Source organism: Muscardinus avellanarius, assembly GCF_963383645.1.
Source record: "Muscardinus avellanarius genome assembly, chromosome: 1".
Taxonomy (NCBI): domain Eukaryota; kingdom Metazoa; phylum Chordata; class Mammalia; order Rodentia; family Gliridae; genus Muscardinus; species Muscardinus avellanarius.
Genome location: NC_137786.1, coordinates 159,215,877 through 159,360,055, shown reverse-complemented (window position 1 = coordinate 159,360,055; position 144,179 = coordinate 159,215,877). Strand labels below are relative to the sequence as shown.

At 38.0% G+C, this 144,179-nt stretch overlaps 1 protein-coding gene and 1 pseudogene across 5 annotated transcripts; both read left to right on the top strand.

The window, feature by feature from the left end:
* The first annotated feature begins 33,428 nt into the window (after positions 1-33,428).
* LOC308258470 (NADH dehydrogenase [ubiquinone] 1 beta subcomplex subunit 8, mitochondrial-like) lies at positions 33,429-33,979 on the top strand (annotated as a pseudogene). Its single transcript has one exon. The product of its transcript is annotated as an NADH dehydrogenase [ubiquinone] 1 beta subcomplex subunit 8, mitochondrial-like (transcript).
* Positions 33,980-40,244: 6,265 nt separating this feature from the next.
* DEUP1 (deuterosome assembly protein 1) lies at positions 40,245-125,318 on the top strand (the record flags this gene model as incomplete). 4 transcript variants are annotated; one of them, XM_080708313.1, is made up of 13 exons in its annotated part: positions 40,245-40,273; positions 62,289-62,460; positions 63,851-63,946; positions 66,519-66,650; positions 73,062-73,175; positions 74,518-74,760; positions 83,511-83,656; positions 86,186-86,291; positions 91,825-92,022; positions 97,996-98,082; positions 110,179-110,378; positions 120,334-120,448; positions 125,142-125,318. In XM_080708313.1, the coding sequence occupies 13 exons, from the start codon at positions 40,245-40,247 to the stop codon at positions 125,316-125,318; spliced, it is 1,815 nt and encodes a 604-aa protein (XP_080564439.1). The 4 variants fall into 4 exon arrangements, with proteins under 4 accessions (XP_080564439.1, XP_080564440.1, XP_080564441.1 ...); XM_080708314.1 differs by lacking the exons at positions 40,245-40,273; positions 63,851-63,946 and having other exon boundaries at positions 62,296-62,460; XM_080708315.1 differs by lacking the exons at positions 40,245-40,273; positions 91,825-92,022 and having other exon boundaries at positions 62,296-62,460.
* Positions 125,319-144,179: the final 18,861 nt, after the last annotated feature.

Sequence of the window (144,179 nt, the reverse complement as noted above, 5' to 3'; positions counted from 1 at the left end):
TAAATTTTTTAAATGGTTCATTGAACTGAATAAACATTTCTCAAAAGAAAAAAATACAAATGACCAATAAACTGTTCAACATCATTAGCAATCATGGAAATGCAAATCAAAACTACACTGAGATTCCACCTAACTCCAGTCAGAATGACAATCATCAAGAATGCAAACGAGACTTCCGGGAAGATGGCGACCGAGAAAAGCGGGGCTTAAGAGTCCCGCTAACAACCAATCTCCATTACCACAAAAAGAGCGCCTTTCATAGCCAGAAAACACCATCATCAGAAAAACAAAAAACCACCAGGCTCCAGAGAGAAAGCGGACTGAGAACAGAGCTCAGGGCCACAGAGGAGACACACGCGCCCGAGGACGCGGCAGCAGCGCCATACTGCCGGCGGCAGCGGCGAACTCAGCGGACGGCTACAGCAAGCCGAGGTGAGCCGATGCGGAACAGCCAGGCGGGATCTTTCGGCGCAGACAGCATTTAAAGCTCCCAGTGGCTGAGCTCAGCACACGCTGCTGGGATTCAGAGTGGAAATCAAAACCAGAGAAGAAAAAATACGCCAGCCTCATGGCCGAGGGCGTGGCAGAGGCGCCATATTGCCACCGGCGGCGGCAGCAGCAGTGAATTCACCGAGTCCAGTACAGCTACATCTACGTACTCAAGAACAGTGAGTCAAATTGCGGGCCACAGAGGAGAAATCCCAGTATTGTGCCTCCTGGGACTTGACCCAGTGAGGGAGTGGTGGTGGCAGAGATATCACACCATAGGAGAGCGTGCAACCTGGCACCCCCCATAGTTTAAAGCAGCCTCTATCGACTCCCTGGGTCGGAGACTCTGTGATACAACCCAGTAAAGGAGTAGTAGGGTCTGAGATAATACAGACTCGAGATCCAGAGCACCTTAAGTGAAGCCATTGTGACCCAAGGGAAGAACCCAGAGAAGGCACAAACATCCGAAATCATGGGAAAGAGGAATAACACTGAAGTAATGAATGTGCACAACCCCACAGCATCAGAACCTGATAAAACAGAAAATCAGAGATTTCTAGAAGATCAAATCAGGAAAATAACTGTAGAAATAATAGAGGTGCTTCGAAAAGAACTCAGAGAGAGCCAAAAAGAGATAAAGGATGCAATTAATGAAGTAAAGGCCTCAATTCAAAGCACAAACAACCGATTAGACCACATGGAGAACAGAATCTCGCTCTTAGAAGATGAGCAATCCAAAAATGAATGCATAGTTTCTAATCTAGAAAAAGATATCCAACAGCAGGAATCTGACATTGAAGAAATATGGGCCCATCTTAAGAGAGCTAACCTAAGAATAATTGGAATAGAGGAGGGAAAAGAAAGTGATACCAAAGGTATCAACAATCTCTTCAAGGAAGTAATAGCAGAAAATTTTCCAAATATAGAGCAAGAGGTTGATACACAGATCCAGGAAACCTATAGAACTCCCTTTAGACAGGATCCGAGAAGAGGATCCCCACGCCATATAATTGTCAAAATGACCAATGTGGAAGCCAAGCAGAGAATCTTAAAGGCAACAAAAACAAAGGGCCAAGTGACATTCAGAGGCAAACCAATTCGAATCACTCCAGACTTCCCAAACCAAGTCATGAGAGCCAGAAGGGCTTGGAGTAACATATTCCAAACTCTGAAAGAAAACAACTTCCAGCCAAAAATTTCCTATCCAGCAAAACTTTCTATCAAATTAGATGGAGAAATAAGAAGCTTCCATGACAAACAGAAACTGAAGGAATTTATGTCTTCAAAACCAGCGCTAGAGAAAATACTCAAAGAGATTAACTACAAAGAAGAAATAGGTAACACTCACCAGAACCAGAGAAACAAGAGTTTCCATCCAACAGACAACTAAGATTGGTTATCTGTGGAGATTCATTATTTATGTTAGTCTTTTACCTATCTCTAAATTGTATTGTTTGCCTTTATTGTTGTTAATTTTTAGGATTTCTAGTTGGAATATTAATATACCTTCAAATATAGCATTTGGAAATATTTTATCCAATTCTATTAGTAACTTTTAACTCTGTTTACATTGTCTTTGGATATACAATATTTTCTTTTATTTTTTAGGGAGTTTGTATATTCTTCTGTTGCCTGTGCCATTGAAATCATATCCAAGAAATCACTGCCAATTTCAATGTTGTGAGGTTTTATGACCCAGATTTTCTCCTAAAAGTTTATAGTCTTAAGATTTATATTTAGGTCTTTTATCTAGTTTGAGTTAATACTTGTATGTGGGATTAGGTAAGGGTCCAATTTTATTCTTTTCCATGTAATTATTATTTTTCAACAATATTTAGTTAAAAGATTATTATTTCCACCACCAAATCTTCGTGGAAACCTTGTCAAAAATAACTTGACAATATAGGGAAGAAGTTAGCTCTAGGCTTGTATTTAACTCCAATGGTCTATATATCTGCCTTTAGAACAGTACTACACTGTTTCAATTATTGTAGCTTTATATGGTTTGAAATCAGAAAATATACATCTTCTAGCTTTGTTTTTGCTTTGAGATTGTTTTGGGTATCTAGAGTCCATATTCCATATCAGGATAGATTTTTTTCTGAAAAATAAATATATGATAGTTTCACCTAAAAAAAAGAAAAAAAATATTCTCTGGTAAGAAAGAAAGCAAAAAGAAATATTGAAATGTTATCTTTAAGTCATCAAAAGCATGGTATCAGACAAATGAAACTGTTATGTGAGATTATCATTTTTAATTTTGGATAAATTGCTATAATACTAGATGTCAACCAATAAGCCAAGCATGGGGAGGGATGGGGAGAGAATGGGGTGGGGATTGGGTGGGGGCTGACTGGGCGATGTGTGCATGTATGTCTACAAAAGTTTGTATCCCACTATGATGTATAAATACAGTGCACCAATAAAATAAAATTAAAAAAAAAAAAAAAAAAAAGAATGCAAACAATAATAAATGCTGCTGAAGATTTGGGGAGTAGGAACTCTTATACTCTGTTGGTGGGATTGTAAATTAGCACAGCCAGTAGTCTTTTAAAGAAGATTCTAAGATAAATCTGTTTATCTCCTAGCAAGCAAAACTTAATCACGCGAGGAGTCCATCATCCAGACAGTCGTAATGGTTAGTCATCATTCTTCATGACTGTGTCTAATGCAAAGCAAAGATTCTATTGCTATGAGAACAGGTGAAAATGATATTGTGTAGGGGTTTCAAGGGATTTGGAGACCAATCAAGGAAAAAGACATGTCCACAAGAGACAGTACCACAAAACCTTTATTTGATAGCTCTTGGACCGGGTTACAAAAAAGAGAAAGTCCCTCAAAGCCTGAGACAGTCCAGAGGCTACAGAGTGATGGTCACCTTCCCGAGGAGGAGCGCAAGGTGGGTCCTGGAGGAGAAGGGGAAAGGAAAAGGGACCTCCAGGTGGAGTTGCTCAGCAGTGCAGTGGAGAATCTCTGCAGTGAAGAACTCTGAAGGACCATAGAAACTTGAATTTGTTTGTTTGCTTGCTTGTTTGTTTAGCACTGGGGATTGATCAAGGGGTATTCTGCCTCCAAACTACACTCCCAGGCCTATTTTATTTTTATTTATTTACTTTTTTTGTAGTACTGAGGATGGAACTCAGGGACATTCTACCTCTGAGCTACACTCCAGCGCTATTTTTTATTCTTTATTTTTTATTCACTGAGTTGCAACGGCCCTTTTTCATTTTGAAACAGGATCTCACTAAGTTGCTGTGGGGCTCACTAAGTTGCTGAGGGTGGCCTCCAGCCTGTGATCCATCCTGTCTCAGCCTCCCAAATACCGGGATTATAGGCATGTACCACCATACCCATCTGTAACTTTGGCTCCTAAAACAGCAAGGCTCTATTTTACCAATGGCCAGCAGAGATAGGGTGAAGTTCCATGGAGTATGCAAAGCAGATAGGCTCTAAAGGACTAAAATTTTTCTTGCTTAAACTCTTTTTTTAAATGATTGGTTGTATAAAAATTTGAGTTTGACAGAGTTGGGTTTGTGAACTAACAGGTTTCAGCCCATAGTAAAGACATAAACAACTGAATACACAGAGAGCGTCTTTGGTTCATTTCTATCCCATGTTGGGGGATAAGTAGCACTCATTGCCACAGCAACCATTCACAAATTCAATGTATTAAACATTTGCAATTTAGGAGGTACTTCAGCAAATGACAAGACTTTCCCTCTAGCATTATGAACTATGAACAAATGAAATCAGTCTGATTGGAGATGGCAGTGCTTGGGAAGGGGGTGTGAATGGGGATTATTGGCTCAAATAAATATGATATACGAAGTTGACCTTGATTCCCACTGTATTTTTATTTTGAGGTGAAATCATCACTCTCTCCCTTCTCTTCCAAATAAATCCATGGCAACAGTAATAAACCTATATCACTCTAATCAGAGATCAACCCCAAATGCCTAAACTTAGTGTTATTCAAGATGACAGAGAACAGAGGCCCCAGTAGCATGCCCACACTATAGTGCCAGGCAGTAACTGTTTGTTTAGGTTGTTTTCATGAAAGGACTTCTCTTCAAAGTGGAGGAGATGAAAGTAGTCAGGGAAAATGTGTTATTCTATCATGGGCTGGAATGCCACTAAAATTGTTTATTGTTACCACAATTAATAATGTCCCACAAACTGAGAATGGTGGTGCACGCTTGTAATCCCAGCATTTGGGAGACTGAGACAGGAGAATTGTGGTTAACGGACAGCCTCAGCTACTTAGTGAGGCCCTTTGCAACTCAGGAAGACCCTGTTTCAAAATAAAGAATAAAAAATCAGGCTGGGGATGTAGCTCAGGGGTAGAATGTCTCTGGGTTCTATCTCCAGTACTGGAAAAAAAAATGTCCCACAATTTATGTTACTCACTGCAGAACATATCTTCTTTGTTTTAATACAGGAAATGCCTAAAATTTGGACTTATTTTCTATAGTCCAGAATTGAAAAATACTCCAATTGTTTTATTTCACATGAGTATAGAGGCATAAACAGAGATTATAAAACAAGAGATTAGCCTTTGCGAAACTGACAAGTCCCTTAGAAGCTTCTGCAACATAGGTTGAATTATAAGATTTTAAGTGATTCCTTATTATACTTTGTTTTCTAAATTCAAAGAGCTTGGTTTCATGATTTGACTATTGATATTTAACTTTTTTGCTGATCAAATATTTATTGAGCCTCAGCTTTATACCAGAGACTGGTACTTTGTACCAGATGATGGGGACATGGCTGTGAAGAGGTTCAGTGTGTGGGAAGTGATGTGTGATTTTAAGACTGGCCTCAAACAGTTACCCCCAAATCTAAGGATTCTGACAAAATAAAACAAAAACGAGTCATTTTGTTTTATTTGTTTGTTTGTTTGTTTATTGGTCGTGGTTCTCTTGAGGCTAAAATTTGCTACAAATCTGGCTGGAGAAAGTTTTTTTGTTTTTTTTTTTAAAGGGAATTGATAGCTGTGTAAGTGAATCACTGGTCTGAGGATGAGCTTAAACCCCAATTTGTTTCACCAAGGTCCCCGATCAGCCTCAAGGAGTTCGGTTCATGGAATCTCACATCCTGTCTTATCAAAATATTCATTTGACCTTGAAAACATTCTTGTTGACGCCATGTGGGAAGAAAACAAATAAAGTATTTGAACAAAATGTTTGCATCAGTGACTCCAAATTGACACAAACTCTGTAGGTTGCCTGGGATGAGAAAACTCTCTAAGGCTCATTTTATGTAGTGCCTGCAGGGTTTTGTTATTCTCTGTGCTAAAAGATGGCAAGCACCATGTTAATTAAAGAACTGACATCCTTCAATTTACTCTTTTCTCACTACTTGCAATATTCCTCTTCTTCCCCCCTCCAACTCCCATCTCCACTACTGCCATTCCCAAAGAAGTGTAAATGAAAGGTTTCACAGTTTTTACATGAATAATTTGGGGACAGATCCCATTTTTCTCATCAACCACGCTATGGGGAAGTCAAATTGTGTGCACTGTTATGTTAAATTTTGATCTTTTTAACACAAGAAAAATCGTTTTGATAAAGGTTAATGCCTCCTTAATATTTATACACTTGAATCATATTGAAAATGCATTTTAAAATTCTAAAATTTTGAATTAATATGACAACGTGCAAAGACTATGTGACACCATTTGTAATTCATTAGCACATACTTTACAATATATTAGCATCAAATGTGAAATATCCTGTCATGGTCCTGGCAAGCCTGGGAGTCTCATCCTAGTCTATAGTCTATTATCTAGGACTTCAAGGTTTTGACATGGATGTCGAGAGATAATTCCAAGTGATTCTTGCAGATCAGGAAAAAATTAATTAATCCAGCAACCTGCTAGGTATTATATAGCACCCTGTGAAACATGCTTACCTAGCAGTCATCCAGCATATGTTTGTCTAATTTTGAGCAGATTTTGAACACCAGACTGCCATAATGTGAACGAATTGTGACATGATTCTGGTAGATTGGGGACAGCATCTGCCGGGCTGCACCTGGAGTCATATCTTCCTACTGTAGTGAGTCTGCAGATGATTAACGGCCCTACCACTCACGTCATTATGAAATAGTGCCTGGATAAGCCCACATGTATTGTCAATGGTTTCTAGAACAGATGGAAAGTTAACAGTGTCATAGATTTCATAAGTTTGTTCTTTGCTGATGGGAAACTCTCTGGAATATTTATTTTAATGATCCGTTCTTGTGGGACTCTGAAAACCAGTCTTTGATAGATACACAGGGTGCAAAACAGCAATGTAATGGCTAAACTTAGTTTGCTTATGTAATGGTTTGGATTTAGAATGCCCCCCTCACACACAGAAACAAGTAGCAAAGTTGGAAGTAGGGCTTGGTTGCTAAGGAGGGGTGCCTGGCGGTGTGGCCTGGGGGATTGTATTAGGTTTGCGCTCTCTCTCTCTCTCACTCTCTCTGGAGTTCTGCTTCCAATCTCCATGATGATGTGAGAATAGAGTTTCTCTCTCTCTCCCTCTTCTCTCTCTCTCTCTCTCTCTCTCTCTCTCTCTCTCTCTATCTCTATCTCTCTCTCTCTCTCTCTCCACTTCCCACCACCGTGGCCTGAGCTTCAGACCTTGACCTCACATAGACTGTACCCAGAATCTCCACAAAATTATGAGCAAATAAATCTTCCTTTCTCTAAGTCACATGGCCAGTCATTTTGAATTATATCTGTGGGAATGTGGACTGAGACAGCCTATCATCTCAAGTGTTTAAGTCTTAACTCTTAAAAATTTCCAAATCTCCAAAAATTCTTTGATATCATAGAATATTTTTAATTTCCCTGAGCTTGAAAACACTGTAGGGAGCATAGCACAGGAGCTTATGTTCAAATATATTGATAAGGATTAGCCAGGCATGGTGACACACCTTTGAAATCCCAGTACTTGGGAGGCTGAGACAGGAGGATCTGGGTTTGCGGCCTGCCTCAGGTACTTAGTGAGGCCTTCTGCAACTTAGTGACACCCTGTTCCAAACTAAAGAATAAAAAAATCGGGCTGGGAGTATAGCTTAGAGGTAGAATATCCCTGGGTTCCATCCCCAGTACCACAAAACAAAAATATTGATAAGGATGTTTCTGATATTATTATTGTCATTATTATTATTAATTATTGCCAGGGCTAAATCCAGGGACATTCTACCTCTGAGCTACACCCACAGTCCTATTTTTTATTCTTTCCTTTGAAACAGAATCTAAGTTGCAGAGGGCCTCACTAAGTAGCTGAGGCTGGCTATAAACCTGTGATCCTCCTGTCTCAGCCTCCCAAGTACTGGACTTACAAGCATGAGCTACCACGCCCAGCTCTGATTTTATTATGAAAAGGAAAGGCAAATCATATAAATTTTAGATCAACTTCATGTTGATCTAAACTTCATGTTAGACTACTTCATGTCTATTATTAACTCCTGTGACTGAACTGTTTAGACTACACTGTATTTTGACTTACTATGTAGTGTGTGTGTTTAAGTATATGTAAATGTGTACACACACGTTACAGATCTTTATAAAACAAAGACAATATACTAGTGAATTCCTGATCACGGCCTTATTGCTGTGATCATCATTGTCTGCACAGTCAATTCATTCTCGCTTCCTTCCCTTTAAACAATGGTATGGCTTTGTTCTTAGCTTCACCATCCCTGAATGCTGCTTTATCCCTCTAATACTGTGTCAGGAACAGCTAGGTTCTTCCTAATATTCCTTTTATCCTCTCTACAGTAACTACACACTGGATCTTAGCTAAATGCATTGTGACCACTCAAATACATTGTCTAATCTTCTGTGGCTAGATGTGGCCAAATGATCTCATTTAAAACAATAAGGCATACATGAACTTCAGTGGAATACATGCACTATACTTCTTTGATTCCTCCTGTCAACTTTCTGCCTGGAACATCAACTCTGGCTTGTACTCCAGCAGCCATATTGTGCAAATATTAATATTGCACAATCAGCTAGGAGTCTGTCCTCTGACCACGAGGGGACCTCACCAGTTTCAGACTGCCTATATTAATTCTTTTCTTTTTTTCCCTCTCTCTCTTTCTTTCATTCTTTCTTTGTCATTCCCTTTATTTCCTTTTTCTTTTTGTGTATGGTACTGGGGACTGAACTCAGAAGCATCCTTTCTCTGAGCCACACCTCCAAACCTATTTTATTTTTATTTTGAAACAAAGTCTCCCTAGTTTGATGAGAGTCTCACTACTACTTGAAGCTGTCTTTGAACCTGCAATCTTTCTGTCTCAGCCTCCAAAGTACTGGGATTACAGGTGTGCACCACCACACCTGGATCTCAGGTTATTTTACATAAGAAAAATCTAAGTCCCTACCTTTTCCAAGGCACTTTTTTCCTGCTGTTATGTGTTCAAAAGTCAGTTGTCCATTTCTTCTGCACCTGCTGTTAATGCTGTCTGTCTACTGCTCTGTGCCCTGCCATCAACGTTATCCACTGTGCCCTGAGAGCCCCTCTTGCTAATATTCTTGACTAATATCTTGTCTAATATCTTGACTGGTTGCACGGAGTCTGCCAAGATGTGACGACCAATGCCCTGCCCAGCTTCATGTCCACCATTCCTCCTCACCCTCAAGCTCCACATCTCAGCTGTACTGCCACACTTCCTCTCACTGCAGATCTGTGTTTGTTTCCTTCATCTAGAATGTCCTCCTTGTGCTCAACAACCTGGAAAATTCAGCCACAATGTCCATTCTCTTTAAAATTTTCCACGATTGCTCTCATGATGACAATTAACTAATTTAATCACAATCATTTGTTGGTCTACCTCTGGATTAAATAATACATTTATAGATAACAAAGACTTAATTATTTCTTCTTTGCATGTCTTGTAATAAAAACAAATCATAAAGGCAGGCATGATGACACATGCCTATAATCCAGTACTTGGGAGGCTGAGGCAGAGGATTGTAGGTTCAAGGACAGCCTCAAATCATAGTGAGACCCTTAGCAACCTAGTGAAATCTTGTTTCTAAAAAAAATATAAAGAGGGCTTGGAGATAGAATGCCCTTGGGTTTGACTCCCCAGTACCACGAAAAATAAAATAAAAAATAAATATTAAAAAGCTCATCATAGTCATTCAATTTATGTGCACTGAATAAAAAACTTGAATGAATGAATGAATGAATCATTTTGCTAGGGACCTATGCCATTACCAAGTATGCCTGCATCTTTTAAATAACCTAGCTTCAACTAGTTAGTTATAGTTACATGTGTGACAAAGGGTTTCAATTACATCTTTTTTAAACCATATTAGAACCTAGAACCATATGATATCATGTGTGTGTATGTTATAGTCTTCATTTTAAATATTTTTAGAGTAAAAATAGCATAAAAGGAAACAAATACATTTTATACTTAATTAGTTTTTATAATGGCTAGCTAGTATGTATTTGGTATCTTACAACTTGGAACTGCCAGACACTGTGAGAAGTGCTTTATGTGCATTATTTTCCTTAATTTTTAGCATAACCCTATGAGGTAAATATTGTATCAGGACTATTTCAGCTGTAAGTGGCAAGAGTAAGCCTGGTTTAAGCAACAGGAGTAAACTGGCTTATGTTGTCAGAGTATCTGAGGGCAATGGTTCAGCAGGACCCAGACCTCAAACCATGCTCTACCCCTAACTCTCTCCTTATCTCCATCTTAAATTTTATTCTTTTCTTTATCTCAATTCCTATGCTCACCCATACCTCAATCTCTCTCTACATCCCTATCCTTATCCCTACCTGTATCTCTCTAATTCTAAAAGTTTCCCTTCACATAGCAATTGTGGTAGACATCAAGAGATGCAAACAGGCCAGGCGTGGTGGTGTATGCTTGTAATCCCTGCGCTTGGGAGGCAGAGACAGGAGGATCGCGCTGGTTCAAAGCCAGTCTCGCTGGCTTAAAAGACCCTGTTTCCAAATAAAAAACTATAAAATAGGTCTGGGAGTGTAGTCCGGAGGTAGAAGGGTTTCCAGGTACCCCAGTACCACCACCAAAGAAATAAAAAGAGATGCAAACTGTCCACGTCAGATAATCTGCTTCTTCTTGAATTGATGAAGCTAGTTAAAAAGAAGAGCAAGGAAATCCAGGCCCCCCAGGTCATGCCCAACCATGTGATGAGGACAAGGTGAATTCAGCCCCTGCTCAAACTAACCAAATGGAATGAGTGTTCCCACGGGAAAGAATGGCTCTAGAAAAGGTGAGGAAATACCAGGAAGACAAGAGTGGAAAATCCCTACCATAGATATGCTCTTCCCTTGAAGATGAAGAACAGAACTCAGACAGATTACTTGATTTTCACAAGGACACATGGGAGGTAAATGATAGAGCTAGAATTCCAATCCAGCTCTAACTCACTCAGGATCCTTCACCTCTGATCACTCTGCTGAGTTACATTCCCTTATGCAGCACTAAAAAGTAAATACTAAACGTTCAGAATTTAACTGATCATGAAACTAAGATAAAGAAAAATAATTTCCCATATTTGTGAGCTAAGGCTAAGGCTGTTACCTGAATTGTCATCCCATGTCCTGTCTAACCAAGTTAACTCTCATTATAATAAATAAATAAATAAATAAATAAATAAATAAATATAAAAATACTATTCCTTTCAAACCTTGTTCATAAATGAGCAAATAACATGTGAATCACTTTATGCCTTTAGGGATTTTGTTCTTTCACTTTTCTGGATGCTTTATACTTTATATAGTTTTGGCAGATATTTTCTTTTTATTTATTTATTTATTTATTACTGGTGCACTGTATTCACACATCATAATGGGATAAAAAAAAACTTTTGTAGACATACATGCACACATTGCCCAATTAGCCCCTACCCGATCCCCACCCCGTTCCCTCCTCATCCCTCCTTCCCATGCTTGGCTTAGTTGTTGACATCTAATTTTATAGCAATTTATCCAAAATTAACAATGATAATTTCTCATAACAGTTTCATTTGTCTGATACCAAGCTTTTGATGACTTAAAGATAATATTTCAATATTTCTTTTTACTTTCTTTCTTACCAGAGAATATTTTTTCTTTTTTTCTTTTTTAGGTGAAACTATCATACATTTATTTATTTATTTTTCAGAAAAAAAAGTCTATCCTAATATGGAATATGGACTCTAGATACCCAAAACGATCTTGAAAAAGAACAAAGCTAGAAGATATATATTTTCTGATTTCAAACCATATAAAGCTACAATAATTGAAACAGTGTAGTACTATTCTAAAGGCAGATATATAAACCATTGGAGTTAAATAAAAGCCTAGAGCTAAATTCTTCCCTATATTGTCAAGTTATTTTTGACAAGGTTTCCACGAACATTTGGTGGAGGAAATAATAATCTTTTAACTAAATATTGTTGAAAAATAATAATTACATGGAAAATAATAAAATTGGACCCTTACCTAATCCCATATACAAATATTAACTCAAAATAGATAAAAGACCTAAATATAAATCTTAAGACTATAAACTTTTAGGAGAAAATCTGGGTTATTAAACCTCACAACACTGAAGTTGGCAGTGATTTCTTGGATATGATTTCAATGGCACAGGCAACAGAGGGGTAAACAAACTCCCTAAAAAATAAAAAAAAATTATTGTATATCCAAAGACAATGTAAACAGAGTTAAAAGTTACTGATAGAATGGGATAAAATATTTCCAAATGCTATATCTGAAGGTATATTAATATTCCAACTAGAAATCCTAATAATTAGCAACAATAAAAGCAAACAATACAATTTAGAGATTTGTAAAAGACTAACATAAATAATGAATCTCCACAGATAACCAATCTTAGTTGTCTGTTGGATGGAAACTCTTGTTTCTCTGGTTCTGGTGTGTGTTACCTATTTCTTCTTTGTAGTTAATCTCTTTGAGTATTTTCTCTAGCTCTGGTTTTGAAGACATAAATTCCTTCAGTTTCTGTTTGTCATGGAAGCTTCTTATTTCTCCATCTAATTTGATAGAAAGTTTTGCTGGGTAGGAAATTTTTGGCTGGAAGTTGTTTTCTTTCAGAGTTTGGAATATGTTACTCCAAGCCCTTCTGGCTCTCATGACTTGGTTTGGGAAGTCTGGAGTGATTCTAATTGGTTTGCCTCTGAATGTCACTTGGCCCTTTGTTTTTGTTGCCTTTAAGATTCTCTGCTTGGCTTCCACATTGGTCATTTTGACAATTATGTGGTGTGGGGATCCTCTTCTCCGATCCTGTCTAAAGGGGGTTCTATAAGTTTCCTGGACCTGTGTATCGACCTCTTGCTCTATGTTTGGAAAATTTTCTGCTATTACTTCCTTGAAGATATTATTGATCCCTTTGGTTTCACCTTCTTTTCCCTCCTCTATTCCAATTATTCTTAGATTAGCTCTCTTAAAATGGGCCCATATTTCTTCAATGTCAGATTTCTGCTGTCGGATTTTTTTTCTAAATTAGAAACTATACGTTCATTTTTGAAGTGATTATCTTCCAAGAGCGAGATTCTATTCTCCATGTGGTCTAATCAGTTGTTTGTACTTTGAATTGAGAACTTTACTTCATTAATTGCATCCTTTATCTCTTTTTGGCTCTCTCTGAATTCTTTTCAAAACAGCTCTATTATTTCTACAGTTATTTTCCTAATTTGATCTTCTAGAATTCTCTGACTTTCTCTTCTGATGTTGTGGGGTTGTGGCCATTCATTGCTCCATTGTTATTCCTCTTTTCCATGATTTTGGAAGTTTGTGCCTTCTCTGGGTTCTTCCCTGGGTCACTACGACTTCACTTAAGGTGCTCTGGATCTCAAGTCTGTGGTATCTCAGTCCCCACTACTCCTTTACTAGGTTGTATCTCAGAGTCAAAGACCCAGGGAGTCAAACGAGGCTGCTTTAGACCCTGGGGGGTGCCAGGTTGGGCATTCTCCTATGGTGTGATATCTCTGCCACTGCCCCTCCCCCACTGGGTCAAGTCCCTGGGAGTGCAGTACTGGGATTTCTTCTCTAGGGGCCGCAATTTGACTCACTGTTGTTGAGTGCATTGATGGAGCTGTAGTGGACTCAGTGAATTTGCTGCTCTTGCCACCAGTGGCAATATGGCACCGCTGTCACGCCCCCGGCCGTGAGGCTGGCGTATTTCTTCTCTGTTTTTGAGCTCCACTCTGAGTCCCTGCAGGGTGTGCTGAGCCCAGCCACTGGGAGCCTTAGATGCTCCCTGCGCTGAAAAATCTGCCAAATCCCTCCCGGCTGTCCCGCAATGGCTCACCTTGGCTTGCTGTCCACCGCTCCTCTCTGGAGCCTGGTGGGCTGTTGAGTGCATTGGTCTGGAGCTGTCCAGTGAATTCGTCGCTGCTGCCTGCAGTAAGGCGCTGCTGCCACGTCCTCGGGCGTGAGGCCGGTGTATCTCCTTTGTGGCTCTGAGCTCCATTCTGAGTTCCCTTCCTCTCTGGGGCCTGGTGCTGCAAGGAAAGATGGCGTCCACCGCTCCGTGCCATGGCTCCGGCCGTGGCACTGTGGTCTGGTTTCTTTCTGGTGTCTTGTTTTTCCAGCCCTCTTTTTCTCTGTCCCTTGTAATTATGTTTTTTGTTTCTCTGCTGATGGTGTTTTCTGTCTATGAAAGGCGCTGATTTTGTAGTAATAGAGATTGGTTGTTAGCGGGGCTCGTAAGCCCCACTTTTCTCTGTCGCCATCTTTCCGGAAGTCTTGGCAGATATTTTCTAAATGGCACTCAGCATCTTAGTACTTTTCCCATACTCACCTTAAAATACCTAAATGGATTCCTCTGTACTCTGTGCCAATCTTGGCACTGCTCTTGATACTTACTGGTCATGCTTTTTGGCTTTCCTAAGAGAATGCAGGCTATCCTGTCTGCATACTTCCTATGTGCAAACACTCATCTGTAGGAATTCTAAAAAACACAGAGCATCACATCAACACTAAAATATTTAGGGGAAAGGATGGATCTTAAAGATCACTGATATCTCATTTTATAGATGAGATAAATAAGAAGCAAAGAAGTGATTTGGCCGATGTCACATCATTAATATGACAAAATTTGAGCCCTATGTCTTCTGGTACTTTTTCTAACATTCTACCATCATCCAAATTGCTCCAGGTCTCATTTGTCATGTGCTGCTTTGGTCTCCTCTAGGACCTGAACTATAATCTATTCTGAGCCTTTGCCTGTCCACACTAGCCACATGATAATATAAAGATAAAGCCATTGCAGCAAGATTCCAGGGAATGTAAAAGTGCTATTGAAAAATGTTGAGAGATCTTAACAGATTCTGTGCTTGATGGATGTAAGAATGCTTCTTGAATCTTGTACAGAAACTCACATCATCACAGAACAAATAATCCCAGTGCTGTGGTAGTAGAAATAAGAAAAGAAAGAAAACCATGATTTAAAAAAAGTGACAAGCCGGGCGTGGTGGCACACACTTGTAATCCCTGCACTTGGGAGGCGGAGACAGGAGGATTGCACAGGTTCAAAGCCAGCTGTGCTGGCTTAAGAGAAGCTGTTTCCAAATAAAAATATAAAAATAGATCTGGGAGTGTAACCCAGAGGTAGAAGGGTTTCCAGGAACACCAATACCACCAAAAAAAAAAAAAAAAAAAAAGTGACAAGAAGTCTTTGCAAATGACTGTTATCGCTATCCAGATAATTCTGATGTTCTACTTTTCCATTATAAGGCATTTATTTTCTCTTTCTTTTGATAGTCCTTTTTCTGAAGTTATTCAAACCTCATTAGGCTGTCATACTGTCATGGTAGCCTCATCGTCAACTATTTTGGAAGTTCTTCAGCTATTCTTTTGGCATTTACCAATATAGTGAGGTAACTGGTGCTAACAGTTTCCCCTCAAGTCTCTTGTCATTTTTAATTTTGCTCATATTAAGAAAGAAGTCCTAAAACTCCCTCTCTCTCTCTCTCTCTCTCTCTCTCTCTCTCTCTCTCTCTCTCTGTGTGTGTGTGTGTGTGTGTGTGTGTGTGTGTGTAGAGAGAGAGAGAGAGAGAGAGAAAGATTATTAAAAATTGGTCTTCACTGAAGAATAATTGAGGAGAATGCAGACATCTTATTGGAAGACTCTCACCTGCCAACATTTTCATTTTGTTTTGTGTGTTTGCTTTTCTCTTGGGCTGATTCCTTTTCACAGAGAGAAACCCTTCAATCTCCTGTCTTATCTTTAAATATTGCTGCCAGCCTGCTAAAGCCATGGAAGAGGTTGTTTAGGATAGAAACTCTCATCCAGTTGCCCTATATTGAGTTTGGTACTCTTAACCTCCTCTCTGCCTAATGCTGTAATTCTATCATCCTCCGGTTTGATATTTTCAGAAAATAAACTTCTAATTTTCTGCTGGGGTCAAGAAGAGGGAATTGCCTGACTGTCCCTTATCTGGGACATAAACTACATCTACTATACTTCCAAAGAATTCTCATTTTCTTCTCTACCTGTGCCCTCTATATTTTGAATGTAGAAATTTTAATTTCTGGAACTTTTCTGGAAATCCTTGGCATGAGTTGACAAGCTTAGATTTCATCTCTGATCTATGGAGCCAATTATCGCTTATCCATGTGCTTTCTGACTGTCAAAATTACACTACTGTTATCTTATTCTCTGTTCTTTGTGTATGTGTTTACCAACATCCCAGCATCCTAGTGGAGTCTTAGGAAAGAGGAATAGGTAAAAGTATGTTTTCATCTCATTTGCCTGTTTCTATAAAAGTCTTCTGTTTTATATTGTCTTAAAATCTTGCCAATACTTAACCTGTATTGTGATAAATAGAATTGAAGTTATGCTTCTCTCAATTTATGTGGCTGATTTTATTATTAGAAAATCAAATAGCTGTAACAATTGGTTTTCTTCATGGACATTTAATTATTATATTCAAACTTCAGGTGGGTCATAACTTCATCTATATTCTATTTCAATCCCAGTTCAAAGTTCATAGCTAAATACTAAATCTCTCTCCCTATTAAGCACAATTATTAATTGTATAAGAGCTGCAATGTTTGTTTTACAAAAATTGAGAAGCATAGAAGAACACAGGAGGTAGTATGAACATGCATAAATTCTCTTTTTCAGAGGAATATGTAAAACTCACTGGGTTTATTTCCAACCACCGATTATATTTCTGTAGGCACTACCAGCATTTTGGACTGTAGGCTTCTAGAAAATTTTATGCTTTTACCCATACACGCAAGGTTAGGTTTCTTTCTCACAAAATATAGGATCGTGCTATGTATATAGTAATAAAACTCGCTTGGCTTATTTTCGCATGATATAGTGATGTTTTTCCAAGTGAATAGTTTTTCAATATTTTACTATTTTAATGAGTGTTGCAGTAATTTTAAAATGCATTCATAAAATACGTCCACTCATTCTTGATACTCCACCCTCCAGAAGGTAGGGCCTAATTCCTCTCTCCTGAGTGTGGGCTGAACTTGGTGCCTCATTTCTTTTTATTTCTTTTTATTTATTTATTTTGTGATACTGGAGATTGAACCCAGGGGCATTCTACCTCCAAGCTCTACCCCCAGCCTGACTTTTAGTTCTTTACTTTGAAACAGGGTCTCACTAAGTTGCGAGGGGGCCTCACTAAGTAGCTGAGGCTGTCCTTGAACCCGTATCCTCCTGTCTCAGCCTCCCAAGTACTGAGATTACAAGCATGCCAACACGCCCGGCGTGGCGCCTCATTTCTAGTGGATGAAATATGGCAGAATTCACAGTATGTGACTTCTGAGACCAAACTATGGAGGGCACTAAAGCTTTCCCCTTGTGCTCTCACACCCTCGCTCCCTCCCTCCCTCCTTAACACCTGCTTCCCTCCCCCACACCCTTCCACTCTGATGCTTTGCTTCATCTCATGCCCAGAAAGCTGGAGACAGCCAACCGTGGGCTGAAACCAGGAGCCCAAACAAGCTTTTTTTCCTTAAAGTTGTTTATGTTAGGTATTTTGGTCACAGCGACAAAAAGCTAACAGTCATAACAGGTATCCTGACTTTCCTTTTTAAGTTGGTTAATTTATAAGCAAAAATTGTATGTATATTTATATATTTAATTAAAAATAAAAATCATATATATTTATCATGTACAACATGGTGTTTTGAAATACGTATAGACTGTGGAATGACTAAATTGAGCTAATTAACATGTGCATTATCTCACATATTTATCATCTGGGGGAGTGACAGCTTTCATCTTGCTTTTGTGGGTCGTTTTCTCTGAAAGAAGCCAACTGCTACGAAATGAGAGTGCTCAAGCATCCCTGCGGGAAGTTCACGTGGCTAGGGGCTGCGGCTCCCTGCCAACAGGCAAGCGAGTGAGAATTCCTGCAATCCTGTGCTCCAGGCCCAGGCAAGCCTTCGGCTAACTGCATTTCCCCTCCACATCCTGGTGTAATCTCATGAGACACTTGAGCCAGAACCACTCAACTAAACCATTCTTAAACGTCTTCCTTACAAAACCTGTGAGATGATAGATCTTTGTTGTTTTTAACTGTTAATTATTGACATAATTTGTTATACGGCAATACATAAATAAGTGTATGCTATTCCATTGTATACAGTGATGAACAATGCAATGAAATACTTTATATGTGCATCTTTATGTTCTCATGAGAACATGAAGAAACATTCTTTCTGTAGGAAAAATTCTTGAAACTTGAATCTTTAGTTTTGTATATTTTATTATTTATTTATTTATTTATTTATTTATTTGGTGGTACTGGGGTTCCTGGAAGCCCTTCTACCTCCGGGCTACACTCCCAGACCTATTTTATACTTTTTATTCGGAAACAGGATCTCTTAAGCCAGCACAGCTGGCTTTGAACCTGCGCGATAAAGATTTCTTTATCTTTCCTCTCCCATAATTCTTAACATGTAGTTCATATTAGGTATATTTGCAGCTTTTAATGAATAAATGATTGAATAAATGAAATTCAGACAGGTATAAAGTCACTTAAATCCATTAAATTGACTTTTAATTGGGAAAAACATATTTGACTTATTTAATCATCTTTTCCATTTTTATCAAAATTCACTTATCATTCAAGTGTCCTCTGACTAAGCCCTTTATCTTTATAATTTGTTCAAGCTAATATATTTCTAAAAGTAGCCATATACTTAACTGGTTGTGGTGGTGTACTCTGTAATCCAAATCCTTGGGAGACTGAGAGAGGAAGATCACAGGTTTGAGGCCAGTCTGAAGTAATTTAGAAAGACCTTGTTTCAAGATAAAAAATAAAAAAGGGCCAGAGATGTAGCTCAGAGGCAAAAACCATTGGCTTCAATCCCCAAAACCAAAAATAAAAAAAGTGGCCATACACTTTTTCTCTCTGAATATATTTAATAACAGAATACTTATATAATAAATAATAATAGTAACAATAATAATGATACTAAATTTAACTTCTTGAGCACCTATCTACATAACAAGTATATTATATGCATAAGTGACCTAATTTAATCCTTAAAACAGCCTGTAAGCATCATTATTCCCCAATATAGAAATAAGGAAACTAATATTTGATGAGGCCAAATATATGAGCTATATTATATAGCTATTAAACAGTAGAGTTGGAATTCACACTCTTGTCTGTGTGTGTTAATGGCAATTAAATTGCTATTCTTTCTACAGTTCTCAGATGACCTTCTTAGAAATAAATAATCTACATTGTTTTTTTTTCTTTTTTTTTATTGGTGCACTGTATTCATACATCATAGTAGGATACATACTTTTGTAGACATACATGCACACTTTTCCCAGTCAGCCCCCACCCAATCCCCACCCCATTCTCTCCCTATCCCTCCCTCCCATGATTGGCTTAATAGTTGACATCTAGTATTATGGCAATTTATCTAAAATTAAAAATGATAATCTCACATAACAGTTTCATTTGTCTGATACCAAGCTTTTGATGACTTAAAGATAACATTTCAATATTTCTTTTTACTTTCTTTCTTAACAGAGAATATTTTTTTCTATTTTTTAGGTGAAACTATCATATATTTATATATTTATTTTTCAGAAAAAAATCTATCCTAATATGGAATATGGACTCTAGATACCCAAAATGATCTTGAAAAAGAACAAAGCTAGAAGATATATATTTTCTGATTTCAAACCATATAAAGCTACAATAATTGAAACAGTGTACTACTATTCTAAATGCAGATATATAAACCATTGGAGTTAAATAAAAGCCTAGAGCTAAATTCTTCCCTATATTGTCAAGTTATTTTTGACAAGGTTTCCACGAACATTTGGTGGTGGAAATGATAATCTTTTAACTAAATATTGTTAAAAAAATAATAATTACATGGAAAAGAATAAAATTGGACCCTTACCTAATCCCATATACAAATATTAACTCAAAATAGATAATAGACCTAAATATAAATCTTAAGACTATAAACTTTTAGGAGAAAATCTGGGTCATAAAACCTCACAACATTGAAATTGGCAGTGATTTCTTGGTTATGATTTCAATGGCACAGGCAACAGAGGAGTATACAGACTCCCTAAAAAAAAAAATTGTATATCCAAAGACAATGTAAACAGAGTTAACAGTTACTAATAGAATGGGATAAAATATTTCCAATTGCTATATCTGAAGGTATATTAATATTCCAACTAGAAATCCTAAAAATTAACAACAATAAAGGCAAACAATACCATTTAGAGATAGGTAAAAGACTAACATAAGTAATGAATCTCCACAGATAACCAATCTTAATTGTCTGTTGGATGGAAACTCTTGTTTCTCTGGTGCTGGTGTGTGTTACCTATTTCTTCTTTGTAGTTAATCTCTTTGAGTATTTTCTCTAGTGCTGGTTTTGAAGACAAAAATTCCTTCAGTTTCTGTTTGTCATGGAAGTTTCTTATTTCTCCATCTAATTTGATAGAAAGTTTTGCTGGGTAGGAAATTTTTGGCTGGAAGTTGTTTTCTTGCAGAGTTTGGAATATGTTACTCCAAGCCCTTCTGGCTCTCATGACTTGGTTTGGGAAGTCTGGAGTGATTCTAATTGGTTTGCCTCTGAATGTCACTTGGCCCTTTGTTTTTGTTGCCTTTAAGATTCTCTGCTTGGCTTCCACATTGGTCATTTTGACAATTATGTGGTGTGGGGATCCTCTTCTCCGATTCTGTCTAAAGGGAGTTCTGTAAGTTTCCTGGACCTTTGTATCAACCTCTTGCTCTATGTTTGGAAAATTTTCTGCTATTACTTCTTTGAAGATTGTTGATCCCTTTGGTTTCACTTTCTTTTCCCTCCTCTATTCCAATTATTCTTAGATTAGCTCTCTTAAAATGGGCCCATATTTCTTCAATATCAGATTCCTGTTGTCGGATATTTTTTTCTAGATTAGAAACTATGAGTTCATTTTTGGATTGCTCATCTTCTAAGAGCGAGATTCTGTTCTCCATGTGTTCTAATCGGTTGTTTGTGCTTTGAATTGAGGCCTTTACTTCATTAATTGCATACTTTATCTCTTTTTGGCTCTCTCTGAGTTCTTTTCGAAGCACCTCGATTATTTCTACAGTTATTTTCCTTATTTGATCTTCTAGAAATCTCTGATTTTCTGTTTTATCGGGTTCTGATGTTGTGGGGTTGTGGGCATTAATTGCTCCAGTATTATTCCTCTTTCCCATGATTTCCGATGTTTGTGCCTTCTCTGGGTTCTTCCCTTGGGTCGCTATGACTTCCCTTAAGGTGTTCTGGATCTTGAGTCAGTAGTATCTCGGACCCCACTACTCCTTTACTGGGTTTTATCACAGAGTCTCTGACCCAGAGAGTCTATAGAGGCTGCTTTAGACTGTGGGGGGTGCCAGGTTGCACGTTCTCCTATGGTGTGATATCTCTGCCACCTCCCCTCCCCCACTGGATCAAGTCCCAGAAAGTACAGTACTGGGATTTCTCCTCTGTGACCCGCAATTTGACTCACTGTTCTTGAGTACGCAGATGTAGCTGTACTGGCCTCGCTGAATTCGCTGCTGCTGCCGCCGGTGGCAATATGGCGCCGCTGCTACGCCCTCAGCTATGGGGCTGGCGTTTTTCTTCTTGATTTTGATTTCTACTCTGAATCCCTGCAGCGTGTGCTGAGCTCGGCCACTGGGAGCTTTAGATGCTCTCTGCACGGAGAAATCCCGCCTAGCTGTTCCGTAGTGGTTCACCTCGGCTTGCTGTAGCCGTCCCGTGAATTCGCCGGTGCCGCCGGCAGTATGGCGCTGCTGCCGCGTCTGCCGCGTCCTCGGTCGCAAGGCTGGTGTATCTCCTCTGTGGCTCTGTTCTCAGTCCGCTTTCTCTCTGGAGCCTGGTGATTTTTTGTTTCACTGGTGATGGTGTTTTCTGGCTATGAATGGCGCTGACCTTGTGGTAATGGAGATTTGTTGTTAGCGGGGCTCTTAAACCCCGCTTTTCTCGGTCGCCATCTTCCCGGAAGATCTACATTTTTTTTTATATTGTATGTTGAAAGAAAAAGGGGAGTTCAAAAAAATTCCACAATTTTAAATAATGAGCATTGACATTGTATGTTTTTTTTCTGCCCGGGAGAGCGGCTGCTTACTGCTAATGATTATTTTTATAAAAATGACTAGAAAGAAAAGATATCAAGTAAATAATAATGAACATTTTCCTTTTCTTTATGGTTTACAAACTTAATCCAGCCATCAGTGGGCAAGTGACTTGTTGGAATTCATTTTATGTTGCTAAAACAGAATAGCTGAGTCTGGATACATTATAAGGAAAACGTTTTATTTAACTCATGATTTTATTTAACTCATCTGGCCAGGGCCTCATGCTGGATCATGACTTGTCAGATGGTACCATGTGTCAGGAATGTTTGTGCAAGAGCTGCAAGTAATATGACATGGAACAAGAGGTGAAACTTAACAATAACCAGCTCTATGGTCACTGATCCAGTCCTGCTAGACCCAACTTCCATGAGATGGACATTAATCCTCTCCAAGAATGGGCACCCCTCACCTAATACCTCCTGACAGGTCCCACCCCCTATAGGTCCTACCATCTCTCAATATCATTCCATTGTAGTTTCATGAACCTTTAGGTAACAAATCATATGCAAACCATAGCATGACTTATATCCACTTAAGAAAGAGAAAATGAAGCCTGGCATGGTGGCACATGCTTGTAATCCCAGCATTCAGGAGGCTGAGACTGGAGGATCGCAGTTCCCAGACAGCCTCAGCTACCTAGTTAGGCCCTCTGCAATTCAGTGAGATCTGGTTTCAAAGATTAAAAAAGGGGCAAAGAATAAAAATAGGGCAGGGGTTATAGCTCGGAGGTCGAATACCCCTGGGTTCCATCCCCAGACCCTGAAAAAAAAAAAAAAAGGAAAAAGAAAAAAAAAAAGAAAAGAAAAAAGAAAGAGAAAATGAGCCTGAGTTTACAAATAATCCCAGGACTTGAAAGGCTGAGGCAGGAATATTGCATGTTCAAGGTCAGCCTCAGCAACTTAGAAAGACCCTCAGCAGCTTAATAAAACCCTATTTTGCCGGGTGTGGTGGTGCACGCGTGTAATCCCTGCGCTTGGGAGGTGGAAACAGGAGTTTCGCGCAGGTTCAAAGCCTGCCACACTGGCTTAAGAGACCCTGTTTCCAAATAAAAATATAACAAAATAGGTCTGGGAGTGTAGCCTGAAGGCAGAAGGGTTTCCAGAAACCCCAGTACCACCAAAACGAGAGAAAGAAAGAAAGAAAGAAAGAAAGAAAGAAAGAAAGAAAGAAAGAAAGAAAGAAAGGGAAAACCCTATTTCAAAATAAAATAGGGCTAGAGTCTAGCTCAGAATAGAATGCCCCTGGGTTCAACCCCCAGTACCAAAAAAAGAAAAAGAAAGATAAAATGCAATTGACATATTTAATGAAAGAAGAAAACCAAAGAAAATATGGTTTCCTCTCCTACTGATCAGTCTTTACCGCTTAAAGATTTATATCAAGCTATGAAAATTCTCCTAGTCAGATCAGAAATAAAACTGAATAATGAATTTTTAACACAACACCATGAAAATGAGACTGATGCCCTCTTTTAAAAAGCAATTTGCACACTTTCAGAGATAATTTAGGTTTCTGGATGTTGAAGTCACCACGGACTGAAGGCAAGTATACATTTCAGGTGACATTCAAAATGCTCCATCAGAATGATGCAAATTTATTTTTTAGAGAAGATAACTCCCCTAATTGTCAAAAGTTGTTTTCTGGACTTCCGGGAAGATGGAGACCGAGAAAAGCGGGGCTTAAGAGCCCCACTAACACCAATCTCCATTACCACAAAATCAGTGCCTTTCATAGCCAGAAAACACCATCACCAGAGAAACAAAAAAATCACCAGGCTCCAGAGAGAAAGCGAACTGAGAATAGAGCTCAGAGCCACAGAGGAGATACACACGCGGCAGCAGCGCCATACTGCCGGCGGCAGCGGCGACTTCACCGGACAGCTACAGCAAGCCGAGGTGAGCCGCTGTGGAACAGCCAGGCGGGATTTCTCGCCACAGGTTAAATCTAAAGCTCCCAGTGGCTGAGCTCAGCACACGCTGCAGGAATTCAGAGTGGAAATCAAAACCAAGAAAAAATATGCCAGCCTCACGGCCGAGGGCGTAGCAGCGGCGCCATATTGCCACCGGCAGCAGCAGCAGAGAATTCACCGAATCCAGTACAGCTACATCTGCGTACTCAAGAACAGTGAGTCAAATTGCGGGCCACAGAGGAGAAATCCCAGTACTGTACTCCCTGGGACTTGACCCAGTGGGGGAGGGGCGGTAGCAGAGATATCACACCATAGGAGAACGTGTAACCTGGCAACCCCCACAGTCTAAAGCAGCCTCTATTGACTCTCTGGGTCAGAGACTCTGTGATACAACCCAGTAAAGGAGTAGTGGGGTCTGAGATACTACTGACTCGAGATCCAGAACACCTTAAGTGAAGTCATAGTGACCCAAGGGAAAACCCAGAGAAGGCACAAACTTCCGAAATCATGGGAAAGAGGAATAACACTGGAGCAATGAATGCCCACAACCCCACAACATCAGAACCCGATAAAACAGAAAATCAGAGATTTCTAAAAGATCAAATCAGGAAAATAACTGTAGAAATAATAGAGGTGCTTCGAAAAGAACTCAGAGAGAGCCAAAAAGAGATAAAGGATGCAATTAATGAAGTAAAGGCCTCAATTCAAAGCACAAACAACCGATTAGAACACATGGAGAACAGAATCTCGCTCTTAGAAGATGATCATTCCAAAAATGAACTCATAGTTTCTAATCTAGAAAAAAATATCCGACAGCAGGAATCTGATATTGAAGAAATATGGGCCCATTTTAAGAGAGCTAACCTAAGAATAATTGGAATAGAGGAGGGAAAAGAAAGTGAAACCAAAGGGATCAACAATCTCTTCAAGGAAGTAATAGCAGAAAATTTTCCAAACATAGAGCAAGAGGTTGATACACAGGTCTAAGAAACTTATAGAACTCCCTTTAGACAGGATCAGAGAAGAGGATCCCCACGCCACATAATTGTCAAAATGACCAATGTGGAAGCCAAGCAGAGAATCTTAAAGGCAACAAAAACAAAGGGCCAAGTGACATTCAGAGGCAAACCAATTAGAATCACTCCAGACTTCCCAAACCAAGTCATGAGAGCCAGAAGGGCTTGGAGTAACATATTCCAAACTCTGAAAGAAAACAACTTCCAGCCAAAAATTTCCTACCCAGCAAAACTTTCTATCAAATTAGATGGGGAAATAAGAAGCTTCCATGACAAACAGAAACTGAAGGAATTTATGTCTTTAAAACCAGCGCTAGAGAAAATACTCAAAGAGATTAACTACAAAGAAGAAATAGGTAACACACACCAGAACCAGAGAAACAAGAGTTTCCATCCAACAGACAACTAAGATTGGTTATCTGTGGAGATTCATTATTTATGTTAGTCTTTTACCTATCTCTAAATGGTATTGTTTGCCTTTATTGTTGTTAATTTTTAGGATTTCTAGTTGGAATATTAATATACCTTCAGATATAGCAATTGGAAATATTTTATCCCATTCTATTAGTAACTGTTAACTCTGTTTACATTTTCTTTGGATATACAATATCTTTTTTATTTTTTAGGGAGTTTGTATACTCTTCTGTTGCCTGTGCCATTGAAATCATATCCAAGAAATCACTGCCAATTTCAATGTTGTGAGGTTTTATGACCCAGATTTTCTCCTAAAAGTTTATAGTCTAAAGATTTATATTTAGGTCTTTTATCTATTTTGAGTTAATATTTGTATATGGGATTAGGTAAGGGTCCAACTTTATTCTTTTCCATGTAATTATTATGTTTCAACAATATTTAGTTAAAAGATTATTATTTCCACCACCAAATGTTCGTGGAAACCTTGTCAAAAATAACTTGACAATATATGGAAGAATGTATCTCTAGGCTTTTATTTAACTCCAATGGTTTATATATCTGCCTTTAGAATAGTACTACACTGTTTCAATTATTGTAGCTTTATATGGTTTGAAATCAGAAAATATATATCTTCTAGCTTTGTTCTTTTTCAAGATCGTTTTGGGTATCTAGAGTCCATATTCCATATTAGGATAGATTTTTTTTCTGAAAAATAAATATATAAATATATGATAGTTTTACACGCAGGAGGCATTACAATCCCAGACTTCAAAGTATACTATAGAGCAATAGTAGTAAAAACAGCATGGTACTGGCACAAAAACAGATATACTGACCAGTGGATTAGAATAGAAGATACAGAAACAAACCCACACATCTTTAGTCAATTAATCTTTGACAAAGGGGCCAAACACATACGCTGGAGAAAAGACAGCCTTTTCAACAAGTGGTGCTGGGAGAACTGGCTAACCATTTGTAAAAAGATGAATCTAAACCCCTATATCTCACCTAACACAGGAATCAACTCAAGATGGATTAAAGACTTAGAAATTAGACCTGAGACGGTGACGTTAGTAGAGGAGAACATAGGTTCAACACTACAACATATTGGCACAGGCAGTAATTTCTCAACAAAACCTCCAAAGCTCAGGAAATTAAAGCAAGAATAAACAAGTAGGACAACATCAAACTAAAAAGTTTCTTCTCATCAAAGGAAACTATCAATAACCTAAAGAGGAAGCCTACAGAATGGGAAAGGATCTTTACCAGCCACCATTCTGATAGGGGGCTAATATCCAGAGTATACAAAGAGCTCAAAAGGCTCTACACTAGCAAAACAAACAACCCAATCAAGAAATGGGCAAATGAACTAAATAGACACTTCACAAAAGAAGATTTACAAAGGGCTAATAGATACTTGAAAAGATGTTCTTCATCACTGGCCATCAGGGAGATGCAAATCAAAACTACACTGAGATTCCATCTAACCCCAGTCAGAGTAGCAAGCATAAAGAAATCAAACAACAACAAATGCTGGAGAGGATGTGGGGAAAGAGGAACTCTTTTACACTGTTGGTGGGAGTGCAAACTAGTTCTGCCACTATGGAGATCTGTGTGGAGATTCCTGAGAAAGTTGGGAATAGATCCATCATATGATCCAGCTATACCACTCCTAGGTATCTTTCCAAAGGGGTTGAATTCAGAGAAATACAGCAACATATGCATACCTATGTTCATAGCAGCACAATTTGTAATAGCCAAAATATGGAACCAACCCAGATCACCATCAACAGATGAATGGATAGCCAAACTGTGGGAAATACACACAATGGAATTCTATTCAGCCATAAAGAAGAACAAAATTATATCATTTGCAAGACGATGGAAAGCCCTGGAGAGCATCATGTTAAGTGAGATCAGCCAAGCACAGAAGGAGAAGATACACATGTTTCCTCTAATATGCCCAAACTAGAAAACACAAAGGATACCAGTAGGACCCCAGATATTAGAGGGGAAATACTAGCTAAGTTTTAATGGAAAGATAGGAGAGGAGAAAGGCCGATCTGGATTAATGAGGGTCTACACCTGAACATGTATAAAATTATGAATAAGACATGGTTAACCTGGACAACCATTGGTGGTGGGGGGGGGGGCGGGGGAGAGAGGGCACCAAATATAGTATAAATGTATACTACTTATGTTCAATAAAAATTGTTAAAAAAAAATAAAAAAATAAAAAAAATTAAATTTAAAAAAAAGAAATAAAATAACATTTTTTCTTGAAAAAAAATAAAATAAATATATGATAGTTTCACCTAAAAAAAATAGAAAAAAATATTCTCTGGTAAGAAAGAAAGTAAAAAGATATATTGAAATGTTATCTTTAAGTCATCAAAAGCTTGGTATCAGACCAATGAAACTATTATGTGAGATTATCATTTTTAATTTTGGATAAATTGCTATAATACTAGATGTCAACCACTAAGCCAAGCATGGGAGGGAGGGATGGGGAGAGAATGGGGTGGGGATCGGGTGGGGGCTGACTGGGCGATGTGTGCATGTATGTCTACAAAAGTTTGTATCCCACTATGATGTATGAATACAGTGTACCAATAAAAAATAAAAAAAATTTTAAAAAAAAGTTGTTTTCTAACAGAATCATAGCACAGTGAAATGTAACCAAAGGAGGAGCGAGGGGTGTTGTATGTGAGGGCACTGCGAATCCCATTTCCTGTGTAAGCTTTTCTCCGCTCCCTTTTCTGAGGCGTGTCTAACAGTTTTCATTAATTTGACCCAGGAAAAAGGACAAAAGAAAATTGTTGCGGTTTTCTTTTTCCTTATTGAACGTGGCAAACACGTGCTCTCTCAAGGCTGAACTCAGATGTGTTCTAGTAGTGTTTCATTATAGGCATAACAACTCATATTCAGCAGCAGCGGCAGCAACAATTCTGCTGCAACCAGGAACAAAAAGAGGAACATAAAGAGGCATAATGGTGAAACCTGGAATAAAAACAGGCATAATGGCAAAACACGACGAGTACTCTTGCAGTACAAACCTAAGTAATGAGGGGACTGGGAGCCATTTTTCTTCAACCTGTGTGTTGTTCCATATGAAAATCCAAGGGTGACACTATAATGGATAAGACACTGGTATCTCTCTAAAACAGGCACTGCAGTCTCTCCTGGTAATGACAAAATGTTTATTCATCAGTGTTTGCCTGACGTACTTGTTCATGTATCTCTAGCTACATGTTATACAGCCAGCTGCGTGATAACCACTGCTTACAGAGGAGCCAGAAAACGTGACACTCAGAGGTACATGGAAAGTAACTCTCAAATCATAGAAATTATCTCAAAAACATTAAATGACAACCCAAAACCGCAATCAATGGATTTCCTAATTCAAAATTCTATGTCCCAAATATATCAAAAGATGTAGTCTCAGTCAAATGTGATAGTGTTCACCTAGAATCCCAGTACTTGGGAGGCTAAGACAGGAGGATCACAGGTTCCAGGCCAGTTTCAGCAACTTAGTAAGACCCTGTATCAAAATTTAAAAAATAAACTGGGCGTGGTGGCACACGCTTGTAATCCCCGCGCTTGGGAGGCAGAGACAGGAGGATCACGCTGGTTCGGAGCCAGCATCGCTGGCTTAAGAGACCCTGTTTCCAAATTTAAAAATATTAAAAAGATAGGTCTGGGAACGTAGCCCAGAGGTAGAAGGGCTTCCAGGAACCCCAGTATCACCAAAAAAATAAAAAATAAAATAAATAAAATAGGGCTGGGGTGGTGTATCTCAGAGACAGAATGTCCCTGGGTTCAGTCCCTAGTACCACACACACAAAAAGATACATTCTCTTATTTTTAAGTATATTCTGTTTCAGCTTTTCCCTAACATCGCTATAACAAAATTGATCTTGAATTAATTTAATTAATTTAAACTGTTCATAACTTTTACCACCCATTTCCAAAAATAAAGAGCTGAATAAATTTAAAAGATACTTATATGTAACAAAATACGAAAAATTTAAAAATAATATAGAAGCTGGTGTGGTGGCCCATGCTTGTAACTCCAGCATTGGGGAGGCTGAGACAGGAGGATGGCAGTTCGCAGACAGCCTCAGCTACTTAGGCCCTTTGCAACTCAGTGAGTCCCTGTTTCAAGATAAAAGAATAGAAAATAGGGCTGAGGGTATAGCTTGGAGGTAGAATACCCCTGAGTTACAGCCACAGTACAGCAAAAAATAAATAACAAAAATAATGTAGGAAGGGCTTCTGTTTTGAATAGCATGTTTGATTAAATATCCTGAATGACCCTTCTCATTAAAACAAATAAAATACTATACAAAATCTAAATATGAAAGAATCCATAGAATTTGAAATCTAAGAGAAAACAGAAACAAAGGAGTGAATGCTAAAAGTAGCTTTTGTTCTGAGTTCTTCTGCTTACGCTGCTGCTGCTATCTACATGCAGTAGGGTTAGAGAGCTCAGGACCAGCCCAGGTGATGATTCCCATAGAAGGCTTCCACATAAAGCTGGGATCCCAAGAGGACAGCTTCACAACAGAATTAAATGAAGTACAAATAGTAAGCCTTAACATATGCAAATATCTAAAAAGTTATTTAGGAGTTTGGAAGACCAGAGGATAGAATACATAAAAGAAAAAACAATCCAATTATATTACAAATGTGTGAAAACACCTCACTGAAAGAACTGGAAAAGTACTGGTCTAAGTATCTTTGTAAATGAGGGAAATTTGCAAGACTAAAGGCAAACAAAACTAAAACTACGTAACACCATCCTCTAATTGATAAAATTACTTACCATAGGGTACACTGTGATACTGTTTTATACTACAGCTGCACAATTCAGTAAATGGACGGCAAGTGATGGGAGTCTGCTTTTCACAATTGAAATGAGAGTTTGCAGATAAGCATAAGGAGGCTTGAATGATCCATAGACAAATAGGGTTAGAAGTATCAGTAAATTCTTGTTTAGCTTAATAAAGATACCAATAGCTACATATGGAAGTACTTATAGACATCTGCATATGCAAAGTTTAGTATAACACACATATTTCCTGGCCCTGCCTGCTGAGAAGGCCTAGAAGCTTGACACCTGGCTAGCCACTAAATGGCTAGACATTGGTTTCTTTTTTTTTTTGGTGGTGCTGGGGGTGGAACCCACAGACTTTCTACCTCCGGGCTATACTCCCAGACCTATTTTTTATATATATTTTATTTGGAAACAGGGTCTCACTAAGTTGCTGAGAGCCTCACTAAGTAGCTGAGGCTGGCTTCGAACCTGTGCGATCCTCCTGTCTCAGCCTCCCAAGCGCAGGGATTACAAGCGTGCGCCACCACGCCCGGCTTAGACATTGGTTTCTAATTGCATTCTTAATTAAAGAAGCCAAAGCTCCTTGAAGAAATGACCTGAAACACAAGATGATAAATGAACGATGGGCCTGGATCATTTTACAATGCAGAAAGTATTGATATTCTCCAAAAGAAACATTTTTTTTTAGACTTCAAAGCAAAAACAAAAACCTACAATGATGAGGGTGTATCAGCATGATAGAAGAACCAACTAAAAAAAACTCTCGATGACTAAGGTAAGTGTAATTTGAGGACAAAATAAGGTATCTTTGGATTATAAATTAAAATACACACAGGTCCGTAGTAATAAAAACAAATGGAGGTCAAGAGACAAATCTTCCATGCAGAAGAATTCCAAATAATTTATACAAATGCTCAATATAAATGGTGAATCATGACTCCCTGCTCCATAAGTGTGGGCTGCACATAACAACTACCATCTAAAGAGTACAGTAAGAAGCTGGGTGTGGTGGCCCATACCTGTAATCCTGGTACTTGGAAGGCTGAGACAAGGCAAGTGCAGGTTTGAGGCCAGCTTCTGCGACTTAGCGAGACTCTTAATAACCTAGTGAAACCTTTTTTCAAAATAAAAAATAACAGGGGCTGGAGATGTAGCTCAGAGGTAGGATGCTCCTAGGTTCAATTCCCCATGCAAAAAAAAAAAAAAAAAAAAAAGAGTGTAGAACAGAAAAAGGGGGAAAGGAGTAAACTCACAGTAGAAAGGCATGACAAACACTATTTCAAACAGAAGACCATGGTTGACATCAGTAGCCACAAACATGTAAACTATGTGCCCTTTATACATGTCAATTGTATGTGCCCTTTATTATATATTTTCCTTAAAATGGCTATTTACTTCTGTCATCTTGTTCCTAGTGCAATCATATAAATACACAAATTCCAATTGAGGGATATTCTACAAAATATCTAGCCATTGTTCTTAAAATCTGCCAAGATCATCAAAAATAAAGAAATACTTGAAAACTGCTATAGCAAAGATATGCCATATCCCTGGAGACCTCAGGACCAAATGTAATGTGGTGTCCTGGGTGGAATCCTGGCACAGAAAGGAAAATGGGTAAAATCAAGAAAATCTTAAGAATTTCTGGCTTCAATTGATAATAATATGTCATTTTTGGTTTGTTACTTGGAACAAATAGACCATATTAATGTTAGAAGCAAATAATGAGGGATACTAGATGTGGCATATCTCTGTACTAGTTTCATAATTTTTCTGTAAATAAATAACTGCTCTAAAAAAGTTTTTTTTGAAAAGGCACAAAAATGGAACACAAAAACTATCTTCTTTTTTTTTTTTTTTTGGTGGTACTGGGATTCCTGGAAGCCCTTCTACCTCCGGGCTACACTCCCAGACCTATTTTATACTTTTTTTTTTTTTTTTTTAAACAGGGTCTCTTAAGCCAGTGCAGCTGGCTTCAAACCTGCGTGATCCTCCTGTCTCTGCCTCCCAAGCGCGGGGATTACAAGCGTGCGCCACCACACCCAGCACAAAAACTATCTTGAATCTGGCATTGAGTAAAGGAGAACAGAAGAAAAGAAGGGAAAAAAATTTGGAAATTTTTATTATAAGCTGATTCTAACACTCATTTTCTATCTATCCATATTAACTGTATTGTCTGAGAAGTCTCTCGTGAAAATTTTAATATAAAGTGGTTTGGAGTTGGTCATGCTCCCTGTAACTCTCAAAAGCAAATGCAAGCCAGGTGTGGTGGTGCACAACTATAATCCAGGATTTTAGGGGTTGAGACATGAAGATGATGGGTTAGAAGTCTCAGAAATTTAATGAGGCCCTCATCAACTTAGTGAAACCCTGTTTGAAAATAAAAAAAACAAGAGGGATGAGGTTGTAGCTCAGAGGTACCAAGCTTCTAGGTTCCATTCCCAGTAACACACACACACACACACACACACACACACACACACACACACACACCACAAAGCAAATGCAAATCATCTCTGAAAGAATTTAACCTCAATGCGGGCCTCAAAGATGTTCCAGAAATAAAGTTCTCCCTATAAAGTTATTTCATAGTCCAAAATTAGAAAAAAGGAAAACTTGAATGAGAGCTAGCAGTAATAGATTCAAAGTATTTCAGAGATTGGAATTATAAGACATGAAACAGAAAATGACTACTATTGATATGTTTTAAAATTTTTAATAAAAAGAGACATTTGTACATTTTGACAGAAAAGTGAAAATTATAGAAACTAACACAGGTGATTGGCAAAATACAAAGTTTATTTTAAAGTACAAAATACAAGTTTATTTTAAAATAACAAATACTTCTCGAGTATTCCCCAGATGCCAGGACCTGTATTAAGTACTTCCAAATGACATTATCTGCTTTCCCTTTCATAACAAATAATTCTATTAATAAGTACTAAAGTCATAAAAATCTTCATGTAAAAACATCTCCCATTATTTTCTTCTCTTTACAACCTGAATACTTTATTTCAATCTGTTTTCCGGTTCATAAATTCTCCCTTCATGTACATAATATGCCATTATACATATTTGTGTTCTTATCTTTTGTTACTAATATTTTTTATTTAGTTTAAAATTCGTATTTGGAAGGGAAGATCAGGGAAGGTGAAGATAGCGGCGGCTGGGGCTGGGGCCCTGGGGGTCCAGTAGCTGCTAAGGGCAGTGCAGAACGTGGTGCCCTTGGGGGCACAGACAGCATTCCACATGTCCAAGGACATGCTGCCGGGGCTCTACCCCAGGACCCCAGAAGAATGGGCCACCGCTGCTAAGAAGTATAATACGCTCCTGGAAGATTACGAGCCATACCCGGACGATGGCATGGGGTATGGTGACTACTCCAAGCTCCCTAATTGTTCACAGCATGAGAGGGATCCGTGGTATCAGTGGGACCACACAGACCTAAGATTGAATTGGGGTGAACCGATACACTGGGATCTAGACATGTATATCAGGAACCGTGTGGACACGTCCCCCACCCCTGTTTCTTGGGATGTCATGTGTAAGCATCTCTTTGGTTCGTAGCCTTCATGATGTTCATGTTCTGCTTAGGAGAGATTTACTCCACCTACCAGCCTGTGGGGCCGAAGCAGTACTCTTATAATAATCTGTACCTGGAACGAGGTGGTGATCCCACCAAAGAACCCGAGCCGGTGGTTCACTATGAGACCTGAGGAGGCTTCATTGGCTTTTGTGCCCCCTAACTAGGACTCCTTCATTCCTAGAGACTTAATTTTAATGAGGTCCTTAATAAAACTCAGTGCTATGGAAAAAATAAAATAAAATTCGTATTTGGAAGAACTCATACACTGGTGGGATTGCAAATTAGTGTAGCCTCTACCAAGATCAATGTGGAGACTCTTCAGAAAACTGGAAATGGAACCACTACACAATTGAGCTATACCACTCATGGATATCTTTCCAAAGAAGTTGAAATCAAAATAATAAAGTGATACAGGCATATTTATATTTACAGCAGTACAATTCACAATAGGCAAATCATGGAACCAACCTAGATGTCCATCAACAGATGAATGGATTACAAAATTATACATACAATAGAATTCTACTCCTCAATAAAGAAGAACAAAATGTTGTCATTTGTAGAAACATGGATGGACCTAGAGAATATTATGTTAAGTGAGATTAGCCAGTCACAGAGAGTGAAGGATCATATTTTCTTTCACTAGGGGAAAACTGAGTCACAACATGAGAGGAATTTCAGAGAAAGGAAGAAAAATCTCAGTGGAGAGGGAGCATTAATCAAGGAAGCACTTACATTGATGTTATGTACACAGCTTACCAGTGCCAATCTCAATGCTGTGTATGATGAAGGGCAGGGAATGGGAAGGGAGCCTGGAGGAAGCCCACCAAGTGCTGTGTGTAAATATGTCCCTGCCATTCCAAACTACTTTATGATGTGAGACTACAATGCACCAATAAAAGTATATTTTAAAAATTCCTATTTGGTTTCTTTTCAAATATTCTGTCACTTTTTACATTTAACATTCGTCATAGAATTTTTTCAGTCTTATCTTTTATTTCTCTGAATATCCACACTTATTTTATTTTATTGCAGTGCTGGGGATTGAACACAGGGACATTCTACTTCTGAGCTACACACCCAACCATATTTTACTTACTTTTTTTGGAAACAGGGTCTTGCTAGGTTGATGAGAGTCTCACTACTTTCTGAGGCTGTTCTTGAACTAGCAATTCTCCTGTCTTAGCCTCCCAAGTATTATTTTTTGTGGTAGTTGAGGGGTGAAAGCCAGTGGCTTTCTATCTCTGGGCTACAACCCCTAGCTGTATTTTTATAATTTCTTTGAAAACAGGGTCTCACTAAACTGCTGAGAGCCTCACTATGTAGCTGAGGCTGGCTTCAAATCTGTGTGATCCTCCTGTCTCAGCCTCCCAAGCACTGGGATTACAAGCATGTGCCACCACACCTGGAATATGTCCACATTTTAAATAGTCTTTGTCTTTTTCTAATATCTGAAACTTTTGTTGCTCTATTTATATGGTCTGTTGCTTCTACTGATTTTCCCTAATATATTTCATTTCCTAGTCCTGAACTATATGTATGTTCTGATTTTCATGTTTAAAAAACTACACATTTTTTTGTATCAAAGATTAAACCCAGGGGCATTCTATCCTAAGCTAAACCCTCAGCCCTATTTTATTGTTTTGGCTTTTTTTTTTTTTAAACAGGATCTGGTGCTAAATTCCTGAAGACTTTCCTAAATTGATGAGGCTGGACTCAAACCCATGATCCTCCTGTCTCATTCCATTAAGTAGTGAGATTACAGGCATACAACATCATGCTCAGCTATTGAAAAAAATATTTTTAGTACTAATTTTCAAGAAAGAGTTTTATGCTGGACATGGTGGCCCATGCTTGTAATTTCAGCATTTGGGAGGCAGAGACAGGAGGATCGCGGTTTGTGGACAACCTTAGCTACTTAGTGAGGCCCTTCACAACTCAGTGAGACCCTGTTTCAAAAATAAAAAAAGACTAAAAAGTAGGGCTAGGGGTACAGCTTGGAGGTATAATGCCCCCAATAATTTCTCACTATCATATCAACTAGAAACCTGGAATGTTTTAATAAAGATGAGTTCTTGGAACTGGCAAAATGATAACACACCTTTAATCCCAGTACTTGGGAGACTGAGACAGGAAGAATTGCAGGTTCAGGGCTGCCTCAGCAACTTGGCAACACCTTCTTTCAAAATAAAAAATAAAACAAGGCTTGGGGTGGAGCTTGGGAGTAGAATGCCCCTGGTTTTAATCCCTAGTACAAAAAAAAAAAAATGAGCTCTTAGAAAAAGTTGACCCAATGAAGAGATACCATTTAGCAGCTAGGCACACTTTTCTTGCTAGTTAACAAAATTTTTTCCCCACTAGGACTTTCCACCTCACCAATGCCTATACCATACCTGGCTCCAGTACATAAATATTTCATCATAAAACTTTATCTCATACTTGTACAAAATCTCTCTATTGGTTCCCCTAGTGTCCAAGAAAGGGTGGCACTTTCAAAACCACTAAGGAAAAGTATGAGGAGAAAAGTCATGGTAGTCACCTCCCAAGAATCTAGTTTTGTTTCCTGAACCTAAAATAATACCTGATGTTTCTAATTCACATCAGAGTATGTGCTCCCTTGACACCACGGCCCCTGACCAACAAAGACCAACAGGTCATCTCCCTACTTTCACACCCGATTGGCAGTTTCTTTGGAGAAGCAGCCTGACTAGAGCTGACAGGTGTACAGGCTTGGTACAGTGGAAGGCCTCATTCTGCCTGGCTAAGGTTCCGATCTGTGCTTCCTCTTCCCATGTCCAATCTCTCTCCCAATCCAGAGGAGGTTAGTGAGGCATTGAAATGGAATACTTTGATAGCTCATCTCAAATCACATCTGCAAGACTTTAGAATCTTTCTCATTGCATGACCCTTCATGTTTTAGAGAGGGCTTTAGTACAATAATTAGGGGCCAATATTCTTGGACTTTGATGTCCAACATATTTGTTAGCCATCACTCATGTGTGACTATTGAGCACTTGAATATAGTCAGTATGAAAGGATTGAGCTATAAATATGAAATAGATGTTTGATTTTTGAAGACTTAGTATGAAAAAATAAACTATTTTAATAATTTTTATATTGACTCTTTGTTGAAAAGATATTTGGGGAACATTGATATTTTAGTCATATTTTAATCACTTTTTATCACTGTGACCAAAATACCTGACGAGCAACAATTTAGAGGAAGAAAGGCTTGTTTAGGCCTCACAATTTCAGAGGTTCCAGAGGTTTCAGTCCATGGTCAGCCCACTTGTGGGGCAGAGTGGCCTAGGTTTATATCTTAGTTGTATTTGAACTAGGTGTATCTTCTTGGATTAATCCTTTATTCACATTAAGTCTTGATTTCCTAATATGCTAAAAGGAACTATTAATATCGCCTGCTACACTTGCCTCACACTATTTCTTTTCTTTTCTTTTTTTGGTGGTACTGGCAATTGAACACAGAGGCATTCTACCTCCAAGCTACACCCCCAGACCGATTTTTTTTTTTATTTCTTATTTGGAAACAGGGTCTCATTAGGTTGCTGAGAGCTTCACTAACTTGCCTAGGCTGTCCTTGAACCTGTGATTCTCCTGTTTCAGCTTCCCAAGTAGTAGAATTACAAGTGTGTGCCACCACACCCAGCTGGCTCACACTATTTCTGAGCCTGAAAGAAAACAATGAATGGGAAAGTCCTTATCCACTAGTGGTAAAGCATGAATGATCTTGGTCATCCTAAAACTTCATTAAATTTTCTTCCTAGAGCTGGGTGTGGTGGCACACACTTGTAATCCCAGCATTTGGGAGGCTGGGACAGGAGGATCGCAGCTCGCAGACAGCCTCAGCTACTTAGTGAGCCCTTTGCAACTCAGTGAGGCCTTTTTTCAAATTAAAGAATAAAAATTGGGCTTGGGGTGTAGTTCGGAGATAAAGTGCCCCTGGGTTTCATCCCCAGTACCACAAAAATAAATAAATAAATAAATAAATTAATTAATTAATTTCCTTCCTAGTTCACTCTCCCTTCCTTGGGTCAGGATAAATATGCCAGCCCATTCAATTTAGACAGGAATAAAGAACATGACTAAGGCTTTCAGAATAATGGCAAGTTTCAAGGTAAAATGAAAAGATCACTGCCTGCATTCAGTCATATATGAGAGCTGTGGAACACTAATTAAAACCAATATCCTGGGTTACTGTACTCCATTCATCTACAAAACTCAATTTGTCATGAAAAAGAAAATGGTTTTATAAAATTCAGATAGAATCTGAGTGGAGGGATGTCGGTTGGTTTTAAACTGATAGCCATATTGAAGAAGCAAATTGATGTCAAAGTTATAGAGGTAGAGTGCAAATAAATCATTTTAGAAATCAGTCCATCCATCGACTGGATGTATTGGAAAGAGTTCCATTCCTAAAATAAGTCCAACAATGTTTCCCAAGCAGAAATTCAAGTACTTAAAAAAAAATCTCTCATATATATAATGTTTTGTCATTTCCTTTGTGAAATTGAGAGGGTGGGACAGGGATTCTGTCATCAATTATTCTTGGAATTTAGCAGAAAAAGAAAAGAATTTGGAATCAGTTACCTTGAGTTCTGTCCCAGTTCCCCCACTTAGAAGCTGTTTCCTTCTCCCAGAGAGACAATACAGTCTACTCTGCCTGGCTGGCAGTTTTCCAAGGACCCAATGCGCTGTATGGGAAGGACAGGTACAGAGGCTGCTCTTACCACCATCCCGGTCACTGTGGGCAATCAAGGAGGTCAAAAGGAATCCAGCTTTTCCCAGCTGGAAGACACTCCCGTGAGCAGAGAGAAAGGCAGATCTCTACCTCAACTCTTTTTCTTTTTCATGTCACTACAAAGACGGGAAGAAAGCCAAGGGTATTTAAGGAACTTGGATGCAGAACGCCCAGCCTGTAATCCTGTGCTTTCGTTATCTCACGATTCATTCAGTCAACAAATATTTCTCCGGCTGGAGGAAAGGGCCCAGATTGTGGTCTCTTCGGTCTAGAGAGTAGACAGTAGGCGCATAAACCGTGACAGCGAGTTGCTGCTCTGGCTCTGGGGAAGGAAGTTCTGGGCAAAAGGCGTTGTATGCTGAGCCTCACTCGCGCCCTTCTCTTCCCCGCCGCGGGTTGGGGACGCGTCTCCATGGCAACCGATGGGCGGGTGAGAGAGGGGGGCTGGACCTGCCGCGCTGGCGGCCTGAGCGGCGGGAGCGCTGCGCGGGTGGCGGTGACCCTGGCGGTCCTGCCCCCGGGCGCTCAGTTGTGTCCCGAGCGCCGAGCGGAGGGCGGCAGAGCAGGTAACAGCCCTGGCGTTCCCCGCCCGGCTTCTCCCGCGCCCTCATCCTGGACAGATGCTCTGGGCGGGCCCGGGCCTCAGAGGGGCGGGCGGACCCCTCACCTGGGCTCTAGCAGAGACCAGCACAGAGCTTCCCCCACTTTCCTAACACTTTCTAGGCATGAGTTGTGTGGGCTTGGACCTTGCCTGGGCCTCAGTTGCCCTGAGATCCTCCATTTATTCACCTGGACTTGTGGGTTCTGGTCGGTTTCCGTTCATCATCTTGCCTGGGCCTTCAGCTGCAGCATCTCCAATTCTTAGGCACTATCATCCTGAAAGTCTTCCTCTGCCACTCAAGGGCTGTTCGTTTGATCTTTATGAAGTAATTTGTAGTGCTTCTCAATACTTTCCCACTTCTGCTCATAGACTGTATTTCAACTAAAACTTTATTGCTGCGACAAACTTTTTTTTTTACCTTAGGCAAGTACTAACATCTCTGTTTTGTCACAAAGTGAACCAGTACCCACAAAACTGTTTTATTCTATTTTAAAGTCGTTGGCTTTATACTTTAAGGCAATTCTTAGACTTCTTATCCTAAATCTCATGATATAGTCAGTTCTAACAAAATGTGAAGAGGGTCAAAGACAGCATGTGCTAAAAATAAAGGCTAAGCATCAGGGGATCCACCAGGATGGAAAGGCTGAGAACCTCTAGCTGGAACTCCAGTTGAAAAGGAATTCCATTCTACTCATCATCCTGAAATGAGCACCTTGCAGAGCTCCTGGCCATAGGCTGTTGTTCAGTGAACAGTGAATAGATGTTCATTTCTGTCTGTAATAATGCATTTCAGCTCATTACTATGCCAATATCATAAGTGTATGGGAATACTCAAAGAATGAAAGAACCTCATGTTTGTACATTTTGTAAAACCAAGAGCTACCACGCTCAGAAAAATCAGTAGCAAAAAATGTTGCCAATAGCAAAATTTTCATATTTTATAGGTTAGTAAGTGTAAGCCTCTTATGAATCTAGTTTATTTTTCTCTCAACAGATTAAAAATCAAGAAGTACAAATCAGATGTAGCTGCTTTTTGACATGGAGAATCAAGCCCAAAATACAATGGGGTAAGTGCTGAGAAGTTTCTGTTTAATGAGTTGTTACTGAACGACACCAATACGCCCTGATGAAACAAATTTTAACATGCATCGCTACTAGAAGGATGTGCCAATTATCTTTGGTAAGGGGAATGGGAGAAAATTCAGGTGACTTATCAAGAATCTATTAGTCTGTTTCCAATTTTGACTCTGTGAGTTTATTCTTGAAAACCACTATTTTTTAAACGTTTAATGGCTTTGCACAGTGTCTTAGGGCAATGGTGCCCAGGCTGGCCTCAGATGTTCTTACATGTCCATGCACAACCACTCCTAAACACCTTGTTCCTTTCTTTCTGCGTGGAATATTCCTACTTTCCCTCTACTCTTGCTCTTAAGACTGAACTCAACACTTAAACACAGCCTCGAAATAAACCCTGTTCTCCCAAACAGCAACAAAAACAGGATATTGTACCAAAAGTTTCATGAAGAGAAAAAGAATAGAATTTGTATGGCATTAGCCATTATGCAAAATGAATCAGATTCCTCTTTACCAGTGTCTGTTCTCACCACTTCCCTGCCATGGATACCACAGAGGGTTCTCCTCCTATTGTTTCAGTAGCCATCTTGCCCCTGGCTGACTTCAGAGCTTGAGGCTTGCAGGGTGGGGATACTCAAGTGTCCGGTCTTGTGAAAGATTTCGACACTAGTCACACCACTTCAGGTGTCTCACTTTCAGTGGTTCTGCTCAGACCATGAGGTCGACATCAGGCTTTAGCTGAAAAGAAGCTACACCAGTCTAGATAATAACAGTTATCCTTTTATCAATTCCTCCATACATTGGCCCCGCTAGCTAGTGGTGTAAGTAAGATTAACATTTATTTCTATTTCTTATGCTGTTCCATAGATAAGAGGACCAGGACTGGCAGGGCAACTTTGCAATATCACTATATGATTTCCACCTCTGCACCACTGTGTTGTGATTGCTTCAGCTCCCACCACCATGACATTGTTGTTTGTTTGTTTGTTTGTTTGTTTGTCATACTGGGGATGGAACCCAGGCACATTCTACCTCTAAGCTACATCCACAGCCCTATTTTTTATTCTTTACTTGAAAACAGGGTCTCCCTGAATTGCAAAGGGCCTCACTAAGTAATGGAGTCTGGCCACGAACCGAGATCCTCCTGTCTCAGCCTCCCAAATGCTGGAATTACAGGAGTGTGACACCACACCTCCCTAGCCATGACAGTGTTTTTAATGGACAGAAGGTAAAGAGCAAGAAGAGAGTGGTTTGGAGGTGCAGACTTCACTTCTGTTCATTACTTACTGGTCAGTCCCAGCTAGCTGCCGAAAAGACTAGGAAATGTGGTCTCTTACTTAGCAGCCACATGTCCGGATAGAGCTTAGAAGTTCTATAATCTAGATGGTCCATTACTCATTATGGTTTGACCTATGATCATCTTCCTGATGACATAAGACACATTTAATAAAAATTACGTTCAAAGCTGGACATGGTGGTGCACACTTGTAATCCCAGCATTTAGGAGGCTGGGATTACAAGAGGATCACGGTTCGAGAAAAGCCTCAGCTACTTAGGCCCTTTGCAACTCAGTGAGACCCTGTTTCAAAATAAAAGAATAATAAATAGGGCTATGAGTGTAGCTCGGAGGTAGAATTCCCCTGGGTTCCATCCCCAGTACTGAAAAAAAAAAAAAATTATGTTCAGGTTTGGAATCAGGATCTCTTCTTGGGCTACTGATATGTAAATTAAAGAGTCCCTTTCAGCAGCAGCAAGATGAAGCTCCCAGTATGCCATGCAGTCACAAGAGTAGACAACGGATATGATGTTCAGTAGGTTAGTGTATTAAGTGCACTTTCAACTCATCCAAATGTCACCCCACTTTAAGTTGAAGAGCATCAGTGAGGAAGAAGAATGGATATTGCTGGACATATTGAAAGTCAAAAAATACAAGAAAAAGACAGCAGGAGTTTATCCTGAAAATATGAAATTGGTTAGTGCAGGAGGTAGAATTTGAATTCAAATAGGTCTGGCTCTAATTTCTATATTCCTTCCTATGTTGAAAACAAATAACAATGAGATACAAGGAGCAGCTGCCTAGGATCCATAGCAGGGGGGTAAGGGACCAAGCCACCTCATTCCTGCAAATCTGAGGCCATGACTATTTCTCTCCATTCATTCTTTTGAAAAGAAGTATTGTGTACTGAATATATATTAGGCACGGTATTAAGCTCTGTGATTCATATGGATCATTTAGAAACAGACCTGTCTTTAAAGGATTATAATGGAGTAGAGAAAATAGGGCTCACCTGAGTATGACATAATTGGAAAACAAAAGTTAATAAGAATTTCTGGAGGTTTCAGTGAGACACTATTCCACCCATCATGGCAGACATGGAACAAGACATTGTTTACTATGGTCCCCAAAACATAGAGGGCATGTATCCCACAGATGTGAAAATCTGGATAATGAATACGATAAAACCTTATTTATGCATAAACAAATAAAGACTATAAATAATTTTAGTGTAATATCTTAAATTAACACAGCCAATTAAAAATAGTACAAAAAGCTAAAGTAATTGGTTACTTTGACCTAGAAATTTAATAAATAGAGCCAATGATTAATAAGAATAATTTGTGTATGGTTGTCACTTATAGGATATTTATGAATATACTTCATGAATGAATTCGCATGAAATGAATTGTTTTAGGGCAAGACTTTATCATTCTGCTAAAAAAGAGATAACATAAAGATGTTTCTAATATTATTTATATTAATATTTTTACTTATATGATACCATGCTAAAATCATAGAAGTACTAGCCTCTGAAGATATCTTTTAAGAAAGTATACACCATTATATCATAAATTGAGGATCCAAGTTCTTTTTTCCTCCATGACTTTTCAATTTGCTATTATTTCATTAAATTTGGTTTTGCTATGCTCTCACCTAAAAATAAAAACTTATTTATCAGTGACTTGTTATGCAGTTTATCAAACCAAGTCACCTCTATACACAGTAATGTTTTATGAAACAGCCTTCATCAACAAATATTTAGCATATACTATGAGCAACTCATAATGCTATATAAACATATAAATATGTGTCACATGCTGATATGAAAAAAATACATGTAAATAGTATAAAAAGTCATTTGGTTCTTCCTCACTGTTACCAAAAAGCAACAATTTCTGTTCTTTAATTTCTTCCCCAGTGTTCCACTTTCAGAGGCAACTACTTTCGGTTCTTTTGGCCAATTCACCCCTTTAATATTTAAATACTTCCATATCTCTAAATGATGTGCTTGTGTTACTACTTCTTGATTTTTCAGTTTGAGGATTATTTATTGCCTTTTGTGGTGTATATTTTAATGTCCTCCCCTCCACCTAATTCCTAACACACACACACACACACACACACACACATGTTACACTTTTCATTCCTCCTCCTGGTTGGATCAATATTCTGTTTGCCTCGTTATGACTTTCTAAGCATTATTTACCTCCATATCATATAATATACTTGATTATCTTTCCTCTCTGCACAACAATTTGTGCTTCCTGGAGTTAATAACTGTGTTATCTTAATTATAAATGTTTGGATTGTCTTCTTTCTGCATAGTTTTCTTCAAAAAAATGTCTTTCTTTGTATTTAATCTACCGCCTCCGTCACATAGCTACTTTCCTCGAATAATCCTGGGACCTCTGCGTGCTCACTCCTATTAAAGAAGAGGAGAGTGGAAGCTGGTGTAAAGATCGTGTGCACATGGAGGGGCTTCCTGGCAGTGGTCTTCATCCTATCCTCATTGGGGCTAGACAGTTTCTTTATAGGACTCCATGTCACCCTCTTTCAGTTTTCTGTCTTTGGTTGATCAGATACCAGAGAATCCTCTTCTAATCTCCTTCCTGGAGGATATAAGTTGGGTTGCTAGTATTCTGAGAGCTAGATGGAGGAGGGTCTGGGAATTTAGGCTTGCATCATGTGACTTCAGCTAAATCCCAGTTTCCAGCATAGTGGCCTTGTCCTGGTGATGCCTGGCATTCCCCCAGTCCAGAGATTCTCTGTTTACCTTCTCCCAGAAAATATGACTTGAGTTTAATGCCAGTGAAAAGACCTAGGAGCCCAACCCCTTCTTAACCATTCCACTTGATTTCAGGCTCACACTCGCCCCCAACTCTCAGAAGTCCTCAGTTGGTTGCTTATTGGCCTTTTCCACTGCTAGCGCCCATTATTTTTGTCCTTGTAGGCTTAAACTTATAGGTTAAAAAATATCCCTTTGCTTTATTTTAGTAAGATTTGGGAAGGGGAAAAATGTGTGTTCATCCATCTTTAACCAAAAGTCTCATTTTTCTCTACTGAATCTTTTACTACATCTATTAGTCTTTGACTTATACCTTAACTATTGATCTCTTTCATAGAACTTGACCAAAAATGCTTCCTAAAAATGTAGGTACTGCTACATGATCCACTGAATTCTTCTTATCTGCCATGAAAGTTATAGTTTCAAAGAGCTGAGGTTAATGAATATTAAAACATACCTTCTCATCTCTGAATTCAGAAAGGTCATTTAAACACTGCTTTCCTATTTCTTAACCCTTAAGTGCCCTTTTCCTCTGAGATATATTAATCCGGAATCGCATCCTTACTAGTTTCTTGATGAGTTAAATACAGTTTTTGTTTGTAAAAATAAATTCTATTTTCTGATATAGGTCAATATATTGTGATTTTAATAAATTATAATATGTTCTTCTTGCATTGAAAGAAGTTCCCTTTACTTTGATTCTCTTGACTTCTGAATAACTTGGGTTATTCTCCCCCCATCATACTTCACCCCCACCCTTTACACACACCTACTCCTCTCCAGAGTAATCAAATTCAATTTCTTGTTCAATGAAAAAAGAAAGTGAAGCAGAGCTGAGGTTAAAATCTTGATGTATCACTCAAAGGCAGATTCTGAAATGTAGTACAGTGCCAGCCAAGTGATTGTGGAAATTCAATGAATGATTTTGAAAGGAAGAGAATTCAGAAGGCAGGAGAGGGTGTAGAAAAGAAAGGAAGATTCTTTTGAGAGAGAGAGACTATTTAAGCTCCTATTAAATTTAGGGAGAGATTGAGAAGTATCACTGGGCAGTATACATTTTCTGCGTGCAATTTTTAGAGAACAGCATTTATAAAAGGGTTTTCTTTAAAAAAGAGGACCTGATATATGTACACCCTGGCATACACATTAGGTGTCAGGCACACCTAACACCTCTGTGGTGCTCAGTTTTCTGGAACATTTCTGAGCCCCTAGTCAGAGCTCTAGTGAAGCAGAGAGGCACTAAACACATGAAGGTTAGGACATAAACAGCTCATTGACTCTCTCCCCAGAAGAAAGGAGCAGTCTCGTTTGACAATAGGTAGTATAAAGTTGTGCCCTCCTTGAACTAAATTCATGAAGCAAAAAAAGAAAAGGAAAAATAGAGACAAAAATAGAAACACAGGCAAGAGCAGCAAAGGCAATGGGAATTCCAGGATAATTCATTAACATTATAGGCCAGGGGATTCCTGGGCCCAGTTCTGTTCAGCAGTGTTGGTCTTCTCCCAGTGGCACCTCAGGGACCAGCACAGTGCCTGGCATAGGGTGGGTACAGTTAGTGTATTTGAATGAATGAACGAATGAATGAGTGAACCGAAAGGATGAGAACCTGCTATAGGGAATAGCATCAAACAACAGGGAGATCGAAAATAAATACCATATTCAAAGGGCCAGAGAAAAGTGAAGTCAAGAGTTCAGAATAGGTGGAAATGGAATTATATGAAAGCAGAGTGTGAAGAAATGAATAGAGTCCAGAAAATTTTTGTAAGATATTTTGGGGGCATCGGAGGTTTAGCTTTTTAACCGGGGAATGTGTGGGGCACAGTTATGTAAGAATGGCTTTACAACAAAGCAGACTAGGGTCTGCACTTAGAGAATCTCGGAAATTAACATCCTAAGACTCACTGTTAGCCGGACACAGCAGCATATGCCTGTAATCCCAGGACTTGGGAGGCTGAGATGGGAGAATCTCAAGTTCAAGGGCAGCCTGGGCATTAGTGGGATCTCTGTTTCAAAATAAAATTATAAAATTTAAAGGGCTGGGGGTCTAGCTTCGATGTAGAACACCTTAAGGTCCCCATTACCATAAACACACACACACACACACACACACACACACACACACAACATTGTTCATCTTTCAATGTTATTTGGTTTGTATCTTGAAATCTATAGGAATATTTGGTTATTATTCCCATTTCTGAAAGCAATTATTAAGTTGTTGCTGATTGTAATAGAAAGTATTATAGATGAAGAAAAATATATTTCATACATTGTCATTCTGAAGTTCAAACATGTGGCCTAGCTGTCCCTGGAGAAATCCACTCGCCAAGCTCACTGCAGTGGAGTAACTCTAATAGTACAAATGCTAACATGTAGATGGACAGGATGGAGCTGGGTGTACTATAGAACCCATGCAATGAAATGGTTTATAACTTTTCTCTAAAACAAGAAAAAGTAAAAATGCAAATTCCTATGCTGATCTTATAATTTTCAAGTTCTATACCACTTAAAATGGTCCAATGATAGAAGAAACTGATGGATCAGCAAAACAGTTGGCTGATTGAGAATAGCCGGTCAGTGCACCTAGGCAGACAGTATCCATCCACTCATATTTGAAATTAAGATGAGAGATGAGACATAATTGGTGCTATGGTCCAGGGACCTAGGAATACCCAAATCTCACCTCATGTCAACCTCAAGGGAGACAGGTACACACTTAGGATGACAAAGGAAAGCAAGACACCAAGCAGTGTTGGCCCTGAGGCCTCCCACCTCACAGTGTCACTGGCGGCCATGTGATACTGAGCGTAAGAAGGAGACTGCTGGGGAGCCCCAATGTGCACCCCAGCACTGAAGAGGAGTCCCTCCAAGTGACAACAGAGGCAGAGTTGAGAACCTGGACTTCCACCGCCGACTGGAGGTAGCCCAGCAGCACCCATGGAATGCACACTATGGGAGCATTCTCAGAAGAGGCCTGCTGAACACAAAATATAAGATCCAGAGTTTTGTAAGACAGTACCCAAACAAATTAGGATTCCTATTTTTTTTTTTTTTTTTTTTTTTTTTTTTTGTATTTGGCAGTTCAGGGCTGATACTGTGGCAGCACAGTGATATGAGGAACTTAATGGGGCTTACAGTCTAATGGGAGAAAACACATTATGATAGATGATAGATAGTGTCAGAAGTGGTAGTAATAACTTCTATGAAGAAAATTTAAGCAGAATTTGGGAATAGAGCTAGAAAATAAATCTGGTAAGGAGACATTTGATAAGACCTGAAGTAAGAGAGGTAAACACATAGATATACTGAGGACCAGCGTTTGAGACAGAGAGAATCGGCACAAGCAAAGGTTCCAAAGCAGGAACATCCTGTTTCAAGGATCAGAAAGGCAGCCAGTAAGGTCAGAGAGGAAGAAGGGGGAAATGTGGTAGAAGAGGAATCAGAGAGGCAAAAGCAGAGTCAGATCCTATAGGGCCTCGCAACCTTGGTAAAGACTTGGGATTTCACTGTGTAAACGTTACTGGAGGACTGAGCAGAGGAATGAGATTTTCTTTTTAAAATATTCACTTTAAGCCGGGCGTGGTGGCGCACACTTGTAATCTCTGCACTCGGGAGGCGGAGACGGGAGGATCGCGCAGGTTCGAAGCCAGTCAGGCTGGCTTAAGAGACCCTGTTTCCAAATAAAAAAAAGTATAAAAATAGGTCTGGGAATGTAGCCCAGAGGTAGAAGTGTTTCCAGGAACCCCAGTACCACCACACACAAAAATATTCACTTTAGTTTTAAGCATTTTTCTGTGATACTTTCTGTTTTAAAGTGCTCACTCTAGCTGCAGTGGGCAGAGTAGAACAGAGGAGAACAAGGGCAGAAAATACAGACAAGCTAAGCTCTTGTAGTAACCCAAATGGGAGGTGACAGTGGTTTGGATCGGGTCACTAGAGGCAGAAATGGTGACAAATGAGGGCATTTTGATAAAAGGGCTAATGATTTTGGAAGATCGAGGGTTAGATAAGAGGTGTGAGAAAAGATGAGGCTCAAAGGGTGATAACAAAACTTTGGGCTTAGCAATCAGAAGGATAGGATGGTCACTGATCAAAATAAAGAAGGCAGGAGAAAATGAAAGCTAGGTTTGAGGTACCAATGATATTTTCAAGAGAAGATATTTAATAGTTAGCTGCATATTGAAACCCAGATGCATCTTTCTGCTTTACCACTCTCAAATGTGGCTTTATTATTTGTGATCACCTTGATTGTGAGATGGCAGAACTATCTCCAGCTTCATGTCTGCCTTCCAGCAAAGATCAGAGATAAATATGGGTAAAACAAAAGAGCACACACCAGCATTCTTATCTTGGATTCCTAAAACATGCCAGCTCTGGGACAAGGTTTGAATGAAGAAGTTTATTTGAGATGAAGAGATACAGTATATTAGTTTCCTGTGACTACTGAAACAAATCAACACAAACTTGGTGCTTAAAAGAGCCAAAATTTATTCACCCACAGTTTTAGAGCCCAGAAGCTTGAGATCAGTCAGCATCAGTAGGTCAGGATCAAGGTGTCAGCAAGACTGTGCTTCCTCTGGAAGCCCTAAGGGAAAGTTGACCCCTCCAGCTTCTCGTGACTGCTGGCTTTGCTTGGCTTGTGGATACACTACTCTGATCTTCAAGGACAGGATCTTCAAACTGCTCCTTACTTTATTGCCATATCCCCTTCTCCTCTGAGTGTCAAGTCACCCTCTTCCTCTCTATTAGGGCCAATCCAGAAAATCCCTCAATCTCAAAATACTTTCCAAATAAAATAGTATATCAGACTTAGAACCTGTTAACTTGAGATGGGGGAGCAGTTTCCTGCCTACTCTCTGAAGTGAAACAAGGAAGGGGCCCGAGGTAGACAAAAATCTACACTCATGAAGGGTTTTATCTTGAGCACCTGGCAGCAGCTGTGCCAGTTAGAGATAGAGAGGGCTGGAATGGGAGCAGATTGCGGCACAGGGAATGAAGTGCTCTGTTTGGAACACATGAAGTTTAAGAGGCCACTAGACATCCTATGTAAATGTCAAGTTGGATAGGTAGGTAGGCCTTAGAGCTCAGGCCGCAGACACAAATTTAGAAGTTATTATAACAAGGTGGAATGAGAGGCTCATTAGTAATTTTCTACCTAAAGGAATTGAAACCAGACTACCGTAGTAACATATGTATATCTGTTTATAGCAGCTTACAATAGGCAAAATATGTAACTAGCCTAGGTGTCCATCATCAAATGAATGAATTACAAAATTATGGGATATATACACAATGAAATTCTACTCGGCCATAACAAAGAACAAAATTAATGTCATTTGCAGGAAAATGGATAGAACTTGAGAATATTAGTCAGTCTCAAAAAAGTGAAAGGTCAGATGTTTTCTCTCATATGTGAAAGCCAGAGACGAATCGGGACACAAAAGTGTCTCTAGGCAAAGAACGAGAAACCCTAGTGGAGTGAGGGAGGGGAAAGGAGGGGGCGAGGCAGGTGGGGAGGAGGGAGATTTGATGAAGAAAGCACTTCAGTGGGCATGATGTAATACCCCAAGTCATCAATGCTAATCTTAATGTTGTGCACAGGGAGGGAGCTGGAGCAGGGTAGAGGCCGGGAGAGGCTCGCTGAGTGCTACAAGCATGTACGTCCCTACCACTCTGAACTTCATCATGGCATATGATTATAATGCACCAATTAAAAACAAAGAAATTTCCAGCGTTCAAAGAAACAGTATATTTTTTTTCTCCCACCCCCTTTTTTTTTTTTTGTGGGGATTGCACCCGAGGGCATACTATAACTAAGCTACCCAGCCTTCTATCTTTTTAGTTTGACATGGGGTCTCACTATGTTGCCAAAGGTCATACTAAATTGCCAAGTCTGGCCTCAAACCTGTGATCTTCCTGTCTCGGCCTCCCAGGTACTGGGATTACAGGCATGTGCTACCACGCCAGGCTTTAACTCATACATTTAAAAAGAAAAGACTAGCCGGGCGTGGTGGCGCACGCTTGTAATCCCCGCGCTTGGGAGGCAGAGACAGGAGGATCGCGCAGGTTCGAAGCCAGCCGCGCGCGTTGGCTTAGGAGACCCTGTTTCCAAATATATAAAAAAAAAAAGTAAAAATAGGTCTGGGAGTGTAGCCCGGAGGTAGAAGGGCTTCCAGGAACCCCAGTACCACCAAAAAAAAAAAATAAATAAATAAATAAAAAGAAAAGACTTCTGGCACCCACTTTTTGTCTTTTTTCCTTGTTTCTTTGTCTTTTCCTAGGATTACATGCATGTGCCACTATACTCGGCTCCCTAAAACAGTATATTTCTTAAAAGTTGTCTGGTATTGGAAAAACAGATTTTATCAATGCTTACTTAATTCTTCCCTGTTGAGATCTAGTAAAAGAGCGGCACTGAATTTAAATAGCAGAGTATAATAACTAGCCTCCCGTGTACTAACACTGCAGTTTCTCGTCAAATAGCCTCTGTCAAGGAGGAATTTTGTCCTAGAGATTGGTTTATAGAGTCCAAGTAATACATGTATAGATAAAACATTTATTTGTTGGTAGGTTTATTTATTTATTGGTACTGGGGATTGAACCAAGGGCATTCTATCTCTGAGCTACATCCCTTATTTATTTGTTTGTTTGTTTATTGCAGTACTAGGGATAGAACCCAGGGGCATTCTACCTCCGAGCAACACCCTCAGCTCTATTTTTTATTCTTTATTTTGAAACAGGGTCCTACTAAGTAGCTGAGGCTGGCTGCGAACCTGCACAATCCTCCTGTCTCAGCCTCCCCAATGCTGGAATTAGAAGCGTGCACCACCATGCCCGGCTGTTTTTATCTTTTATTTTGAAACAGTCTTGTTAAGCTGCTGAGGCTAGCCTCAAACCTGTGATCTTCCCATCTCAGCCTTGTAAGTACTGGTATTACAGGCGTGTGCCACCACACCCAGCAAAAAAATTAATTGCATCATATGTTTGTAGGAATGACTATGAAATAATTCAGATTCATAAATTTATGAGGATAGGGTTATTTATACTTCTAGGCAATTCTAAAGATCCCCCTGAAGGAAGAGGCCAGTGCCTACTATACTTCACCACCAATGTCTTCTCATCTTCTTCTACAATTTGCAAACGAGTTACTAAAAATGTGGAAAGCTGAGCCGAGCGTGGTGGCGCACACTTGTAATCCCAGCATTTGGGAGTCTGAGACATCAGGAGGATCGTGGTTTGGGGCCAGCCTCAGCTACTTAGTGAGACCCTCTGCAGGTCAGTGAGACTCTGTTTCAAAATAAAGAATAAAACATAGGACTGGGGGTGTTGCTCGGAGGTACCAAGCCCTACCAACAAATAAATGTTTTATCTATGCCCCTGGATTCAATCCTCAGTAATGAAAAAACAAAATGTAAAAAGCTATTCCAGAAAAAAACATGGATCTATAACACAGGTGTTTTAACAGATATTCCTTTCTTTTTAGAACATAAAAAATGAGATTTTTAAATTTTATCTGCCTAGAATTCTGATAAAACATGATAGGACTTGGAATGTATGGCATTGTATTTTATTTTATTAATGTCTTGCTTTTATGATGATGATAATGGCTTTAGAACAAGGCCCTTATAAGTACCTTTAAACATACTTTTCTAGAATAGTGAGGTTTATGTCTCCTCTGTAACAGAATATTAAGCTTCTTGCAAATGAGAAAAAAGAATGAACTGAATGTAAGCTAAATCTCAACTATGCAGTAAAAATAAGCATTTTAGTAGTGCTACTCAGCAAACAGTAATGATGACAATAAATACAATTTTATTATTTTACTTTAGTTATATTTATTTATTTATTTATCTATTTATTTATTTGCTGTACTGGGGATGGAACCCAGGGACATTCTACTTCAGAGCTACACCCCCAGCCCCATTTTTTATTCTTTTTTATTTTTGAAACAGGGTCTCACTGAGTCACAAAGGGCCTCATTAAGTAACTGAGGCTGTTCATGAACCACAATCCTCCTGTCTCAGCCTCCCAAATGCTGGGATTACAAGTGTGCACCACCACGCCCGACTAGTAAATACAGTTCTATGAATGACAAGAAAAGTGGCTGAAGAAAAGCTATTTTTTTTTTATCAATGATTAATGTTGAAGAAGGGTAACCATGATCCTAATGATCATGGAACCTAATGATCCTAAAATAACAACTCTTTCCTTGACTGTTGTAGGAGAGACAGTCAACTAAAGAGCAGATTGACCTTATGGACATGGCTCTGAAGGTGTGTTCTGGGACTTCTGCATTCTCTCCACTGAGTCCTGCTTATGCCTGGGGTGGTGCATCATCTGATGGGCAAAAAAGGGTCTCTGAGTCACCATGGGAAAATTTAAATTATATTTTAGTATAGTCTATTAGTTAAGGCAGATAAGTTTGTAATGTTTTATAGGGAGGTTTTGAAAAAGTTAAGACCCAATAAGATTGCTCATCAGCCATTTGAGACTCACTTTTATTTTTATTACATGTTTCTTCTCCATGCCTCCTTCTCACTTCCCACTCTCCATGTTTGTCTTTTAAACTCCAAAACTTTAGACTCATTTCTATTAATATATCACATGTTCTAAGTTGTTATCTCTCTCCTTTCTCTCTCCATCTCCCTTTCCTTCTTTCCCTCCCTCCACCCTCCCTCATTTACAGACCTGTCAACCTCCATTTTACAGATTGGTGAATGACAGACAACCCCACATCCCAGTTTGCCTAAATAATTACAATTTCCACCTGGTGTCCTAAAAGTATTATTATTATTATTATTATTATTATTATTATTATTATTAATGCCCCTTTCATTTTCAAAATCATCTTGGTTTGCTTAACAAATCATATGGTAAACATAGCAGGCTATCTGAAGAAGCTCTGCCTTTTTAAAAATCAGCATGCAGGCCAGGTGTGGTGGCGCATGCTTGTAACCCACGTGCTTGGGAGGTGGAGACAGGAGGATCGCGCAGGTTCGAAGCCAGCCGCTCTGGCTTGAGAGACCCTGTTTCCAAATAAAAAAGTATAATAGGTCTGGGAGTGTAGCCCAGAGGTAAAAGGGTTTCCAGGAACCCCAGTACCACAAAAAAAATAATAATCAGCATGCATATATATTAGGTAGTGATTAACTCAGGGTAGTTAACGTATCCATAACCTTAAACTGTTAGCATTTCTGTATGTTGAGTACATTCAAATTCCTCTTTTCTGTTTTTTTTAATTAATTAACTTATTTATTTATTTATTCATTCATTCATTCATTCATTCATTCATTCTTGATGGTACAGGGGTTCCTGGAAACCCTTCTACATCCGGGCTACACTCCCAGACCTATTTTATATTTTTATTTGGAAACAGGGTCTCTTAAGCCAGTGCGGAACCTGTGCGATCCTCCTGTCTCCGCCTCCCAAGCACGTGGGTTACAAGCATGTGCCACCACGCCCGGCCTCTTTTCTGTTTTGAGATATATTTATTGTTTATTATATTGGCCCTGCTGTGTCATTGAATACCAAAACTTACTCCTCCTATCAAACAATAACATTTACTGGCTGATCAACCTCTTCTCTTATCCACTCCCCACTGCTCCTCATGTCTCTGGAAACCAGATTCTACTCTCAGCTTTCCTGAGATCAAACTGTTTTAGGTATTTCACATATGAGTGAGATCATGTGATGCTTTTCTTTCTGAACCTGAGTTACTTCACTTAACATAATGTCCTCCAGATCTATCTGTGCTATTGATGACAGGAATTCTTGTCTTTATGGCTGAATAGCATCCGTGTGTGTGTGTGTGTGTGTGTGTGTGTGTGTGTGTGTGTGTGTGACTTTTTCATCTGCTGGTAGATATTTAGTTGATTGTATATCCTGACTTTTGTAAATAGTAATAAACATGGGAGTGCAGCTGTCTTTTCAGCATATTGATTTCATTTCCATTGGGTATATACTCAGTAGTTTGATTGCTGAATCATATGGTATTCTATTTTCAGTTTTTTGAGAAACCACCATACTATTCTCCATGATGGCTGAACTAACTTACATTACCACCAATGGTGTTACAAGAGTTCATCTTTCTCCCCAACCTTGCCAGCACTTGTTATTTTTTTGTCTTTCTGATAATAGCAGTACTCACTGGAGTGAGAATAAATAGCCAAGGCAATCTTGAAAAAAAAAAAAAAGAGCAAAGCCAGGCGTGGTGGCACACACTTGTAATCCCCATGCTTGGGAGGCAGAGACAAGAGGATCGTGCAGGTTCGAAGCCAGCCTTGCTGGCTAAAGAGACCCTGTTTCCAAATTTTAAAAAATATATAAAAAATAGGTCTGGGAGTGTAGCCCAGAGGTAGAAGTGTTTCCAGGAACCCCAGTACCACCAAAATAAATAAATTTAATAAATAAATAAAAGTAGTAATGAAAATAAAAATAAAGAACATTAATGCCCAGCTATGTGAATGGGGCTAAACTAAGGCTTTTAGGGTTTGTTTTTTTTTTAATTATTGGTGGTACTGGGGGTGGAACCCAGAGGCTTCCTACCTCCGGGCTATACTTCCAGACCTTTTTTATATGTTATTTGGAAACAGGGTCTCACTAGGTTGCTGAGAGCCTCACGAAGTAGCTGAGGCTGGCTTCGAACCCGTGCGATCCTCCTGTCTCCGTCTCCCAAGTGCGGGGATTACAAGCGTGCGCCACCACGCCCGGCTTTTAGTGTTTATTTTAAAGTTCACTAGATTTAGGAGAAAATATTGATCATAATGAGACAGATAAACTGCTAGTAATTATCTGTGAAAAAATGAACAACAGAAGACACACAAGAAGGCTGGACAACTGAATTTCAAAAGGGAATATTAAGTGTGACCAAAAATCTGAGTTTGGTATAACACTAAGTTTTACTATATGTCAGGTCAGACTCTGGAAAGAGAAGATGTGGCCACCTGTACTGGTGTCCCCAGACCCCAAACACTAGACCAGCTTCAGTTTACAGTATTACAATACTGGCACATCGGGGAGACAGAGTGGTATTTGAGGTGTTTGCCATCATATTTTACAAGATTTTTTGCGAGGAAGAAAGAAAAAGCTGCAAAGTTAATTAAATAAGTCAGGATTTTATTATGATTAAAAAAATAGCTGGGCATGGTGGTGCACGCTTGTAATCCCAGCATTCGGGAGGCTGAGACCAGAGGATCACAGTTCATGGACAGCCTCAGCTACTTAGGCCCTCCACAACTTAGTGAGACCCAGTTTCAAAATAAAGAATAAAAAAATAGGGCAGGGGTTGTAGTTTGGAATTCAAATGCCCCTGGTTTCCATCCCCAGACCCACACACACACACACACAAAAAAAAAAATTGATGAGATCATTGTTACCCTGAAGGGTTTGGCAGGGGATTGCCATGGGGTTCTATCCTCCATTCTTTCCTTTATGGCATTTTAGCAATTACTTGTAAATAAAGTAATTTTATATGAATATGCATTTAATATATAAGAATATACTTTATATATGTATAATATATATTTTACATGTGCATATTTCATTGATATGTAAAAGTAAATGGCATGTATATCTCTCTATATAAAATAGCCAGTGCTAATTAGATCATCAGCTGGCACAAATCTGGGAGGTATAGTGAATACATTCTCTAACAGATACAAAATCCCAAATATAACCCTGGATGTTAACTCATTTAAGACTTCTGTGATAGCCCACCCTCCTCAAGTCTGTATTCAGGAGCCCTCCTTCCTGAGGTGCCTGCATGAATTCATCATTCTTTTATTCTGCCTGCCTTGTGAGTCCTGTGCACAGGTAGCAATTGGTCTTGTGTCTGTTTCCCCAGCACCTCACATACTGCTTAATGAACCAGTGATGATGACCCTCACTGAAGGACTGGGTGTCCGTCTGAAATTTAATAAGGATATCAACCTGAATTTTAAAAAGGATAACTAAAAAGCCCTGCTTATAGATCCCCCTAAGACATAAAACAAGTGCATGATAGTGAGTAGTGGCTTACTCATAGAATGCATGAGAAATAAATTAGGTTTAAGACTCACCTTGAGTTTTTATAATAGCACTGCTTTATCCTTCCTTTTCCCAAATTAAAAACCAATGTGATCATCATCTGATTAGATGAAATATACCAAAACAAAGGATGTAAAGTCTTTCTCTGAGCTAGTTAGACCACACCCATGGTATTATGTTGAAGTCCAAAGTAGTACATTTCAAGGAGAAAATAGACAAATAAGAATGTGTTCAAAGGAGAGCTGTGAGGATTATAAAGGGTCTGACAATCTTTTTTTGTAGGTTTTTTTTGTTGATGCACTGTATTCATACATCATAATGGGATAAAAAACTTGTGTAGACATACGTGCACACATCACCCAGTTAGCCCCTACCCCACACCATCCCCTCCCCCTCTCTCCTTCCCATGCTTGGCTTAGTGGTTGACATCTAATATTATAGCAATTTATCCAATAATCTCACATAACAGATTCATTTGTCTGATATCAAACTTTTGATCACTTAGAGATAACATTTCAATATTTCTTTTTGCTTTCTTTCTTACCAGAGGATATTATTTTCTTTTATTTTAAGGCAAAACTATCCTACATTTTTTTCCAGAAAAAAATCTATCCTAACATGAAATATGAACTCTAAATATCCAAAATCTTCTCGAAAAAGAACAAAGCTAGAAGATGTACATTTTCTGATTTCAAACCTTATAAAGCTACATTAATTGAAACAGTGTAGTACTGCTATAAAGGCAGATATATAAACCAGTGCAGTAAAATAAAAAGCCTAGAAATAAATTCTTCCATATATGGTCAATTTTTTTTGACAAGGTTTCCAAGAACATTTGGTGAAGGAAATAATTATCCTTTCACTAAATATTGTTGAAAAATTATAATTACATGAAAAAAGAATAAAGTTGGACCCTTACCTAACACCATATACAAATATTAACTCAAAATAGATAAAAGACCTAAATGTAAATCTTAAGACTATAAACTTTTAGAAGAAAACCTGGGTCATAACACTTCACAACATTGAAGTTGGCAATGATTTCTTGGATATGATTTCAAAGGCACAAACAACAACAAAATAGACAAACAAACTTCCTAAAAAATAAAAAAAATTGTACATTCAAAGACAATGTAAACAGAGTTAAAAGTTACTGATAGAATGGGGTAAAATATTTCCAAATGCTATATCTGAAGGTATATTAGTATTTCAAATATAAATCCTAAAAATTTGCAACAATAAAAGCAAACAATACAATTTAGAAATAGGTAAAAGACTAAAATAGATAATGAATCTCCAAAGATTTTAACCAGTAAACACATGAATATATTCTTTTTTGCTTAGTTGTCTGCTGTATGGAAAATCTTGTTTCTTTGGTTCTGGTGTGTATTACCTATTTCTTCTTTGTAGTTAATCTCTGAGTATTTTCTCTAGTGCTAGTTTTGAAGACATAAATTCCTTCAGTTTCTGTTTGTCATGGAAGCCTCTTATTTCCCCATCTAATTTGATGGATAGTTGTGCTGGGTAGGAAATTTTTGGCTGGAAGTTGTTTTCTTTCAGAGTTTGAAATATGTTCCTCCAAGCCCTTCTGGCTTTCATGACTTGGTTTGGGAAGTCTGGAGTGATTCTAATTGGTTTGCCTCTGAATGTCATTTGGCCTTTTTTTGTTGTTGTTGCCTTTAAGATTCTCTGCTTGGCTTCCACATTGGTTATTTTGACAATTATGTGGCATGGGGAACCTCTTCTCTGATCCTGTCTAAAGGGAGTTCTAAAAGTTTCTTGGACATGTGTATCAATCTCTTGCTCTATGTTTGGAAAATTTTTTTGCTATTATTTCTTTGAAGATATTATTGATCCCTTTGGTTTCACCTTGTTTACCCTCCTCTATTCTTAGGTTGGCTCTCTTAAAATGGGCCCGTATTTCTTCAATGTCAGATTCCTGCTGTCTGATTTTTTTTTCTAAGTTATAAATTATGCATTCATTTTTGGAGTGATCCTCTTCTAGGAGCTAGATTCTATCCTCCATATGGTTTAATCGATTGTTTATACTTTGAATTAAGGCCTTTACTAAAATGACTGCATCCTTTATATCTTTTAGACTCTCTCTAAATTCTTTTCAAAGGTCCTGTATTATTTCTACAGTTATATTCCTGATTTGATCTTCTGGAGATCTCTGAATTTCTGTGTTAATAGGTTCTGATAATATGGGGTTGTGGGCATTCATTGCTCTATTGTTCCTTTTTCCCATGATTTCAGAAGTTTGTGCCTTCCCTGGATCACTACGACTTCACTTAGGGTGTTCTGTATCTCGAGTCTGTGGTAATCTCAGCCGCCACTACTCCTTTACTGGGTTGTATCGCAAAGTGTCAGACCCAGGGAGTTAATCGAGACTGTTGGGGGGCTGGGTGTTTTCCCATGGGGAGCTGCGACTAAGGTGTGGTATCTCTGCCACCGCTACTCCTTCCCTGGGTTGGACTGCAAAATCTCAGACCCAGGGAGATTATCAAAGTCCCTGGGCATGCAGTACAGGGATTTCTCCTTTAGGGGCTGCAATTTCACTCACGGTTATTGTGCGTGTTGATCAAGAGCTGTCGAGGGCGCGGTGAACTCGCTGTCACTGCTGGCAATATGGTGCCGCTGCCACGCGCTCAGCCATGAGGCTGGAGCTGCTGGCAATATGGTGCCGCTGCAATGCCCTCAGCTGTGAGGCTGACGTATTTCTTTTCTGGTTTTGAGCTCCGTTCTGAGTCCCTGAAAGGCGTGATGAGCTTGACCACTGGGACTTTTAGACGTTCATTGCACTGAAAGAATTGCTGAATTACACCTAAATGATCCACAGCTGCTCACTTCAGCTCCTTGTTTATCTTTCCTCTCTGGAGCCTGGTGCTCTGGAGGGAAGATGGTGCCGGCGTGGCCCCTCTGCTGCATTGTGGGCTTGATTTCTGGTCTCTGGTTGTTCTTTTAGTCTTTGTTTTCTCTGTCCCTTGTGTTTACATTTTTTATTTCTCTGCTGATGGCATTTTCTGGCTATGAAAAGCACTGATTTTGTGGCAATAGAGATCTAGATTTAGCAGGGCTCGTAAATGCTGCTTTTCTCGGTCGCCATCTTCCCGGAAGTCTGACAATCTTAATCATAGTCATTCATTTTTAATTAAATAACCAATGTATAATTTCCAGGCAATATACTAGGTATCAGGTATAGAGAAGTAGAAAAATCATTTAGTAATGACCACCCAATGAGAACAAGCAACCAGTTTATTCAAAGCTGGGTATACCAAGGAAATCACCCACCATCACTTGCATTTGACAGGAGCATTAGAAAGCTTTAGAGTGGGGTAGGGGGAGCCCCAGGTCTGCTCTCCTTGGAGGCTGTAGGCATAGGGAGGCTGAAGACCAAATGACTATAAGGAGGGCATCCTATGTGACTGGATTGGGGAATATATTTGGGCTTCTCTAGTTCTGAGTTGGAAGTGGGAGCAAAAATTAAGGAAATGGGCAGTTAGTGAACAAGTTGTAACCATTCTGGGATGGTTGCTGTAGACCTTGAGATTTGGGTTTCTAGAAAAGTTATTGTAGAATTTTCAGGCAGAGTCTACTATCACACAGTCTGTCCATCATTCATTTGCATATTCCATCTCTAATATTGAACATTATGCAGAAAAGACAAGACACACTGAAAATCATTTTCAATACATTGTATTTAAGTACTTTAAGGCATACTGTGCTGAAAGTTCTGAATGATCTCGGCATATCACATTAAGACCAGTGGATGGAAATGTTCTTCAGAGGCATTTTCTAAAACTCAATGCTATCTAGATACAATCTCAGACAATGTTAAGGGACGAATTCAAACCTAGGCTAGGTGACCTTTTTGCAATGATATAACAAAATAGAATTCTAACTTTGGCATGCATTAAAATCACTTAATATCTTTGTTACCAATGCAGATGTTGAGCACTCTCCTTGACCTGATAAATCTGATCAGTGCTAATAAGATAGTTGACTCTTAGAAACACTTGTGGAAGAAATGTGCACACTGAATGGGTAGTTGGATTAGATAACTTGCTGGAGTCCTTCCAGCCTGAAAGTCTACTATTGTAATTTTTGTTTCAGGTTTTAAGTAAAAAAAAAAAAAATCAAAGAAGCCCCAGGGGCTTTTTTGGATCACAGGTTCAAGGCCAGCCCCAGCAATTCAGCTAGACTCTCAGCAATTTAGAAATACCCTGTTTCAAAATAAAAATGAAAAGGGCTGGGGGTGTAGCTCAGAGGTAGAATGTCCCTTGGTTCAATCCCTAATTCAAAAAAGAAAAGAAAAGAAAAGAAAGAAGTCTTTGCACCTTAGTCCAAGACTACTATGAGAAGACTTCAAAAGAGCACTTTGAATTTAAAACCTCTATGATATAGTAACTTGTGAATGTATTGTTGAATAAACCAAAGGGACAGCCTTGTTCAGGTTGCCTCTGGGCATTTTAGAAAATAATTCTGGAAATTCTGAATTCTTTGGATTCTAATACCTGTTTCTAACCCAGCATGACAGTGGAGGGGATTTCTGCTATATTTTTAGCATATTCTTGTTCAAAGTACCCTGTCTTTTGCTGTGTGGTATATAGGCACATAAGATAGGATGCAGCTCTTCTACTGATTAGGGGTGTGGATCACAGGTTCAAGGCCAGCCCCAGCAATTTAGCTAGACTCTCGGCAACTTAGAAATACCCTGTTTTAAAATAAAAATGAAAAGGGCTGGGGGTGTAGCTCAGAGGTAGAATGCCCCTTGGTTCAATCCCCAATTAAAAAAAAAAAAAGACCAGTGTATGAAAATGTTCTTCAGAGGCATTTTCTAAAACTCAATGCTATCTAGATACAATCTCAGACAATGTTAGGGGACGAATTCAAACCCAGGCTAGGCCTCCCTTTGTTTTGTTTTATTTTTCCAAAACATTAAATGATTCTTAAGTAGCCTTAACTTAAATAAAATTATGAATTCATAAAGCCAATTGGAAGAAATGTTATCATTTTGCACCTGTCTCTCATCTTGTCCTCCTCTCTGCTACACAAATAGATAAAAAGTCTGGTCATCACCATTGAAATGAATACTGAAATAACTCGCTTTCCTAATCTGTACAGTTGTGTGTCCCTTAAACTGAAGTCTCAGGCATCAATATCTATCTGTTCATACAGTTAGAATGACTGAACCCTGGGGACTGTTTCAGCTTCTTTGAAAGTGAATCCTGCTGGGAGCACCTAGCAACCTGTCTTCCTGCCAGCTTCAGCATCCATAGTCCTGGCTATTACCAAAGATCTTGTTTCAAATGCAACAGACCCAAGTAATGGCCACTCATATGACTAATAGTATCCCCACTGTCTGAAGATATGTCACACTGTCCACACCTGTCTGATCACATTCCTTTCAAACATGAAATTCCTTTCATGCTATGTCAAGTCCCCTCTTTGAGGAGCAGCACTGTAGTCCAGTTAGTACTCCTGAAGCTGTGCCCACCTATTTCAAACTTGTTCTTCTCTTCCTGATGGTTATGATTGATGGCCCAGTCTGCCTCTGTCAAACCTCCTCAAATAATGACAGACATAGGTGAATGTATATTTATATGTAAGCATTCACTCTTAAGCTAAACATAATTTTTCATAATTAGCATATCCCCTAGAATTAACCCACTTGAGAAAATGTTATTTTAAAAAATAAAGTATGTGTGTATATATGTACATACATATATATTTCTAGCTTAGCAGTTAGCTTTTATTTTTAATTTTTAAAATTAACCTCTAGCTTTTAGACTTCTTCCTATTTAAATAATTGCATCATTTGAGGAAATGATCAAGCTATGCTAAGCAATGTAGTAGTAATTTGTCTTGTCCCCACGTTTCACCCTTTTTAAAATGGATTTTAATATTCTGCAATTGTCAGAGCATCTCCTTGTGAGGCTGAGCTTCAGGAATTAATGGAACAAATCGACATCATGGTAAGCAACAAAAAATTGGACTGGGAAAGAAAGATGCGGGCTTTGGAGACGAGATTAGATCTTCGAGATCAAGAGTTGGCAAACGCACAGACTTGCTTGGATCAGAAAGGTCAAGAGGTACTTAATACATGTGTTAATAAGTTGTTAATTCCTTAGACTCTTACAAATAGTATTTTTATCATAGACTGCTTACCATTATAGACACTTGTACTCAGACATCAGAAATAGTATTTATTCCTTGCAAATCTATCATTAATGCCGTGCCAAATATACTCTATGAAATCAGTGCAGAGACTAAATCCATAGGTATTTACTGAAGACAGACATTTGACATCAATGCCACTAGTAAAAGTAAACAAACACTTATTGTGGATAGGGAATAAACATTATTTCCCAACAAAGACATAAGTGCTTCTATTTCTTTTATAGAAACAAGTAGTTATCAAAACTATGTCTTTGTTCAAGGCAGGATTCAAAAGCATTTGCCCCTTGTAATCTGTTAGAAAAATATTTCCTAAAAATTAGGTGTCAAGAATTGATTACGGGACAGAAGAGATGAGTGTGTGCTGAACGTTGTGTGTGTACCTGAGACAACCACTTTAATGTGTTCCCTCACTCCGATGGGCTGCTCACTGCCCGGCTGGTGGTCAAGGAAAGTGTGGGAGTTCCCAGGCCTAATAAGTGCAGGAAAAGCATCTCCCGTATTTAACACAGGCTGTTGTGTTTCTGAATTTTTATCTTGGGTAAGGCATTAGAGAAATGTTTACTACCCGTGCCCTAAAACATCATCCGTTAACCTATCCATCAGCCATTTTTCTTTCTTTATTGGCTTTAGAATGAAACTTTGTTTTTTGAATAATACCAATGGTATTGTTTGGCATGTTTAACTTAATTCTTGGTATCTAGTGCCCCTTCTCAGTAGAGTCAGGTCCCAGTCCTTAGCATATGCAAAAGATCATTTTTTTCTATACTTGTAAGGACATGGATGTAAGCTGACTCCCTACCTACTGTTTAAGCAGACAAATTTGATAAGCCAAATCCTTAACAACTGCCCTTTTTTCTTTTTGTTTTAATGTTAGTACTTATAAAAGCATAATAATTATTCATAGCACCACCAAAGCAGAGTTTACCTTGCAGGCAATGGAGCAAAAAAATTTTTTGAATTATGCTAATAGAGGTGTTGCCTGAGTAATGATGATGTAGCTTCCCAAAAAGATAATGTAAAGTAAATTCTAAATCTTAATTTAAAATGTGATGTGATAAGGATCTTTTGTTAAATGCCCATATGGTACCAGACTGTCCTAATGTGTACCTAGTGAAATAGTTCTAGCAGTGTTTGGTTTTTGTGAGTTTAATTATTAATAGCTATTTTAAGAACTGCAGTACAAATATTTATTCTTAGTTTGGTGCAGCACCTTTATTTGAATTGTGCTTTTCTCTTGCACATTTTCTAATTTTGTCAGGCAAGATCTATAGAAAGTAAAACTAAACTTTATTTTTAATGCAGGTGGGGTTACTTCGGCAGAAGTTAGACAGTCTGGAAAAATGTAATTTAGCAATGACTCAGAATTATGAAGGACAACTACAAACCTTAAAAGCTCAAGTAAGAAGACTTATAGTTTAATATTATATATTTGATCTGTTTTTTACCTATATACCTATCAATTTTATTGAAACTAATTTTTAATACAAACAAAAATTTCTTATACTTGAATTCCATGTTTGGCTCTGTCTTTCACTGTACTTTTGTATGTACTGATTTTGCCTCTTACTATATTATCAGCTCTGCGTGCCTTCTGTACCCTACTTTAACTTTTATGATAGTACTAAACAAATAGCTTTCTTTATCTCTGGAGACTTATTAGTTAATTAAATTATTATTATTAGCTATGTGACCAGCAGAGAAACTAAAATTATCTTTTGTGGTTATTACATAATAGATATGTCCTTTATTCTATGGCAATTTGCAATGTGATAATTTACTATTATGAAATAGATATTGAAAGGATAAAACTGGTCTCTACTGCTTAGTTACTGGTAGGACTATTTCAGAAATGATGATATTTTCTGCGTATGTCATGAGAAGGATACTGTTTTCTTTCTTACTCATCCCTATAGCTTCCCACTGTTCCAACAAACAAACAAGCCTTCTCTCCCTTACCATAGATATCACATAAGGTAGCAGCCATCTAAGCATTACAGATGCCATATCCCTGTTTAACCTAGTGAAAAAGTCCATAAGAAATACAAGCAAGCCGGGTGTGGTGGTGCATGTTTGTAATCCCAGTACTTGGGAGGCAGAGACAGGAGGATCACAGTTTGTGGACAGACTCAGCTACTTAGTGAGACCCTCTGCAATTTAGTGAGACCTTGTTTCAAAATAAAGAATAAAAATAGGGCTGGAGGTGTAGCTCGGAGGCAGAATGCCTCTGTGTTCCATCCCCAGCACCACAAAAAAAAAAAAAAAAGAAAAGAAATACAGGCAAAGATTTGAATAGATGTTTCTTCAAAGAAAATGTAATATAAAATGGGAAATATCACATGGAAAATATTAAGCATCATTAGTTATTAGAGAGATGTAAATCAAAATCACAGTTAGATATCCCTTAGTATACTTGGATAGTTGGAATAGAAGACAGACAATAACAATTATTGGTGAGGATATGGAAAAACCAGAACCCTATACAGTGTGAGTGGGAATGGGAAATGGTGCAGCCACTTTGGAAAGCAGTTTGGCTATTCCTCAAAAGGAACTATTCCACTCCTCAGTGTATACCCCAGGGACACAAAAACATATACTCATACAAAAACGTGTACACCAATGCTCATAGCAGCATTATTCATAATATATAAAAGCAAAAACAACTCAGGTGTCCATCAATTAATGCATGGTAAACAAAATGTGGTATATCCATTCAATCTAATATTATTCGAGTGAATTTTATAGTAGGTTCAATATATCTTAGCAAAATTGTACAAAGAAAACATAGCTTAGGAATAGTTGCTTCAGTGGCAGATAATGTACACATAGTTGTTCACAGTTTGATTTATAAGAGCCCCAAACCTGGAAACAATAAAAAATCTCAATATGTGAATGGTCAACTGTGATATTCATACCCTGGAATATTACTCAGCAGTAAAAACAATGCACTACTGATTCACACATGGATCTCAAGGTCCTTAAACTGAGTAAAAATATCTACTCTCAAAAGATCATATGCCATATGACTCCATTTGATAATATTCTCAAAATGACAAAATTGTAAAGATAGGAAAGTATTTGTGGTTATCGGGCCTGAAGGGAGGAGGATGAGGTATAAAAATGAGGTGGCACTGGGAGATCTTTGTGGTGATGGAATAAATATCTATGGGTTATTGTTGTTGTTGTTGTTGTTTCAACCCAGGTCCATGTACAAGCTAAGCACATGCTCTACCACTGGGCAGTTCTCCAGACCCCTAGTTCTAAATCCTGATTTGTGGTTATATTCACTCAAATCTATACATGTGATAAAATGGCATGAAACCATCCACATACATGGAACCAATTTCAACTTCCTGGGCTTGATATTTCACTATATAGGTCAATAAGTTGCAAATATTGGGAGGAACTGGGTAAAACAGACCCACGACCTCTCTGTAATAACTTTGAAACTCCCGGTGAAGCTTTATTTCAACAAAGTATAAATAAAAACCATTTGAAAACAGAGATACAGAAATGTTCTCACAAATGTTGGTACACTATTCTGCTCATATGAAGCGTCAACTGAATATTCAGCTTTCTTGAATAAAGCAGAAGATGGTTATTTTATAGTTACTGAAATTAAAATTGTCAACACAAGATGGCACTAAATAAAAGTAAGAAAAAAACTTGTTTTTTTTAATTGTGAGCTTTGCTACATATGGTTAAAGCAAAATTGAACAAAACATTTATCAAGTGAATCATTGTTTAACTGTGCAGTTAATGAAGTCCCAAATTTACATGAAAGCTGAATCATGTTCAGCTTCAATAATTTAGTTTAATAACTGGTTCTATCTTCACTAATTGGAACATTTAAGCTTTACTGCACTTTCAAATCATGACTTAAATTTTTGAAGAGGTACACAAGAAAAGAAATAGCATGAAAGCAAGCTGGATTTAACTGTTGGTAGTAAAATATTAGTATTTTCTATTACAGTTTTCTAAACTAACAAATAACTTTGAAAAACTGAGAATACATCAGATGAAACAAAACAAAGCTCGCCAGAAAGAACTAGCTCACAACGAAGAAATACCCTTCGAACTGAACAATTTGAACCAGAAATTAGAGGTAAGATATCATCTCAGATTCTTCATGTCTATTAAAGATTGATTTTCCTTGTTGTGGGCTGTTGTGGTGTATACAGTTGTGGTAACAAACACCACTGCAAATCAGCCTCTCATTGAATGTATTTTCTTGGTGCACCTTCCCTTCAAGCACTTAGTGAATTAAAACATCACTTTGATTTATGCATCTTTTATATACATCAGCATTTTGAAAGCGCCGAAAGAAGAAAAATTAAAGAAACTGCAGCTGTTGAGTGATATTGAAGGACACCCCAGGGGTTGGTTAAAGTGAATGTCTGATAAATCTTTTAGTGGCTATTTAACTATTAGGTACTTAAATCCCAATGAAACCTCAAAATAGTTTTCAGAGCAGTGCTTGAAGTTTCAGCATTTTTTCTTTAAAGGTATAGTGCCACTCCAATTAAGTCACCCCATATCACCCAGAAATCTAAACTCTTAGTCTCTAAAAAGATTCTGTATGTCACAGATGCACCTGTTCTTGTCCTTATAACTTTCCTACCTTAGAATACACAATGAGTTATTTTTCCTCCCTTTACTCGGAGCATTCCTGCTCTAAGTCAGGTAACAGCACACTATAAATTTCTATTATCTAATCTTAGCTGGGCTCCCAGTACTGTTCAATTATTATTGTTATTATTATTAGTAGTAGTAGTAATAGTAGTATATTATTATTATTATTATTATTATTATTATTATTAGGATTGAACTCAGGAGCATTCTACCTCTGAGCTATAGCCCTATTTTTTATTCTTTATTTTGAAACATCCCGACCTCATAGAAGATGCCCGGAGAGGTGCTTTGTAACACACATGCTCCTTCACCGAAAATGAATATCAAGTCACTGGTTATACATTTAATTGACGGTTCTTAGGTTTTGGGGGAAGAACTGCATTCATAGAAATTGTTCTAACAAAAAAGGCCTTATGTCAATATTAAGAACTTTGTGCACATTGTACATTTAGGGAACTGAATATCTATAAATATATGTCATGAAATTATATGGAAATTAGTAGCAAGCTATATTTTGATATGTTTGCACATATATAAAAAGTTTCAAGTATACGGTGTTAGAGATCATTTAACTTGTATAATTATAGAAACATCTCATGTAGCTGTTATTATAGTCATCTGAAAAATTGTGTAAGAGGTGAATATTCCAGTTTTGATCTATATATAAGCATGCTTTTCTTTTGGGATAAAAATTTGCACGTTACTATAATAGTAGCAATGGACAGCAGCATGAAGAAGTGGAAGAAGGTAATAGTTTATAACTTAAAAACAGGCCATGAAGCCACAACTGACTTGCATTCAAATACATAGATAGATGATAGATATAGATAGATGATAGATATAGATGCACACTGAAGCATGTAGGGGTGAAACTGCCTTTAAATACTCCAACAAAAAAGGGTGGAGAGATTAGAGAAGTAAAGACAGACTGAGTCAGTCGTAGCTAAACTGGGTGAAGACTACATGGGAGTTTTACTCTCTACTTTTATGTAAGTATGAGAATGTTCCTAAAAACTTAAACCCATTTTACAGATGGAGATTTGTAGAGTCCCTGACATATAGTACTCACTAGAGACCATCTTCTAATATTTAGTAGGCTTAAAAAAATCTAAAAGCATAGATAGCACTAGAAACTCTAATTTTAAAGACCTTTACCCACTTTCAACCATACACCAGAAAAGGCACACCGGCCTTGGGGAACTTACTCTTGAGGTCTTACAAGTCATGTGCTCTACAGCACATGCTGACAATCCCATCTCTACAAAACGCCATAGCAAGCTCTGAGGGGCTCTACATGGACCATTTCTACTGAGTGCCCTACCAAGTGCCGGCTGACTGTTCTTGAAACAATGATACATCCATATGACAGAGGAAAACAGGGCTGTTACAGATACCTGCAGATATGTCCACACTTTCCTAACTTGTTCTTGGCCTCATATCTGCCTATGGTAGCAATCCTAAGGAGTTTAGTCTAATGCTCCTGCCTCTCCATGAAGCTTATTGGGAATATTTATTTTCAAGATGATTTGAGGCCATTGGGTAGGTGATACTAAGTATCTGTATTATCTAAAAGATATTTACTAGCCGTGCACAGTGTTGCACACCTGTAATCCCAGTACTTAGAAGGCTAAATCAGGAGAATCATATATTAGAAGCCTGCATGCAGTAATTTAATGAGACCCTGTTTCAAAATAAGAAATAAAGTAGGCTGGGGGTATAGCTTAATGGTAGAATGCTCCTATACTCCTAGGTTTAATCCCCAGCACCATTAAAAAATAAAAGATATTTACAACTAGCTGGGTATAGCTATAGCAGTGCACCCCTATAGTCCCAGTATTTAAGCAGCTTAGACAGGAGGATTACAGGTTCAAGGCCAGCCTGAGCAGCATAGGGAGACCAATTCAAAATAAAAAATAAAGACCTGGGATATAGCAGTATCATAAAAAAGATATTTCCTGCTTAAGTCGACCTTGCCCAAATTTTGACTTCTTGCCCCCAAAGACTTCTTTTTACATTCAAAGCAAACAAAAATGTTTAAATCTAGATTACACTGATTTGAAAACATTGCCTATTTTCTACTACAGCCTAATTTTGTAAATTTGCAGTATTGCTGAAGACCATTTGTGGTACCTAATTTTTATATTGTTGAATATCAGAACCAAAGTAAATTAACTATTAAGTCAAAGTCAATTAATATTAAATCAACTATTTCAGTTTATCCTAGGAAATATAGTCTATTTACCATAAGGTATTCTTATATACTTAGAAGAAGTAGCCTATTCATATTTCTCCAACTTTATTACCATCTCTCAATTTCAGCTCACCTTTAACTACTATAAAAGCTTCTTGAAGTGTAGGCTTTCTTCATTGATTGTTCCAGGGTTTGTGGATTTATAAAATGAAGATTTCCCCAAATCATTTATGTATAGAAAATATAAAATTCTGTGTTCTCATTTTAAGCAAGATGTAGCTTTCATTCCCCAAATTAGCATATTTATTTTCCAGTATAGCCAATCCAGCAATTTTATTTTTTTTCAGTCCAGCAATTTTAGCTATCTTCAAAACAATACAAATCTCTCTGTCCAAATGAACTGTGTTTAAGTTTGACATATTAGGGGAAATAAATACATGGATTTTATGTGACAGTATTCATTGTACCTATACTATAAAATTGTTTGTGCATTTCCCTACTTTATTATACAATCCTTGAATTTTTTTCTTTCAATTTTTTTAAAAGCATGAAACAGTCCCAATTCTCTTCTTTCCACAGTACCTGGTACTTGACAAATATTACTGAAATGGTGATCGGAAACATCCATGCATTCATGCCACATATCTGATGCAGTAATAAATAGCCATGGATTTAATATCTAGAGTTTATTTCCAACTGTGTTGTTTTATTTACAAAATTTAGTAAGGAAATTTTTAAATTCTAGGAAATCTTAATACCATGCTTTTGTTTGTATGTTCATGGAATATAAGTGGTACCTGGTACTTTGTCAAGCACTGTGAGAAATATAAAGGTAATAAAATACAGTCCTTAGCATTAAGTTGCTTAAAGCCTGATCAGAGAGTAGGATATAATGTCCAGGTGTAGGCAAGATTGAGAAGCAATGGCACCTCCTTTCTTTGGCATGCCCAAAGCCGTACCCTTTGCCCATATTATTAAGTTGCAAACAGATAACCGTCTTCTATGACTTTGAACAAAAACTTGAAGAACTGAGCATGCTTTATCAAGCTAGTTCCACCTTTTCTCCTCTATGCAGTCCAGCTGGGATGGTCTAAATGAAGCCCGAGATGGTTTTTATGTTCCTAAGTCAGATTTCCTTTTTACTTTACCATGGACAGTAACTTTGAAAGCCACAAATTGCAGGCTTCTATAACAGAATACCATACACTGGGTCACTTAAACAACAGACATCCATTTTTCACTATTCTTTAAATGGAAACCCAAGATGAGAATGGTCAGATTGTGGTGAGGACTTTCTTGCTGGTTCACAGATGCCTGTATCCTCACAAAGCAGAGAAGAGAGAGAGAAAAAGGAAGCACCTTCATATCTCCTATTACAATTTCACATCTCTTATTAGAATTTCATACTTCTTATTAATCACATCGTGTTGGATCCAACAGTATAACTTATTTTCCAAAGACCTCAGCTCCAAATTTCATCACACTGGGCATTTGGTCCCAACCTGTGGATCTGGGGGATGACACATTCAGTCCATAGTGGTCACTAAATAAGCCCAAGTCTCATCCTATTGAACAAGGGAATACATTCAGTGACTGAGTAGAAAAGAAAAGAAGGGGAAGAACAACTTGTGAGCCAGACTTGGTGATGTACACCTGAAGTCTCAGCACTTGGGAAGCTGGCACAGGAGGCTCACAGGTTTAAGGCCAGCCTCAGCAATTTAGTGAGGTCCTCAGAAACTTAGTTAGACCCAAGTTCAAAATAAAAAATAAAATAGCACTGTGGGTGTAGCTCAGAGGTAGAAGGCCACTGGGTTCAATCCCTGGTAACACAAAAACCAAAACCAAAACCAAACAAAACTTCCTGTGCCAGGAAGTAGCTAGCTGATGAAAATGTTGGAATCTCCCTCATTAGTAATAATCATTTGTTATCCAATAAACTTATATTTTCAATAAATAAGATGTTTAACTGGGTATGGTGGCACTCAGTGGTCCATAATCCAGGTACTTGGGAAACTGAGACAGAGGAATCACAAGTTTGAGGGCAGCTCCAGCAAGCAGTGAAAATCTCACCATCATATCAAGACCTTGTTTCAAACTAAAAATAAAATAAGGCTGGAGGCTTAGCTTAGAAGTAGAATGCCCTTGGGTCCAATCCCCAGTACCACACACACACACAGAGAGAGAGAGAGAGAGAGAGAGAGAGAGAGAGAGAGAGAGAGAGAGAGAGAGAGAGAGAGAGAAGGAAAAAAAGAAAGAAAAAATGTTTAAAGTTTTAATGCCAGTATGGTTACAAAATCCTTATTTTCCTAGAAGGTATGGGTTGAGCATCCATAATCTAAAATTTTGAAATCCCAAATGCTCCAGAATCCCAGACTTCTTTAGAATTGCCGAGATGCCACAAGTGGAGACTGCCACATCTGTTCTCATCTGAGTCCCATTTAAAACACAGGCGCATCTGAAGCACTGTTTAAAACCACTGTCAGACTCTATCCACAAGGACTTGTATTAGCAGAGAAGTCCAGTCCACCAAAAGCATGCGTTCCTTCGTCCAACTGCACTGTTTTGAGGGGAAATATCTGACACCTAAGAAATTTACTGTGAAAAAGCATTTTTTTATTTTTTTATTTTTTGGTGGCGGTACTGTGGTTCCCGGAAGCCCTTCTACACTCCCAGACCTATTTTTATATTTTTTATTTGGAAACAAGGTCTCTTAAGCCAGAGAGACTGGCTTCAAACTTAAGTGATCCTCCTGTCTCCGCCTCCCAAGCACAGGGATTACAAGTGTGCACCACCACGCCCAGCTGAAAAAGCATGTTAAAAAGAAAAGGTATTAAAATATGATCTATTTTACATATATTATTTATAAAGATACATTTACAATTTACTTTTTTATTATATCAAACACCTTTTATTTTTTCAGAAGACACTCATAAAATGCATATAATCTCAATATTGATGTATTAAATTTTCTTCTCTTTTTTTAAATTTTTTTATTGGTGCATTGTACTCATACACCTTAATGGGATAAAAGACTTGTGGAGACGTACATGCACACATCAATCAACTAGCCCTTACCCAATCCTCACCCCATTCCCTCACTATCCCTCTATCCCATGCTTGGCTTTGTGAATGATTTTGATATGTTTGTTTAAGTACATCATGTGCTTCAGAGAGTTTCCCTCTCCCCCCTCCCATCCCCTCAGCTAGGTCACCTTATTTGCTCCTCTATAGGATCTCCTTCTTCATCTGGAGTTCCTTCTGTTACCCATTTATCCCTAGCTTTCACATATTAGGGAAAACAATTTACTTTTAATATTAAAAACTATCATGTTATGATATTGCTGATAGTAAAAAAAAAAAAATAAACTACCATCAGCCTGTGTGTATAACATCAGTGAACTTTATGTTTTGACTTGGGTCCCATCACCAGGATGTCTCATTATGTATATGCAAATATTCCCAAATCTAAAATACTATTGATCCCAAGCATTTCAGATGAAGGATATTCGACCTGGAGTAATAAAGTCAGCATGAATGATGTGATACTTTTTTATTTGGTTATAGTTCTAATAGATAAAGATGTACTTACTTTTTCCCCCCTCAGAATGAATATATACAAACAAAAGAAGCTCTGTTCATTGTGCTTTAAATGAATAATACGTTTCAATTTGTGTTTGTCCCCTATTTTTAAAGGAATTTAGAGCAAAGTCAAGAGAATGGGACAAGCAAGAGATACTGTATCAGACTCATTTGGTTTCTTTAGATGCTCAACAAAAAATATTATCTGAAAAGTGTAATCAATTTCAGGTAAATTATCTAAAACTATCCTCTAAATTAGAAGAAATTAGAGGCTATTGATTGTTATCTTTGCAATCCAGCATGTAATCTATCTGCAGATAGAAATGCAATCTAAGGGAAAATAGCCAGAATAGGTGGGTACAGTCACAGATGCACAACATATCTGTAGCAGTGAATTTAGTCTACATGTCTGAAAGGATGGTGCTACTCAAAATTCCATTGTTAGTATACCATTAAATAGCATGTCTTTGTCTAAGACTGTGTGATTTGTTTTGCATTCCTGTAAACACTTGTAAGGCTGAGCATCTCGTCATACGTTTCATAGCCTTTTTAATTTCTCTTTTGTAAATTACCCGTTCATGCTTTGCCCATTTTTCTTTTCTGTTTTTTTGTCTTTTAATTATCATTAGTGAAATATAATATATGTCTCAATATAATATATTGAAATGTAATATATATATATATATATATATCTTAATTATCATGTAGAATTTTATTATTTTTTATTTTTTTCTGGTACTAGGGATGGTACCCAGGGACCTTCTGCCTCTGGGCTACACTCCCAGACCTATTTTATATTTTATTTGGAAACAGGGTCTCACTAAGTTGCTGAGAGCCTCACTAAGTAGCTGAGGCTGGCTGGATTCAAACCTGCGCGATTCTCCTGTCTCAGCCTCCTAAGTACTAGGATTACAAGCGTGCGCCACCACGTCCAGAAACGTAGAATTTTATACATTAGGAATCATTAAACTTTGTTATATGCTTTGACAACCTTTTTCGACAATACAGTTGTTTCTGTTATATTTTGTGCATTTATTTGGCCATAGAGACATTTTTCTTTTTTCTTTCTTCTTTTTGTGTTACTGGGGATGAAACACAGGGGCATTCTACCTCCAAGCTACACCCCCAGCCAGATTTTTTATTCTTTATTTTGAAACAGTATCTCACTGAGTTCCAAGGGCCTCACTAAGTAGCTGAGGCTGTCCGCCAACCGTGATTTTCCTGTTTCAGACTCCCAAATGCTGGGGTTACAAGTGTGTACTACCATGCCTGCTCATAGAGACATTTTTCAACTGTTGTGTAATTGAATTTGTAATTTTCCTCTTTGGGTAGCTTTTAGATGTCTTTCTTGATACCTCTAATCGCTACCCTACTCTACCACTAATGATCCAAGAATATAGAAGTATATTTTCTCTACATATCATCTGAGATTTTAGAACAAACATAATACTGCATTACATAAGCTACACTATCTATTAACATTTTTACTAATTCTTTCTTTCATTTTTTCATCTTATGTATGTTTAAATATGATAGATTCTACTTAATTTACTCAGTTTTCATTTTTCAGAAACAGGCACAAAATTATCAGACTCAATTCACTGGTAAGAAACAATGCACAGAAGACAGCAGCTCTGAAGGTCCTCGCTTGATATGTGAATCAGATCCCAGTTGTGCACCTAATGAAAGAGATGAATTCATTATTGAAAAATTAAAATCTGCTGTGAGTGAAATAGCATTAAGCAGGAATAAGTTACAAGATGAAAATCAAAAGCTCTTACAAGAATTGAAAATGTACCAAAGACAGTGCCAGGTGAAGATTTTTTTGTTTCTTTTTATTTTCCATCTAATACTGCCTGTGAGTTGCACAGTGTTGACTCAACGGTCATACGCATTAGTAAGCTAATTTGCTATTATATGTATAAATTCAGATCATGTTTCCTCTTAATAATTTAATTCTCACTTGATGAGTACATTTAGTAATCTATTGGTATTTTACCCCAGTACAGTGCATTTTGATTCTACAGTGATATATAATAACATAAGAGAGGCCACTTATAAACCTCAATACCTAACAATTATGGTCTGTTAGACACACACCACCCCCCTGCAACACTGTTTTCTCTGATCCTGTACTATTACTACTTCTTTTCTAATGGTATCAGGAATTGAACTTAGGGGCATTCTACTTCCAAGCTACACCCCCAGCCATTTTTATTCTTTTAAAATACGACCTTGCTAAATTGCCGAGACTGGTTTCAGACCAGCGATGCTCCTACTCCGCCTTCTGAGTGCTGGGATTACAGGCGTGTGACATCGTGTATTTTGACCCTGTAGCTCTTTAACTCACAGAAATCCTAGGTTGGAGATACAGGAAGTCATGAAAAGTTAAATAATCTCAGTGAGAGAACTGGGGTTACTCGTTGAGATTTATCACTAGTAATCTGATATGTTAGCATTTTGTCACTATAACAAAATACCTAGCCGGGCGTGGTGGCGCACGCTTGTATTCCCTCGCTTGGGAGGCGGAGACAGGAGGATCACGCAGGTTCAAAGTCAGCCGCTCTGGCTTAAGAGACCCTGTTTCCAAATAAAAAGTATAAAATAGGTGTGGGAGTGTAGCCCAGAGGTAGAAGGGCTTCCAGGAATCCCAGTACCACCACACACACACACACACACACACACACACACAAAAAAAAAAAAACCCTCGAGGTAATAAGCTTATAGAAAAAAAGTTTTATTTTATCTAATCTGAGTTAGCAGATGAAAACAAACCAAGCTAAACTGCAAATACTAAACACTAGTGTAGTCAGAAATTTTTAAGAAATAGAAGAGGCATTGTTAGTGTTTTCTTTGCCTCCATTATAATGTAAATGGGATTAGCCCTTACTCCTGTGCTCTGATGATTCTCAGGGAGACATACTGTTCAGTTCGACAGTCAGCTCCTCATCCTGTCCTGTTTGAGCTGCCTTTGCATGACCACTGGTTCCAGGGTTGCAGGGTGTCTCTCCTTCCTCTTGGCTGTTCCTTGTTCACCTCCCTGGGTATGGGACAACTGGTCATGACTTCAATTTAAAGACAACTTAAACTTACATTTTACAGCTGCCTTTGTACTGCTGGAGACTGTGCCAGGATCACAAGCAAGGAATCAGGAGATTATTTTTCTAGCTACTTCTCAAATATTCTTCCGGATGCCTCAGTTTATCCTGCACAGACTGCGGAGTGTCCGCTCTGTTCTCTCTTGAGGTCTATTTGGCTCTGGTTCCTGCAAATCCATTCTCTATGCAGGCCTATCTGTCTCTGTTCTTAGTTGGCCTGAAACAGCTCATCGGCACATCCAGCTGAAAGCCTGATGCCATTCTTCACTGAGGTTCAGTTCTTTACCAACACGAGTTCTTTTTAATCTCCCCCCACAATGAATTCTGCTTGCACCTCTCTACAGTGTCCAAGAGCATCATCCCCAGGGGCCTTTCTCCTTGCTTCACTTATAGAACAGTGGCACAAGTAATGGATACTCTTACACCCACATTCTGGGGCAGGAAGGAGGCAGGGAGGAGAGCTGTTTCTCTTTCTTGGCAGCATGACTGACTTTTTCTGAAATGCTTTCCTTGACAGATCTCACCTTTCTCCTCCTCAGAACTTCATCATTTATAAAGGAGGGAGAATCCTGTTAAAAGAAAAGCATGTTGCAATTAGAGGAAGAGCCTACATTGAGGAACATTAAGAAATGAACATGCCTAGTTCAGATCAGCATTTCTGCCCTCCCTCCATGTGGATGCCTTAAGCCTGTGCTTTTCACACCCACCTCACCAACACTCCTGTTGGCAAAGGAGAGACAGCATACAACCTGGAGTCTGCAGGTGCAGCAGGAGTTTAGAGGAAGTGAACCACGCTGACCTAGTCATCCTGTCCTTTACCAACCTTTATTAATTGACTCACCCTCCTTACCCAAGTCTAAGGGGATTTGACTTGCCAACCTCCTCCCACCCAAGATATCTACAAATTTCCAGGCCAGGGGCTTACATACACTCCTTAGAAGGTTCTGTGGGTTGCCTAGGCTAAGGAAGGTCCAGGTTCACCAGTCTGATTATTTCTTAGATATATGTATTATTAAATTATTATTATTATATTATTATTAACTTTAATAATTTATTAATGTTTATGAATCTATGTGACCAATATTAAAGCCCAGCTACTCATAGAAGTTGATATAATTATGAAATATTTTAACTGATATTTATCCAAAAGTTTGCAAAACAATATTATTTGCCCAATTATAAAGACTCCCTTTAATTAAGTAACTCTTTACCAATATAATTTAGTCCTCTAGATGAGATTTGGCCATACTTGAATATATTTTGGGTTTTCGCAACAAGAAGAAGAAAGTCTTACCAGAATCTAAGGGGAAGAGGCCAGAGATAGCGCTAGCCATCCAACAGTGCACAATGCATCCCCACAACAAGGAATTCCCCAGTCCAACTGTCAGTAGTGCTGGGGTTGAGAAATGCTTCTTTCAATTTTTTTTAAGTTATTTTTCCTATGTTCTTCCCTAACTGTACTTGGTGATGTTTTACATAAAATGTAATAATAATTTTAATGTGACTGATATTCATTTTGATTTCTATGATAGTTTGCCAAAATCATATTTTTATGAAATTTTGTTCATTTAAAAATAATTTATTTTTGGATGTAAAAACACTATTAAATTTAAACACAGAGTCCCCATTTTACACTTTTCAGAAATACTGCATGTATTAGAAAGCAAACCAAATTATTCCAGAAAGTGTTTGGGGGGAAAAATGCTGAGCCAGATGCAGTGATGCATACCTGTAATCCCAGTACTTGGGAAGCTGAGAAGACAGAAGTATTATAGGTTTGGGGCTAGTGTACAGTAACTTATCAAGACCCTATTCCAAAATAACAAATAAAATAGAACTGAGTGAATAGCTCCAAGGTAGAACATTCTGGGTTCAATCTCCAGTACCATTAAAGAAAAAAAATCATGTGTCATCCAAATGAAAAGATTTTTGAAAAAGTAATTTGGGTTAAAAAAGTCAAGATTTCTAAAAAACAAGATTTCTACTCCCAGGAAAATACTAAGTTTTTTTTTTTACCTATTTAGAGAAAATGTTGAAAATAATGCTTTTTACTTAGCCTTTCTTTGTCTCATTTCCAAATTTTTATTATGTTTCATCTTTTTGCTTTAGGATAAATACTGAGGAGATATTACTTATTTATATTTGTTAGCTAATTTAAAGGCTTAAAATTACTGCTCTTTTCAAATCCTTAGAAAAATAATTTTAGTACTGGGGGTTGAACCCAGAGGCATTGCACCTCCAAGCTTCACTCTCTGCCTGATTTTTTTTTTAATTTCTTATTTGGAAACAAGTCTCACTAGGCTGCTGTGAGCTAAGGCTGGCTTTGAACCTGGAATCTTCCTGTCTCAGCCTCCCATGTACTGGGATTAAAGTGTGCACCCCCACACCCAGCCTCATCAAGAAAATTTCTAACAAAACAGATGGGCTTCGAACTTGTTTTACAAAATTTACATTTTAACAAATGGGAATAATTAGAGATAAATAATACTGTAACCCGAATATGCATTTGGAAAGAAATTTATTTTTTTCTTTTGCAAACTATTAAATGGCAAAATATTCTACATCTTGCGCATAAATGCAAAAAAGACAACCATTTTGCTATGAAGTACTGTCATTTAATATATATAAAATTCTCTTTAGTTTGCAAGACATTTTAATGCCAGAAGCATCTGAATTTTCATATAAATTACATCTTCTCATTTGTCTTTCTGCAACCTTGAAATGTGTCAACATACATATTCTTTCAGTCGCATATGTTTATTTACTATGCTACACCACATTCACATTTTTTAGTGTGCAGTATATTCCATTGGAGGGTAATAACAAAAATAAATTGATCAGCATTTTTAAAATAGTTTTGCCAGAAAAATTAACCTTTTGTTTGTTTGTCAATGAGTCATTAAGGTATCTGAACAACAGTGTCCAAGAAAGATAGAATGCAAGCCACACATGTAACCTAAATTTTTCTATCAGTCACATTAGAAGTAAAGAAATGAGTGTAATTAAAGTAATGATAATGTTTACTCAATCCCATGTTTATTCAAAATATATTTTCAACATGAAATCAACAAATAAAAATTATTAATGAGATGTTTTATATTTTTATATAAATATTCAAATCTGCCACATATATTTACAACATATCTAAGTTGAAATGCTAAAAATGCACTGGAAATACCTGATGTATATTTAGATTTCACAAAAACTTTTCAGTTAACAAAGTACTTAACATGTTGCAAACTAACTTGAAAGTGTTCTAATAACTCAGTACCAAAATCATTTTCCAAAGTATTTGACACATTTACAAACAATTGGATTTTCTTGAAAACCATTCCAATTTCATAACATCTCAGTTAAAAAAAATCTTTTTAGTTCTGATGTCAACTTATTTTATTAATATTGAATTCAAAGTTAAAAACAATTTTAAATTTATCAACATTGACAAATCCTTCAAATTTTTTCCTAGGCTTTTGAAGCCAATTTACATAATAAAGTCATATGCCATTAAAATATTTTTAATATTTCTTCATCTGTCAAATAATTATTCTTAATTTGCATTCTAAAAATTTTTAATTTCAACATATATATTCTTGTACCTATGTAGCTAAATCACACCCAGCTTTTCCCCCTCCACTATGCCTTTAAATGTCACTCGTAGATGTTATTTTCTAATGACACTAAACAGACTCTGTTATGATTGTGACACTACATTTCGTTGGCTCAGGGTTAGAGTCATTTGTGTACCTCCCCTTCTCAGGTAAAGGCCCACTTTTCTACCTGAAACTTCATGTTTGGTGTTCATGTTTCCTGGTTGCAAATTTATAAAGTAGGGAGGGCAAGTGATACCTTCAATTGGCAAAGTAACATGGAAACCAACAGATAGCTGGTCTCTTAAATCTTCCCGTATCCAAATGTATATAAGGATGTCTATACTCCATCTTCCTTCTTGCCTGTTGCAAGGGGCAGGGGATGATCTTTTGCTTCAAGTGTTCTACTTGTGCTTAGGGGCTCATCCACCCCAGGGTCTCAAGAAATGGATACTATTGCTATTGTTCCTTTTCTCTCTTTTATTCTTTTTACTTTATTGGTTTACTATAGTCTCACATCATAATGTGGATCATGTTGACAATGTCATATATTCACACAGTACTCGGTGCCCTCCCCCCACCAAACTTTCCCTTTCCCCTCCCTCCCAATACTGAGTGTCCAGGTTAACTATGTTATATTCATTCACATGTATACACATATTTGAATGTAGCTTTTCCATTAATTAACCTCAGCCTTCTTCCTCCCCTACACTCCCTTTCTGGCTTTGCTAAGGTTTCCCCTCCATTATCTGGAGTCCCTCTGGTATCCCTAATACTCTCTAGCTTGAGCATATTAGAGAAAATATATGTCCCTTCTCTTTCTGTGCTTAGCTAATCTTACTTAGCATAATATTCTCCAGGTCTTTCCATCTTCTTGTGAATGACATGTTTTTGTTTTTCCTTATTGCTGAGTAGAATTCCATTGTATGCATTTCCTATAATTTTGCAACCTATTCATCTGTTGATGGAGACCTAGGTTGGTTCCATATTTTGGCTATTGCAAATTGTACTGCTATGAACGTGGCGATTCATATGTTACTGTAGTTCTCTGGGAAAGATACTCAGGAGTGGTATAGCCAGATCATATGGTGGATCCATTCCCAGTTTTCTAAGGAATCTCCACACTGATGTTCATAGTGGCTGAACTAGTTTGCACTTCCACCAACAGTGTAAAAGAGTTCCGATTTCCCCACATCCTTGCCAGCATTTGTTGTTATTTGACCTCTTTATGCTTGCCACACTGATTGGGGTTAGATGAATTCTCAGTGTAGTTTTGATTTGCATCTCCCTGATGCCTAATGATTTTTAACATTTTTTTATGTATCTATTGACCATTTGTATCTCTTCTTTTGTGAAGTGTTTATTCAATTCAGTTATCCATTTCTTAATAGGGTTATTTGTTTTGCTAGTGTAGAGTCTTTTGAGCTCTTTGTATATTCTGGATATTAGCTCTCTATCAGAGTGGTGGGTGGTAAAGATCTTCTCCCATTCTGTAGGCTTTCTCTTTAGGTTCTTGATGGTTTCCTTTGATGAGAAGAAACTTTTTAGTTTGAAGCCATCCCACTTATTGATTCTTGTTTTCATTTTCTGAGCTTTGGAGGTCTTGTAGAGAAAGTTACTACCTATCCTATATGTTGAAGTGTTTGAATCTATGCCCTCCTCTAACAGCTTCGGTCTCTGGTGTGATTTCCAGGTCTTTGATTCATCTCGAGTTGATTCCTGTGCATGGTGAGAGGTAATGATTTAGTTCTATCTTTCTACAAATGGATAGCCAGTTCTCCCAGCACCATTTGTTGAAAAGGCTGTCATTTCTCCAGCATATGAATTTGGCCCTTTTGCCAAGATCAGTTGACTATAAAAGTGTATGGGTTTGTTTCTGTATCTTCTATTCTGTTCCATTGGTCTGTGTGTCTGTTATTGTGCCAGTACCATGCTGTTATTACTACTATTGCTCTAGTATAATTTGAAGTCAGGGATTGTGATGCCTACTGAATGTTTCTTATTGCTGAGGATTGCTTTGGCTATTCTAGGCCTTTTCTTTCTCTATATGAAATTCATGACTGCTTTTTTTAGGTCTATGAAGAATGCCATTGGTGTTTTGATAGGAATTGTATTGAATCTATAGATAACTTTTGGCAGAATGGCCATTTTGATGATATTTAGTCTGCCTATTCATGAGCAAGGGAGATCTTTCCATTTTCCAAGGTTGTCTTCAATTTCTTTCTTTAATGTTTTATAGTTTTCATTGTAGAGTTTTTCTATGTTTTTGGTTAGGCTCATTCCTAGGTATTTTATTGGCTTTGAGGTTATTGTGAATGGAATTGCTTTCTTTATTTCTTTAATTGTGGACTCATTGTTGGCATATAGAAAAGCAACTGATTTCTTTAGGTTGATTTTGTATCCCACCACTTTGCTGAATTGGTTAATCAGCTCCAGTAGTCTTTTGGTTGAATTCTTTGGGTCTTCTAGATATAGGATCATGTTGTCTGCAAACAAAGATAATTTTAATTCCTCTTTTTTATTTGAAATTTTTTATATCCTTCTCTTGTCTTATTGCTGTGACAAGAATCTGGAGGACTATATTGAAAAGGAGTGGTGATAGTGGGCATCCTTGTCTTGTTCCTGATTTTAGAAGGAATTCTTACAGTTTTTCCCCATTCAGTATTATGTTTGCTGGTGAGCACACGGGATTAGGGTCTTTTTCTCCATCCCTGAAGCGTGGTGTTGGTCACTTAAGATGTTGGAGTTCTCCTGCCACTTTCTGAACTTCAAGTCCTTGGCTTACTTGCTGGAATTTCTTGGGACTGTGGAGCCAGAAGTCGCTTTTCGGGCTGGCAACCCAAGATGGCACCGGCTGCTACACCAGGTCAGTCATGCATTCAAGCTTTTTGTTGTGGATTTCACAATCTGAGATTATATATTCTTCCACCATAGTTCCCTTTTATGTGTTCAAAATATCTTCCTGCCTTGTTTTACTTGTCAAGGAGCTGCCTTCTCAGCAGTTGACTCTTGTCACAGCTGTTGAGATGTGCTGAGCCCCACAGTTGCCATTTTCTTCCCCTCCCTCCTTTTCTCTCTTAACTGGATGCTTCCCAGTAGCTTCTGAACATAGAATTCAGAGGATTGCTGATATTTCTAGTTACAGACTAAAGCACAGTTGCCATTTTGTTTATCACTGGACTATAAATTCTGAGGACAGTTTCTGTGTATCATCAAAGCACATAAGAAGAGCTCAATAAATATTTTTAATAAATAAATATTTATTCAATAAACTTATTGAATGAACAATGGAATGGAACTCTATAAGAGAGGGCATGCAATGCTCTAAATAGCTGTTTGCTTAAAAGTGGCTGGTAAGCTGGGTGTGGTCACACACGCTTGTAAACCCCGCGCTTGGGAGGCGGAGACAGGAGGATTGCGCAGGTTCGGAGCCAGCAGCGGGCGCTGGCTTAAGAGACCCTGTTTCCAAATAAAAATGTATAAAAATAGGTCTGGGAGCATAGCCCGGAGGTAGAAGGGCTTCCAGGAACCCCAGTACCACCAAAAAAAAAAAAAAAAAAAAAGTGGGCTGGTTCCTAGATTTTAAATATTTTTAAATGCATTGTACATCATGATATTAAAAATGAGTATCAAGCTGGGCACATTTGGTGCACGTCTGTAATCCCAGTACTTGGGAAGCTGAGACAGGAGAATCACAAGTTTGAGACTCGCCTCAGCAATTTAGCAAGACCGTGCTTCTAAATAAATGATGATGATGATGACGACGATGATGTTGGAACTGTAGCTCGGAGGCAGGATGCCTGAGTTGTTCAACCCCCAGTACCACACACATGCACAAAAGAACATAAGCCTCAAAAATGTTTTACGTGTTTATGCAGGCCATGGAAGCAGGACTCTCAGAGGTGAAAAATGAGTTACAGTCACGTGATGATCTCTTGAGAATTATAGAAATGGAACGATTGCAGTTACACAGAGAATTATTAAAAATAGAAGAGTGCCAAAATGCTCAAGAAAATAAAAAAAGGTAATCTTTAGATTTGACACTCAAACTGTTTAAACCATGATGCTTGTATGTTTTAAAGAGTTTTATATTTAAACTAGAATTTATTTATTTACTTATTTATTTTCTGGTGGTACTGGGGTTCCTGGAAACTCTTCTACTTCTGGGCTACACTCCCAGACCTATTTTTATACTTTTTTTTATTTGGAAAGAGGGTCTCTTAAGCCAGCGTGGCTGGCTTTGAACCTGCACCATCCTCCTGTCTCCGCCTCCCAAGCACGGGGATTACAAGCGTGAGCTACCATGCCTGGCTAAACTAGAATTTAAAGTTTATTTTTAATCAGCATGCTGCTAATTAGTGTAGAACATTAAATAATAAAATAAAATAGTTGTTTTATCTTCAAACTAATACTTTGAAAATTAATATTTTACCTAATAAACTATGTCACATTCTAATTTATGGATACTTCTGTCACTCCGAGTCAGAAATTTTCTTAGGATTTTTTAATTCAAGATTTTATAAAAACAATAATGTATAGGGGTAATGGGTGGTGGATATGATTAAAGTATGCTATATGCATGTACAAATATGACACGATAAGACACATTATTCTGAATAATTAAGATGTACTTATAAAACATAATAGTATAGAGCTGGCATTTAACTACATACTTAAGGAGAGCTATGATTTACTCCATGTTTTCAAGTGTTTCCGTTTTGACTGCCTATAAATAAGACGGTGCTTTTCCACTTGTATATGTTGTGGTTATTTTGCCTCCATGTCTCCACCTTGTCATTTCCATTAAGGGTTTTTATTAAAACAGATTTTTTTCCTCTTTAAAATCAGAGAAATTGTGTACTCCGTAACCACAAAGAAAATGGGACTGCTGAGGATTATTAAATGTTTATGCTTATGAGTAGACCAGTTTGTTGCTTTATCAGTTCATTGATGCAAAATTTTCTTTCAGAATCAAAAAATGCTAGAACAGTGATAAGATTTTTTAAAATTGAATCACCAAGTGGCAAGTAAAATTTTACTGAAAGATAATTCAAGTTTTAGGACCGTCTAGCAGCATTCTCTCTCTCTCTCTCTCTCTCTCTCTCTCTCTCTCTCTCTCTCTCTCTCTCTCTCTTCTCTCTCTCTCTCTCTCTCTTTCCCCCTCCCTCCCTCCCTCCCTCCCTCCCTCCCTCTTGCTCTCTCCCTCGCTTTGCTCACAGTACTGGGGATTCAATCCAAAGCATTCTACCTCCACTTCTTAATTTTTTGCTTTGAAACCAGGTCTTGCTAAGTTTTTGAGGCTGTTGTACTCCTGTCTCAGCCTCCCAAGAACTGGGATTACAGAAATGTCCCACCACACCCAGCACATGCTAACATTTCCTTAGGTTGTATCCTTAGCAACAAATGGCAAATGGGATCCCTAAAAGTGATCTAGTATATGCCTCATGGAGGATGGCAGATGCCTACGTGTACAAGCTACACATCACCAGCGCTGACAATTAATAAATGTGTGTTGTGGCAAGTTAGTAAGAAATGCCTTCACACACACAAATTATGCATATGCCTGAAAATATAAGAATTTCTGTAGAAGAGCACAACAGTGAACCTGTGTCTATCTCTAATCTTGTGACAATATTATAGACACTTTCCATGGTGCTCTGACAAGGACAACACTGAAATCTAAACAGAGCCACCTTTTTTCAACACATGATTTGATCCAGTGTCCACACTTGTTCACACACTTGGCTAATACAAGCCCAATACCAAAAAATTATTTGAAAATATAAACTTATACTCATAAATGGGTATATTCCTTATAACATCAGATCCACAATAATGGCCAAGCCTAGCTTCCAATACATAGCATGCTATCTTTCCCACCTGCTTATCTTTCCCTTTGTGTTTTAATGACTTTTATCTTATCAATTTGCATTACATGGAAGTGAATATTTTCTGCTTATACATCCCCAAATCTCCTGTTGGGTATTGGCTTTTTTATACTAGCTTCGCTTCCCTACTCTAGTATTAATATGTAGTTATAATTCCATTTTATAAATAAGTAGCCAAAGAGTAGGTGCATTTTATTTGGTTAGACTGTCTATTTCATCATTCTGAGCATTTTGATGGAGATGCTGCTCCCCTCGGACTCCTCATGACATAGACGCTTTCTGCAACACATTAGCAAGTTGGCGTGTTTCCTTTTTTAGAACAATTTTCCCAGCTATTTTATTATAGGAGGCAGTCTTTTCTTCTTACTCTCAAATCTTATCTATATCTGCAGTCCCAGTGTTCTGCCAATTTTAATATAACTGAAATTTTAGTATAATTGAAATTCCATATTAATGCTTACCTTTATCCCTCCATTAAAACCATTTGCACTCAGAGATATAAATACTTATGGGATCTGAATGTACTAGAATGTGCAATTTCTGTTACTAGAAGGTTTCCAAGAAAATAATGATCTATCTCTGTAAGCTATAATGGTTTAAATTAACAATATAGTCATGACAATTTATCAAGTTAAGCTTAAGTTTTGCTTATTTTTAATTTGCAGACACGAATTATCTTATTCACCTTCTCTTAAAGAACCAGAAAGAAAAAGGAAAGAGCTGTTTACAGTGGTCTCGGATCAACTGAATCATGATAAAGAATTATGCAAGGTATGGAAAAGAATGAGCTCCATTCTTCCAGTTAGATCTGAAGTCTTTGAATACAAACGGTTAAAAAGAATTCTTTCTCACTCTTTTTTTTTCCCTTCTACATTTTCTCCTAAAATAATAATCTCCCAAACTGATCATTCTAACATTGTTCTGTGTGAACACAAACCTTGGGTCATCACTCTGCCAGTGGGAGACTGCCATCAAATGTAAAGGGCTGGTGACTATGTGAAGAGGCTGAAGGCAAGAGTAGGACCTGAGCGCACATCCCCTGCTGCCACATGGACCAGCCTGGGGAAGGGGCCTGTGCATATCACCCAAGCCCCACATTTCTAGGACCTACATCCCCAGGTTGAGAGGAGGATACATAAGCCAACAATCGCTGCTACTTGCATGGCCCTTGCCACGTGCCAGGAACTCAATCCTAACTCACTGACTTCTCACAACCATCTTAGAAAGCCCCTTACTAGTAATCTCTCAACCATCTTATAAAGAGGTTTCAATATTATCCCCCTTTTTACATTTGAGAAAACTAAGATGCAGAGAAGTAACTTCCCCCAACATTACACAGCTAGTAAGTGGCAGATGCTAGATTTGAATCCAGGCAACCTGGATCCAGATTCCATACAGTTAAGTATAAATGCAGGACATGAAGCATGTAAAGTGCTTAGAACAAGGCCAAGCTCGGAGGCTGCTGGTGTTTTTGGTTACACTCACATTTTCCATTGAGCACCTGACATGTGCCAAACACTCTGCCAGGAGCTAGGAGTATAAGATGAGGAAGGCCCGGCATTGTTCTTGAAGAGTCCGCGGTTATCTACTCTCCTACAAAATGTATGTTCTCTTCTTCTAATAAGATTCCATAGTGTCTTTCCTTCCATAAGTTTATCATAGTAACCATTCATGTCTCTGGTCTTTAGGTTTGAGGAATCAACAGAATAGGCAAAATCTTATAAAATGTAAACAACTGTTAAAAGTTAAATACAAACATGGCTTTAAATTACCATCTAGTGTCTTAGGCAGTGCTGGATACACAGTAGATAAAAAAAATAAATACTTAGTAGCCAGATGTGGTAGTGTACACCTGTAATCCTAGTACTTGGGAGGCTTGAGATAGGAGGATCACAAGTTTGAGGCCAGACTTAGCAACTAAGTGAAACCTTTGGGGACTTAATGAGACCTTGTTTAAAAAATAGAGACTGAAAGGTACAGCTCAGAGGTAGATGACCCTGGGTTCAATCCCCAGGACCAAAAAATTAATTAATTGATTAATTAATTATTTTATAGCATTAATATTAAGGCTAAGTTCTCCAGTAATCGCATAGAGCCATAAATTCAGTTGTTGTGTAAGTTCAACAACAATTTATTGAACATCTAGTAGGTTTATAATTACTCTGCTAATTTTTTTTTTTTTTTTTTTTTTGGTGGTGGTACCGGGGTTCCTGGAAGCCCTTCTTCCTCCGAGCTACACTCCCAGACCTATTTTTTTATATTTTTGAAACAGGGTCTCTTACGCCAGCACGGCTGGCTTCGAACCTGCGCGATCCTCCTGTCTCCGCCTCCCAAGCGCGGGGATTACAAGCATGCGCCACCACGCCCGGCTACTCTGCTAATTTTTATAGGAAGTATAATAATGTGAAAGATGTATCCCATATGACAATTGACTGTAAGAGAAAAAACATAGGTTAAGTATAGGCAATTTGTTCCAAGTTTGTGCTCACTTCCTTTATATTTTGGTCACTTTAATACCACATAGTCCTGTGACGCTGATTTTACTGATTTAAAAAATACAACTGTAAGAAACTGTTCTTTACCGATGTCCTCAGTAAATGTGTTATAAAATATTTATTAAAGCTATGTATAGTTAATACCCTTCTTAACCTCATAGATTCTGATACATTAATAAAGCTTTAAGTAATATAGAGAATATAGGGGATCTGCTTGTTTTGCACAGTTTTGACTTGGAAAAAGAAAATATGGGGCAAAAAATCTCTTTATAGACTTTTGGAGCCCACTAGATAGTACAATTCTGTGCAGGAAAGATAACAAATGAATTGTATATAAATAGCTCTAGCTTCCAGGAAGTGTTTGTAGAAAGTATTTTCATTCTCTTATAATAAAAGGAACAAAAGCCATGTATTATGAATCTTGCAAGTATTTTCTCTTTTTCTCTTTTTGCAGTACAGAATATTTTCAGTCATTTATTCTGTTATAAAATTCACATTTTTAATAAAGCCAAAAGTCATTTGAAGCTCAGGGGGATTAATCTTACTTAGAAGCTGTACAGTATAGCATGTTGTTTTAATATCTAAGCAGTAAAAATAATAAAGATATCTTACTCCTTTTTCATAATAGTGTCTTAATTATTTTATATTTTTCAAGTTTCATTTTTAAAGTATCATGTTATACTATACCTCAGGGGTGCAGTCAGCAAAACCCAGACTGAGACAAACTACAAAATAGTGTTATCATTTCATCCAATAAACTGTAAAGGGGGGGAAAAACTGGAGAGAGAAATTAAAGGAGACTAGCTACACTGTCCTGTGTAGGATGCTCGTATTCCAGGCTCCTCGTCTCCTCCTTTGCTTTCAGGAGCTGGATAACTTAGGCCCAGCCAGTTTTTTGTTGTTGTTGTCGTCTTTTTTTTATTTTTTATCTTGGTGCCCTTCATTTTTCCATCTGTTAAATGGTAGGATTAAGACCATGTGCTTTCTAAGGCCATGTCCAACTTTAAAATTCTGTAAAAGTTAGTAATAAGAATAGACTCAGATGAGAGTAGGTGGTATAAAGCCTGGGGATGAATCAGCTTTGGAAACGAGCACTTTCTGTGTTAGGTCAGCCAGTGCTAGGAATTATTTCCCAAAATCAAACTTTTTCCAACGTGTGAACCACCTTCCAGGCCTTGTTCACAAGATGTTGCTGAGCACAGTGGGTAAGGTCACAGTTCTGGACACAGGCTGCCTTTCACCAGGATGTGACTGTGAAAGAGATGCACCTTAAGGTTTTAATCTGCAAACCAGAGAGAGCTATGGGGACTGAATGGGATGGTGCATACAACTAATTAGAACACACACAAACACACACACACAGAGAGAGAGAGAGAGAGAGAGAGAGAGAGAGAGAGAGAGAGAGAGAGAGAGAGAGAGAGAGAGGCTCTGAAAGATATATGGGGCAGTCTCAATGGATGAACCATATTAGACCCTAATTCAATTAAACAAATTTAACGAACCTTTGTTACACTTTTAGGTAATTTTACATTTGAATTCTGCCTGGGTATTTGAAGATATAGAATAATTGCTAATTTCTAAGACATTATTATGACATTCTGGCTAAAATAAGAAAGAGAGAGGGAGGGAGGAAAGAAGAAGAGAGAGAGAGAGAGAGAGAGAGAGAGAGAGAGAGAGAGCAGAGATCCCTTATTCTTTTAGAAGTATACACAGAAATGTTTCAAGATGAAATGAGAAAAAATAAATAAAACCACTTTTAACAGTAAGTGCCCTGGGGTAAATCCATCTAAATCTCTTTTGGGTGGCCTCTGGTTAACCTCCCCATGCCCATTCTCTTAACACCCTTGGTCCAGCGCTCCAAACCCCTTCCAGTTCACTGAGCGTGCAGGGCTCTCTCTCACTCGGTCCCAAGAGCCTTCTCTATCTCTGTCTTCTGACTGGCTGCCGTATATCCTCCAGTGTTGGTTTGATGACCTCTCCTCTGGGAATCCTTCCTGAGCCCATCCCCGGTCTGGGTTAAGTGCCCTCGACTGCATATTCCTAACATGGATTACTGTGCTCTGTTCTAATTGTCTAATTATTTTTCTTTTTGCCCCAATGGACAATGACTTGTTTGAGATCAATTATTATTTTATCCCTTAATCTCAACCATTAGAAACTGTGAATGATTTCTAGAAAATGCTTGGAGGCTGGATCAAGATAGCAATGGTAAGAATGTAGAACAGAGGTGAGATTTAAGAAAGGTTGAAATAAGCCAAGTGCACTGGTACACACTTGTAATTCCAGATCTTGAGAGGCTGAGATCAGAGGATGGCAGGTTCAAGAGCAGCCTTGGCAATTAGTGAGACCCTGCTTCAAAATAAATAAATAGATTGATAAATAATAAAGGGGTCAGAGGTTTAGTTCAGAGAATGTCCCTAAAATCAATCCTCAGTACCCTGCCACTGACCTCCAAAATAAGAGAGGCTGAAATAGAATGAAAAGAATTTGGTTACTGATTGGATTGGGGAAATGAGGGTAGAAAGAAGTTTAAGGTGATCATGAGGGTCCCACATGGGAAGCAAAGTCAAGGTTGAGAATAAAAGAGAACCAGGCATGGTGGCACATGCCTGTGATCCCAGTACTTAGGAGATCGAAACAGGAGGATTGCAGGTTTGTGGCCAGCCTCAGCAAGTTATAGCAAAGCCCTCCATGGCTTAGCGAGGCCCTGTTTTAAAGTGAAAAATAAAATAGAATTAAGGTGTAATTTAGAGATAGGATTCCTGGGGGTTCAACTTCTATTACCACACAAAAAACATTTTTTTTAAAGGAAGGGAGGGAGAGAGTAAGGGAAAAGAAGAGACTCCACAGGGAGATATGTTTTCATAGACACATCAAGTTCAAAATTTATTATAATTTGGTTCTGAAAAACATAGTATTTGTTGAAAAACAATGCAACATAAGTTAGTTTAAAAAGCTAAATTTAAAGCCAAGGGCCTTAAGTTTCAATACCAATTCTGTCAATAATTAGTTTTATGACAGCCAAGTGTGGTGGCACACGCTTATAATCCCAACATTTGGGAGGCTGAGACAGGAGGATCACAGTTCACAGACAGCCTCAGCTAGTTAGTGAGGCCCTTTGCAGCTCAGTGAGACCCTGTTTCAAAATAAAGAATAAAAAATAGGGCTGGGAGGTTGAATCCCCCTGGGTTCCATCCTCAGTACTGCAAATAAATAAATAAATAAATAAATAAATAAATAAATAAATAAATAAATAAATAAAATTAGTTTTATGACTTTGAGCAAGTTATTTATCTTCTTTAAGCCATTTTCCCCCATGAAAAGTGCCTGATAATACCTTTTATACCCTTCAGTCCAAGTAATATCATATTAGGTGATGATTTGTATATAGTAGGAAACAGAAATGAGAAATAAAATTTGGAAACTGAGAGAAAAAAGTAAATGAACCATATAAGTACTTCTTTTATTATTTATTTATTCATTTATTTTGTACTGGTGATTGAAGCCAGGGGAATTCTACCTCTGAGCTACACTTCCAGCTCTGTGTTATTTTTTATTTTGAAACAGGGTCTCACTAATTTGCTGAGTTCCTCCTGGAACCTGAGATCCTCCTGTCTCTGCCTCCCATATACTGGGATTACAGGCATGTACCACCTAACCTAACTGTACCTGCTTTTAATTTAGCATTGATCAGAAAAGGAGGGAACAGTGGGACCTGCCAACTTTTAGGATAGGAGGACCAATAAAAACTTTAACCTGCTCTATCAATAAAAGGATTTGTTCATGTTTTCTGACTCTCTCTGCTGCAGATTAGAAACCAGCTCTACCAGGAAGAAGAGTACCACAGCTCTGAGCAGGAAAGAATGAGGAATGAAATCTCTGACTTAACAGAGGAGCTCCATCAGAAGGAGATCACTATAGCAACTGTCATGAAGAAAGCTGCCCTTCTGGAAAGACAGTTAAAGATGGAATTAGAAATAAAAGAAAAGATGTTAGCCAAACAGCAGGTATGCACACAGGAAGAAAGCGCCTCTGCAGGGCGCACTCTAGAACCAGGTGCTCTCAGAGCCCTCGCTGTGGACTGAGGCATCACACTGCTCAGTGTTTTTTCTGAGACTCAGCGTCACAGAAGTGTTCGTGGTGTCATAGGAAAGCTTTGTGGAGTCACATCTCACCTTTGTGAGATATTGCAAAGTATGGTCAAAAAAGACTAGGGAAGCCGGGCGTAGTGACACATGCTGTAATCCCAGCATTCGGGAGGCTGAAACTGGAAGATCGTGGTTCGTGGACAGCCGCAGCTTCTTAGTGAGGCCCTCTGCAACTCAGACCCTGTTTCAAAATAAAGAATAAAAAATAGGGCAGGGGCTGTAGCTCGGAGGTCAAATGCCCCTGGGTTCCATCCCCAGACCAAAAAAAAAAAAAAAAAAGACTAGGGAAATAAGTGGCAGTGTGAGACATCACTGAATCTCACCTCCATTTTCTTGTAACTGTGTTCTGAGCTCCTCCCACATGTGCACTGAGCAAAGATGTCTTCCTCAATTGTTTTCTCTATTTCCTTTCACTAACATTTTCATTTAAAAAATCTCTATTCCAGTTTTTCTTTCACAGTTCCCACTCCTCATTTCATGCATGTCTTTATGGTTTTAAAAAATGAATGCTGAGCCAGGCATGATGGCGCACCCTTGTAAATCCCAGCATTTGGGAGGCTGAGACAGAAGAATCACGATTCATGAACAGCCTCAGCTACTTAGTGAGGTCCTTTGCAACTCAGTGAGACTTTATTTTCAAAATAAAGAATAAAAATTAGGGCTGGAGGTGCGGCTCAGAGGTAGAATGTCCCTGGGTTCCATCCCCAGTACCAAAAAAAAAAAAAAAAAAAAATGGATGCTATAACATGAAAATCAGTTTATATTTACTAAACTTCCTCAGCATTCAGGATGGAACATGAGGAAAAGCAGCAACTGTCACTTTCTATTGTTAAAATACTACACATAATTTCTATGCTCTCCTTTTTTTCTCCCTTCATTCCTTTCCTCTTAATTACTTTTTGACTCCCTCAATCTCTTATTCATAATCAAATTAACAGCCTGTTATTGATAACACAATTTATCTTCCAGCCAGGTGTGCTGGTGCACGCTTGTAATCCCAGCATTTGGGAGGCTGAGACTGGAGAATCGCAGTTGTGGCCATCAGCTACTTAGTGAGGCCCTCTGCAACTTAGTGAGACCCTGTGTCAAAATAAGAATAAAAGATAGGGCATGAGGTGTAGATGAGAGGTAGAATGCCACTGGGTTCATCTCAAGACCCACAAGAAAGAAAAAAAAGAATTTATCTCCCTTTTTACTCCAAATCTAGATATTTTCAGAGCACAAAACATTTAGTGAGAAAATTTCAACAATTTTCCAGGCATAGGAGGATCACTTCACAAACAGTACTATATCTGCTGGTATTCTTGCAGCCATAATATAAATATCTGACCACATAACTTAGAGGAAAGATTTATTTCTTACGGTCTTGGGTTCAGTCCATGTGAAGCTGGGGACCACAGATCTTAGAGCCTAGCAGAGGGAGAGCATCTGGGCTGTGTTCATGGAGGCCAGAAGCAAGAGAAAGAGCAGGGGAAAGAGGAACTCTATGTAATTCCCAAGGCTGAACCCTCAGGGACCCACCTCCAGCCACACCCAACCAGCCTACCAGGTGCCACCCAGGTAAATTAAAATAGTTTTATCCACTTCTGGGATTACAACCCTCATGACTTAACTATATCAACTTCAAACATCAATTTATAAGCTCTTCAAGGGGCCCATCTATATCTAACCAAAACAAGTACGAGTACTGAATCTTGTGTATTACAAAAACAGAAAAGATTCAGCCTTCAATAACCCATACAATGCATGAGAAAAGATAGGGCAATAGCTTTGGTTGTACCTGTAGGGAAATGGCGTTTTACAGATGGTAAGTTATCTGGGTAGTTTGGTTATGAATGATTATTTTTACTTTTATATTCTAATATACTGTTTCTGTCGACATTCTTAATATATAATCTAAAACATCTGACTACCACAACCTAGAGGAAGGAGATTCATTTGCTTACAGTTTTGGAGATTTCAAAGGTTCAATCCATGTTAATCCAGGTGAAATCTGCTTGGGCATGGCAGAGGGAGGAGAGGTGGGTGGGCTCTGCTCTCACATCTTGCAGGCTGAAAGCAAAAAGAGAAAGCAAGGGGAAGGGACCATATGTAGTCCCCAGGCCACACTCCTAGGGAGTCCTCCTCATCAACACAAGCCCCACCTCCAACATGGCTGCCTTGTCTTTGTGAGATCTAGGATACATTCGTGTGTGTGTGTGTGTGTGTGTGTGTGTGTGTGTGTGTGTGTGTGATTATTTTATATGCCTTTTATTGGTGCATTATAGCCTCACATCGTAATGTAAATCATGTTGACAGTAACATACATGCACACAGCACTTGGTGGCCCCCTTGCCTCCCCATTTCCCCCCTTCCCAATACAGAGCACTTAGATTGACCTTGGTATAGTCACACATGGAAAGGGGAAAGACTAAGGCTCATCAATGGAAATAATAGTGGACATCCGGGAAGATGGTGACCGAAAAAAGCGGGGCTTAAGAGCCCCACTAACAACCAATCTCCATTACCACAAAATCATTGCCTTTCAAAGCCAGAAAACACCATCACCAGAAAAACAAAAAAATCACCAGGCTCCAGAGAGAAAGCGGACTGAGAACAGAGCTCAGAGCCACAGAGGAGATACACCGGCCTCACGCCCGAGGACGCGGCAGCAGCGCCATACTGCCGGCGGCAGCGGCGACTTCACCGGACTGCTACAGCAAGCCGAGGTGAGCCGCTGCGGAACAGCCAGGCGGGATTTCTCGCCGCAGGTAAAATCTAAAGCTCCCAGTGGCTGAGCTCAGCACACGCTGCAGGGATTCAGAGTGGAAATCAAAACCAAGAAGAAATACGCCAGCCTCATGGCCGAGGGCATAGCAGCGGCGCCATATTGCCACCGGCGGCAGCAGCAGAGAATTCACCAAATCCAGTACAGCTACATCTGCGTACTCAAGAACAGTGAGTCAAATTGCGGGCCACCGAGGAGAAATCCCAGTACTGTACTCCCTGGGACTTGACCAAGTGGGGGAGAGGCGGTGGCAGAGATATCACACCATAGGAGAACGTGCAACCTGGCACCCCCTACAGTCTAAAGCAGCCTCTATCTACATTCTGGGTCGGAGATTCTGTGATACAACCCAGTAAAGGAGTAGTGAGGTGTGAGATACTACTGACTCGAGATCCAGAACACCTTAAGTGAAGTCATAGAGACCCAAGGGAAGAACCCAGAGAAGGCACAAACTTCCAAAATCATGGGAAAGAGGAATAATACTGGAGCAATTAATGCCCACAACCCCACAACATCAGAACCCGATAAAACAGAAAATCAGAGATTTCTAGAAGATCAAATCAGGAAAATAACTGTAGAAATAATAGAGGTGCTTCGAAAAGAACTCAGAGAGAGTCAAAAAGAGATAAAGGATGCAATTAATGAAGTAAAGGCCTCAATTCAAAGCACAAACAACCGATTAGACCACATGGAGAACAGAATCTCGCTCTTAGAAGACGATCATTCCAAAAATGAACGCATAGTTTCTAATCTAGGAAAAAATATCCAACAGCAGGAATCTGATATTGAAGAAATATGGGCCCATTATAAGAGAGCTAACCTAAGAATAATTGGAATAGAGGAGGGAAAAGAAAGTGAAACCAAAGGGATCAATAATCTCTTCAAAGAAATAATAGCAGAAAATTTTCCAAACATAGAGCAAGAGGTTGATACACAGGTCCAGGAAACGTATAGAACTCCCTTTAGACAGGATCGGAGAAGAGGATCCCCACGCCACATAATTGTCAAAATGACCAATGTGGAAGCCAAGCAGAGAATCTTAAAGGCAACAAAAACAAAGGGCCAAGTGACATTCAGAGGCAAACCAATTAGAATCACTCCAGACTTCCCAAACCAAGTCATGAGAGCCAGAAGGGCTTGGAGTAACATATTCCAAACTCTGAAAGAAAACAACTTCCAGTCAAAAATTTCCTACCCAGCAAAACTTTCTATCAAATTAGATGGAGAAATAAGACGCTTCCATGACAAACAGAAACTGAAGGAATTTATGTCTTCAAAACCAGCACTAGAGAAAATACTCAAAGAGATTAACTACAAAGAAGAAATAGGTAACACACACCAGAACCAGAGAAACAAGAGTTTCCATCCAACAGACAACTAAGATTGGTTATCTGTGGAGATTCATTACTTATGTTAGTCTTTTACCTATCTCTAAATTGTAGTGTTTGCTTTGATTGTTGTTAATTTTTAGGATTTCCAGTTGGAATATTAATATACCTTCAGATATAGCATTTGGAAATATTTTATCCCATTCTATTAGTAACTGTTAACTCTGTTTACATTGTCTTTGGATATACAATATCTTTTTTATTTTTTAGGGAGTTTGTATACTCTTCTGTTGCCTGTGCCATTGAAATCATATCCAAGAAATCACTGCCAATTTCAGTGTTGTGAGGTTTTATGACCCAGATTTTCTCCTAAAAGTTTATAGTCTTAAGATTTATATTTAGGTCTTTTATCTATTTTGAGTTAATATTTGTATATGGGATTAGGTAAGGGTCCAACTTTATTCTTTTCCATATAATTATTATGTTTCAACAATATTTATTTAAAAGATTATTATTTCCTCCAAATGTTCGTGGAAACCTTGTCAAAAATAACTTGACAATATATGGAAGAATGTATCTCTAGGCTTTTATTTAACTCCAATGGTTTATATATCTGCCTTTAGAATAGTACTACACTGTTTCAATTATTGTAGCTTTATATGGTTTGAAATCAGAAAATATATATCTTCTAGCTTTGTTCTTTTTCAAGATCGTTTTGGGTATCTAGAGTCCATATTCCATATTAGGATAGATTTTTTTTCTGAAAAATAAATATATAAATATATGATAGTTTCACCTAAAAAATAGAAAAAAAATATTCTCTGGTAAGAAAGAAAGTAAAAAGAAATATTGAAATGTTATCTTTAAGTCATCAAAAGCTTGGTATCAGACAAATGAAACTATTATGTGAGATTATCATTTTTAATTTTGGATAAATTGCTATAATACTAGATGTCAACCACTAAGCCAAGCATGGAAGGGAGGGATGGGGAGAGAATGGGGTGGGGATCGGGTGGGGGCTGACTGGGCGATGTGTGCATGTATGTCTACAAAAGTTTGTATCCCACTATGATGTATGAATACAGTGCACCAATAAAAAATTTAAAAAAAGAAATAATAGTGGACATTCTAAATCCAAACCATAAATATATTTTCTAGACTTTGTCAGTGAGCATATATTTTATAACTTATAAAAGTAAATCTTCTTTAAGGAAAGTTTTATATTGAAATGAGCCCTAGATAAATAAAAGTACAGATGCTATACTAAATTGCTTTCGAGTAAAAGAAATCAAGAACAGAAATTAGGAGACAAAATTAAGAAGTCACAAATGAGAAAGAAAACTTGGCAGAAATACCAGAAGGAACAAAACTAAATATAAAAGTTATATATTACATATTGAAAAACCTGATCAGGTGTTAAGAAATTTAATGCTCAGTATTATTTTAAGTATGTTTTCATTTTTTCTGATGATAATTTGCAATATAAATGAGAAATGAAATTTGGGAATTTGACAGGAAAAAGTAAATGAGTCATTATTGAAAGTATCTTTTTAATTTGTTCATTGGGTTTGCCCAAAGATAGGAGAACTGAATAAGAATAAAAAATTAATAAACTTCAGAAGAAGTGTTTCTCTTCACAACTAGAAAATATTTGCATTCACAAGATAAAATTAATTTAATAGAATTGTGAGTTTTTCTTATAAGTTTACATTTACCTTTTATCTACTAATCTTTCAGGTCTCAGATATGAGATATAAAGCTGTCAGAACGGAAAACACGCATCTAAAAGGAATGATGGGAGATTTAGGCCCTGGACGGTACATGGTAATATGATGAATTTATTCAATAAGTTGAACAAGAGAGTACTTAGTTGGTCAGGATTTACACAAGTGACATTTGCTGAGTGCTAGCCACCTACCAAGCATGCAGGAGTAGGGGTAATAAAGTGTCTCGTGCTTCAGTTGAATTTGCTTTTATCCTCTGGTTACAACGTTTGAATTTCTTGTTTTCTCTCTCGTTCTTTTCTTGGGCCAGGTCACTTCTGATCATTTCCCAGACATGCCACACACACTATTTCCTTGCTTCTGCTCTTGACTTTGCCTTGAAATCCTACATGTTTACGTGTCAACCTTTGGCTCAACAAAGCCACCCCTGCAACCCCACCCAGAATGAATTGTTCTATCCACACTTGGTTTACATTTAGATCTGACTTGTTTTGTAGCTTGTCACAAGATGACAAGCAGGAATCATGTCTGATTGTTTGTATTATCAGCACCTCACAACATCAGATGTAGACAGCATGTTTAATGTATTGGCTGACTAAAAAGAGGACGAATAAATGAATGCGTTAACCAGTGGCTCTTTAGATTTATATGAGACAACTTTAAACAGACTGTGATTCTCACTCCCATTTTTAATGTAATCGTTGATGGTTCACTTTTACATGAGAGTTTCTAATTGTTGAACTAATAAAATACCAGTATTACTTATTATTTATTTTCCCTGGGAGAAAGCTTTAAAATAATTTTTCTACCATTCAAGGAATGGAGATGATAAGATATGAATTTTTGTAATTACTTAACCTGGCAATTACAAATATTACCTTGGTTCTTAAGGTATAGAGTGGGGATATTGGGGTAGGCTTCTCCAGAGTAACTTCTGTGTGTGTGTGTGTGTGTGTGTGTGTGTGTGTGTGTGTGTGTTACTGGGGATGGAACCCAGGGGCATTCTACCTCCGAGCTACACCCTCAGCTCTATTTTTTATTCTTTATTTTAAAACAGAATCTCACTGAGTTGAAAAGGGCCCCACTAAGTAGCTGAGGCTGGCTGCAAACCATGATCCTCCTATCTACTTCCAAATGCTGGGATTACAAGCATGTACCACCACACCTGGCTTTCACAGTCCCTTCTTAAGCCACAATATGGTATTCCTGTGATATTATGTACTTGTTCTCATTAATAGCCCATACTCTAGCATCAGAAGAGGAGAAACATCTGATCCGGGCATGGTGGCACACACTTGTAATCTCAGTACTTGGGAGGCTGACACAGGAGGATCACAGATTCAGGACTAACCTCAGCAACTTAGTGAGGCCATGTTTCCAAATAAATATAATAATATAGGGCTGGGGCTATAGCTCAAAGGTATAATGGTCCCTGAGATCAATCCCCAGCAATACACACACACACACACACACACACACACACACACACACACGTAGAAGCATCTGGAAGCATTCTGCATTCTTGAGCATAGTTAAAGATTCTGTGATTGGAGTATAGATGAATAAAAATTAAAACATGGTTTCCATATCTGTGACATAAAAAGTCTGCTTGTCACCTAAGATGTTTTATTTATTTATTTATTTTTATTTTTTGGAGGTACTGGGGGTGGAACCCAGGGGCTTTTCTACCTCCAGGCTATACTCCCAGACCTATTGTATACTTTATTTGGAAACAGGGTCTCACTAAGTTGCTGAGAGCCTCACTAAGTAGCTGAGGCTGGCTTCAAACCTTTGCCATCCTCCTGTCTCAGACTCCCAAGCGCTGGGATTACAAGAGTACGCTACCACACCTGGCTAAGATGTCTTATTTCTAAGACTTAACACACACAGAGTTAACTCATAGTTTGAGTCCATGAGTGCCTTTTATCTTTTGATCACAATATAGTATTTGTATTATTGTTTGTAACGCTCAATCTGAACGTTCTTAGGTGTATATTCTGGGTTATCATGGTCCCCACTTCACTCTAGATCCTGTAGGCACTGGGCTTTTTTAATTTGTTTTTGGATTTTTAAGAAACATGACACACAAACATATATAAAGAAAAGTTAATTATTGACACCTCTATTCCCAGTCTGAATTTGGACTCCAGAGATACCTGGTGTTAACAGTACCGTGTGTAGCATTCTATCACTTTTCCTTTGCTTGAATACACATATAGAGAGATGAGGTAGGTGTTCTTTTACAGAAATAAAAATGGATAATATGTGCATTATAACTGCCTTCTGACTGTATAAATAAACATCTATGCAAGTCAGTAAGCATCTTTTTGTTTTTTCTAATTTTCTAGAAAAACATATACTCGTGTAAAATATACGTAATTTTTATAAATTGATTCATAACTTACATACTGGCAATTTCAGTGCTTTAACCCCACCCTCTTTCCTCAAGTTCTCTAACCACATTATACAATATATACCTATATGTAATATATACCTATTTAGAAATTATTTCTTTTTTTGTAGCACTGGGGATGGAACCCAAGGGCATTCTACCTTCGAGCTACACCCCCAGCCCTATTTTTTTATTCTTTATTTTGAAACAGGGTCTCATTGAGTTGCACATCCGGCTAAATTATATCATTTTCAAAAAGTAAGATCACATACTTCTTATGTGTGTATATTTATGGCACATTCTACCTCTGAGATACACCTCCAGCCTTATTTTATGTTTTATTTTGAAACAGGGTCTCACTGGGTGTCAGAGAGCCTCACTTAGTTCCTGAGGCTGACTGCAAACCTGTGATCCTCTTTTCTCAGCTTTCCAAGTACTAGGAAGACAGGTGTGCACCACTACACCAGGCAAGATCACATGCTTTCTGGTACTGGGGATGGAACCCAGGAGCATTCTACCCTTAAGCTACACCCCAGCCCTCACTAAGTAGCTAAGGTTGGCCGCAAACCTGTGATCTTCCCGTCTCAGCCTCCCAAGTACTAGGATTACAAGCATGCATCGCCTCACCTGGCTCTAATATTTTTTACTCTACAATAGAACAATATGTTAAGCAAAATAAACCAGTCTCGGAGAGTCAAGAGCCCTGTGTTTCCCATCATACGTGGAAGCTAGAAAGAAAGAAGCTGAGGGAGACCCAAAAGTGGAAAAGGGCGTTGAGGGTTAATAAGAAAAGAAGGGGAGGGGAAAGGGGGTACCTGGGAATTAGGGCTTTTGTTTTGGGATTGAACCTACTGGCATTCTATCTCTGAATTATACCCCATTTTTATTTAAAAATAAAAGTAATTTATTTTTATTTTGAAATAGAGTCTTAGCAAGTTGCTAGTGGTTAAGCTAAGTTTCTGAGACTGGCCTCAAACCAGCAATCCTACTGTCTCACCCTCCCAAGTACTAGGATTACAGGTGTAATCCACACCCAGCCAAGGAATGAAATTTATCGGCTGAGGCTGTTTGAGAACCACGATCCTCTGTTCTCAGCCTCCTGAATGCTGGGATTATAAGCGTGTGCCACCATGCCAGGCTTCACTATTCTTCGTAATTATTATACACCAATAAAAATATATCCCTTGAAATTCTTCCCAATCAATCAGTTCAAGTCTATTTCATTACTTATAATAGCTTGATAATATTCCATGGCATCTGTATATTAAAAGTATTTTTGAACTTTTTCATAATTATTTTAACCCTAATTTATTTAACTCGGCTTTCAGATTTTTACCTGAATGAACAATACTGTAAAAAAAATCCATATATATATATATATATATATATATATATATATATATGAATGGCAAGTAGAATTGCTGATTCATAGGGTATATATGTCTTATTTTAATAACTGTTATCAAATCATATATATACATTTTTTATTCTTACCAGCAATACCAGCAATAGCTGTTATGTTATTCTTACATTTTGTTAGCATGATGGTTACAGATAATTTCTCAATAGTGCTTTAATTTTCATTTCCATGACTAAAAAATTAACATATTTATATAAATTGGCAATATGTATTAATATGAACCAGATATATTCTTTTATCATGTTTCTGTTGGGCAATTTGTACTTTTATTGTTGACTTATAACAGGACTTTTTAAAATCTGTTGTTTGTAACTTTATGTTGTTTGTAACTTTATTTTGTTACCCCAAAGTTTTAAACTTTCATTTTGTCCAACATGCATATCTTTCAGTTTATAGTTTTGAAGTTTCTTTCCTTGAATAACAAGGTTTTTACTTCTATATCTTTATATAAACTCTCACCTTTTTTACAAAGATTTTTATGTTGTTCATCCAAGTCTTTATTTAATCCATTTGAACTGTAATTCTGAATGTGATATAAGATTGGAGCCCAATTTAAATTTTTATATAAACATTAAGCTCAATTTATCTAGTTTCTTCTCAGAACTTCCTACTGAATTCTATTGGGAATTGAATTAAGTTTATATGTTAACACTGCAAGATTTGGCATTTTTATTATAGTAAATTTTCCACCAAAGAGTACAACATAGCTCTTCATTTCCTGGTATTTTATGTTTTTCAATAAGATCTTACAATTTTTATTGTACAAGTTCTGCACCTTTCTAAGTTTCTTCCAAGGTATTTTACAGTTCTTGTCACTGTTGTGATGGAATATTTTCCTTTTCTCCTATCTATGAGCTTATTCTAATATATAAAAATCCAAATTATTTTACTAATTTTAGTGCAATTTTTACTAGAGGCATTTAAGTTTTTTGAGATGCATAATCTTATCAACAAAAATAGGCTTATCTCTTCCTTTCTACTATCCATATTAGTTTTTTTTTTGTGTTAATGCATTTGCTAAAACCTCCAAGAAAATATTAAGTAATAATAGCATTGTCTGGAAATTTTTCTAGTTTCTGTTGGTGTTACAGTTTTGATTAGTATAATATTTGTTTCTTTTTTTTTTTTTTTTTTTGAGGATCTGGGGATGGAACCCAGGGGCATTCGACCTCTGAGCTACACCTCCTGCCCTATTTTTTATTCTTTATTTTGAAACCGGGTCTCACTGACTTGCAGAGGGCCTCACTAAGTAGCTGAGGCTGTCCGCGAACTGCAATCCTCTGGTCTCAGCCTCCCAAATGCTGGGATTACAAGCGTGCGCTACCACATCCAGCTTAATATTTGTTTCTTGATGTGCCATCTTTATCATATCATTCTATTCCTATTTTACTTAGAGTTTTTATTAAGAATTCCTACTCTCCAAACACGTGCCTGTAATTCTAGTACTTGGGAAGCTGAAACAGGAGGATCACAGGTTAGAGCCCAGCCTTAGCAACATAGAAAGACCCTATTTCAAAATTTAAAAAATTTTTAAAATAGGGCTGGAGGTATAGTTAAGAGGTAGAATGCCATCTGAGTTCAACCTTCAGTATGAAAAAAATAAAGAATTTAGCTGCACAATTCACAATTGCCAAACTATGGAACCAGCCAAGATGTTCATCAACAGATGAATGGATTACAAAACTATGGGTTATGTACACAATGGAATTTTACTCAGCTATAAAGAAGAACAAAATTATGTCATTTGCGGGGAAATGGATGGAACTGGAGAACATTATGCTAAGTGAGATTAGTGAGTCACAAAAAGTAAGGAATCAGATGTTCTCCCTAATATGTGGAAGCTAAGGAGAAAATGGATCATAGGAGAAACCCTAGACAAAGAAAGAGAAAGTACAGATGAGCAGATAAGAAGGCCTAACAGAGAGGGTGGGAGGAGGGAAGAGGAAAATTCCCTAATGTACATGACATCCATGGCAAACACATCAAATTCAATCACTAAGCCAAATGAGAAAGAGGAGGAGGAAGGAATGTGATGGGAATTGGGGAAGGGCTAAATGAGTGATGTGTGCATGTGTGCCTCTGATTTCATGATAGTGATCCGAATCCCTGGAATAAACCCTTACTCATTGTATTAGTTTGTAAGGGCATTGTATTAGTCTGATAACAAAGTACTATTAACTTGGTGGCTTTTAAACAACAGATACTTATTGTTTCACAATTCTGAAGACTTGAAGTCCAAAACTAAGGCATGGGGCAGGATCATGCTCCCTCTGAAGTCTGTACAGGAGGATTCTTTCTTCTCTCCTCCTGTTTCTGAGGTCCACAGGCAATCTTTGGTGTTGCTAGGCTTACAGATGCAGGATTCCAATCCCATCTCTGCATGGTGCTCTTCCTGTCTCTCTGTCTTCACAAGGGCATCTGCTTCCTGGGTTTCTTCATGGCATCTTCTTTCCAAGACAATCAGCTTCTGCCTTCAGATTTTTTCTTTATATGAAATTCTTGGCATAATGAATTAGGACCCAAATAATGACCTCATTTTATCTCCAATACCTCTGTAGAGACCCTGTTTCCAAAGACCTACGTTATGAGGAATTATGGGTTAGAACCTTCAAATATCTTCTTTAGGGACACACTATTCAACCCAAATAGTCATACTTTAGAAATTTTGATGAATTACTGGGTTCTGTGTGATAGTGTTTTACTTAAATATATATTTTTAATATTTTGTTTAAAAATTAGATCTATGTGTATAAATGAAATTTGTACACAGTTTTCTCTTTTTCTACTAGTTTCAAAGTTATGCTGGCTTTGTAACATGAACTGGGAGCTTTCTAGATTTATGAGTCATCTAGAACAGTATAAATAATATTAGAATTATCTGTTCCTTAAAGGTCAGAAAGACTTTAACTATAAAACCACCTGGTCCTGGTAAATCTTCAGTTACCTTTTCTTTTAGCATACTTGGAATATTCAAATTTCACTACTTCTTAGTTTTTTGTTTTTTTTAGGAAAACTTTTACTAATTTTTTTTTTTTTTTTTTTTTTTTTTTTTTGGTGGTGGTGGTACTGGGGTTCCTGGAAGCCCTTCTACCTCCGGGCTACACTCCCAGACCTATTTTATATTTTTGAAACAGGGTCTCTTATGCCAGCGAGGCTGGCTTCGAACCTGCCGGATCCTCCTGTCTCTGCCTCCCAAGTGCGGGGATTACAAGCGTGAGCCATCATGCCCGGCTATACTTTTTTATTTTTGGAAATAGGGTCTCTTAAGTCAGCGCGGCTGGCTTCAAACCTGCGTGATCCTCCTGTCTCCGCCTCCCAAGTGCGGGGATTACAAGCGTGTGCCACCTTACCCGGCAGCTTTTACTAATTTTAATTTTCTTTCTTGTAATATCCTATATTTTTTAAACTTTTCCATATTCTGATTTTATATTTTTTCTTATTCCTAATATTGTATAGTTGAACACATTCTTTGTTTTTGTTTTAATTCTGGCTCACAAGAGATTTATCTTTTTCTACTTATTAAGAGCATTGGCTTTGGGATTTATTTTTATACACTTAATTTATTTTTAGTTTTCATCAATTAATTTCTTCTTTCTGGCTTATTTTACTTTGCTGCACTTTTTCTAATTTCTAAAAAATAAAGAAATTTTTGATATGTTATATGTTTAAATACCATAAGTAGGGGAAAAATCCCATGATTAGATAATTATTCCTGAAATAATTAAAATGAATAAATATAGACTTAAATAATTGGTGCTGAAATTTTACAAAACAAAATACTATCATTACTTTAAGCCTTCTAACATGTAATATCTGGAGAATATTAAAATAACAATTACCTAGACAAGGAAATTACCGATCTTATAGTTGGTTATATTTAAATAAGCATAGCTATGAGAATTTTTTTTTTGCATGACTGTGAAGCTCTCTGCTCATTTTCACTTAGAGAGAGAAAGTTTACCAAAGGCACCGCCCAGTGGTTGGAATAGAGGCCAGGCACTCACCATTAGTGTATGCACAGACTACAGCTCACGACCACCTTGTATAGAAGTTCTCCTGGGTCTCAGTGAAATAATAGAATGGTAACAGAACTAGAACGGGCTCCTGGCTCGGAACAAAATGATTCCTTTGGATTTTTGTTGAAACTTGAGTGCATAGAAAAAAGAGGGGTTTTCTTTTACTCTGTTGGTTAGCTTACTAACAAAGAATCAAGTTTATCATGACGATTTTTGTTAAAAAAAATTCAGATTCATTTAGTTCCATAATCATACTTATTAATTTTTCCTTGATTTAAGAAAATTGCAATAAAACCAAATTTAATCAAAACTCAGGATTTGTGATAATTTTTAAGAAGTCTGATTTGCTTTTCACTACCCATAAAGTTAGCTAAATGAAATAGTGGCATAAAAATCAGTACTTTGTATTAATTAAAACATCCATTTAAATACTGAAAACCAACATACCAATTATAAAGAATGAATAAAGTCTGCCTTTCTGTAGAAACATTTCATTATCCTAGTTATTATTGTTTAATATACATAACTAAAACAATGCAAAATGCTATTGTGCAAACATTTCAATAATTCCACTGGCCTCTTCCTAGTCTTCCAAGTAAATAAGCACAGGAGGTTTTGCCATTTCAAGAACAAAAATAATGAATTAAAACTATGGGACTCTAAGATTCTGAAAGAAACAAGAATTGAGTAACAAACCTAAATGAAAGAACCCATCAGAAAGATAGAGGAATGGTCGGGTATGGCGGCACACACTTGTAAATCCCAGCACTTGGGAGCCTGAGACAGGAGGACCTTGGGTTCATGGCCAGCCTCAGCAACTGGTGAGGCCCTCCACAACTTAATGAGACCCTGTTTTAAAATAAAAAAAGATAATTGAGCTGGAGATATAGCTCAGAAGCTCAAATATAGAATGCCCCAGGGTTCAATCCCTAGCTAAACAAAAAAAAAAGAAAAGAAAAAAGAAAAAAAATACAGAGGTAGGGCCATGGAGATGTAACTCGAGGGTAGAACACTCACCTAGTATGCATGAGGCCCTGGTTTCAATCCCCAGCATTGCAGAGATAGATGATGAGATAGATAGATAATAGATATAGACAGATGATAGATAAATAATGTGGATTTTTACATGATAATCACCTAGTAGGGGATATGTTTGTGAAACCAATAGAAAAAATATTCAAGCAAAGCATGAAAGAGAAGAATTAATATAAAGGTTGTTGTCAAGAAAAATGGAATATACTCTTAAATGTAAAACATGTAAATGTATTATCTGTGTTAATTCTTTTAGGTCATCTCATAACATTTATCTAATTATGGTACAGTGAGAAAATTGTAGGGTTTTTAAAGTAATTACCATTCTAAATATTTTTTCACTTTTTTTTTTTTTTTTTTTTTTTTTTTTGGTGGCACTGGGATTCCTGGAAGCCTGTCTATCTCCGGACTACACTCCCAGACCTATTTTATTTTTGGAAACAGGGTCTCCTAAGCCAGCGCGGCTGGCTTCGAACCTGCGCGATCCTCCTGTCTCTGCCTCCCAAGTGTGGGGATTACAAGTGTGCGCCACCACGCCCGGCCTATTTTTTCACTTTTTAAATAATTTTTATCTTTATTTTTATGTGGATCATATTGAAAATGGCACACATTCAGGCTGTGCTTGGTGCCCTCTCCCCCCTCTCCACTTTCTTTCCTTTTCCCCCCTCCCAACAATGAGTGTCCAGGTTAACCATGCTACATTCATACTTTTACACATATTCACATATAGCTTCTTCATTAATCAACCTCAGCCTTCTTGTCTCCTACCCTTCCATTCTAGCTTTGCTGAGGTTTCCCCTCCATTATATGGAGTCCCTTTGGTGTTCCTAATAGTCCTGAGTTTGGGCATATTAGAGAAAACATATGTCCCTTCTCTTTCTGTGCTTGGCTGATCTTAACATAATGTTCTCCAGGTCTTTCCATCTTCTTGAGAATGACATGATTTTTCTCTTCATTATAGCTGAGTAGAATTCCATTTTGTGTATTTCCCATAATTTTGCAATCCATTTATCTGTTGATGGAAACCTAGGTTGGTTCCATATTTTGGCTATTACGAATTGTGCTGCTATGAACATGAGTATGCATATGTTACTGTAGTTCTCTGATTTCAACCCTTTTGGAAAGAAACCCAGGAGTGGTGAGTTGGACCAAAAATAGTCACAAATAAACTTAATTTTATAGAAAAAAATCTTGAATACAGTTTCAATAGAGCAGATCATCAAAAATCTATATTTTGACTGGCAAATGTCTAATTTGGAATCACATTTTGAATCTAATCCAAAGATAAGATTCTAGTAGACCTTTGCTAAACAGATCTACCCGTGTGAACTTTTTCTTTGGGAGGGCAAAATTTTATGAGAATTTAGTGATGTTTAATCAATGTGTGATTCAAATAATGAAAAATGATTATTTCTAGTCTCTTTCATTTTATACCAAAATTCATTCCAAGTAAACTAAAGAATTAAATTCAAAATAATGAAATTATAAAACAAATAGAAGGAAGTACAACTGGATATTTAGTAGCTTTTATGATGAAAAAAATGAAGGATAAAAGCAAGGACGACATCACAAAGGGAAACAACTTACAGAGTTCACTAAATTGGAGGGGGAAAAAAACTCTTGCTAGACATGGTGACACATGCCTGTAATCCCAGTACTTGAGAAAAAGAGAAAGGATCACAGGTTGGACGGCAGACTCAGCACTATAGTGAGACTTTCAGCAATCTAGCAAAAAATAAAAGAGGCTAGGAGTGGAGCTCAGAAGTAGAATGCCCCTGGGTTCAGTCCCCAGTATAAAAAGAAAAAAAACTCTTTAAATAAAACGCACCACACACTAAACTTAAAATTTAAAAATCACGTGGAAAATATACTTTAAATCAGTTGAAGAAGCAATGGATTGTTATCCCTACTGTTAAAAAAAACTTTTTTTTTAAATTAGTAAAACACAAATACTCTAATGGAAAAATAAGAAAGGAACACAAATACATGATTAACAAAAGATACAATAAAAATTTCCAAAAAATATGAAGGTATACTCAACTTCACTAACCAATAAAGTTACTATTTTACCTATCCAGGTAGCAAATTTAATGAAACAACAGTGCATTCTTATAAACATGATAAAATAAGCCCCTTAATACATTATTGGTAGGAAATTTATGAGACTAAAATTTTATGAGATTTATAGGGGAAAATGGCACTTTTTATCAAAGTGCTCAAAAATGTTCATACAATTTATCCTAGTGATCCCACTCCTAGGACTCTATCTAAAGAAAAAGTCATGATTTGTACATTAAAGAATCACCACGATACTATGTATTGATTTTGAAGAAAAAATATTCAATAACAGAGGAATGATTAAATGTATATTTACTTAACCTATCCACATTTAGCCGGGCTTGGTGGCACACTCTTATAATCCCCGTACTTAGGAGGCTGGGACAGGAGGATCAGAAGTTCTCAGCCACCCTCAGCTACTTAGTGAAGCCCTCTGCAGCTTGGACTCTTTCAAAAAATAAAAAATAAAAACCAGGCATGATGGTGCATGCTTGTAATCCCAGCAGTCAGGAGGCTGAGACAAGAGGATCACGGTTCGAGGACAGCCTCAGTTACTCAGTGAGGCTCTTTGCAACTCAGTGAGACCCTGTTCCAAAATAAAGAATAAAAAATAGGGCTGGGAGTATAGCTTGGAGATAGAATGTCCCTGGGTTCCATCTCCAGTACTACAAAAAAAATTTAATATTAAATAAAAAAGTAAAAGAAAAAAAAAGGCTGGGGGTGTAGCTTGGAGGTAGAATGCCCCTGGGTTCAATCTATAGTACAAAAAAAAAAAAAAACCACACAAAAAAACCAAAACAAAACTACCCACATTTTATAATTATATTGACATTTTCTGTTGATTATATGTTATGGTCTATAAATACAAAAAACACTGGAAAGATAATAGCTACCATTGAGTGGTAATAGTATGTAATATTTACTTTAATATCATTCCTTATTTTCTATAATAAGGTGAGTTTTTTTAATCAGAAAAAATGTTATTTTAAAATAGAAATGTATGTTATTTCCATTACTAACCAACATTAGTAAGCCTTTGGGGCAGTTTTGTATGCACTGTCTTTATTGCGAATGTGCTGAGCAGCTGTTACCACTGAGCACCTGTTCATTCTAAGGAGGAGAGGAGGAGGGGAAGGAGCACTTGGTAATGAGCCAAGGCAGAACCATGTCACTTGGCTACAGGAAAGGGCCTTCCCAACACATGTGTCCAGACACACGGAAAATGTGCAGCATTGACAAGGGCCAATATTTTCAATGATAGTTTGTTTTATTCTCTAGAATTTGGACTTCCCTAACTTCAGAGAGCATTCAAGAAACACATCTATTAACAAACTGGAATATGAAAATGAGAGGCTCCGAAGTGATCTTGCAAAACTTCACGTCAATGGAAAACCAGCATGGCCTAATCAAAATGCCTATGAAGAAACTGGAAGGTACACCTTTCAGAGCCAAATAAAGATGGAAAAAAATGAAGATAGGTATGCTAGCTCCATCATAGAAGGACATGCATGTAAAGACATTTATTGAAATTTCAAATTATAACTTATTAACTTTCTTTTCAGGTGTTTTAAATTTACCTTACAGTGATAGTACAATAGTCTAGCTACATTATTTTATGAGAAATTTGTGTTGCCAAGAGCTTTTAAGTTATAGCAGTGGGATAGGTGGAGTGTTACAGGGGATTTTAGTTTGTTGGTCACTCCTGACCATTCTTACAAGCTGATGTGGGACACAAATGTTCTAATAGGTAACCTTATTTTTTTATGTCATGGAAACAAAGAAAACTAGAATTTAATATATTAATACATTGTTCAAACAAAATAGAAAATACAGAAAAATGTCACTTCTGCCTTACCTTCAGTAATGTATACATTTTCTATTGATATTCTAGCCAAAGGGAAGAAACATGGCTGAGTAAGAGAAGTTTTCTGTGAGGGAAAAGAAGTATACAGAAAAATAAAAAACTGCTGTCCATTTTATTCCCATTCTTTAAAAAGTATCAGTTCATAATATAATTAAATATGCAGACCATAAAAATAGGCTAATTAATTCAATTTAATAAAAGATGTATAGAGTCAAAACTCTTTCTGAGTCAGGTGTGATGGCCCAATACTTGAGAGGCTAAAACAGGAGGATCACAGGTTCACAGCCAGCCTCAGCAGCTTTGCAAGGCCCTCCACAACTTAGTGAGATTCCATTTCAAAATAAAGAATAGCCGGGCGTGGTGGCGCAGGCTTGTAATCCCCGCGCTTGGGAGGCGGAGACAGGAGGATCGCGCAGGTTCGAAGCCAGACACGCTGGCTTAGGAGACCCTGTTTCCAAATAAAAAATATAAAAAATAGGTCTGGGAGCATAGCCCGGAGGTAGAAGGGCTTCCAGGAACCCCGGTACCACAAAAAATAAAAATAAAAATAAATAAAAAAACGAAAAAAATAAAGAATAAATTAGTGTAGCTCAGAGGTAGAATGCCCCTGAGTGCAATCCCCCAGTGCATCCTCAACAAACTGCTTCTGAAGGCCTTACAACTGTTTTCCCAAACTTGGGAAATACTCAACAAAACAAATACATTTCTTTCCTAAAGGATTCCTCAAAGCTATTAAGATGCCATTTTATATTCTGAGTTTCCAAGAAGGGTAGTATAGAGCATTCCCCAAACTTACTTGATATCAGACTTATTATTTTCCCATGGTGCTCAGAAAAGGTGAATCAATAGGTCCAGATTCAACTTCACTGCAACTTTTGCTCAGAAGCTCATAATACTTTAGCATAAAAAACTTTTGTTATATGTTTTCATATAACAGAATTAATATCCAAAACCCTGAAAGATTTGCTTAACCTTTGTTACCCTCAATTTCGTCTCTAACAAATTATAAGCGAAGAGTTTTAGTGAGAATTTATAGGGGGAAATCTATGTAAAACATATAGTTCCACCAATGCTAGCCAGTTTTACTGATATTGTTAACAAAATTATATTTATAATAATAGTAATAATCCACAGTGTCTAAAATGTGTATTTTGGTGAGTATATTAATGGCTGAATCTGATATTTCCTAAAGATAATCCTGTTGGGGAAAGGTGGTACCAGGCTCATCTTGGTGACTAAGCATTTCTCCAGGTAGATAAATCTGTAAGTCCATGGGCCATATAAAAAATATGTCTGTTCAAGAATCTTGTGGGTATGTGATAAGTCTCTCCTTTTAACACCCCAGCCCTAGATTTATGTATCAAAAGGATAGACTTTAGTCTGCTATGTGGAATTGTAACCATTCAAAAGGGGCATGCTGGTGCATACCTGTAGTTGTAATACTTGGGAGGCTGAGACAGGAGGATCACACAGGTTTGAGGCCAGCGTCGGCAACTTAGCAAAGTCTTTCACGACTTAGTGAGATCCTATTTCAAAATCAAAATTTAAAAATAGGGCTGGAGGTATAGCTGAAAAGTAGAATGTCCCCGTGTTCAGTCCCCAGCGCGCACGCGCGCGCGCACACACACACACACACACACACACACACACACACACGACAAGTGCTAAATTAACAACCCCTCTCCAGGTGATGAAGCTAGATTTGCCACTATCCCAAAAGGGCATCAGTGACTGGTACCATGCTAGGGTAGTAAGGGAGAGGCAGCGCAGGGAGGAGAGAGGAGGCCACTGGCCACAGCCATTGACCAGCGCTATCATGAACTCACTTATGTTGATTGGCCAGCATTGCTGAAAAATCTATCCAAAGGGGTCTAATCTTGATATGGATAAAAGAATACATTTTCTATATAGAACAGTCTACAGTGTGCTTCCCTACTTTCAGATCTCCATAGGTCAAATCATGACCCCCATGTATGAGCAAGACGGGCCCCTAAGCATACTATCAAGGGTCTTGTGTGCATCAGTCAGCCCCGGGGCAGTATCAAGTACCCTTTGGGTGCAGAACAGTGCTTCCCAGACTTGCTCGTGGAAAGAACTTTGAAAGCCTTAGATGCAGGTGGCAGGTGTTGTTGTTTAGACAAAAAGACACTCTGCCTTTTATTATTTTTTATAAAGTATTTTTCTTGTTTCGAGTGCCCCCTTTCTTCTCTTTGCCAGGCAGTACAGAACATGTTAAAAGTGCCTAACAAAAACAAGACAGTAGGGAACAGAGAAAGCAACATGCGAGGTAAAATGCTCAGCGGGAAATCATCTTAATAAGCAGTTTGGACGCCTATTCCTGCAGCAGAGCCTCGTGTCCTGCCAGTTTCATTTGTTGAAAGTTTCATTAAATTTGTTTTAATGCTTCGTCTGATTTCAGTGTTCTCCAGTGACCTGGTTTTTAAAAGAAACAGCATTTCAAATGTTCTGAATAAATTATTGCCATGTAAAACCCACTCTGGGAAGACTTGTTGAGATGCAAGGATACTGGGAACTCGCTGGTGGAGAACTGTGCAGCAGACCCTGCTTCATTAATTTTAGGGAGTGAAAAATGAAATCTTTCTTTCCCTCCAAGCACAGATCAGTGAAATCAAATAGTAAAAAAAAATTATATATATATATAGTTATATATTTGTTAGATATATATATATATTTGTTAGAGATAACAAATATATATTTGTTAGAGATAACATAAATATATATATATTTGTTAGACATAACAAATGTGAACGTGGACAAAGTCATCATTACCTATCAAGTGACTATGCAGTTAAGATGTTATTAAGCTATTGTAGGAAGAAAAAACCTTTTAGGTTTTAAATATTTAAACCTTTCTTTAAATATTTTATGGCAAAAAATATTTAAAGATAAAGATCCACAAAATTTTGAAGTCTATAGTTTAAGGAAATTCTTGCTGTTAATTGAGGAATAGCACATCTAATAATCATTTATTCACTCTCAACATTTATTGATTTCATTCCCGTTCAAAGTGATGTTTTTAAGGTCTACTGACTTAAAATGTGAACCATTTTAGGATATTCCAAAGTATTTACTTTTCAACATGACAGTTACTCAGCACTTTTTAAAAAATTATGAAACGTAATTGAATCTGCCTAAGATGTTTTGAGTATTGTTCTTTTTTTTTTTTTTTTTTTTTTTTTGCGGTACTGGAGATGGAACCCAGGGGCATTGTACCTCTGAGCTATACCCCCAGCCCTATTTTGTAGTCTTTTTTTATTTTTTGAAACAGGGTCTCAATGAGTTGTGAAGGGCCTCGGATCTCTGCCTCCTGAATGCTGGAATTACAAGCATGCGCGCCACCACGCCTGGCTTGAGTATTGTTCTTAAAACTTAGGGTTTTGAAGTTTCAGGATAGCTTATAAACCAGTTTGGCATAGCGGCATCCATAACTACTAATATATAACTAATGATAAATCAACTTTTTAATAAATGGAGTTTATATCTATATAAGACACATACTTAAAAGTGAATTTATGGTTTGAAAAGTCATATCATGTACTGGAAAGATTTTAGTAATCACAATCATTAATCATGAAAATGGCTTCAAGTCTAGCTAATAAATTAAGTTTCTAATACTAAAAAGCTACAAAGCCAGCAGGTTTGCATAACCACTCATAAGATCTCTTGCAAAGAATAAACAGCCATCGAGAAGCCAAAGTTAAGTTGAAGAAATGTTATACCATGATACTGCTCAGTAAGGTGCACGCACAGCAGGCTGAGTGGTTCTAGACTAGGAAACAAGCCACAGCCACAGGATGGGAGAGTGTGTTGGGAGATGAGGTTGTAAAAGGCCAGCTAGCATAGTTCCACTGGGACCTGGTTTCATGCTAAGGACATTATCCAGCAGCCCAGGACAAAAGTGCTGAGGGGCACAATTGGACGTACACAGTGAACACTCTGAAAACCGTGAAGAGTTGACTCAAGACTCAAGTTGGTAGAGTTGCTCCCCAACAGAGCAAGTGGGTCCCACAAAGATCGGGCAGGGACCTTGGAATGGGATCTGTAGAAAAGCTAGTTGGAACAGATCACCTTGTGAGGGGATATTAAATGTCTTCTGAAATCATTTTTAAGATCGCTTTTAAATTGATACATGAAACATTTTATGCAAGGTGGTTTTATGAAGTATTTGAATAGCTATATTCTAGAAGAAGAACTTGTCAGATATAAAGATGATTTAAAACAAAAGTACTTCATAACATAGTCTTTCCTTTCAATCTCTTTATTTTATTGATTTTATAATAAAAGAAATGTTCCTATATAAATTTTAGTAATTAACACCATAAAATTATATCTATACAGCCATAGCAAAAGGGATAATTGAGATAATTATTTAGATAACTTAAAACAAATACACTTTTGCCTGAGATCTCTGTATGACTGAGATTATATATATATATATATTTATTGAATCACTTCTATAATTATCTTGTCTTTTCCACTGTGCTTTGAAGTCAAGAGTAGCCTTACTCAAATTAAAAGATTCAGCTGAAGAGGATATGCAGATGTACTCTACGATTGTTATCATTCTATTTGAATTGTGAGATGTTTCAGCTTATTGTGCACATCATAAACCATGTTATTTCAGTTTAATTTGCTGTTCTGTTTCCATGGTAATTATGGTTTGGGAGAATGGGGGAAAAGATTTATTTCAAGATAAGCAAAAATGAGAAACATGTTGTGTTTGTTTTTATATACTAATTTACAGATGCCTCACTTAACTTTTATTGCTATTTGTATGCATAGCTCTGAAAATGTTTGCATAAGAAATAAGTTTATATAGATTGGTCTTTGGATAAGAACAGAGAAATAGAATGTGGATTTAACTGTGTCAAATTAAAACATGAAGGCTGTGAAAAAGGATAATACATGTGGGAATTTTGAATATTAGTAAACGTAAATAATTTTAAGTTGAAGAAATTTTTATGTTTTCAAGGTTTTTGATGATTAAATAAAACCCCAGTTTGATGAAAGATATTAGTTTAATCCCAAACAGTCCATACTATTAGGAACTTTTAAAATGTTAGAGTAGTTGATTTGGTTTTGTGGTTTTTTGTTTTGTTATTCATTCATCTAGTGAGCAAGCAAAAATTTTAAATCTCATTGGTATTTTTTTCAGTCTTATTTTCTACCCTCCATTTTAGCAAAAACAACAAATTCCATACTGTGCCTTTCATCCAAATTGCGGAGTTTGAACTCAAACAAACCTGGATTTGAGTCTAAAATCAAAAAAAAAAGTATTACTTTCTAGCAATTTATTCTGACTTAATAAAAAGTGATTGAATAAAGAATATAACTTTCAAATCTTAGCTTTCTAATCTGTGGATAGGGTCCACCTTTTTAGGATTATTTTAAAAATCAAATGAGTTTTAAAATGACACCTAATCTTTATTGAGCACTTAATATGTACCACACATTGTGTTCTAAGTGGTTTTCATACCTTAATAACTTAATTATCATAAAAATTTTCTTATAAGTGAGAAAATTAAATTCACAGAGTGAGTGTCAACTTCTCAGGAGCACAAGGCTAGAAAATAGAGAAACTTAGGAGATATCAATTTACTTTTTTATTTTTCTTTTTTTTTTTTGGTGGTACTGGGGTTCCTGGAAGCCCTTCTTCCTCCGGGCTACACTACCAGACCTATTTTTACATTTACATTTGGAAAGTCTCCTAAGCTAGCGCGTGGCTGGCTTCGAACCTGGGGATCCTCCTGTCTCTGCCTCCCAAGCGTGGAGATTACAAGTGTGCGCCACCACGCCCGGCTGGAGGAGACATCAGTTTAAAACATGCTTTAAATTAATAAGCCCTATATAAATTAGAGTTATTATTATACAAAGAATTGTTTTAGCATTAAAAATGTAATTCTATTAAGAAATCTTGTGAACTTAAGTGTAATAGAGAATTTTAAAAGTGTGTATTTAGCCGGGCGTGGTGGCCCAGGCTTGTAATCCCAGCACTTGGGAAGTGGAGACAGGAGGATCGCGCAGGTTCAAAGCCAGCTGCGCTGGCTTAAGAGACCCTGTTTCCAAATAAAAAGTATAAAATAGGTCTGGGAGTTTAGCCCGGAGGTAGAAGGGCTTCCAGGAACCCCAGTACAAATAAATAAATAAATAAATAAATAAATAAATAAATGTATTTAGAACTGCCAATGGCAGTAGTGTCTGACATTTTTTTCAACTAACTTCAGTTATTTAAGTAACCAAGAGATTTTAAAAATACAGAAAGGACCAAAAATAAAGAGGACTTCTGGGAAGATGGCGACCAAGAAAAGTGGGGCTTAAGAGCCCCGCCAACAACCAATCTCCATTACCACAATATCAGCGCCTTTCATAGCCACAAAACACCATCACAGTGAAACAAAAAAATCACCAGGCTCCAGAAAGAAAGCGGACTGAGAACAGAGCTCAGAGCCACAGAGGAGATACACCGGCCTCACGCCTGAGGACGCGACAGCAGCGGCGACTTCACCGGACGGCTACAGCAAGCCGAGGTGAGCCACTGCGGAACAGCCAGGCGGGATCTTTCGGCGCAGGGAGCATCTAAAGCTCCCAGTGGCTGAGCTCAGCACACGCTGCAGGGATTCAGAGTGGAAATCAGAGAATTCTAGAAGATCAAATCAGGAAAATAACTGTAGAAATAATAGAGGTGCTTCGAAAAGAATTCAGAGAGAGCCAAAAAGAGATAAAGGATGCAATTAATGAAGTAAATGCCTCAACTCAAAGAAAAAACAACCGATTAGACCACATGGAGAACAGAATCTCGCTCTTAGAAGATGATCATTCCAAAAATGAATGCATAGTTTCTAATCTAGGAAAAAATATCCAACAGCAGGAATCTGATATTGAAGAAATATGGGCCCATTTTAAGAGAGCTAACCTAAGAATAATTGGAATAGAGGAGGGAAAAGAAAGTGAAACCAAAGGGATCAACAATCTCTTCAAGGAAGTAATAGCAGAAAATTTTCCAAACATAGAGCAAGAGGTTGATTCACAGGTCCAGGAAACGTATAAAACTCCCTTTAGACAGGATCAGAGAAGAGGATCCCCATGCCACATAATTGTCAAAATGACCAATGTGGAAGCCAAGCAGAGAATCTTAAAGGCAACAAAAACAAAGGGCCAAGTGACATTCAGAGGCAAACCAATTAGAATCACTCCAGACTTCCCAAACCAAGTCATGAGAGCCAGAAGGGCTTGGAGTAACATATTCCAAACTCTGAAAGAAAACAACTTCCAGCCAAAAATTTCCTACCCAGCAAAACTTTCTATCAAATTAGATGGAAAAATAAGAAGCTTCCATGACAAACAGAAACTGAAGGAATTTATGTCTTCAAAACCAGCCCTAGAGAAAATACTCAAAGAGATTAACTACAAAGAAGAAATAGGTAACACACACCAGAACCAGAGAAACAAGATTTTCCATCCAACAGACAACTAAGATTGGTTATCTGTGGAAATTCATTATTTATGTTAGTCTTTTACCTATCTCTAAATTGTAGTGTTTGCTTTGATTGTTGTTAATTTTTAAGATTTCTAGTTGGAATATTAATATACCTTCAGACATAGCATTTGGAAATATTTTATCCCATTCTATTAGTAACTGTTAACTCTGTTTACATTGTCTTTGGATATACAATATTTTTTTATTTTTTAGGGAGTTTGTATACTCTTCTGTTGCCTGTGCCATTGAAATCATATCCAAGAAATCACTGCCAATTTCAATGTTGTGAGGTTTTATGACCCAGATTTTCTTCTAAAAGTTTATAGTCTTAAGATTTATATTTAGGTCTTTTATCTATTTTGAGTTAATATTTGTATATGGGATTAGGTAAGGGTCCAATTTTATTCTTTTCCATGTAATTATTATTTTTCAACAATATTTAGTTATAAGATTATTATTTCCACCACCAAATGTTCGTGGAAACCTTGTCAAAAATATCTTGACAATATATGGAAGAATTTAGCTCTAGGCTTTTATTTAACTCCAATGGTTTATATATCTGCCTTTAGAACAGTACTACACTGTTTCAATTATTGTAGCTTTATATGGTTTGAAATCAGAAAATATATATCTTTTAGCTTTGTTCTTTTTCAAGATCGTTTGGGTATCTAGAGTCCCTATTCCATATTAGGATAGATTTTTTTTTTCTGAAAAATAAATATATAAATATATGATAGTTTCACCTAAAAAATAGAAAAAAATATTCTCTGGTAAGAAAGAAAGCAAAAAGAAATATTGAAATGTTTTCATGTAATTTTAATTTTTTAACATTATTTAGTTTAAAGATTATTATTTCCTCCACCAAATGTTCGTGGAAACCTTGTCAAATCTAACTTGACAATATATGGAAGAATTTAGCTCTAGGCTTTTATTTAACTCCAGTGGTTTATATATCTGCCTTTAGAACAGTACTACACTGTTTCAATTATTGTAGCTTTATATGGTTTGAAATCAGAAAATATACATCTCCTAACTTTGTTCTTTTTCGAGATCGTTTTGGGTATCTAGAATCCATATTCCATATTAGGATAGATTTTTTTCTGAAAAATAAATATATAAATATATGATAGTTTCACCTAAAAAAAAGAAAAAGAAAAAAATATTCTCTGGTAAGAAAGAAAGCAAAAAGAAATATTGAAATGTTATCTATATGTTATCAAAAGCTTGGTATCAGACAAATGAAACTGTTATGTGAGATTATCATTTTTAATTTTGGATAAATTGCTACAATACTAGATGTCAACCACTAAGCCAAGCATGGGAAGGAGGGATGGGGAGGGAATGGGGTGGGGATCAGGTGGGGGTTGACTGGCGATGTGTGCATGTATGTCTACAAAAGTTTTCTTTGTATCCCACTATGATGTATGAATACAGTGCACCAATAAAAAATTTTAAAAAAATACAGAAAGGAGAGCAATAATGGCAATAAGGATAGAAGAATAGCTTTAAGAATTATTAGGTTTGCCGGGCGTGGTGGCACACGCTTGTAATCCCTACACTTGGGAGGCTGAGACAGGAGGATGGCACAGGTTCAAAGCCAGCCTCAGCTACTTAGTGAGGCTCTCAGCAACTTAGTGAGACCCTGTTTCTAAATAAAATATTAAAAAATGGGTCTGGGAGTATAGCCTGGGGGTAGAAAGACCCTGGGTTCCATCTCCAGTACCACATACATTAAAAAAAAAAAAAAGAATGATTAGGTTTTCTGCTTCGTTGTTAGTTGTTTTACGTTTTTGTTTGTTTGTTTGTTGCTGTTTGCAGTGTCAGAGATCAATCCCAGAGCTTCATACATGCTAGGCAAGTGTTTAAATGTTGAGCCTCAGCCCCAAACCCATTCAACTTTTTTTTTTTAAGTAAAGTAGAAATTACTCAGGAAAATAATATTTAAAGAAATACTCAGATAACAAGCCCAAATGTTTCCACCTTAGATGGACATCAGAAAAATTAAATCTTAGCTGCTTAAATAAACGTATGTCGTTAGTCACAATAAGGACAACTATTGCTTCTCTTTTAGACTTAGCCAAGATCAGGAGCCAAATAGAAGTGTGACACCTCCATTGCCACCTTTGACATTTCAAACCAAAGAAATGGCAAGTCCTTTGGTTAGTGATGATGAAGTATTCCCACTGGTGAGTTGCGGTTACTGGATAATTTTTTTTTCCTTTAAGGAGGAATTAATTTTACACTGATAGCAATATACTGATGTACATAGCAGTTCTTTTTTAAGAGTACTTCTTGAATAAGACTTTCTAGTTTGGGGCTATTACAAATAATACTGCTAAAAATAATCTCATATATGTCTCTTGGTACATATGTGTACACATTCTATTGGAAATATGTCTAAGAAATTGCTTGGTCATATTATATGAAAATGGTCAGTTTTAGGAGGCATTGCCTGACTGTTCCCTTTTTTTGAATCAATGAATACCCCAGAAAGTATGAGAGTTTTTCTTGTTCTTTATTATTTTGAATACTTGTTGGTGGGGTTTTTTTTCTCATTTTTTTTTTTGCAGTACTGGGGATTAAACTCAGAGGCATTCTACTTCCAAGCTACACCCCTAGCCCTATTTTTTATTCTTTACTTTGAAACTGGGTCTCACTAAGTTGCAGAGGGCCTCACTAAGTACCTGAAGCTGGCCGCAAACCTGCAATCTCTCTGTCTCAGCCTCCCAAGTACTGAGATTACAAGCATCTCCACCACACCCAGTTTAGGAATTATTTATATATTCTGTATATAAGTCTTTATTTGTTCATATATACTGAAATACCTTCTTCCACTCCTACTATATCTTTTGATGAACAGAAGTTCTTAATCTTAACATATTCAAATGTATGAATCTTTCCTTTTATAGTTAATATTTTGGTATCCTACTTAAAACTTTCTGGAGATTCCTATTTAAAACTTTCAGAAGGTTATAAAATGTTGTTATAATCTAGAAACTTTATTTCTTCATTTTTCATATTTAGATATATACTACAACTGAAATTAATTTTTGCATATGATGCAAAGTAAGATTCTCAGTCTCTTTTTTCTATGGAAAGGTTCAGTTAATCCTGAGCCACTTTTTCCAGTGGATTCTTTGGGTTTTCTGTTTTCATAATCAAAATAATGCCAGATTTATTTTCCAGTTTTGTATATTTTTCTCTTTTTTTTCTCTTATTGTACTGACTAGTACCATCAGTTGATGTTGAAAAATGGCATTGCCAATATTTCTCTTATTACTTTGCTAATTTTTTTTATGACCAGATGTGATATTTATCAAATGCCTATTCTGCCACTATTAAAATGACCACTTAATTTTCCTTTGTTCTGAAAATGTCATATTTTATCTTGATTTTTATTAAACCAACTTTACACCCTTAAAATAACCCTAACTTGCTCACTGGAATTGGATTTGGTCTATTAATATTTGGTTTCAAATTTTTACTTGATGTTCACAAGAGAAATTGGCCTGCAATTTTCCTCTGCTGTCCTTGTCAGGCTTTGGTGTCAGATTACACCGACCTCATAAAAAGTTCTGAATTTCACTTATGATATTTTTCAGTTCTTTAATTTTTATTTTTTTATAGTTTTCAATTCTCTGCTGATTTAATTCTTTGTGGTTCAATTTATTGACATAAAAATCACAGGTTTCTTTAAAGATGTATAGATCGTTTACCTCAGAAAGCATAAAGTACTTTTAACAGTCACCTTCCCTTGAATTAAAAGTATATTATATAATTTTTCAGGGCCTCTCCATGATATACTAATATGGAATACAAATTATGAATAAATAAATACAAAACAGAGAATGTTTAAACTGGACTGGGTTTCCATGAGTACTTTTCAACTTTTCTGGGATCTGTCACCTTGTATTGGTAAACACTGGAAGTAAGATTTGAGATATTGTGGTTTAAAAAGGGAGCTTTAAACCATTAACTTTTGGAAGTTTTGAGATCTTTAAAGCCAAAAATGCTCATTTTGTATTCATCTATCTCAACATAAAATGCCAACTACTCTTCTGAACAGAATAAATCTTCATACCAATGAAGGAACCTAAGTAAACTTCCTCTTTTCACTTATGGGAATCTCTAAAGAGACTGCAATTTCTGCACCAACAAAAACTTTAATCTATAAAGACTCAAAGCAAGCATTTATCCAGTCAAGCAATAGAGAATAAGGGATAAGCTACTAACTACTCCATTATTCCTAAATCAGATGATTTTAGGATCATCAGTCTGTTGTAAAGCAGGATCCCACATTAGCACATCAGTCACTCTTGTGAACCCTCACATACAGGTGCTGGCTCAGGCCCTGCAAGCAGGAAAGACAGACCCTTAGAATGCAGGTCAGTTATGGTAAGGATAAGACATTGTCCTTTCCAAGGGGTAAGAAACCTGATGTAATCGAGTTGCCAAGAGGCTGGTTGGTCTCCTTAAGGGATGGTGGATCTTAGCTGTGTTTGCTATATAAACAGGTCAGATTTCAACAGCCACAAAAGCTAGATTACTCTTGGTGAAAGGGAAACCTTAGTGTTGCATCCATACACAACTGACACTGGGGTGCCCAACGACAGAGAGCAGATTAAGTCATCCTCTTCACTTACTAGATGTTCTACCTCAATCAGGACTCAATAGCAGGGAGAAATTATTGGGAAAATAGTGTGTAGGTTCCTGATGTAGATGGCATGGCCTTGCTACAGAATCTTAAGCATCTGCAACACAGATTTTCTACTGAAACTTATAAGAGGTTCCATATGGCATTTTTCTCTGCCAGAAATTCTTCTGGAATGGGATCTGCTAAGTCATTTGATACAGGTAACAGGATTACCATACCCTATCTTAAACCTGCTATGGAGCCCTTTGTTGGTCCATAGCACAAAAACAAGAAAAGAAAAGAAAAGCCTTTTGTGTCACCCAATGAATAGGTCCGATGTTTTTCCACCCAAGAGTGGAGTACTTTCAAGTTACATTAACTTGTGTTTTACTTAGGTTTCCTTATATGACCCATACCACCTAAAAACAGTGTGTTAATTCTCTGAATCCTTTAAGGGGTTTATCTTTCACCAAAGGGAATGCATGAATCTTTCTAAGCTTTTGACATGCTTTCATGTCTTGCTCCTCAGGCCTTATTAACATGATGTTAGTGTTAATGTAACACGTTATATACATGATAGTATTTGGAATGTTCAAATGGTTCAGGCCCCTTCAGATTTTTTTGTGACAACATCATTAATATAAGGTTGGGACAAAGCCATATATACTGTTGTCCATCCCATGCCAATGCTAACCTCATCTGATCGTTCTTTTTATTAGATACTAAAAAGGAAGTGTCTGGATGTGGTGGAATTATGCCTGTAATCACAGTATTTCAGAGGCTGAGTCAAGAGGATTGCAGGTTTAAGACCAACCTCAGCAACTTAGGGAGACTCTGTTTCAAAATATAAAATAGGGCCAGGGATCTAGCTCAGAGGTAGAACCCTAGGTTTAATCCCCAGTCCAAAAAAAAAAGAATGCTTTTGCCAGATCAGCAGCAGCATACCACATACCCAAGGCAGTGATATTCCACTCTAGTAAAGATACTGTACCTGGCACAGCAACTACAGTCGGGACTACTACTTAGAGAAATTGCACTACCATCTGCCATGATCCCTAGTTTTGGCAGGATCAAAAGAACTAAATCTTCTTCTTACAAGGTTCTATACAGATTCTTGACTCTTGACACAGTTCATAAAGTCTCACTCTTCCTAATGATAGCAAGAAAGACCCCATTTCAAAACAAAAAGTTAAAAAAGGGCTGGAGTGTAGCTTATTGGTAAAATTCCTATGGATTCAATCCCTAATCCCCCACCCCTGCCAAAAAAGGAACCAGTCATGGTGGTGCACGTCTGTGATCCCAGTACTTGGGAGGATAAGACAGAATTGCAGGTTCAAGGCCAGCCTTAACAATTTAAGAAGACTCTCAGCAACTTAGTGAGGTTCTGTTTCAAAATAAAAATATAAAATAGGAATGGGGGTGAATCTCAGGTGGAGAATACCCTTGGGTTCAATCCTCAGCATCACCTCCCCCCAGAAAAGAGATTAAAAGTACCACAGAACTGGAAAATTAAAGTACAAATGTCCCTGACATTTGTAAATTAACATAATATTTTATATTTTTATAATGAAGGATTGCAAAATTATCTAATTTTTTTTGTGTGTATGTGTGTGTATGTATAAATAAGTAAATAAGCACTAAACAAGCAATAAATAAATAGCATTTTCACATTGCCAAGACAGGTGGAATTCAAGTACTCATCACTCAGTTTTTCCACTATAATAGGACCAATAAGATATATTCCAGCACTATGACCCTCCCTACCACAGAACCACTTTTATTCCTGAAATATATCACACAGTCAGCTCTCCTCACCTGGATAACTCCTGGTATCAGCCCCCTCATTAAGCCAATCCTATTTTGTTTTCCTGTATATGCTTTCTTTATCTAACTCGGCTGTAAAAAATCTTTAGTATTTGGAGTTGCCTATTTTCCGATGAGGATCACTGGCCTTGCAAATTAGGAGAGCATGTTTTAAGTGGTTTCCCTGGTAGCTGCATTGCACCTGCAGTTGCAGTTGGACACTATAATATTTGCCTTCAGAGCTTTTTAAGGCAGTGATGCTGTGATGTCTGCCGCAGGTCCTTGACGGTCTCATCAGTGGTGACTGCCTTACATGGATAGGTGTTTGGCTCAAGATGTATTATTTCATTGCCAGCTGCTGTCAGGGATGAAACATCCCTTGAAATATGAAGATTTAACAAGATTCTATCTTCCTCTTCTCACTTCCTTCCTTTTCTCTTTAGTCTCCCCCAGATATATCCTTCCCAGCTTCCCTGGCTGCACAGCATTTCCTCCTGGAAGAAGAGAAGCGAGCAAAAGAACTTGAAAAGCTCCTAAACACACATATTGATGAACTGCAAAGACACACAGAATTTACTCTTAATAAATACACCAAACTGAAACAAAATAGACATATATGAGCTTTTAAACTTTTTTATTTGCTTCTCCTATCCCAAGAAAAAAAAGCTCTGGCAAAATACTTCCAAAGCTGATTAATGAAACTGAGAAATGTTGTTCTGTTTTCTTAAGTAAATGATTTCTGTAAAGCAGTTAGAAAATAGTATTTTGTTCGATAAAGCTGTTTGTATTTCTGCATTTAACATGCTAAATTGTTCTGCTGTGGAGTTACTATAAAATAAACATGACTACTCCAAAGAGATTTTTTTCCAGTCTAAGAAGTAGTTTGGAATTAAAAATGAAGTTTTTTCCCACTTGAATCATGTATTCCAAAACCCCATTTTCTCTGCAACAACAAGAAATGAGAGAAGAGGAAATGCCATATTCCAAATATAAGTAAATCAACGGAGCGCAGTTGTACTAAGTGTGAAAACTCAAGGAGTTTAAAAGGAAAATAGTTAAGTATTTTGAACTGTGTAAACATCCTAAAATTACTTTTAGAAAAAGAAGATTCAGCTTTCCTGTTTTTATATTCACCTTTGTAACGTCTGTTTTAAAATCATAAAGGACATCAAATGTGCAGCATACACACTTAAAATATATGTCAGAGATTGATTTTCTGTTAGTACTTATTTTATGGACACAAACAAGATAAATATAAATCATTACTGTTGCTATAATCTCTTTTGTAATCGCCTGTTTTTAATTCAATAAAGGAATGCAAAATTCAATGGACTTTTAACATAAATTCCAAGTTTGTATCAAACAGTATTAGCATGGTAGTGAAGAAAAAATCCAGTTGTAAATATATAAGAATAATAACTCAATATCCTTTTTTCTTTAAAAATGAGCTACATCTCTATCTGCATCTATCTTTACCTACCTATATCCAAGTATATAGAGAGCGATTATGAAAATCTCAAGGCAAGTCCTACAGCTCTTATCATTTTCTTTCTTCTTAAAGAAACAATCTCGACAGGTAAGTCGAAATGTCCTTAGATAACAAATGCCATTTTCATGTGAAAAATGCAGAGCATTATTTTCTTCCTGTGACATAACCAGGTCTACTTGTATGGCACCTTATGTTTTCAAAATGTCTTCTTTTTAGTTCAGGCTACTATAAAAACAAATACCACAGACTGTGTGGCCTAAACAACAAACATTTATTCCTCACAGCTCTCGAGGCTGAGAAGTCCAAGATGAAGACACCAACCAACCTGGTATCTGGTAAGGGCCCATTTCCTGGCATGGGGATGCCCACTTACTTGCTGTGTCCTCACATGATAGAAAAAAATCATCTCATGTCTCTTTTTACAAGGGAATTAATCCATTACATTCATGGGTGCCAGACCCTTATAACTCAATTACTTCTTTTTTTTGTTAAATAAATTTTTATTGGTGCATTGTAGTCATACATCTTAATGGGATAAAAAAAAAAAAAGCTTGTGGAGATATACACACACATACATCACCCAATCAGCCCCTACCCAATCTCTAACTCTTCCCTCTCTCTCCCTCCTTCCCATGCTTGGTTTCCTGATTAACTTTGATATGTTGGGTTTAACTTTGATATGTTGGGTTTTTTTCTTCTTGACAAGGTTTCCAAGAATATTTGGTGAAGGAAATAATAATCTTTTCACTAAATATTGTTGAAAATAATAACTACATGAAAAATAATAAAATTGGGCCCTTACCTAACACCATATACAAATATTAACTCAAAATAGATAAGAGACCTAAATGTAAATCTTAAGATTATAAACTTTTAGAAGAAAATCAGGGTCATAAAACTTCACAACATTGAAATTGGCAGTGATTTCTTGGATATGATTCCAAAGGCACAGGCAACAAAAGAATAAACAAACTTCATAAAAAATAGAGAAATATTATACATCCAAAAACAATGTAAACAGAATTTAAAGTTACTGATAGAACGGGATAAAATATTCCAAATGCTATATCTGAAAGTATATTAATATTCCAAATATAAATCCTAAAAATTAGCAACAATAAAAGCAAACAATACAATTTAGAAATAGGTAAAAGACTAAAATAGAAAATGAATCTCCAAAGATTTTTATATGACCAATAAACATATGAATATCACTCATCATTATCATAATATAACTAATCATTAAGGAAATACAAATAAAAACTATAGTGAAATACTACTTCACATTTGTTAGGATGGCTACTTAACATGAATTACCTAGCTCCAGCCCTTTACCTTGAGTTTGTTCCTATCTTGTAAAGTGTGTTTCTTGTAAGCAGCAGATGGATGGATTCTGGGTTTTAATCCATTTTGCCACTTTATGTTTTTTTATTGGGGAATTGAGGCCATTTACATTCAGTGTGATTATTGAGAGATAACTTTAATTCCTAACATGTTAAGATTTTATTTCTGTTTGCTATACTGTGTATTCTTCTTTGCTTAGTTGTCTGCTGGATGGAAAATCTTGTTTCTCTGGTTCTGGTGTGTATTACCTATTTCTTCTTTGTAGTTAATCTCTTTGAGTATTTTCTCTAGTGCTGGTTTTGAAGACATAAATTCCTTCAGTTTCTGTTTGTCATGGAAGCTTCTTATTTCCCCATCTAATTTGATAGATAGCTTTGCTGGGTAGGAAATCTTTGGCTGGAAGTTGTTTTCTTTCAGAGTTTGGAATATGTTACTCCAAGCCCTTCTGGCTCTTATGACTTGGTTTGGGAAGTCTGGAGTGATTCTAATTGGTTTGCCTCTGAATGTCACATGGCCCTTTGTTTTTGTTGCCTTTAAGATTCTCTGCTTGGCTTCCACATTGGTCATTTTGACAATTCTGTGGCATGGGTATCCTCTTCTCTGATCCTGTCTAAAGGGAGTTCTGTAAGTTTCCTGGACCTGTGTATCGACCTCTTGCTCTATGTTTGGAAAATTTTCTGCTATTATTTCTTTGAAGAGATTATTGATCCCTTTGGTTTCACCTTGTTTTCCTTCCTCTATTCTGATTATTCTTAGGTTAGCTCTCTTAAAATGGGCCCATATTTCTTCAATGTCAGATTCCTGCTGTCTGATTTTTTTCTAAGTTATAAATTATGCATTCGTTTTTAAAGTGATCATCTTCTAGGAGCAAGATTCTATTCTCCATGTGGTCTAATCGGTTGTTTATACTTTGAATTGAGGCCTTTATCTCAATGATTGCTTTCTTTATTTCTTTTAGACTCCCTCTAAATTCTTTTCTAAAGTCCTGTATTATTTCTACAGTTATATTCCTGATTTGATCTTCTGGAGATCTCTGAATTTCTGTGTTATCAGGTTCTGATATTATGGGGTTGTGAGCATTCATTGCTCTATTGTTGTTCCTCTTTCCCATGATTTCAGAAGTTTGTGCCTTCTCTGGGTTCTTCCCCAGGTCACAACGACTTTACTTAGTGTGCTCTGTATCTCGAGTTTGTTGTAATTTCAGCAACCACTACTAACTTTACTGGGTTGTATCGTAAAGTCTCAGACCAGGGAGTTAAGGCTGCACGAGACCATGGGGGTGCTGGGCTGGGCGTTTTCCCACAGAGAGCTGTGACTAGGGTGTGGTATCTTTGCCACCACTACTCCATCACTGGGTTGGACTGCAAAATCTCAGACCCAAGGAGATTATCAAAGCTTCGCAAGTCCCTGGGGGTGCAATGCTGGGATTTCTCCTGTAGGGGCCACAATTTCACTTACAGTTATTGTGCATGCTGGTCTGGAGCCATCACAGGCGTGGTGAACTCGCAGGGTGCTGCTGGCAATATGGTGCTGCTGCCATGCCTTTGGCCGTAAGGCTGGTGTTTTTCTTTCCTGGTTTTGAGCTCCGTTCTGAGTCCCTGGAAGGCATGATGAGTTTGGCCATTGGGAGTTTTAGATGTTCTTTGCTCTGAAAGAACTGCTGAATTACACCCGAATGATCTGCAGCTGCTTACTTCAGCTCCTTGTTTACCTTTCCTCTCTGGAGCCTGGTACTAGGAGGCATGATGGCGCCAGTGCGGCTCCGCATTGCAGGCTGGTTTCTTTTCTGGTCTCTGGTTGTTCTTCTAGTATTCTTTTTTTCTGTTCCTTGTGTTTACATTTTTTATTTCTCTTCTGATAGTATTTTCTGGCTATGAAAAGCGCTAATTTTGTGGCAATAGAGATCGAGTGTTAGCAGGACTCATAAACGCTGCTTTTCTTTGTTGCCATCTTCCCGGAAATCTCAATTATTTCTTAAACATCCTGCCCCCAATATTATCAAATTCAAGTACTTCAACATATGAATTTGAGGAGACATCAACAACCAGTTCATAAAAATATTATATGGTTATTCACTTAAACTTAAAACAAGCCTGTGAAATTAGTAAGGCTAGTATCCTTGTCCCTGGAAAACAGAGCTATAAGACACATACTCAGAATAATAGCAAGTAAGAGACTCAGAAAGGACATACTGCCTTTCTGAGTCCTGGCCCCAGCTGGTATTATTTCCCAGTACTGTTTCTTATAAGCAAGCTTTGCTGAACAAAGCTATATCCATGAAGCCATGCTTGACAACAAAATCTCAGAGGGCAAAAATCCTTTAGTGTACCCACAAAGAACCAGAAGAAGAAAACAATAGGATGTATGGTACTTTTAGTAATTTCTATTCCGGACAGGAAGAAAATAAAATACTTTTCAGTAGCATCTTTATTTATTTTATTTTTAGTTTTTTCAGTACTGGAGAGAGAACCCAGAGCCTTGAGCATGCTAGGCAAATGCTCTACCTCTAGGCTACATCTCTAGCCCTCAGTGTTATCTTTACAAGGTGCAAAGAGAAAATACATTAGGAAAAGGGCATTCCATAAACAAATTCTCAAACTTTTATATCTCTAACGCAGATGGAAATAATGAAATGTCACACAAATAACTGTATGTATGTCTAAGTTCCACTTCAGTCTCTTCAGTGTAAGCCATGGATAAAAACTGCTGAGCTACAGTTCTCAGCTACAGTGTTCTTAGAACTTAGCAGAATTGCCGAGCGTGGTGGTGCACGCTTGTAATCCCCGCGCTTGGGAGGGGAGACAGGAGGATCGTGCTGGTTCGAAGCCAGCCTCATCACCCTCTGCTCATCACCCTCTGCTCTCCTCACCTACCCTCCTGTCCTGCACAGGTCAAAGGGATTCCATGCGCTAGTTGCCCCAGATGTCCTGACAGAAGAGATAGCAGAGAGACTATTACTTGGCACAGTCCATGTTTTCCCACGGAAACCCTATTGGGGTAATGTTATAACCTCTTTCACACTACAAAAGCCAATTTAGCAAGATTTCAAACAGGGATGGTTTCAGCAAGGCCAAGAAGGAAGCTAAGGAGACCCTGAGCGCTACCTAACTGGCCCCAGGGCCAGACTACATGCACTTAAGTTTTTCAGGTTGTCAGTACATTAGGACACATCTGATCTGTTGGAGACAGGCTTTCCTTTCCTTGGCCCTATGAATTGAGTAAAAGCTTCCACTTCCTAATTAATAGAAAATGCAACAATAATAATATGCCAGAACATTTTTATGAGGATAAAAGATAATATACACAAGAATAGTTAGTACAGACCCTGAAATATAGTAGATGTTCTGCACATGCTAACTATAAGTCCTTACTGTCCTAGCCCTGAGGCATTGGGTCTGAGCTCAGAAGGTAAAACATATCCAAGAATATCATTTTTGAGGACCATATGCCACCCACTATACATAAGTTTAACTCAATAACAGTTTTACTAAAAAAAATAGTTTACATGCTATAAAATTCACCCATTTTGAGGATTTATTTCAGTGATTCTAAGTTTAAAGCGTTGTATAACCATTTCTAAAATCCACTTTCAGATTATTTGTATCACACTAAAGAGATCCTGAAACTCATCTGCAATCACTCTCTATTCCCATGCCCAACGCCAGATAGCCACTGGCCTTTTTCTCTATAGATTTACCTCAACATTTCATATAAATGGATTTACATAATATGTGGGTGTTGCATTTGGCTTCTCTCACTTAACATATTTTATAGTTCCTATTGTAGCATGTATAAGTATTTTGTTCTTTTTATTGCATAATACTACTCCATTGTATGAATAAACCACATTTCATTTATCCGTTTTACCGGTTGATGGACTTTTTAAAGTTGTCTCCAATTTAGGGGTATAATGAATAAAGTTGTTAAGAATATTGACATACAAGTCTCTGTATAAACAAATTTTTTGTTTTTGTTTTTTGGTGGTCCTGGGGTTCCTGGAAGCCCTTCTACCTCCAGGCTACACTCCCAGACCTATTTTATACTTTTTATTTGGAAACAAGGTCTCTTAAGCCAGTGCGGCTGGTTTCAAATCTGCTCCTGGCTCCACCTCCCAAGCGCGTGGATTACAAGCGTGGGCCACCACGCCCAGCCTAAACAAATGTTTTAATTTCTACTGAGAAGTTTCCTTGGACTGGAATTTCTGAGTCATATGGCATATTTATACTTAAGTTTAAAAAGAAAAAGAAAGCTCTCAAACTTTATCAAAGTATCTGCATCCTCATGGGTGGCGCCTTCCATGTGTCCTGACATTCACAAGAAGGAGAACATGATCTCTCAGGGCTCTTACGGGAGGGAACTAATCCCTTCTACTTATATAATCTGAACACCTCTAAAAACCCCTTTTAATACTCTTGCATTGAGATTAAATTTCAACACATGAATTTTAAGAGGATACAAACGTTCTGACCATAGCACCTACCTAAAAATTATGATACTGCCGGGAGTGGTGGCGCACGCTTGTAATCCCCACGCTTGGGAGGCTGAGACAGGAGGATCGCACAGGTTCGAAGCCAGCCTCAGCTACTTAGTGAGGCTCTCAGCAACTTAGTGAGACCCTGTTTCCAAATAAAATATAAAATAGGTCTGGGAGTATAGCCCGGAGGTAGAAAGCCCCTGGGTTCCACCCCAGTACCACAAAAAAAAAAAAAAAAAATTAGAATACAAGATGGAACCAAAGGGTGTATACTAAGTAGATTTTATGTTGTACTTGAAGTGTGAACAAGAAATCTGTTAAAATATTTTATATGATTAAAATGACAAACAGAAAAGTATTGAGCTATAATTCTTCCCAGTTGGTATGATTTCTTTTAGATTGTTTATTTACAAAAGCAAGAACAGTACAGCTTTGAAATTTTTCCTTTTCTTCAGCTTGAGGGAAAACTTCCAAAAGTCAGTATTGATTGAGCCCAAACCTTTTCTAATCCCAGACATATCTCTTGGCAGAAATAAATTATTTGATGAATCATTTCCAAGTGATTTTGGTGAATAAAATTATGAGTAATCAAACCCAAACAGTTCTTTGGCTTCAAATATAATGTTTGCTATATACAAAGCTTAGTTTATAACCAACAATTTTCTAGTAACAAGAGTGGCAGCCAAGATTTTTTAAATAACAAACATAAATATAGCATGGTTACCCTGAACAATCATTGGTGGGAGGGGGGGAAGGGAAAATGGGGATGGGGAGAGAGGGCACCAAGTACAATTTAAATGTATACCATTTATTTTCAATTAAAAAATGTATAAAATAACACACATATATGTATATATATGTGAATGTGTATATTTATGTATATATACATATATGTAAACATGTATACATAAGCTGAAAGCTCTGAAAATAATCATCAATAAAAAGTGAGCCAAGAACAGTATCAGAGCTTGGAAAATAAACCATGTGTGTGTGTGTGTATGTGTGTGTGTGAGTGTGTGTGTGTGTGTGTGTGTGTGTGTGTGTGTGTGTGTGTGTGTGTGTACATACACAATATGTATATATTGGTACTGGGAATTAAACCCAGGTGCATTCTACCTTCGAGGCATACCCCTAGCTCTTTTTAACTTTTTAATTTTTTTTTCAAAATAAAGTCTCATTAAGTTGTTGAGGCTGGCTTTGAACCTATGATCCTCCTATCTCAGCATTCTAAATTTGGGGATTTTTACAAGCCACTGTGCCCAGCTTCCAGTCATTATTTTTAATGTTGAAAATACAAGTACTTAGAAAAGATTTACAAGCCGGGCATGGTTAATCCCAGCGCTTGGGAAGCTAAGACAGGAGGATCGCACAGGTTCGAAGCCAGCCTCAGGTAGTTAGTGAGGTTCTCAGCAATTTAGTGAGACCCTATTTCTAATAAAATATAAAAATAGGTCTGGGAGTATAGCCCAGAGGTAGAAAGCCCCTGGGCTCCATCCCCAGTACCACACACACAAAAAAAAGAAAAGATTTACTATCCAAACATAATAGCTTACATGAAGATTCATAAAATATATTGAAGAGTACAGTCTAGGAGAGCAGCCAAAAGATGAAAATGAATTAGAATACTACAAGGTAGAAATGATAAAACTACTATAAAAGCAATGTACTTAAAAGTTCTTGGATGACAGTGAGATCAACCCAGAGCCAGTATTTCAAGTGGGTCATAAAGGATGAGTGGGAAAAGAGGTGAATGAAGAAGGAGAAAAGCAAACAGATGTGAGTGTGCTTTCTGTGTGATGCACCATTCACTCTACAGATATTTATGGAGAACCCAGCAGGGACAGCACAGGCCCAGATGATAGATGACTGCCCACAATCCTGAATACATATGGATAGCGTTTCTCAATTTTATGTTCACTGCCTGGTTTACCAACCAACATAGTTATTTTCTATTTTTATACAACTACAAATAATTTTGAAATAAATTTTAAAGTGTGTGTTGAGTTGTCGGGCATTTGCAGTCTGGGAACTCCTGGCAGGGTGGAGGTGGAGAAGCGAGGGCTGCCTCGAGGGTTTGCCATTACTTTCATTTGGGTCAGCAGTCTGTTCAAAGCAGTGACTGACTGTTGAATATGAGATGGACCTCAACAGGTTTGGGAGACGTGAGGTTGAGGAACCATTCCCGCTCTCAAAAAGTTCCAAATGTGTATTAGATACCTAAACAGATCATTAAAAAAAATATATGTAAAGGGCTGGCCATGGTGTTTCAGGCCCCTAATCCAGTACTTGGGAGGTTGAGACAGGATCACAGGTTCAAGGCCAGCTTCAGCAAAATTTGGCAAGACCCCCAGCAATTCAATGAGATATGTTTCAAAACAAAATAGGACTGAGGGTGTAGCTCAGAGGTAGAACACCCCTGGTACCACAGGGGGGGAAATATATGCAATCGTAGAGCCATGTGCACTGTATTACAGACACTCAAAGGAAGATACCTAACGCACCTTGGAGTGTGCATATATTGGGAGCGAGTAGAAATGGGAGTCATCCAAAAAAGGCCCCCAGAGAAGTCTAAGCTGAGGTTTCCAGGATGAGTTAGCAGCAAGGACGACAGGCAGGGCTGACTTTGCAGGCATATAACCATGCCATCACAGGGTCAGGGCTCACGAGGGCCTGGACACCCTGCTTGGTTTAATGCTCCACTGTTCCTGTCTTAAGCTTCCTAATAACTTTTGAAGAAAGGGCCCTGCATTTTCATCTTGCACTGGGCCTTGCAAATTAAGTGCCTGCTCCTGAGGACGGGATGAGGATGGGAAGCAGGCAGCCCTCCTGTGAGTGGAGCCACATGTGCAGATCACGGGACAAACAGCACCGTTATGGCTGGGGTTCACAACAGGAGTGCCGTCATGTTTCTCTGTGTTTATCTCCCCACACTTATTCTTCCTCATAAGTACAATTAAAAACTACACTTACATACATATAATCCCAGTACTTGGGAGGAATAAGAGAGAAAGATCACAGGTCGGAGGGCTAGCATACTCTAACTTAGCAAGACCCTGTTTCAAAATAAAAATAAAATAGGGCTGAGAGTGTGCCTCAGAGGGAAAGTGTCCCTGGTTCAAGCTCCAAAACACACACACACACACACACACCACACACACACAAAAACCTAGATTCTCATAAAGTGAGTATAAGATGACTGAAGGGCAAAAAGAAAAGAGGGTAGGCTCAAAGGAAAATACCCAAACAAATTTGGGGTGTTTCTGGTTCCCCAAGACCCAGGAAGCAACAGGATAGTGAATTTCCTGGATTTTCTTTTTGCCTCATAATTATCTATTAAAATTTATGTGCTGGATTGGTATGTTGAAGTCCTAACCCCTGGTACCTCAGAATGTGACCTTATATGGAAACAAAGTTATTACCGATGTAATTAGTTAAAAATGAGGTCATTAGTGTAATCCCAGTACTTTGAAGGCTGAGACAGGAGAACCTTCAGAGACAGGAGGATCTCAGGTTCATGGCCAACCTTGGCTACTTAGTGAGGCCCTCTGCAACTTAGACCTTGTTTCAAAATAAAGAATAAGCTCCTACTTAGTGAGGCCATTTGTAACTTAGTGAGACCCTGTTTCAAAATAAAGAATAAAAAATAGAGCTGGAGGCATAGCTTAGAGGTAGAATGCTCCATCCTCAGTACCTCATAGAAAGAAAGAAAGAAAGAAAGAAAGAAAGAAAGAAAGAAAGAAAGCCAGCTGGGGGTGTAGCCCAGACATAGAATGCCCCTAGGTTTAATCCCCAATACCACAAAAAAATTAAAATGAGGTCACTGGGATGCAGTAGATTCCTAATCCAACATGGCTGATGTCCTTATAAGAAGGGGAAAATCTGGACACAGATGCACACCAGAAAGTATTATGTGAAGATGATTCAGAGATCAAGGTGATGCTTCTACAAGCCAAGGATCACAACCGACAAACCAACAGCAACTGAGAAAGAGGTCAGTAACATACTCTAACTCATGGCCCTTGAGAGCAACCAACCTCTTAACACCTTGATCTCAGACTTCTAGCTGCCAAATCTGTGAGACAGTAAATATCTATTGTCCAAAGCACCCAATTTGTGGCAGCCCTAGCAACTAACACATCCACTGATAGCTGGAAAAGCTGACAATGGGCACAACCGAGGAAGTCTCAGCAAAACTCTGTTCCTTCTAGGCAAGGGTGTTCATCAACAGATAAATGGATAAAGGAAATGTGGATATACACACAATGGAATTACATGCTGCCATAAAGAGCAAGATTAAGTCATTTGCAGAAAAATAGATGGTACTAGGGAATTATGTTAAGTGAGATGAGCCAGTCTCAGCAGTCAAGGACAGTATGTTTTCTCTTGTTTGTGGAACCTGGAGAGAAAATAAAAGAGGAAACATAAGGGACTTTAAATATGAGAGAGAGGAGAGAGAGAGAGAGAGAGAGAGAGAGAGAGAGAGAGAGAGAGAGAGGAAGAGAGAGAGGAAGAGAGAGAGGAAGAGAGAGGGAGAGATCTGTAAAGTAGTGAAAGGGGGTTCTGGGGGAGTTAGAAAGGACAAGAAAGAGGATTGAAAAAAGACTTAGTTGAAATAATACTATGGCAAAGCTGGGTGTAGTGGTCCATGCCTGTAATCCCAGTAATTTGGGAGGATGAAACAGAAGGATCATGGGTTCAAGGATCAGTCTCAGCAGCATAGCAAGACTCTCAGCAACCTACGTGAGACCCTATTTCAAAATAAAAAATAAAAATAAAAAGAGCTGGGAGTATAACCCAGAGGTAGAATGCCCCTTGGCTTAATCCTCAGTACCACAAAAGAAAAATAATGATAATACTATGGCTATATGGGAAGAAATTACTACCAATTTCACTAACACATGTGGGGAGGGAGTGGGGGGAGTGAGACGGAATGTGAAGGGAAATACCCCAAGGGCAGCTCTTTCAGCTCAATGGCAGCCTAAAGCCACGGAGCACACAATGTACAGGAAGGAAGTCATTCGCTCACAGTTTTTGGGAGATTCTGGGATCATTCCATGTGAGGCCAAGGTCTGAAGCTCAAGGCGTAGTGGTTGGAGGTGGGGGGGAAGGAGAGAGGGAGAGGGAGAGGGAGGGGGAGAGGGAGGGGGGAGAGAGAGAGAGAGAGAGAGAGGCAGGAGGCTCTGCTCTCGCACCATGGAAGCCAGGAACAATAGAGCTGGCAGGGGCGGAGAAAGGATACAGTCCCCAAGATCACACCCCCAGGGCCCCCTCCTCAGCAACCAAGCCCCACTTCCCACATTCCACACTGCTACCCTATCTCAGTGAGGCGAAGGGAACATTCTAAACCCAAACCATTACAGCACTCACTTTTTTTTTTATCACATTTAGCCTCACTATGATGTGTAATTGCAAAGCATTTATAACATAATTTTTTAAAAAGATGAGAAAGACAAAACTTGCAGACAAAAACCACTGTAATCCAGCCAAATACCACAGAAAAAAAATCTGTGGCCACACTCACCCTCAAAGACTGAGATAGAACGAAGACTCCCACCCTCTCTCTGCTCCCATCACAAGGGTAAGAGATGGCCTAGCAGGGCCACATCCAGGCCAGCAGGTAAGGAGACTGCTGGGAGCCCCACAAGTCAGGAGGGAGGGAGCCTGTGCCCCTCCACTTGGGTGAGATGGGAGGAGGACCAGGGAAGAGTCAGGATGGCCACCTTGGCTTAATGGTAAGGACTCCCACTCCTTCCACCTAAGGCAGGGTTAAGAAGGAAATTTAAGCCCTAACTGCATATATTAGAAAACAGGAGAAGTCCCAAATCAATCATCTAAGCTCCCATTTCAAGAATTTAGAGGCAAAATAAAAGACCAAAATAAACTCAAAGCAAGCAGACGGAAGGAAATAATGAAGAGTAGAAATCAATGAAATGGAAAGCAGGAAAACTAGAGAAAATCAATGAAACAAAGAGCTGTCTCTTTAAAAAAATCAATCAAATTGACGAATCTCTTGCAAGGCTGTCAAAGAAAAAAAGAAGGAAAAGGAGAAAGCACAAATTTACCAACATGAGGAATCAAACAGGGAATCTCGCCACAGAAAACACAAGGATAATAAGAGCATGCTAGGATCCCAAATACTTATCTGGCAACTTAGTTGAAACAGACCAAGGCCTAAAAAACACAAGTTACTGTAAGTCGCCCAGTATGAAGTAGATAACTTGAATAGTCCTAAAATGATTGAGCAAATTTAGTTCATAATTTAAATTAGCAAAAAGAAAAGATCTCCAGGCCTAAGTAGTTTCACTAGAAGTTCTAACAAAAGGGTGTATTCATTTCGAGTCACCCCTCCATGCCAGTCTGGTATGGAGCTGTATTTCTATTTTCTATATTTCTATCTTTCTAATAAACTTCTTTAAATCTTAAAAAAAAAAAAAAGAAGTCTAACAAGAGATTAAGATAGCCGCACACTTGTAATCCCAGTGCTTGGGAGGCTGAGACAGGAGGATTGCACAGGTTCAAAGCCAGCCTCAGCTACTTAGTGAGGCTCTCAGCAACTTAGTGAAACCCTGCTTCCAAACAAAGTATAAAATAGGTCTGAGAGTATAGCCCAGAGGTAGAAAAGCCCCTGGATTCCACTCCCAGTACCACACACACACACACACACACACACACACACACACACACACTCACAGATTAAGGTAGAATGAACACAAATTCTGCACAATCTCTTCTGAAAAATAAGAGAGATAACTTCCAAATTTGTTTCATGGAGAAATATTACCCTGATACAAAAACTAGATGACAGGACAAAGAAAAAAGGAGGAGGGAGAGAAAGAGAGAAAGAAAGAGAGGAGAGAGAGAGAGAGGAGAGAGAGAGAGAGAGAGAGAGAGAGAGAGAGAGAGAGAGAGAGAGAGAGAGAGAGAGAGAGACTGACTGCAGACCAAAATCCCTTAAGAACATATAGGAACAAAACATCATTGCTTCTCAGCCTTTTGGCTAAGATCAAGTGTAATATAGATGCAAAAATCCTCAACATAAATATTAGCAAGTAGAACTCAGTAATATATAAAAAAGATTATATACCAGGATTAAGTGGGATTTATTCTAGAGAGCTGCAAGGCTAGTTCAATACCCCAAATCAATAGCCTACCTAAAGATGTGACAAGACTATAGAAGGAAAAAAATCACATGTTCATATTAATTAATTCAGAAAGAGCATTTGACTAAACTAAACACTCTTTCATGATAAAAAAAAACTGTCAGAAAAATAGAAATAGAAAGGAACTTCCTCAATGTAATAAAGAATATTTACAAAGAACCTAAGAATAATATTTTACTTAATAGTAAAAGACAGAATGGCCTCTCCCCTAAAATAAAAAACAAGGCAAAGATACACATTCTTGCCACTCTTACTCAATACTGTATTAGATGTTTTAGCCATCTCACTACTTGAGAGGTTGAAACAGGAGGACTGCAGACCCAAGACCAGCCTCAGCAATTTAGCAAGATCCTGTTTTAAAATACAAAAAGGGCTGGGGTTGTAACTCAGAGGTAGAATGTCCCTGGGTTCATTCCCAGTACAAGGAGGAGGGGGGAGATGGGGGAGGAGGAGGAGGAGGAGGAGGAAAAAAAAAGAGGGAAGAGGAAAGGAGGAGGAAGAGGAGGAGGAGGAGAAGGAAGAGAAAGAGAAGAGATAAATAAAAGATATATAGATCAGAAAGGAAGAATAAAACATTTCCTAGTTGCAGATGACATGAATGTCTAATAAAAAGTCCCAAGGAATCTATTAAAAAGAATTCCTAGAACTACTAAGAGAGCTTAGCAAGCTTAGAAAATTACAAGCTGATCACTCAGAAATTAATCATATTTCTGTACACCAGCAATAAACATGTGGGTATTATTTATTTAAAAAATGTATTAGCCGGGCGTGGTGGCACACACTTATAATCCCTGCACGTGGGATGCTGAGACAGGAGGATTGCACAGGTTCGAAGCCAGCCTCAGCTTCTTAGTGAGGCTCTCAGCAACTTAAACCTTGTTTCCAAATAAAATATAAAAATAGGTCTGGGAGTATAGCCCAGAGTTAGAAAGCCTCTGGGTTCCACCCCAGAACCACCAAAAAAAATATGTATTAAGATACAATTTATTATCTGCGTGTGGTGGCATATTCCTGTAGTCCCAATGAAACGGGGGTTTCTTGAGAGAAAACCCCGGCGAGTTCTTGTCTACGTGAAGAATGACACCCGCAGACCTCAGGAAGGGGAGTAAAAGGTTTATTGGAAGCAGCAGAGAATGGGGCAAGGGTGGCTGAACACCCCCAAAGGGGCTGGAACTCTGAGTCCAGCAGCTGCCTTCAGGACAATACTTGAGAATAGCCCAAGCCAAATTGCCTTCAGGTGCAGGCTGCTTTCTTCTGGAGCCCATGCGATCTGCCAGAAGGGAATAGAGAAAAGTGGCCGAACACCCCATAGGGGTGGTCGGAACTCAGGGGTCCAGTACGCCCGAGCCAAGTGCCCATCAGTTGCAAACTACTTTCTCCCAGAGTCCACGTGATCTGCCAGAAAAGAGGTATAGGTCACCCCTAGGGGCCTGGCCAGCCATGATGTCCAGCAGAGGCCTTCAGGTCACCACTACTCGAGAGTCGCCCGAGCCACGTGCCCTCAGATGCACTCTGCCTTCTCTCAGGGCCAACACGACCTGCGAGAGAGAGAACAGCTCCCCAAAAGGGGAGGGGGCCCCGAGCAGGAAAGTCCCCCCTTTTGCCATCTGACTGGCCGGTGCCTGACCGCTTGCAAGTCTGTTTTTGGTTAGGGTGACTTTTGGGATTCCAAGGAGAATTTGCATAGGGCATTTGCAAGTCCTTGAAGGGTCTCCTTTCCAGACTTGTTCGGTGGGTTTGTTGGTTAGAAAAACTCAGGATGACTTTGTGAAGCTTTGACCTTCTTATCTCTGAACCTTTGGAGTTTCAGGTATCTGTTGTCTCTCAGGAAACTCAGGATGGCTTTGTGAAGCTCTGGCCTTCTTATCTCTGAGCCTTTGGAGTTTCAGGCATTTGTTGCCCCTCAGGAAACTCAGGAAATTAACTTTTTTCTACCAAGGCCTTTTCCCTATCTGCCTATTTCCTTTCTACCTCCTCACCAATACTTAGGAGGCTGAGACAGGAAAATTGCAGGTTTGAGGGCAGCTTTAGCAATTTAGTGAAAAATCTTTTTTTAATTTTGTGGTACTGGGGGGTGGAACCCAGAGACTTTCTACTTCCAGGCTATACTCCCAGATCTTTTTTATACTTTACTTGGAAACAGGGTCTCACTAAGTTACTGAGAGCCTCACTAAGTAGCTGAAGTTGGATTCAAACCTTTGTGATCCTCCTGTCTCAACCTCCCAAGCACTGGTATTACCAGTGTGCACCACCCTGCCCAGTGAGACTCTTTTAAAATAAAAATTTAAAGGGCTGGGAGTGTAGCTCAAAGATGGAATGCCCCTGAGTTTGATCCTGAGTACCAAAAACAAACAAGTAAATAAGTAAATAAATACAATATATTTAATACACTTAACCTAACAAATATCAGAGCTTAGCATAGCCTATCCTAAACATTTTCAAAACATTTATATTAACATACAGTTGAGTAAAATCAAGTAATCCAAAGCCTATATTACAATTAAGTATAATAAAGTCTCAATTATCTTATATAACTTATTAAATACTGTATTAAGCCTGGAGTAGTGGCACACGCTTGTAATCCCCAAGTTTGGGAAGCGGAGACAGGAGGATCGCACAGGTTCAAAGCCAGTTGCGCTGGCTTAATAGACCCTGTTTCCAAATAAAAAGTATAAAAAATAGGTCTGGGAGTGTAGCCTGGAGGTAGAAAGGTTTCCAGGAACCCCAGTACCACCAAATACATACATACATACATACATACATACATACATACATACATACATATTGTACTAAAAGTGAAAAGTAGCCGGGCATGGTGGCACATGCTTGTAATCCCAGCATTCGGGAGGCTGAGACTGGAGGATCGCGGTTCACGGACAGCCTCAGCTACTTAGTGAGGCCCTCTGCAACTTAGTGAGACCCTGTTTCAAAATAAAGAATAAAAAACAGGGCAGGGGGTATAGCTCAGAGGTCAAATGCCCCTGGGTTCCATCATATATATATGAACTGAACCAATGTAAGATGGAACCATATGTGTAAATAGAGTTAATAGAGACCATGTGGTATTGATGAAGAACTCAGAAACAGACCCACAAAAATATATGCCCAACTGATTGGTTACAAAAGTACAAACAGTTCAATGGAAGAATAATGGCCTTTCAACAGTTGTATAGAAGCAATCAGACACTTGTGGACAAAAAGTGAACTCCGACCTAAGTCTCATTTTATGCAAAAATAACACTTTTTGGCAATTAAATTATAAAATCAACTAACTATAAAACATGGATCATATATAAATGTAAAACTATAAAAGTTCAAGGTTAAAAACATAGGCTAGCTGGGTGTGGTGGCGCACGCTTGTAATCCCCGCGCTTGGGAGGCAGAGACAGGAAGATTGCACTGGTTCGGAGCCAGCCTCTCTGGCTTAAGAGACCCTGTTTCCAAATAAAAAATATAAAATGGGTCTGGGAGTGTAGCCCAGAGATAGAAGGGCTTCCAGGAACCCCAGTAACACACACACACACACACACACACACACACACACACACACACACACACCAAAAAAAAAAAAAAATAGGCTAAAAGCTATATAATCTAGAGCTGGAAAAAAATCACAATCCATAAAAAGTAAATTGATAAATTGGAAGTTATCAAAATAAAAAATGTTTTGTCTGTTCAAGCAAGTCCCTGTTAAGAGTATGAAAAAGAGCCGGATGTGGTGGCACACGCTTGTAACCCCAGCATTTGGGAGGCTGAGACAGGAGGATCCTATTGTCAGATAGCCTCAGCTACTTAAGGCCCTTTTCAAGGCAGTGAGACCCTATTTCAAAAGAAAGAATAAAAAATAGGTCTGGGTGTGTTTCTCAGAGGTAGAAGGCCCCTGGATTCCATTCCCAGTACCACACACATCATAGATGATAGATAGATAGATAGTAAAAAAGAAAACCCACTGAAAGAAAATACTTGTAAACTTCACATCTGACATACAACCAGCACCTAGAATGTATATAGTTCTCTCAAACGTGGTACACGCATATAATCCAGTACTTGGTAGGCTGAGACAGAAGCTCAGCTATGGTCTCAGCTAGTCAGCAAGACTCTCAGCAACCTAGTGAGACCCTGTTTAGAAAAAAAAAAAGACCTGGGGGTATAGCTTGGAGGTAGAATGCCCCTGAGTTCAGTCTCCAGTAACACACACACACACACACACACGTCTTAAACTATAAAAATGATCCTTGAAAGTACAGTCTTCTGTCTGCATCTTGATTGCATCAAGGCCAATATCCTGTTTGTCCTAGGATATTGTACTATATATAGGCATGAAGAGGTTGATCTTGGCAGGAACTAGATAAAGGATACACAGCATTTCTCAGGATTATTCCCAACAACTGCATGTGAATCTATAGTTATCTCAAAATCAAGATTAGTTTTAAAAGATAACCATTCTTAGCTCCCCATCTGTTCCCAAACAGGTGGCAGGCTGAATTTGGCCCACAGGTTGTAGTAGTTTATACTATAGTTTAGTGCAAACAACCAGAAACACTATATGTTCACTTGATTGTGTTCTAGATGATCAAACTGTAGACATCTAAACACAATCGGAGGTCTTAAAGCACATTTACAGTCATTTGTTTCTGCTGTCGCTGCAGGGTGTCCTAGGGCCAAGAATCCACTCCAGAGCTTCTCTCAGAGGGGATGAAAACACTTGGAATCTTCAGTCCTTTATGGTGTTGTTACTTCAGTATCAGCTGCCCAAGCTCTTCAGAGTTCTTAGCCCTTCCATTCACAGTCTGTTTTGATCACTCCGCAGCAAAAAAAAAAAAAAAAAAAAAAAAAAAAAAAAAAAGAAAGAAATTTAAGTCTTTTTTTTTTTTTTGAGGTACTGGTTGGGGGGAACCCAAGGGCATTCTACATCCGAGCTATACTCCCAGCCCTATTTTATTATTCTTTATTTTTTTGAAACAGGGTCTCACTGAGTTGCAAAGGGCCTCAATAAGTAGTAGCTTTCTGCGAA